At 39.7% G+C, this 144,179-nt stretch overlaps 6 protein-coding genes and 1 long non-coding RNA gene across 8 annotated transcripts in view; 3 read left to right on the forward strand and 4 right to left on the reverse strand.

Annotated features, from left to right (window-relative positions):
• Positions 1 to 1,116: 1,116 nt before the first annotated feature.
• On the reverse strand, positions 1,117 to 30,279 carry LOC137297922 (FYVE and coiled-coil domain-containing protein 1-like). Of its 2 annotated transcripts, XM_067829914.1 has the most exons (23): positions 30,074 to 30,279; positions 28,545 to 28,645; positions 28,085 to 28,204; positions 25,618 to 25,730; positions 24,690 to 24,793; positions 23,576 to 23,719; positions 23,288 to 23,366; positions 22,611 to 22,724; positions 21,754 to 21,899; positions 19,935 to 21,171; positions 18,181 to 19,809; positions 17,590 to 17,730; positions 17,138 to 17,209; positions 15,173 to 15,220; positions 13,872 to 13,990; positions 12,864 to 13,002; positions 12,280 to 12,353; positions 11,712 to 11,887; positions 11,380 to 11,497; positions 10,728 to 10,874; positions 5,135 to 5,294; positions 4,361 to 4,530; positions 1,117 to 2,393 (listed from the first exon to the last, which is right to left on the reverse strand). In XM_067829914.1, exons 2-23 carry the CDS (start codon positions 28,615 to 28,617, stop codon positions 2,342 to 2,344), a joined length of 5,175 nt encoding a protein of 1,724 aa, XP_067686015.1. In that variant the 5' UTR covers positions 28,618 to 28,645; positions 30,074 to 30,279; the 3' UTR covers positions 1,117 to 2,341. The 2 variants fall into 2 exon arrangements, with proteins under 2 accessions (XP_067686015.1, XP_067686016.1); XM_067829915.1 differs by lacking the exon at positions 10,728 to 10,874.
• Positions 30,280 to 42,505: 12,226 nt separating this feature from the next.
• LOC137298076 (F-box/LRR-repeat protein 20-like) lies at positions 42,506 to 79,373 on the forward strand. Its single transcript, XM_067830137.1, has 15 exons — positions 42,506 to 42,631; positions 66,762 to 66,832; positions 67,864 to 67,918; positions 69,020 to 69,094; positions 69,388 to 69,482; positions 70,087 to 70,155; positions 71,230 to 71,325; positions 72,068 to 72,194; positions 73,259 to 73,333; positions 73,766 to 73,896; positions 74,023 to 74,083; positions 76,406 to 76,450; positions 77,239 to 77,295; positions 77,557 to 77,769; positions 78,595 to 79,373. The coding sequence occupies exons 1-15, from the start codon at positions 42,584 to 42,586 to the stop codon at positions 78,700 to 78,702; spliced, it is 1,326 nt and encodes a 441-aa protein (XP_067686238.1). The 5' UTR covers positions 42,506 to 42,583; the 3' UTR covers positions 78,703 to 79,373.
• An 11,310-nt stretch (positions 79,374 to 90,683) lies between these two features.
• On the reverse strand, positions 90,684 to 107,197 carry LOC137298055 (ATP-dependent zinc metalloprotease YME1L-like). The gene is made up of 19 exons (XM_067830103.1): positions 106,998 to 107,197; positions 105,378 to 105,533; positions 104,496 to 104,658; positions 104,033 to 104,131; positions 103,626 to 103,726; positions 102,677 to 102,935; positions 102,150 to 102,238; positions 100,366 to 100,456; positions 99,518 to 99,577; positions 98,894 to 98,986; positions 97,208 to 97,340; positions 96,822 to 96,884; positions 96,493 to 96,605; positions 95,500 to 95,655; positions 94,673 to 94,824; positions 93,859 to 93,985; positions 93,572 to 93,645; positions 92,742 to 92,858; positions 90,684 to 92,419 (listed from the first exon to the last, which is right to left on the reverse strand). The coding sequence occupies exons 1-19, from the start codon at positions 107,034 to 107,036 to the stop codon at positions 92,273 to 92,275; spliced, it is 2,232 nt and encodes a 743-aa protein (XP_067686204.1). The 5' UTR covers positions 107,037 to 107,197; the 3' UTR covers positions 90,684 to 92,272.
• Positions 107,198 to 118,927: 11,730 nt separating this feature from the next.
• On the reverse strand, positions 118,928 to 121,765 carry LOC137298198 (uncharacterized). Its single transcript, XR_010957725.1, has 3 exons — positions 121,670 to 121,765; positions 119,876 to 119,943; positions 118,928 to 119,554 (listed from the first exon to the last, which is right to left on the reverse strand). It is a non-coding gene; the product is annotated as an uncharacterized lncRNA (long non-coding RNA).
• Positions 120,400 to 121,584, reverse strand: LOC137298197 (uncharacterized). The gene has a single exon (XM_067830355.1). It carries the CDS (start codon positions 121,487 to 121,489, stop codon positions 120,407 to 120,409), a length of 1,083 nt encoding a protein of 360 aa, XP_067686456.1. The 5' UTR covers positions 121,490 to 121,584; the 3' UTR covers positions 120,400 to 120,406.
• A 506-nt stretch (positions 121,766 to 122,271) lies between the features above and the next one.
• On the forward strand, positions 122,272 to 137,354 carry LOC137298401 (ubiquitin-conjugating enzyme E2 Z-like). Its single transcript, XM_067830659.1, has 7 exons — positions 122,272 to 122,434; positions 123,981 to 124,053; positions 124,731 to 124,918; positions 126,053 to 126,164; positions 126,635 to 126,747; positions 127,361 to 127,451; positions 130,723 to 137,354. The coding sequence occupies exons 1-7, from the start codon at positions 122,292 to 122,294 to the stop codon at positions 130,879 to 130,881; spliced, it is 879 nt and encodes a 292-aa protein (XP_067686760.1). The 5' UTR covers positions 122,272 to 122,291; the 3' UTR covers positions 130,882 to 137,354.
• LOC137298762 (uncharacterized) overlaps positions 131,667 to 144,179 on the forward strand; it is a 14,289-nt gene continuing 1,776 nt past the window's right edge. The window contains exons 1-5 of the mRNA XM_067831038.1: positions 131,667 to 131,720; positions 138,305 to 138,392; positions 140,920 to 141,342; positions 141,632 to 141,732; positions 142,546 to 142,640. Of these exons, the coding sequence (XP_067687139.1) occupies positions 131,667 to 131,720; positions 138,305 to 138,392; positions 140,920 to 141,342; positions 141,632 to 141,732; positions 142,546 to 142,640 (761 nt within the window). The remainder of the gene's footprint in view (positions 131,721 to 138,304; positions 138,393 to 140,919; positions 141,343 to 141,631; positions 141,733 to 142,545; positions 142,641 to 144,179) is intronic.

Below are 144,179 nucleotides of genomic sequence, written 5' to 3' on the forward strand. Positions count from 1 at the left end.
TCTCATATTTTGTTTACTGTCAATGTTTTGTCTACAAGTGGTTAAAGATCCATGTGATGTGAATTCTTATGAAGACACCTTGTAGAAAAACACTTGCATCAGACACTGTGTTGCAATAAGACACAGTGACACAGTAAATTAGGTAACTATCAGTTAATGATGACTAGTTTCAAAGAAAACATTTCCAGTCAAGACTTTGGGTGTCATGTCACATTTCCCTGAGTGCCACAAGGCAAATGTTTCTAATGTCTGGCATGAAGGCATCCTTGGTGCTGTGCATATGCATCTATGTTACAGCATACAGCCAGAGTGTTACAGTATTCTGTGTGCATGTTACAGTAACCATCCTATATATTAAAGTCATCAGCATATATATCACAGTATTCAACTGGTATGTTACATTAATCAACCTATATATTACAGTGTTCATTCTAGATGTCATAGTATCAACTATATGGTCTAGTATTCAGCTATAGTATCTTATAGCATTCAGTCCATATATTACAGCATTCAGTCTATATGTTATAGTATCAGCGTATATTTTCAGTCCGTATGCTACAATTATCAGCCTCTATGTTACAGCATTCAGCCTATATGACATAGTATCCAGCCTATATTTTCAGGCTGTATGTTACTGTAATCAGCCTATATACTACAGCATTCAGTCTACATGTTACTGAAATGTGTCTGTATGCTACTGTATTCAGCCTATGTATTGCAGTATTCAGTCAATTTATTGCAGTATTCAGCCTGTATGTGACAGTATTCAGTGTATATGTTGCAGTATTCCGTCTCTACATTGCAGTAGTCAGTGTATATGGTACAGTATTCAGTCAGTATGTTACAGTATTCAACCTATATTTTACAGTATTCAGTCTGTTGCAGTATTCAGTCTCCATGTTACAATATTCAGCCCATGTTACAGTATGCAATCTGTGAGTTGCAGAATTCAGTCCACATCCTACAGTATTCAGTGTATGTGTTACAGTATTCAGTCTCCATGTTACAGTATTCAGTCTCTGTGTTGCGGATTCAGTCTCTAGGTTATAGTATTCAGTCTTTATGTCACAGCACTCCCGTCACTATGTTACAGAATTCAGTCTCTATGTTACAGTATTCTATCTCTATGTTACAGTATTTAGTACACATATTACAGTATTCCATCTCTATGTAACAGTATTCAGTCTAAATGTTACGGTATTCAGTCTCTGTGTTGCAGATTCAGTCTCTAGGTTATAGTATTCAGTCTCTATGTCACAGCACCCCGTCACTATGTTACAGTATTCAGTCTCTATGTTACAGTATTCTATCTCTATGTTACAGTATTTAGTACACATATTACAGTATTCCATCTCTATGTAACAGTATTCAGTCAGTATGTTACGGTATTCAGTCTCTGTGTTGCAGATTCAGTCTCTAGGTTATAGTATTCAGTCTCTATGTCACAGCACTCCGTCACTATGTTACAGTATTCAGTCTCTACGTTACAGTATTCAGCCTAAATGTTACAGTATTCAGTCTCTGTGTTGCGGATTCAGTCTCTAGGTTACAGTATTCAGTCTCTATGTCACAGCACTCCGTCACTATGTTACAGTATTCAGTCTCTATGTTACAGTATTTTATCTCTATGTTCCGCCTATATGTTATAGTATTGAGTCTCTATGTTACAGTATCCACTCTCTGTGTTACAATATACAGTCTACATGTTTCATTATGCAGGCAAGTGGTAAGAAACATGAGTAGTGTTCCAGGTAGATGTGACGATCAGTTCAGTATTGCATGTGTGATAGGGAAATGGCAAGACATGATCTGATGGATATTTACAACACGTGGGGTAACCACATCCTGTCTGTCACACACACAGTATAACACAGAAAGTTATCCACTGATGGCAGACAGGAATCTGGGGTAACTTGTATAGGTATAAGTGGGTATATTACACTGGATGTCATGATCAGTTTGATTCAAACTATGTCACAATAGACTGCAGTGTAGCCTGAAGAAGGGAGACAAGAGGTCAGTGACATGAGGAGTGGTCAAGACAACTGAGACCTTCTGCCACAAGATCACCATCCCTTTATATTCAGACATATTGATCAACGAATCATTTCTGTTTAATCTCAGCTGCCAATAAATTCCATTTAAACTTATGTACTTCAGCTATTTACAGTCAAGAAATGTGATGAGTGAACTGTGTCTGTGCACGAGAGGAACATTGTTCATACTGAGAATGCCTATTGTGGCCATAATGCAGTCATACAACCAATGCTGATTATCATTTTGGCCATCAATGAGAGCAAGGAATATATCAGTGTGAAGCCATGTTTCAGAGGTCATGTGATCAGCTGCTAGCTTTTGACTGGAGAGAGTAGTGGATCCTCTTAGCTGTCATTCTGAAACAAACAAGCACATGTTATTAGACCTACAAAGCTTGTGCAGATTTTTCTATGGAGTCTATAATCAGAAGATGGTCTATGCAGTTCTTCAGATATTATTTCAATCATACCCATACGTAAGTGGGTGTCTGACTTAAGGGTAATGGTGGATGTAAAAGGTACTTCCATAATATCACACAGAGTCTGAAAAGGAAGGCAACTAATTACTGTATTGAAGAAACACACTATGACAAACTGGTTCTAACACATCAAGGACCATTTCTAGTTTCAACACTGTACACAACATATAACCAGCGCATTCTGCTGTGTCTAAGGGAAGTAAGTAAGGGAAGTATCACCTCCAGCAACTGTCCTGGGACCATGGTTAACAGTGATTTCTCCTCACTGGACTATGTCTGCCATACTCCCTAACCAGAGTGAGTGTGTGAGTGGGCCAACACAATACATTCTCTCCTCACCGGACTATGTCTGCCATACTCCCTAACCAGAGTGAGTGTGTGAGTGGGCCAACACAATACATTACAAATTAAGAAACGGCATCCATCATCTTTAGGATACCCATACACAGATAGTGAATCTAAACTGACAGTACTTCATTCATTCCCTTAATGTAGTGTTTACCGGTCAGGATAACATTTCCCATTTTGCAACATATTTGACATAACATGTTCAGGGTTGAGCCACCAACCTTCCCTGTTCAGGCAGACACTCGACCCACTAACCATGGAGGAATTGGTCTCATAGCAGGTTCATGTTCTTCATGAATATGTATATCTAGCTGCGTATCAATACACTACAACAGTACACAAGGATAAAGTGCTATCACTGTGTTGCAAATCATTGCCATGCACCCTGTGAACTATAACAAGCCAAGAATATACCTTGCAGGAGTATCGTGTTACAACCTTCATCTCTGTATGTCTATGCCAAAACCTAATTCCCATTAGTTATACAACATGGACAGAATGATGGATAAACAGCCCATTCAGCTTTTAACCCTTCCCCATGAAAGTCCTCCAAAAACAATATGGACCATTTAAGGAATGCCTGCAGATCAACAGGACTTGTATGATCAACAGCCTTTCATACATTGTCATTAATTAGCTGGTGGTGTTGGGGGACTGACCGCTCACACTAAGTGTCAACAAACACATTTGAGAAAGGTGGCCACAAAATCCAGGGGGACCACTTGCTTGTGCCTGTGGACTGAGTACTTTAACAGGTGTTAATAATTAATCGATTTTCAAAGTATCATGTAAATGTTCAGTTTGAGACAGCAGTATGATGACTAGAGGTCTCTAGCCGAAGCTGAAACTAGTATTTGACCGACTGGGTGAAGACAAGACTATGTAGCTTAAACAAACAAACAGGTGCTACACACATAGACAGTTGCAGATACAAATGAATAACTGTTGATGGTATTGAATGGGTTAACATCTCCTCAAAATAACTGCCTAAAAACTAAGTTCCAAAAACAACTCATAACCTCTTCAGCACAGTTAGGGAAAATCAGAAGTAATGTGAAAAGAAACACCAATACATGTGTCTGAGGAGCCTTCTAAATGATTTATAGATGACAGTTCTACATTTACATAAAATAACATCTGATAATAACATGCTATAATACACGCATGTTAGTTTACAGAAAAGATAAAGTTTCCATTTTATTTTTTAAACCTCTTTCATGATCTTACTTGAAAAATTGAAATGAATACTTATATGAGTGTGATGAAAAATGTTACAAACATTTTACAAGCACATATAAACATTATTCCATTTAGTATGCATTTAGTTCATTCATGATGGACAGATGGACTGACTGATAATGCACAATGGACAAAGAAATGAGAAACATGCTCTTACTGACTTCTTCAACTAGAATGAAACTTCCTCAACAGCTTGTTGCTTTAAGATATATCAAAAAATATCTCTTGATTAGATATGAGTTATATTCTTATACGCACCTAGAATATGTGTTATCAAACACAAGTGTGTACAGCCCTGTCTGTTTGGCTGTGAGAGTGCCCTGCACGGCTTGCTTGTGGGAGTCACACTTGCAGGGTGGCACCAAGTCCTCCGCCTCATCTACCGGGGTTGACTCATTCTCACGGTACTTCACACTGAACACTACGTCCTATAACACAAGCAGAGATGCATCTCATCACAACCTTACCACTCTCTGTCATCATTGACAACTTCATGCAATACACAGGTTGGCTCCCACTCTCTCAGCTATAAGATTTATTGGTTTGTTTGTTTACTCCTTAACTTCATAGTGAACGAAGTTCCAACAAAGTGTGTAAATAATAGAGTCTGGTTAAAACAAATCCAATGATTAATATGATGAGCTTCTATCTAGACACTGGCATGTGATGCTATGCATGCACTTAAGGAGCAAGCCTGACCTCCCACAACTGTTAGTTCCTCTTAAGACAAGCATGGTTTGCTGAACATCCATTCTGACCCAGGTCTTCACAGGTTTAAGATCAAACCTAACTATATAACAAAACCAACTAGGTCTTTTAAGATCTGTTCCTGGGGCTGTATTCATAGCCCATACCTACCTCTGCAGCAAATACATCACAATTTACGGGAATAATGTCAAGATTCTTCTGGTGTCATGAAGAACACCACTGGCAAAAAGAAGACAATATGAATCAAACCTTGTTTCTCAGCGAGACAAGAAACACTTCAACCACTGGGCTACCTTGACACCCACCTTTCTACAATACCCTTACCTTGGGCTGAGACGTGAACTCCCAGCACAGCTCAGTGTTGACAGTATCAATGACAATGGGTACAACAAAAGTCTTTCCTGGCTTGATCCAGATCTCATTCTGTCGATTTATCTCCCCCTTTTCCAACTCTTCAGCTGACAAGATCATGCTGCTCGTCATGCTGCAACCAATCAAATCATAAGTAACATTCTGCTTTCTGTAACAAAACAGTTTGTTCAGAGGTGTTAATATTTCTAAGCTGTCAACACCCACCTTGTGAACCATACAATACTGCTCAGGGGTTCAACCAACCCTTATACATGAAAAACAGCACTGACATAAACAATTAGCCAATCCCATGAATCTATCATGATGTATACAAATACATTAGGCCCTGGGGTAAATGTAACATGAACAGATCTACACAACATAAACATTGAATACAACTATACAAAATAAATAGTGAACAGGTCCAAAATATCAATACAACATGAAGACATGAACACAAAATGAATAGCTCAACATGAAATCTAGACAACAGGAATAGTGAATTAATCTACACATGAATAGTGAGTAGATCCATACAACAGGAACAGGTCATCCTACCACCATAAGAGTAATACTAAACAGGCCATGATGGAAACAAACATGTCTTAAACAACAAACAATTTCTAAACTGTTTGAGAGGCATTCTAGAAGTTGCTGAGATAAAGATGACAAGAATTTTTTATGGATGATCAACTTCTTTATTGCAGGGTAGCGACGTTTCGGTATAGATTCTTATACCGTTTTCAAGCGTGTGGGGAATGGCAGGGGGAGTACAATATATATACAGCAGAGATGAGCATGTGATGACAATACAACAATAACAGGATTAACAATAACTATTTGAGGTAACAATACATTAGAGAAGTGTTGAGGTAAGCTGATTACCTCCACTTTGACTCAAACCACTCACTCCGAACCAAAACGCGCATCATCTCTACCCTCACCCGCCGTGCCCTAAACCTATCCTCTGTCTCTCCTCAACCCGAACTAAACCATCTCAAGCATGTCTTCACCCAACTAAACAACTACCCTCCCCAACTTGTTAACCGTGTCATTAACTCCACTGTCAACCCACCTCCCAAACCCACTACTACCAAGCCTGATCCCGCTCCCATACGCATCTCACTACCATACACCGGCAAAACATCACACCACATCAGTCGCCTACTCAAGCAACAAGCAGGCATTGACACCTACTTTACAACAGGAACACCCCTCAAAACAATCATTAAGGCCAACGGTAGGAAACACAGTACACAACAACAACACCCTAAAGGCGTCATCTACAACATCAGCTGCAGCTGCGGCAGCAACTACATTGGGGAAACATCCAGACCACTCAACATACGCATTAAAGAACACAAAACCTCCACAAACAAAGGTGACACAAAATCAGCCATTTCGGAACACATCACCAAATTTCCTGACCACAACATCAACTGGGACACTGTCACAACACTTGCTAGCAACAAACATGACTTCAAACAACGCAAACTTGCTGAAGCAGTACAAATCCGCAGACACAACCCAACAATCAACAGGGATCAAGGCGTCTTTGTCTCTCCGGCATTCAACTGCATCATTAACACTAATTAACCCACTCAACCCACTCTGGCCCCCAGTCTTAATTTATCCACTCAACTCACCCTGGCTTCCACCAATTAATCCACTCATCTCACTCTGGCTTCTGTCAACTCACCCTCTTACCACCCCCCGCTGGCTTCAGTCCTTAATCAGCTTACCTCAACACTTCTCTAATGTATTGTTACCTCAAATAGTTATTGTTAATCCTGTTATTGTTGTATTGTCATCACATGCTCATCTCTGCTGTATATATATTGTACTCCCCCTGCCATTCCCCACACGCTTGAAAACGGTATAAGAATCTATACCGGAACGTCGCTACCCTGCAATAAAGAAGTTGATCATCCATAAAAAATTCTTGTCATCTTTAAACAATTTCTAGAACAAAAGAGAAAAAAAACACAAAAAAGGAAGAGTAGAAAAAACGAAGAAATCATTATATACAAGCACATATGTGATATGACATTTCACACACAGGTTACATGAAGGTGGCCAGTATGTTAAAACAGCACAGATGACACACAAACACAGCTTTCCTACATAACACGTTCACATCGTTAAATGTGTTTACACACTGACAATAAGACTGTTTCAGGCACTCCCAAGTTAGTTGATCAATAAAGTATACCGGTATAAGGATTAGTAAAGGCATTGTATTACCACAATACTGTCAGAAATTTACACCAGGGACTAGGCGTCAGCTCTCTTTCCACTGTCCCAAATTTTAATGACTTTTGAAAATACGTATGATAAATATTACATAATATAATTATCACAAGCATCTTTGATACCATATGTAATGCTTGACAAGCCAGTACCTCCAGATAGTTGCAAGTATTGCATCATATGACACAAAGTGCCAGAGAGGAAGCTACAAAGATCTATCACATGCTGAATCAAAATAGTATTTAGGATAGTGAAAACAATTTGAAGCATTGCAACATCATTTACAACAATAAGGATCAGTGAAAATTGTACTTGGGTGAAAAAGCTTCAAAGTTTTGGAGAACATTAGCCATTAGTCAGTTTGATCCATGCTGAATCATGTGACATTTCTCATACATATATTTGCTACAAAACAATTTCAAATTAATACATGCAGAAATGTGGGAGTATTCTGTAAAAACAAATTCAAAATGGCTACCATAGTAAACCTAAACAAACTGAATCCAAACTGTTTGAGTAATTTTAAACACACAGAAAATTGAATCAGTCATACAACTTTACTTTTCAGATGTATAGGCCTTGGAATTTCAGTGGAGGTGAAAGTTACTGACTGCTGACAGAATGGACAAAGTACAATACAGATCCAACTCCCAGTCTGCTGCTACAGGAATGTCTTGGCTATAGGACCCTAGAACACTGACATCTGTTACACCGGGGCTCATTTCTGTTTATTATTGGATTTCCAGGTACAGCAGAATGCATTCTAGATAAAACTGATACATTTGCAATGACCAAACATGCAACAGGTTTATGGTTGTCACAAAAAATCAGCTGTGGCTAATTATGTCATACCATGCAATGATAGGGTTAAAACAAAACTAGTAAATAAGATTAATCAAATCACACTGAGCACAGATGGGTTACAATGAAGCTAGTACATGTACCTGTAGTATTAACACTCAGTTTGTTCATGTGTAGCAGACCACATGTAGCATGCATTTAGAAGCAAGGGAAATTCAGACTGTAGAATCAGTGACTTGTTCAACCAACCAATCACAACTCACTGGTATTAGACATAAAGCCATGGGTGTTAGAGTGTTAGAGTTACAAACACCATCACCATACTGGGAAAGACAGTCTATATGTTCCAACATTCTTTGGTGTGTCAAGTGAATGGCTTATCAACAAGGCTTTCCTACTGACAAATACAAGGTCAGTGTAGCCCTGTGTTACAACATTATCAGAAATGTACTGATTCTTCATATCTAATATTATTAACTCACACAATACTGATGTTAAACAGCCCATGGCAAGAGCAGTCTTGGAAGAGTGACCTCCCTTAGTGGGATTAATTACTGACGTCTTAACATTATCACCTTATTTGGCATTTCTTCTGATTGTCTTTCTACTTTAGATCTTAGGATAAAACTTGTGAATATTATCCATCCTCAATAATCTCAAAGGTATATGCTCCGACAAATTTCCACTATACCCTGAATGCGTTTATGGCTCAGCCCGATAATTTTATTACCTCCCCCTGCTGACTCCACATTCTCACAGTAGCCGATCAGCTAAGCTGCTGTTACAACCAACCCAGCCATAGATGCATCCAGGGTATAATGGAGATTTATCCAACCTTGGAGATTATCAAGGATACTATGGAGATGGATGTTGTTGCAAGGAAAAATGTAAGATCACTCAGGAATAGATACAAAAATGACAGATCATAAGCAACAATCAGACGTAGTGGCAGCATTGTGTAAATGTCCTTCAACATAGTAACACTGATTAACATAAACTCTCATATTTTATGCTGACAACTGTGGGTATCATAACCACAGGGGCTTGTCACACACAAAAAAAACATCACTGGTATAAGTACCATCAATGATGGGGTCTCATATAGTGTTAAGACACCGTCAGTTGTGGTACATAGCCTGATGACAATGTTTGCATTACAAGTCCCTGTGGTCATGACATCAGTCATAACAAGTGATTGCCTATTGATACATATGGTCACACTAATGAATGTTGTACATGAAAATCTGCCCCTAGCACTTGCTCATCACACCCTGACCAGTAAAAATATTTCACCTTGATCTAATGTGAAATACACCACAAAACAGTCATATGGCCCATCTCATTAAAATCAGACATTTCGCTCCAGTCTAATACCTCTCTATTGGAAAATCGGACAATGTATACACAGGTTGCATTATGTGAACCCCAGTCACACTGAAGGAAGCATGGGTTGTCAGGACATTAAGATCATGAAAATAACCCTTTGCCAGTCCCAGTCCAGTGTTTTTTTGTGTCGGACAAGCAAATATCAGTTGGTACCGGTGTCTTGTCAACTTTCCAATGTTAATCATGTTGCCTATTTAAGAAATCAACAAGAAAATTGGACAGTATACCGGTAGTTGAAAAATCATCAGAGCAAGATATTTTACATGTGCCACTGTACAGCACTACAACACTCGCAATTTAAAGTTATTTACATCCCTAAAGATGCCAGCTTTAAAAAATGAACTAGTTTCAATCATTTAGCTGTTTAAATTCTAAAATTTCAATCGCAGAAAAATTTTAATGGAAAATATAAGACACCAAAATCCTCCAAATCGACCCCCTTTTTGTGTGTAGATGCCACAGTATTCAAGCAGACATCTACAAAAATATCCAGCAACTGTATAAAGCAGCTTTCTGATTTTGTATGATGAACTCTGCAATCTTGTTTGGATAACCAGGAATATGATACACCACATTCTGGATGCTTCAAGAACTCCCATAAAAATGTAGAAGCCTATTTAGAGGCTGACATTTTGAGATAAGGAGAAAGTTCACCTGACTTATGAACTGTTACTTGATGTATAGGATCCACTGAGAGGCATTTCACCAGAGTAAGAGGTATGATTTCAATAAGACTGTACAAGCCCTAAATGTATTGTCAATGCATCAAGATACCTCAGAATCAACAAATGAAGAATTAGTTGAACTGACACCACAGATTATAATCTCCAGGCCACAAGGAATTCATTGGGAGATATTACTAACAGCACATCTCATTTCAAGCCCCATGAAACTCTTTCAGTTGTTTCAATCAACTGACACCAACATATTTGTTAATAAGAGAGAAAACGTGTCTTGAATGCAAAAAGTTAAAAAAAAAGAGCACAACATTTCTGGATTTTCTGGAAATTAGATAAGAATCTGCTTGTTAGTTCATTGTGGCCTGAGATTTGCACCAGTTATACTGGGTTACACTAGGTACAGCTAGGGACTCTAGCTACTGTTGTGCGGCTACGCAACCAGCACTCACTTCGCACTCAGTGTGGAACTGAGTGTGCCTGGCTCATACTCAGTGAGAGATTTAGAGACTTCTTCTTCAGTGATGACATGGAAGGGATCCTCTCGCTCTGGACTCACAGTTGCTCCTCCAGGGGGCGCTACTGTCTGCTTGCTCACACTGACCATGGGAACAGCATCCATCATAACATGCTCAATAGTACAGGAAAACTGATAGTTGTTTTCATTTTCAGAACAAGCAATTACAAACAAAGCATGAATATTCCCTTATTTCTGAACACACAGTCTTGAATCAAACTTGGACTAAACAATGTTCTTTATGTTTGAGTCAGTCAAGTGCAACTTCAAACATGAGGAAAAGATGACAGCTCTATATGTTTGGTGCTGAAGAATCAAGGCTTCTAATTCCGGAAACCAAAGACTCAAGCCATCTTCTACTGATTCATAGCATGGCAAAGGGATGTAACTCTGTACAGAACCTTGCTGCCCCTGTTAAAATTTAGAACTATTCATAATGCTTACAAGGACACCTGTGTTGTGAGTTCATTATTGTTGATCCCTCGCTAAGTGTTATTACAGCTAAATTATCAAGCTGGTACAGACTGGACAATGATATCATAAGTTCATTTTCCGTTAATTTGCAAGAAACATGGTTACTGACAGACCTTTGACCGTGCATCTTCTGAACCTTGTGTTCATCAGTGGCATTCGGACTCCCTGGAGTGGACAGGGGTTGAGACAGGATTTGACTGCTGGTGTCCGATTCCGTAGTCTGATCTTCATCTGAGCATGAAACAATGGTGTCATTAATAGCCTGTAATTAATCATGTCTGGACCACAGAAACCTGTTCTTTATCTACTAAGTAACAATAGAAGCTGTTGTGATACTGTGATCAACCATGAGCAAGGTGACATGAAACACTTGATCCAGATGTTGTGTCCCAGAAACTGTAGTGTGCTCTCCCCATCACAATGAGAACTAATAAGACCTGCTTACCCTGTGTGGAGCTGAGATCATCAGTTGACTGGGATGATCCCCGCACAGTTAGAGACCTCAGTAATTCCTCATCAATATCCTCATCATCACTGGTGTTTGACAGGAGTGATGTATTGTTGTCAGATTCCACATTCTGCTTGTGGGTGAGGCACTCGTCACAAACTCTCTCCTTTTTGCTGTGAACAGATAACCACAATAGAGTGGGAATTGTAGCTACACATTGGCTACACTCATGTCCGCTGCACCTACTTAATGACATTCTCTGTGTAAGAGTGATAAGAGGTAAGACATTGGTGTCAAGTCCGATACCTCCTGCTGCATGCTGTCATCACCCACAGTATATTCAGTATCTCCAGTCAGTACGTAGACTAACGTCTGCTGCACCTACTTTATGACATTCTCTGTGTAAGAGTGGTGAGAGCTAAGAAAATGGAATCAAGTGATGTATGCTGTCATTACAAACTGTACATTCAGTATCTCCAGACACTACGTAGACTGATGTCTGCTGCACCTACTATATGGCATTCTCTGTGCAAGAGTCATGAGAAAATGGTGTCAAGTCCAATACCTGCTGTGTGCCGTCATCACCCAGTGGTCCACACACTTCCAGCAGTAAATCTTCCCACACTGACGACAGTGGTGCTGCAACACCATCAAACAACCTGGCATGACTAATGTGCACATAGTACTGGACTGACATAAAAGGTTCTCTTTTGGATTAGAATCAAACTGAAACCCACCATACACTCATCCTGCCACAGAATGTGACACTACAAGATTAGAATGGCAAACAGATTCAGTCATTACTCCTGTTCTGGGAGCTGAAAATGTATCTCATGGAGCTATGAACGTCACATTATGAAGTTAAACAAACTGGTTCAGCCATTACAAACTGTTGGCAATATCTCTCTAACCTGGGGACCTGACCTTGTGGTTACTGCAGCGTAATCTGAATGAGTTACAATGTATGAGGAATTGAATGAACATCATAATCCTATACCCAGCATATACTACTCAAGAGTATTACAGGTCCTTTTACTGAACTTAGTCTGTTACAACATTGTCCATAACAATCTGCGAGTAGTAGAAAACAGTGTGGTAATGGACACATCCTAGCATACAGTACATATTGTTGATTGTAAAGAGGCGTACCCTCCTCAGCCAGATGGAGAATTCAGCCTTGCACTTGAGACAGTGTGTTGCAGTGTTGTTGTCCATCCATGTCTCCTTGGCCTGCACCTTCTGTTGGTAAGCCAGCTGATCGGTCTTCTGCCACAGCTGGTCCTTGTCCCTGGGAGGACATATACCACAGGTCATATTTCAGTCATTACAGATACAGGCATTACAAAGTGCATTGAATTCAGGGGAGACTCTGATATACTTGATCAAAGCATTGACTAAGTTGTCCACCTCTTCCATATTCACACTCATATCCATTCCTTCCGTCCCCCCTCTTTCTACCCTTCCTTACACCTCATCCCCAATGTCCACACTTATGTCCACCCGTTATGGCCAAAAGTTTTAGATGGAATTATGTTTATGTCACAACTACATAATGGGACTAATGGGCGGTCAGACTGGTTCACTCACTGACATGTCATCAAATCTCAACTGCATAGATCGATACTATTGCTGTTGATAACTGGACTAACTTGTCCAGACTTGAATAATTTCAGACTGCTGCCATATAGCTGGAATATTGCTGAGAGTATAGTAAAAAAATACACTCAACCTACCAATAAACCAATACATCCCCCCTTCATTTAAACTACGATCTTCTATATCTACCTTCAACGCTCCCTAATATCTATCTTTCCACCCCAACAACTATATCCTCATCTATATCCAGCCCTACATTTCATGGTCCCTTGTGTCTAACCTTCTATCCATCCCCATAAACACAGTTATATCTACCCCTACATCTACCCTTAAATGCCCCCTTGTGCCTAATGTTGCACATGCCCCTTCCATCCACCCCACATCCACACTTATAGCCACCCTTATCTTCCATTCACACCTATACTCACTCCTCTATTTATCCACCTCTATTGTCCATACATACACATATGCATATACTCACTTTTCTATCCAACTCCAACCCTTCATTGTACTCCTACACCTACCCTTCTGTCTAACCTCCCTACATCCACCCCAACACACCTGACGAGCTTCAGTAGTTTCCGTTTGAGCTGCTTCATATCGGCCTTCAGACCTGTGATCTCTTCATCCTTAGCCTGCAGCTGCTGGTTGTATTTTTCCTCCACAGAATCCATGTCAGTCTGGAGCAATATCACAACACTCAGACTCAAATGTGCTGGCAATGTGAGAGTCTAGTTCATTGCGCCTAACTAGCAACATAGTTGTATGATCCTCAAGGAGTTGAAAATGTATCAGCAAGTATGGTAGTGTCCTATGACTGGCGATAGTAATGTACATAGCATTGTGAACAGGCAAAGTACCTGGATCTGAGTACCATATAAGCAGATTGTTACTTTTACTAGTTTAGGACCCGGTTGTATCAACACATGATTATGTAGTCAACAATTACACACTAATCATTGATTAAATTCTTAATGTTTGATTAGTTAATGACGTGTTTAAATACAGTTGTATAAACCCTTACTTAAACACCATTTAACTAAGTATGCCTCTAATGAAGGTCTCGTCATTAAACCATCATTAACTCAGCGGAATCCCCTAATTATTATCCATGATGAACTGCAGGTAAACACTAATGTATCGTCTGCCTGATGGCTGTCATCAGAAATCTTAGTAAAAGTTTCAAAAGTTGTGAAATACAACATCTAACAGACCTAGTTGAAGATCACATAAGTGTGTTAAACAGCACACTGACTAACTCCAATCCTAATGACAAAAAGAATCAGATATGGGACAAAATAACAGTCAAGATCAATAGCCTAAGAGTAAGCAACAGAACGTCCAATGAAATCAAGACAAAAGGGGACAATATGTTTCAAAATGCGAAAAAAAAATAGTTTTCGGATATATTGTTGATGAAACGTTACACTGCCTGCCATGCTGATACAGCTAATGATGAGTTAATGATAGTCCCCAACCTTCATTAGCTTAATGATGGATTGATGAAGGGATTCCTTTATTAAGGGTTTCATGCAACTGCAGATAATCAGTGGTTAACTAATCATAGTGTAATTGATGATTAAAGCTTTATTAAAGTTTGATACAACCGAGTCCAGATTTTATGGCCATATATTGATGTCTCCACATACTGCATACAATAGCAAATACCTTGGAGAAAAGTATTGTAGAATGAACTCTCAATTATAAATTTCACATACCTGGATCTGTAATGTTTCTATTTTACAAGCATTATCATGATAAATTATTTTCAATAAATTCAGTAATAAAAGTCTTAGGACAGCTGGACAATTGTTTCAGTGCCAGATGTCTCCATGGATGATAGTGCTTCAGTTGTCTCTCACCTCGAGTCTCTCTCTAGCATCTCTCTCTGACACCAACTCTGTCTCAATCTGCAGCATAGAACATGGATCCACATAAACAAGGAACAATGTGGATCCACATAAACAAGGAACAACGTGGATCCACATAAACAAGGAACAACACGGATCCACATAAACAAGGAACAGTGTGGACCCACATAAACAAGGAACAACATGGATCCACATAAACATGTGGACCCACATAAACAAGGAACAATGTGGAACCACATATACAAGGAACATGGATCCACATAAACAAGGAACAATGTGTACCCAACAAAACAAATAAGAGCATGGCCATCTAAACAAGGAACAAACAAGGAACAAGGTGGATCCACATTAAACATAGAACATGAATCCAAATAAACAAGAATCAACAGGGATTCATATAAAACCATGGTATCATAAGCATTTAAATTAAACACGTAACAAAACAAACATGGATTAGCTAGGACCCAGTGTGTTTTAACAACATTATGAAATAGCAGCACACAGATGCAAGTTAATTACAGAACAGCATAAAATTTATCCATACTTGTAGAGGTTATAAATTCCTTGAAGAAAGTGGTCATTTGGGTACATATAAGCATCAAAATGTCCATTTCAAAACCTACGACAGTTGTAACTATATTATTCAATTAAAAAATTACAAAACAAAACACTTGCTTTTGACTTGTGAGAGACCACCCCTACAGGGCCCCTGAGTGAGTGAGTGGGTGAGTTTAGTTTTACACAGCACTCAGCAATATTACAATTATATGGCAGCAGTCACTAAATAATTGAGTCTGGACCAGACAATCTGGTGATCAACAACATGAGCATCGATCTGCGCAATTGGGAACCGACCAAGTGACAACCAAGTCAGCAAGCCTGACCTTCCAATCCCATTAGTCGCCTCTTACAGCAAACATGGTTGCCTTTTATGGAAAGCATGGGTTGCTAAAGGCTTTTCTACGCCAGGACCTTCACGGGTCCAAGGCCCCTGAGGGCCCCTTACAGCCAAGAGCAGGTAACTCCAGCTGTCAGCCTTGCACCTCACTTTTCATGTAGAACAGATCATACAGAATGAGGGGAGGCAGGTGGTTGTACCCCCACGAGGAGATTTCTTCAAAGATTACATGAAATCTATCTGTATAATTCTTTTACAAAAGTCCTCTTTGGGGTACATATAAGCATAAGACACACTCCCGAAGACAGTTGTGCTGGGAGTGGCATTTCGTCTGACACACTGATCCATTCGAAGAAACAATCTACAACCATATGACAATAGAAATTCACACTCACCCAGTCACCTGTGAGCCTATCACAGCGTGGGGAGAGTACCAATATGCCAACGTATGGTGGGAATAGGAACCACCACCAGGTACGGCCTGGGTGAACATACTCCATCGGCTCCAAGTAGCCATGGAGCAGATCTCCTCAGTGGGCTTGGAGGGATACTGCTCAAAGCGAATGAGCTTTCACCCCCCCAGAGGGAGTTAAACTTTTGTGTACGTATCCCATACAAATAGGTGACACAATCCATCTCAATAAGGTTTGTGTATTGCCTTGCCATTGCAACAGCAGAACAGGGGTGTATCCTTGCAGAGAGATATACGCTTTAAGTGTCTTGTGAACATCTAACACATGGACATGTCAGTTTGTGTTTCCAGACAATGTGGGAAGTGTAAAGAAAAGAGCTAGCGGCCTTAGTGCAGTAAGTTCTGGAAAGCGAATGCTCACCCAATCCTTATGAAAAACAGTGAGTTTTTTGTCTTGTAAATATTCTATTGATAGATATATTTACAACTATCATAGGTTTTGAAATGGACGCTTTAATGCTTATATGTACCCCAAGGAGGGCTTCTTCTGATTTAGAATCAAAAACTGAATCAGCATTAAACATGGAATGATATGAATCCAAAAGAAATATGTAACCACGGAAACAACATTCTGATGAATACATACCATCTGTAGCTTTTCAGATAGCTTGTTATTTTCTTCATTCCTTACTTCCAACTGTGAGGTCAAGCTTTCAACCTGCAAATAAAGTAAACCATTAACAGTTACTAACTGAACACAGATTCATGGGTTCTGCATAAGACATTTCATGCTTAATGAAATATCCCTATTTTTCAACAATTCAAAGATGGAGTTAAGGATTCAGTAATATCATATAGGTTTATTGGGGGAGGAAAGAGGAATGGGATGTAAGATTTAGATGGGGTGCGATCAAATCAAGGATCAAAGTATCTGCAAATTCTGGATACGAATACATGTTAACTGAAAGCAAATAAAAAAATAACTGCAAGAGTGGGAAATCAGTCCCTAAAAATGTCTAAATCCAACTTGGCTAAGGAATCTGCTAAAGCATCAATTACATCAGAGCTGTAGCAGCCCAGTGTACAGTGTGAACATACCTGCTGGGTCACCCTGATAGTCTGCTCCTCTTGGCCTGTCTGTAGTGTTGTCACTTCTTGTTCAAGTTGCATGATGGTTGCTTCCTGTTCAGCCAGCTTATTGGTCAGTTCAGTCACCTCATGATCCTGATCAGTGTAGCTCTGGACCCACAAACAAACAGATATTGTGTTAAACATTCATCAGAAGCGTCTGAGCATTAGAAAATACCATGTTCACTTGACATCCCCTGGAGATTTGGATCAGTTAAACATTATACGGCATCATGAGGAAACACCTAAGTCTCATCAGTCAGTGAACTGAATTGTAGTTCACAGACCATATATTTCTCTTAACTGAGACAGTCTATCTAACTTGGTTTCCACAAAACACTCAAGATTTTCTATTCTGCCTGACTGATTCTACCATCTACCCTTACTGATTCTACCATCTACCCTGACTGATTCTACCACACATCCTGAGTGACTCTAACATCTATCCTGACAAACAGTATTTTCTTCACTGAGTAACAGTATCAAAAACCTTGTGACTGTACCATCTACCCAGAGTAAATAGCCCAACCACCCTATGCCCCATGCTACTCAACTACCTACCCTGAGTGACTCTTCATGCTGCATCTGCTCAGCACTGAGCTGGAACTGTAGGGCTGATATCTCCTGGTTAAGAGACTCTATCTGAGTCTGCAAGACTGACTGTGTTCCCGACATTGACTCTAGTTCCTCACATCGCCTTGATCTCTCCTCCAGTGACTTCTCCAACTCTGTCACATGATTGGTCAGTCTTAGCACGGTCTGCTGGAGTTCTTCATTATTGCTCTCTTTTTCATCCACATTTTTCTCTGCCTTATCCAAAGATTCCTTCAAAACCTCTCTGTCTTCTTCTGCTTCTCTTAATTGATCAAGTAATGTCTCTTTGTTCTTCTCCAGGCTCTGGAGACTTTCTTCCAACTGTTCCAACTGTGATTTTGAAACATTCAATTTTTCCTCCAGAAGAGATATTGTTTGGTCTTTCTCAGTCACAGTGGTATCTCTCTCAGTCTCAAGATCTTTCAAACTTTCCTTCAATTCCCCTAACTCTGACATCAAAGTTTCCTTTTCTTTTTCAATATTCTCTTTGGCAGAAGCAATCTCTTGTCCTTCCTCTTCAAACAGATTGAGTTTTGCCTTGAGTTCTCGGTAGCTTGCTTCCAGATTCTTTAGTATATTTGTTACCTCTTCCTTCTCTTGCTCTGCTCTTTCTTTCAAGGAACAAGCTTGCTCCAGTTCGTCTGATGTCTCCTTCAACTGAGTCTTTATTATCAGGGTGTCACTGAGTACTTCCTCCAGCCGAGTGTTGAGCTGGTTCCTCTCCATCTCATGAGTCTTGAGCATCTCATCATATTTCTCGTCCTGAGTTTTCAGATCCATTTGGACATCAGTGACTGTTGCTTTGAGAACTATGACCTCCTCAGAGCTGACCTTCAACTTCTGTTCTACCTCCTGTCTTAAAATCTGCTCTTTGTCAATCAATGCTTGAAGATTCTTACATTCACTCTGTGAGGAGGTGAGAAGAGCTTTCACATTACTGACCTCTCCTTCCAAATTTCCTTTTTCTTTCTCCATTTCAGACTGCAATTTTGTTTTCCTTTCTAATTCATCCTTCAAGTTCTGTTTCTCATTTTCAACTGACTTGATTACGTTGTCCTTCTCTCTGATTTCTTTATCCTTCATCCTGACTATCTCCTCATGATGTTGAGCATCTTTTCCTTTCAGATCTGCTGCTGTTTGCAGTCTTTCATTAGTAGTTGCCAACGTGACATTGAGGTCATTGAGATCATGGGTCAGAGATGATACCTTTTCCCTCAGAGAAACATTCTCAGATTTCATCTGTTCATTTGCTTCATTCAAACTGGAACATTTGTCAACCAGCTTCTCATGTTTTGTCTCGAGATCGGAGTAGCTTGAACACTGATCCTGCAGCAGTCGTTCCTTCTCTGTCAGATCATTTCTCAAACTTGATTCCAGTTCTCTTGCATTACTTAGTGATTGCTGTAAACTTGAAAATTTCTCTTCCAGGTTCTGGAGTTGTGTCCCTTTATCTGACTCTCCTGCTTGTAGATGACGCAGTTTACCGTTAAGGATGTCTTTCTCATTTTCCATGTCAGCGATCTTGGTTGACACTTTCTGCACATGCAGCGATATTGAAGACATCATTTGTCTACAGTCAGATGTATCAATAGAATCCTAGGATAAAAAAGAACAACATGAATAAGAACATGATTAACAATATTATTAATTGTCAAAAACTTTCCTATATATCTTCAAACAGAATGACTGAAGGACATCTTCTACTTCTGTGACTGACTTACCTGCTGTATGCCACAAGTCCCGAGGACGTCTACAGTTGCCTCCTTCTGTTCATCCAGCCGAACTGACAATTTCTTCAGCTCAGCCTCCTTCTCCAGCAGCTCTAGCTCTGCCTGACGCAGCTCCGACTGTGTCTGGGCATGGGCAAGATCAAGGTCACGCTGCTGTGTCTCGTTGCTCTGCTGGAACTCTCCAAACGCTTTGCGCAGTTCATCAAGGTTGTCCATGATGTATTCTTTCTCACTGGCTAGCTTCTCTCGCTCAACATTCAGTTGATCTCTATCCAAGGTCAGCTGCTTGATTTCATCCTTCATCTCAGTCATCTTCTTTGTGATTGTTTCTTGGCACAACTTGACATCACACAAGAAATTATCAACTTCAAACTGACTGCCATCAATGTCATCCATACTGTCTGAACCTGCCAGAAGGCGGAATTGGGTGTAACACTCAACAAGCATACTGTCCTTAACTCCAGATTTCAATTTCAGTTCTGAAATCTGCGATGAAAGTTTCTCAATTTCTGATGTCTTAAGATTCAATTCATCATTCTTTCCCATGAGATCAGCCTGCAAGGACTCGATTGTTCTTGTGTCAGATTCAGTCAAATCTTTCAATTCATTTCTCAAATTCAACATGCTTTTTTCTGATTCTTGTTTCACTTTCATAACTGTTTCTTCAAGACTACTTTTCACACTTTCAACTGACTCGACATTCTTTTCCAGGTGCTCATTTTTCTTTGACAGTTCTTCATTGGCTGCCTGCAGTCTCACATTGGCTAGTTCCACCTCTTTCAGACGGGCCACGACTTCATGCAACTTGTTTGCTGCCTCCAGCTGACTTGTGGCCTTCGATTCCTTGCCATCCAGTGAAGCCTGTAATTTGGTCAACAGTTCTGTGTTCTTCTCTTCACTCACCTTGACCTTCACTTCCAGTGACTTAATCTGTTCTCCTTTACTTCTCTCTGATTCTGAGGTCAAGGAAATCTCTTTCTCCAAAGCTTTTGTTTGAACAAGTAGTTCTGTTCTCTCAGCTTCCAGTCTTTCTTCTTCAGCTTTATGCCTCTCACTAATGGCCACCAACTCCCTCCTGACATCATCCAGCTGTGACCTGACCTGCTCCAACTGTCTGTCTGCCTCTGCCTTCTGCTCCTTGAGGGCCTGCAACTGATTGGTCAGTTCTCGCTCCTTGGTCTGCCAATCTTTCTCTGCACTGTCATTTTCAATACACATCTTGTCATGTCTGAAAGGTGAAATAGAAAATGACTTCAGAACAGTAAATGTTCATCAAAGTATCATGTACATATATTTTCTATGCATGAAATGTGACACATAAGAAATCAAACAAACATTTAGAAAAGCATCTCATTCTGTGACTGGGCCGTGTGTGCATGATCATTACTAGTTCACAGGGATGACATTCCCTCAATTTCTAATACTGCATCAAGGTCAAGTTCAAGGACAATCCAGCATACACTGTACGTACAGTGAGATGCTCTGTGGTGATGAAGCCTATTTATTCACTGTGAGATTGTAGAGTAGGGAGTGTGGAAGTAAGATATGATGCCGATGAGTGACACACTGAATCATCAGCTTTACCTTATCTGGGATACTGATGGTGAAGTGCTGTGTTCATCCAAACACACCAGGAGCACATTATATGCAAATATTGATATTCCATGCAGAATTGGTCTAATTTTTCACAGACAGTTGTCAAAACAGCTGGATTAATGCCGACTTGAGTAAAACTACATTCATTAACTCATTACAAGGCACAATGCTATACACAAACTGGATGTGACATTATCAGTTCCTCTAGACTTGCCTCTTCTCCAGCTGGAGGTGACGTTCCTGTAGCTCTGTGTGCTGGTCCTGCAGGTCTCGCAGCTGCTCCTGAATGGCGTTCAACTCCCCTTGCATGGACCATGCAGACTGACTCACTTCCATGTTCTCCTGCTGGAGGGACCCAACCTGGCAGAAATATTCCAAATGACAGAGGCTCACACATCACACACAGCAATCACCACATTTAAGAAAGTCTTCACACACAAATGTGTGTTTGAGTTCCTGTTTTCACCACTGTGTTACAGTAAAATGAAAGTGAAAAGCTAAAAGTGAAACAGGTTTCTGCAAAATACATATGAAAGGGAATATTACCGACAGGATTAGGATCATAACTGAGGTGAAAGTTGACCTTAATGACTTGATCTGCAAAGGGACATGACTCCGTACAGGTAAATGTAGCGTCCTACACCACTGGCTCTCATGCTGAACAGCATGACATGCACAGTGTCCTGTCTCACATCATTTGTATGATTCAAGCTCAGTACATGCGGCAGAACAAAGCATACTGGCCTTTTCACTGCTCTGTACTTAATCATACATACAAGAAAAGAACTAGGATCATTGGGATCCATGACTGGGTAGGCATTTACTATGACAACTATGCTCTATACTCAGTGTATGAAATAAGGCCAATCTGACCGTCCAAGATGGGATAGATTTCTGACTGTCTAAATTTACAGGTAGCCAGCCTGATGGTCTCGTAAAATCTGCAGATGTTACATTCATTTGGATAAAATCACCATATCTTGGTGTTTAGTCTGGTTAAATCCTTTTTTGGTTTGTCTGGTTGGGGTTTTGACTTATATGACTGCTGTACTCAAGAGGGCTGATGCTGACCTGGTCCATGAGCTGTGTCCGGACAGTCTCGGATGTCTCCAAGTCCTGGGTCAGCTTGTCTACCTCACTGGAGTTTTCCGTATAGAGAGGCATACTCAGCAGACTTGATGTGTCCTGCAGCACAGACACACTCTCAATAGTCATAGATCGATACGTCAATCCCTAACATCAACATCACAAATAATCAGACTCAATTATCTGGCATTTCAATTGGGGCCAAATGTGACACAAATTATAGCAATGTGTGACATCTACACTGAAAAACAGAAAAACAAATCATATGATAAACTTCGATCTTCTATAGGTTCAGACTGCTGATGAAATGAGTGAGTTTAAAGTTGATAAATTTTCTGTGTGATGTCAAGCCATGTCAAGAGAGTCCATATTGCCTGCATGATGTGACAGTCTTAAACTGTTTACCCAGTCACCCATATCATACTTGATAAAGTACACATAAATGTTTGGAATGACACCATCATTGTGACTGTATGGACAAATTGAGAAAGACACATTGCACATTCTCACACATGCAGGAAGAAAAAATAACATCCTAGAGAAATTGAAAAATCAGTGGATTAGTTGTACTGTCCATACTGCACAGTCCACTAGCACCTTGCGACATGTCCTAGCACAGCGCTAGTGGGTAAGTTGTACCATTGACCCCACAGTCCACTGACCTGCATGGTGATGGAAGCCATGCTGCCAATACTGGAGCGCCTGCTGGGTGGGTTCCATGTGTAGTTACCTCCCTGCTTCCTGGAGGAAATATACACATGAGGTATAATCTCCGCGTCATATAGTGAGATTACACTCACATCATCATTCTTAAAATTGTGCCGTAAGTTCATAATGTTTCTAGGCTTAACATAAATTCTTACTCATGCTGACACATACAAATACACAGTGGCTTTGTTTGTTCTTAAACAATTGAAACAGTTATTCTTCTTTGGCTTATGTTTTCTTACTTGGCAAATGAGGGCCATGCAGTGTCAAGGTCATAACCTCGAGGTGAGAGGTCAAAGTGCACATCTGTGAGGTCATACAGAGAGTTGATGAGCCCATTTGTCAGCCCCCTCTGGTACCACACACTCTGGGGGTGGAACCACTCCCTGGAACATACATTTAGATCTCCACATAAACATTCTTGGCTGGACAGACTGAGCATTGTTGTGCTGTTGTAGTTTCAACAAACATTTACAAATTATATCTTTGGTAGTAGCAACATTTGTGATGCAAATTCTAAAGGTGAGTTGTTGCATGATATTATGTTAATATGTGTCAACTGTTAATCTGTTTGTACCTGAATTCCTCTGGTAAACTCACATAGATGCACTACTGTATCTATAGATGTGAATGAAATTATTACAGAAATTCATGTAGTTCAATCTAACTAGATCTTAAAACTAACAAATAAAATACAGAACTATTCACTCATCACAAATGCTATAACACAAAGAATTAATAAGGATTTAGTACATTTTTATTCTAAACAACCTGAATGATACCACCACCTCTTCATGATCCAACCACCCCACCCTACTCACATCCCCTTCCTACCTGCCCTGACATTACAGTCCCTACTAGTGGCCCAGTAAGGACACTAGGGCTGTGTATTGGCATATTTATTGTATTGCAATATATCGAAATTCATGTTCCCATATTGAGATACATATTGCGATGCATTGGGGCCTTTAGTGTTTGACTGTGAGTGACACTAATATTGTGTACATCAATCCTATTTTAATAAGTCCTCTCTCTCGATACCCAATATCTCTATTGGCTCCATGTCTCTAGTTTCAGCAAATGACCCCTCCATCCCCCACTCCACAGCCCACACAACCTTCCTAGCTGCCCTGACATTAGTCCTTCATACTAGCCCAATATGGCCACTGGTCTGACACCACCACCTCTCTCTAAACACCCAATATTTCTATGGACCCCAAGTCTCTAGTTCCAGCAAGTGACCCAACCATCCACCACTCCACAGCCCACACCCTCTTCCTAGCTGCCCTCCATTACAGTCTCTACTACTGGCCTCGATATAGACACTGGTTGATAACGCTACCCTTGTCTACTGACCCTGTCTTGGGGTTCTGCACACACTGCTGGATGGTGTCTGGAAGACGCTGATGCACCAGAGAAAAACGCAGGAAAGCTCGGCCCTTTCCCAGTGAACTCTTATGCTGTGAGACAGAAATCCAAATGCGACCTTACTTTTGAAAACACTCAGTAAACACAACATCCAAAGCATCAACACCAGAGATGTATCATGATATCCTATGAAGTATTTAAAGTAGTTTCACTACTGGCCATATAAATAGTAATCAGCCAGTACTGATAAGAGACCATATCTTTCTCCAAACATACATACAGATTGCAAAGCATCTGTTCACTGCTGTCTTTATGTAAAAGCTACATTAACTTTTTCCTTCCCCAATACTGTCACTGCGCCACTGAGCATCTCTATGGTGGACATTAGACACTCTATAAATACATTATTATTAATATTAATAAAAAATATCAGCATGAGCAATTTCCATAAACATACGGTTCCAGCAATAGGGACCATAATATATACTTTCCAGTGACAATAAAAATTTGTCTAAGAATCACATTTCCCAGGTTCTGATGATCTGGAATGCAAAGATTCACCAAGACCTTAATTTGATTTGATTTTCGATATTGGGCTGTTGAGGCAATCATTCTCGATTTGATACTTCTTACAAGTAAAAGCATCAGATTTGATCTAACTCTAAGTGTCAACTTTTTTCAGCATGAAATCCATCAGCTAACAACAATTCACAACGGATAATTAGCCCCGAATCAACCAGTTGTTTTTTGCATCATTTCAGCACGCCAAACAATTCGAGTTTGAGCCAAAATTACGTTGACTGTGTGGAAATAATTTAAGTAGGTATTCCAACATCAAATCTAAACTATGGTGTCAGATTAGATTTTCAATGAATCAAACCGAATTATTGCAGCCCTACTGATGACACATACACACCTCTCCGAGTGACTTGACGTATTTGATGCCATCATTGATACCCTTGGTAGACCCGAGACAGTCGACGAAGTAGTCCCAGTAGTCCTTCCTCCGACCCAGCATGGAGTACCGCTCTGCAAGCAGTCACCAGGCATTCTTGCAAATCCTTACCTATATGGTCTACACACTGGAAGGCATGTGTGGCAGTGGGTGGGGTTCTTGGTGTTTTCAAATATCACATATACTCCCGGGGGGTACAAATACATAAATCATTTACTGATACCATTATAATTGAAACCCTTTCAACAAAACTACTCATTTCGACATTTAATTACCGTAAACTGACCCTTTCTACAACAGTGCACAGTTCTCTCCCGTGAACAAAATTTCAACCAATCAGAGGGACATGCCTCTGTGACGTAATGTGAGGTATACCTGTGTGGGTTGCTTAGTATTCATGTGCATTTCTTAGAGTAGATTATCTTGTTAATAGGTTAGTCTAAACATGCAATTATGACAATTATTTTGAAAAATGAAAGCTTTATGTTTTCACATTTACTGCCATTTAATCTTGTCACCTGCTTTGCTTATTTTCCGAGATACAACTTGTTTTCATAGACGATTGTCAAAATTGCTTGTTGTCATAATGGTCATAAATCATTCTATTACAAGCCTTGTCATGCAAAAATCTTTTTGGTCATGATTCAAAAACATATTTTACTACGAATACGAAGTAGTGTTGATCTTTTAACTTGATAAAAACAAGCCATAATCTAATTGACTCTCAAACTAACTTTAGACTGTGACGTGATGAGTTTAAAAAATGGTGGTGCCCTGTCGTGAACATCTGCCAGTCTGAGAATAAATGCTATTTAGGACCGTTTTCAATGAGTTACAAAAGCTAAACTACTTTCTATTCGCACTCACAAAGAACATATTAAGCAATAACTGAAGGAAATCTGTGCATAGTGACACCATCATCCGTCACCTAGCAGCATTTGATGTCAACAGAACAATTTGGCATGTCTTCGATGACGTTGAGAAATGAGCCAGTTGACGAGCTTGTTACACATTTTATATACAACTAACTGAAAGTCCTTCCTCACATGATGTCACAGTAGTTTGCTGCAGTGCTCTCCTGACAGAGTTACGTAACCTGTCTGTGGTTTCATTGGCGGGCAAGAGTGAAGCAGTCGATTTCATAGCAACTTTTAATCGCTTGGTATTAGTTAACCACACATTTTTTTTAAGAATGAAATTGGTGTTCTGCTTAAGACTAACCACAAGTCTTTCAAATGTAATGGTTAAAAAAGTACAAAAAATGTGGGTTTATTTGTTCTTTAAAACTTTACATACCATACACCACCTTTAGCATTATTCCAGCAACATCATAGCAGGTGACATTAGAAGTTGGCTTCACTCACCATACCAGTGTTTGGAATCAAACCCAACTCTTCCACATGATGAGTAAACACATGAACCACTTAGCTACCTTTGGCCCAGCAATAGTATCAGATCAATCACTATAACCACAGGAAGAAAGTATGGTAACAGATATATAAAGTGTCAAGTGACAAGTGACCTATAGCACCTAGATCCCTGTCATGTGACTATACAACCATAGCAAACAAACATATCACCTCCGACTGTATGTAACAACAGCCATGTGCAGATATATCACCTTCAATGTAAGCACATAATCATGATAAGAGATGTATCACCTCCAATGTAAGCACATAATCATGATAACAGGTGTATCACCTCCAATGTAAGCACATAATCATGATAACAGATATATCACCTTCACCATAAACACATAATCATGATAACAGATATATCACCTTCAATGTAAGCACATAATCATGATAACAGATATATCACTTTCAATGTAAGCACATAGTCATGATAACAGGTGTATCACCTCCAATGTAAGCACATAATCATGATAACAGATATATCACCTTCACCATAAACACATAATCATGATAACAGATATATCACCTTCAATGTAAGCACATAATCATGATAACAGATATATCACTTTCAATGTAAGCACATAGTCATGATAACAGATGTATCACCTCCAATGTAAGCACATAATCATGATAACAGATATATCACCTTCACCGTAAACCCATAATCATGATAACAGATGTATCACCTCCAATGTAAGCACATAATCATGATAACAGATACATCACCTTCACCGTAAACACATAATCATGATAGCAGACATATCCACTTCAATACAAGCACATAATTATGATAACAGATATATCACCTTCCATGCCATGCAACCATGATAACAGATATATCACCTTCAATGTAAGCATATTTTCAGATAACAGACATAAAACGTATCACCTTTCATGTAATCAGGTTACCTTGACAACAGATTATGAGATAAACCCCATCTCATGAACTATCAGTGCTAACCAATATATCTCCCTTCAATTTAAGAAGGTAACGCCAATAACAGATATATCACCTTTCATATGTGCCTGCAGAAGGTATTCCAGCTTGGCACAGAATCTGTGGAGGGTTTGGTTGTCATCATTGATGGGGGCTTTTGTCTCACTGAAGTCATCCTTCATCTGTGTGATGCACTCTGAGTGAGGAGAGGAGAAAACTATAACTGTGTTAGTCTCAGCTACAGGGTGACAAAACAACAACAGCATAAACATCAACATTGCCGTGTTTCATACCAGGAGGAAAAGTGTCATCAAGAGATCACATATCCACACTTGCCTGGTAAAGAGTGAAGTAAGGTTTGACTTTGTACACCTCGCATTTGGTTTCTAGCAAATAAATACATTCAGTTCAGAAACACACACAAAAAAATTCAACTGCACCAGAAACAAGCACTACCTATATTTTCAGTGAAGTCTAATTTGTTGTTATGAAAACAAACAAAAACATTCTTTATTTTACATACAAATTGATCTTACCCTGTATATCCTGAATAATTTTGTGGTGTTGCGGTGTCGCTACGACCCGCGGTGCTGATGCAGATGCTGACATCTTGCTGTTTTAGGCTTTTCTACATCATCTGAATAAGAATAACCAAAATAACATTTGAACCAGGAAAGAATGATATTACTCTGTTCACTTAACTCCACATAAAGATGGAAATATAATCAAACATCCTGTGTCATACATATTGACAGATGTGCTATTTCATTATAATATTTCTGTGTTGAAAAAAATATTTCATTTTGTTTATTGAAAAATAGCTAGCGTTAAAGTGATTATATAATAATGTAATATTTTGCAACATAGTTACTCAATTTTACTCTGACATGAACCTCCATTTGGGAGGTTCTGAATACCATACATAAACACATGACAAGGGAATGCATGAAATTGTGACACATACAAGAGGACTTTTTTCATTGTTTTGTAGTAATTATAACGTCAAAACACATTTAGTAAACTTGAATCCACAAACAAACCAACAAGAATAAACTGGAAAAAATTTGAACATACAATCTGAAAACCATACTTCACGAACAGTGTGCAATTTCAACATATGGAATTATATGTACATGTACCATATTGTGTTGGGATCAATATGACTAAGATGGCTGTACAATCCAATAATTTCAACTTGGGTCAGTGTATCACAATCAATGTATCCAGTGAATCATTACAGCCAAACTCAACACATGCTAACTGCATTTTTTCACACTGAACCATCTCTGTTATTAACGGATATTTCATTAGACATTCTGAATGAGAATTCAGATCACCCAGATAAACTTGTATTTCATAATATACCAAGCATCAATTTTCACATTAACATCATACATTTGGTTTGATTAGTGTTTTGCAGAGGGGTAAGGAGTAGATGACTATCCGTTTTGGATGAAAGTCTACTGTCTCGAAACCAGTTATCACCACATACTAGTTATCAGCAAAACATGGCAGCAGTGCTGAGACGCCAAGACATTTTGATTTTAACTCTTATAGCCTATTGCTTTAGTGATGTGTCAATGTGTGAAAGACTACAAAATTCTGGGGTATGTATCACTCTTTAGATATCTTTAAATTTGAGGTGGCACCGAAAACAAGGAGTCATTTTACACAAAGAAATAATCACATTTTTTTCAAGAAAATTAAGTTCTAATATTCCTTAAAGTAAAAGGTTTTTGCTTTGTCGCATGCTACTATCCATCTTGATGAGATCCTTCCCATCGTACAACCCACTGGCACTGGGCTCCCCTCTGGGGCTTGTAAGGCTAAAACACTGGCATCAAGAGTCATGTACAGTCAGTGACGGGGCATTAGCACTATATAAAATAACATGTATAAAATATATATAAAACATAAAACATATATAAAATAACTATATGTTTTACATAGTGCTAGTTATCCGCCATTGACTATATGAGCCTCGATGCTAGATTTTGCTTTGCAAGCCACTATTCGTTCAACCCCCCACTGAGAACATTGAACGCTTGCAGTAAAGCCAGCTGACCTGACGCGATGGACACGGACCGTCACGTCTTCAGTCTTGACACTTCCTAATATTTTCACTTCATTAGAATTCTGAAATCTTTGTATGACATTTTCAGTGGCTACGAATAGCTTAACTGTCGTCGTAAACCACCTAAGTCACACGACAATCTCTATTCACATAATGGTACACCCCTGGTTTGTTGTCATTGTACGCTATTTTTACCAAACTTGAAAAGAGAGTAAGTGCAAGGGAGGTAATTCTCCATGCACGAAGTCTATGGATGTGCTCGTAAAATCAACTAAACCCACGCTACACTCTACCGCCATCTCCTGGAAATTATCAAGACATTTGTCTTATTTGTGGGTGTATTGAAAGTTTCACAGTGGAATCTGACCGTATATACGTAACTATATACACAAATATCAAAGAGAAGACACGTTATGCTAATCAACAGTGAGAATTCACAATGGAGTCATTTTAAATTTTAGCCTTAGGCATTGGGCTATGCTTCGATGACAGTAGGCCCAATAATGGCTATATACAATGAAGAAATTAGCAATAGATTTATCCTTTGATACCGTAGGCGTGTTCTAGATCTCTCCTATGTGAAATGACTCGGTGAGTGATACGTGCTATCTGTATCAACTACCAGATCCTAGATAACGGCTGCAGGGGCGGCAGGATAGCCGAATTGTTTAAGTGCTCGTTTGCCACGGGACCCGTGTTCGATTCCCCATAAGCCCATTTCTGGAGTAGTGCTATTGCTGGACGTTTGCTAAAAGTGGCATTATACCGTACTCGTTCAATGTTCAATCAATAGCTAATCATAATGAACACCACATACAGTGCAATGTTTAGATGTATCTTAGCTAGTGTGTTCAAGCGGTTTTGCGCCCAAACGACGCATCTACCTACTTCTAATGTACCGGTTTCAAACTAATTTATTCACCGTCTTCTTTCAAATTCTTCCATATTCAGTATTTCTGACAAGGCTAACTCAGTCGCATTTTGATGTTTACTTGGGTCAGGATGACAGATTACCAAACAAGCTTTCACTCACGATTATCCATAGGATGGGGATATATAACACACTGTATACTCGAGGGCGGCCAATTTTTACCTAGTACAATTGTTTCAGCGTGAGTCATGACACCGTTAGTCAGGAAACTCCACTCTCAGAGGAAGTATTACCCATAATCCAAAAAACATTACTCTGTGCATACATGGTCGGAAATTCCTGTGAATCCGGACGATTTAAAGGTGAACGACACCGACTGGATTAACGAGGGTGATCCGACATGCATTGCTGAAAAGTAATACGCATATTTGCAGTGACAGTCTTACGTTAGAAGTATTTATACGGTGATTTTCTCCACAATACATTCTTTATTGGTACACGTGAGTGGTTTGCAAATGGACGTCCACACTGCCTGGTCTAGACTGTCAGTGTGGAGATCTAGTCTCAGCTCGAGTGCCGTATTTGCTCTACTCTGTCTAGATGTGTGTATCTATGATCGTTCCTCATCTCACTACAGAGAGAACACACATCACTAAGGTCTGAAGTCAGTGTGGACTACCCAGATAATCACAGTGTCCAACCGCGCGATACCCAGGCACCTGATACCCTGACGGTGTGCCAGACAGAATCACTCTATACACACGTGTAACGATGTGTCTATCAGCTTTCCTTTAACCATGTTTTATTAAGACCTCATTACACCTAACAGATCCCTGCATGTGACTTATAATAGCTGTATGCATCGATGTGAAAGTCGTATTTCTTGTAATAAACGCTGGGTTAAAAATAATCTCAGATATGGGTTTCACACATTTTGCCCAAGTGGGGAATCGAACTCGGGTGTTCGGCGTGACGAGCGAACGCTTTAACCTCTAAGCTACCCCTCCGCCCCACGTTGATTCATCATTAGACCACTAATGGTCGTTAATGTATCTACCGGGCATTAAATGGGCACATTGTTGATAAAAGCGTATCAAATTAAACCAATATAAACACGGCTACACCGTGTATACAGCGTGTATACATAGACACATACATGCATGCATACATACGGTTTCAGTATTCACTCACGATGTGTAGCATGTGTGTATTTTACCACGTATTCATATATTTATGAGTGAAGGATTTTTCCATGAACAACAGGTATCATAACTGTTTAATAATGATTCATTAACACATGCTATGATATATCCCACTTTCACAGGAGCATTAGTACTATTATGAACATATTTACATAGCCTACACTGCATCCGGCATGTGTACACCATATCTGTTTACTGGATAAACAATATATAGATTATTCACCAGACACACACCAGACACTAGGCACAATGTATTCAAATAATATTCACCGGCCTCAAAGCTGGAAACGCAATCTGCATGTTCACGAATGTCTCACTAGTGCCGGAGCATTATGTGATGAGATGTATCGTGTAAGTTAATTTGCCGGTTACAGTGTGTGGCTCCTCCCTACCAGAGAGCGCAAGGTCGTGGGTTCGATCCTCGGCCGCGTTATACCAGACAAAACGTTAAAATGTGGTACTTCCTGGTCCATGCCTGTCGCCCGACATTAATGGGTACAACAAGGACTGGGAGGCACGGAGTCAGTATAATGTGTGTAAGTGGTTATTCATGCTTAACCACTGCATGGTATCTCAGTGAGCTAGCAGTATGAAGCGTGCTTATGTCTGGACTGGTACAACCAGACACACATACAGTCCGACACAGACAAGAGAGCATGACTATAGACAGATGAGGTATCGTTACCGTATACCGATACAGATCTGAAATCATGACTGTAGACCGACACAGACCAAAAATCAAGACTATATATCGACACAGACCAGAGGTCAAGACTATAGACCAATACAGATCAGGGATCATGACTGTAGACCGACACAGTCCAGAAATCATATGACTACAGACCGGTGCAGATGAGAGATCATGACTTGAGACCGACGTAGATCAGAAATCATGACTACAGTCCGACACAGACGAGAACATGACTATAGACCCACACGGATCAGAGCGCCTGACTTTAGACCGACACAGATCTGAGAGCATGACTATAGACCGACACAGATCAGAGCACATGTCTACAGTCCGACACTCACAAGAGAGCATGGCTATAGACCGACGCAGATCAGAGCGCATGACTATAGACCGACACCGACTAGATATCTCGCCCAGAGCTTACAGACTAACCCCGGCTGACAATCATAAAGAGACGTAGAGTGACAAGAGATTCATCGACAGCGGGCAAAAAACATATTAGTAGTGAAATATTGGTTATAAAAATTGTATACTGGAAATACTGACATTAAATGCTTCCACCATGCGATATCTAAATGCCACTATGGCATTTTAAAGTGTTGATTCGCTGACTCATCAACTCTGGACTTCAGACGTTGTAGTTATATTCTCAGACACGCTAATGTGAAATGGTGCCTAATGTATACCGCCTCATATTCTGGATTCCTCGAATCAGGAAATGGCTTTATAGACAGGGCGTGTGCTACAAGCACTCAGTTGCCAATATTTTTTGTTATACATCAGTGAGCAGATGGATCGCTTACACCACAAAAAGTACTTATTTTGCAATTAACCAGCTCATCCACAAAAAATGTGGAGTACACAGGCCATTGAATTTTACGTCCACTTACTTTCGCTAAACCGAACTCGTTAAGGTACTGTTTTGCGACTGATATCTGCTGATATTGAGGTAGTGAGTGAGTTTAGTTCAAAGCTGTATTCAGCAATATCGAGCTATCAGTCTCTAAATAAGCGAGTTTGGACCAGTCAACCCAGTGATCGACAGCGTGAGAGTCGACCAACGCAACTGGGATACGATGACATGTGTCAAGCAAGTCAGTGATCCTGACCACCCGATCCCGTTAGTCCCGTAAAGAGTGAGAGAGAGAGTGAGTGAGTGAGTGAGTGTTGTTTTACACCATAGTGCACCTTGATCACGACAGGCATAGATATTCGTCGGGTTGCAGTTCGACAGTGTATTCAGAAACGACGACAAAACAGTGTCTTGTGTAAGCAGTGCGCGGGGTCTCTCGCCGCTTAGAGCGATATTAATTTGTGAATGACACTGAGCCATACAAGGAGAGGATTTAACCATTATCTGTCACAACGACCAGTTGACATTTGACAATACGTACAGTTATCATAAAATTCCTGATAAACGTGGCACCGACCAGACATTATTTCAGTGTACTCCATAGACTAAATAGGCGGTATAGATGGTGTTCAGACGAAAATCAGAATTATTCATCCAAAGTATGAAATAATAGCACGCTTCTCAGTGTCTCCAATCCCGGACGTCTCTAGGATAAACTCTCTTTCCCTCATGCCGTATATGCTACTGATTCAAACTCTCAGCCTCGTCCGGTGGATGACATTCCTCCACATTAATGACAACATGTAGGAGGCCGACATGTGCATTTGTTTTTCGGAAATTAGTTTTATTCAGGATTGACGTTAATCAACGTCAAAACGTCCGATTAATTAATACATATATTGGGAAATCCGAGCGTATTTGTCTTTCAGACCGACTGTCGGTGTAATTATGGTGATTCGACATCTGCTGGGGCGACTGCCTCCTGCATTGTGACAGTTCAATAATATTGCGTGTGTGTGTGTGAGAGAGAGAGAGAGTGTGTGTGTGTGTGTGAGAGAGAGAGAGAGAGAGAGAGAGAGTGAGTGTGTGTGTGTGTGTGTGTGTGTGTGTGTGTGTGTGTGTGTGTGTGTGTGTGTGTGTGTGTGTGTGTGTGTGTCCTGTCGGTGGGAGTCTTGGTGCCTCGGCCGTGTTTAGGTAGGTTTTCTTATCCTACACACAGTAGCAGGCACGCACACACGCTCCATCTTTCATGGTCTGTAGGTAGATCCGGTCCAGGTCCGATATGCCGGATGTGACAGATGGTTTCTACCTGGTTGAAACCTACGAGAATGTGAAACGCACGAGAATGTGAGGCGTACGAGAATGTGAGACGTACGAGAATGTGAAACGCACGAGAATGTGAGACGTTAGAGAATGTGAGACGTTAGAGAAAGAATACGGTTGTGGTCAGACCTAATGTCAAGGCAAATCTAGGGTCCGAACCCACGACAAGCTGATTCCGGAAACACGAGTGAGTGAGTTTAGTTTTACACCACATTCAGCAATATTCCAGCTATACGGCGACAGTCTGAAAATACTCGGTTTTGAACCAGACAATCCAGTGATCAACAGCATGATCTACGCAATGGTATACGATGACATGTGTCAACCATGTCAGCGAGTCTGACCACCCGATCCCGTTAGTCGCCTTTTACGACAAGCATGGGTTACTGGAGGAATGGGTGAATTGCTTGGAGCAACATTCAAGTTATATCATGGCGTCTCAGTGTAATGTTGCAGAAATATAAGAATGTCTATGGCATTTACTACTTGAAACCTGCCTGCTGAAAACCCTGGAGACTTAATCAGGATGACTAGAGATTTATCAGGAATCCAGGATTCTAAGGGATACAACCCTGCGTGGAGACATGGACGACAGGGTCATCTGTACTTAGAACCTTGCTGTATCCCACAGCTACAATATACACATGTAGCATGGTGCATAGTCGCTCAGTGGAATGAACCTGCAGTGTAACTCATTATGGCCATGTCAGTTTCAAGCAGTTGCAGAGCATGCGTCATTGCATTGACCAGTCACCAGTTACCATGCCAATCTGCTTCCACGGATCATTTACTCCATTCGTAAGTGTGTAGAACGTTAGCGGTTATAAACAATGGTACACATACCTATGCCACTAAGTAGGTGCTCGCTAGTTCCGCCTTCACCAACTCGCCAGTAATGAATATCACATTGATTTGGGATGACTCTATAAGACGTTTAATCAAAATCGATATATTTGTTACATGGATAATGATATTTATTATGTTCAATCACAGTAGAAGACGAAATCTTTGGTTCACGAAATATCTGAATCTAAAGACATTTCAAAGAACCTTTGTATAGTAAACCTGTTTAGACATACCGCATGGATATGTCATCAGTGAAAGGGACCGGTCATTTATGAAAGAGGTGGGGCAGATCGATACTTTGTATAACGTTCTATGTACCGGAAATGACACCCTAATGATTGTCATATTTCTGGATGACCCTTTCCAAGTCCTTGTCCTACAATTACCCGTCTTGAAGGTAAATAATTCAAAGGTTTTGTATGTTTCTTATCACAAAATGCTCAGTTTGCTTATATCTGTAATGTTGTTTGGTGACCATCTTCTTCAGACTATGCTTCTATAACAATTACTTGTCCGCGGCATTAAATTAATTAAACATGTGTTGCTGTCGTAAAGGAAAACATTTTTACAATAGGATAGTGTGCAGTAAACCCAGGTCATAATGATGCAGTTTTGGTTTTACACCTTAAGGATCATAATTGTCAAATGAACATTGATATGAACCCTTCTATCCCGCCAAGATGATGGAGAAGCTTCATAAATAACCCTATTCCAACCCACTGCAGGTTTTGGCTCACGATGACGTCAAGGATATCATTTCTTATTCACTGCCTAATTAACGTGGAATTGTACAACCTGCTCACCACTTTCCAGGATAAACTAAATGTTTCATTTCTCAGTGTATTGCCACGCTTCCATTACGGCTTCAAGGAAATATTATCGATTTTGCTGTAATAATTAAAAGCACGTGTCATTTTGAAGTATTCCTGGTCTCCTGAAGATGAGAAGCTGGAGAGTCCAGTAGCCAGGTAGACCAACAGGTTTCCCATGATCGATGCCACAATTTGGATCCGTATCATCTGATGACTGTTATCACTTCCTCCCAGGAATACTGTATTCTTACAGCGGATTCTGGGAGGATATGTCACCGAAAGAAAACAATGTGTAGGTTTTGCGGACAATGTGATATTTTATTACATGGATTAAAAATCGAAAGGTAGCAGCATTGGTGAATGTTTCTTCACCGCCAAAGACACGTTTTTCATTGCATTTGCTGTTTGTAAAGAACATAGTGATCGATATCTGAAGGCATTTGACCTTAAGTGATGGCCATAACAATGACTTGTCGGTCCTATGGGAAACTCTTCTCAGTGACTTATAAAGAACAAGAAATTGCTGTTTGCCTTTTTGTAATATGTTTCAGTACACGAGGAGTTTAAAAATAATCGAATGGAACTTGGAATTCAATACGTGTTGCACAGCCTCCATGTGTGCAGGTCCTATACTGGTGCTCACTAAATTGGGTGCAGGTCCTATACTGGTGCTCACCACCCTGTGTGCATATCCTGTACTGGTGCTCACCGCCTTGTGTGCAGGTCCTTTACTAGTGCTTACCACCCTGTGTGCAGGCCCTATACTGGTGCTCACCACCTTGTGTGCAGATCCTATACTGGTGCTCACCACCCTATTTATATCCACTATTCTGGTGCTCACCACCCTGTGTGTAGGTCATATTATAATGGTGCTCACCACCCTGTGTGCAGGTCCTATACTGGTGCTCACCACATTGTTTGTAGGTCCTATACTGGTGCTCACCACCCTGTGTATAGGTCCTATACTGGTGCTCACCACCTTATGTGTAGGTCCTATACTGATGCTCACCACCCTGTGTGCAGGTCCTATACTGGTGCTCACCACCCTGTGTGTAGGTCATACACTGGTGCTCACCATCCTATTTATATCCAGTAATGCTGGTGCTCACCACCCTGTGTGTTGGCCCTATACTGGTGCTCACCATACTGTGTGTTGGTCATAAACTGGTGCTCACCATCCTGTGTGTTGGTCATATACTGGTGCTCACCATCTTATGTGCAGGTCCTATACTGGTGCTCACCACCCTATTTATATCCCCTATACTGGTGCTCACCACCATGTGTGTTGGCCCTATACTGGTGCTCACCATACTGTGTGTTGGTCATAAACTGGTGCTCACCATCCTGTGTGTTGGTCATATACTGGTGCTCACCATCCTGTGTGCAGGCCCTATACTGGTGCTCACCACCTTATGTGCAGGTCCTATACTGGTGCTCACCACCCTATTTGAATCCCCTATACTGGTGCTCACCATACTGTGTGTTGGTCCTATACTGGTGCTCACCATACTGTGTGTTGGTCATATACTGGTGCTCACCATCCTGTGTGTTGGTCATATACTGTTGCTCACCATCCTGTGTGTTCGTCATATACTGGTGCTCACCACCCTATTTATATCCCATATGCTGGTGCTCACCACCTTGTGTACAGATCCTATACTGGTGCTTTGCACCTGTAATTCTCACAGAGAAGTGCTGTTTAGTCACCGTATGGGATTTATTGGCGACAGTGATCCATTATGTGTTATCTGAGCCGTCGGGTACACAAACAGTAGTGTTTTCACATTTAGACCGAGTACTGATGTGGACACTGCTGGGCACGTCCTTGGCATTAATGACAATATCAACAGGGACAACACATTGCGTCTGTGCATCATGCACATATAGCTAGAGAGAGCAGGTCTGCCGCCATGCCATCTATTTAACTCTCTAATACATGTGACACGTAACACTGAGTGTTTGTTCCTTCTGATCTGACGGACAAACATTAAAACACGATAGTCTTGCCTTACACTAGATATTGGATACAAGCAACTGCAGCAAGCGCTGGTTATAACCGAATAATGCAGTTACCGTCGAGAAAATCCTTGATCTTTTAAGTCAACAGTGAAATGCATAAACTTGGTGCAGTCTGTATACATATACATTTAGCATGACTGTGTGAAGAACGCGCGTGTCCGTTAATGTCACCGACTCTCATCCGCCAAGCTGTGAGAAGCGCTTTGACGTCAGAAAACCAATACACCCAGCGGCGGGTGGTCGATTGATGTTACTGAGGCACAGTGAGAGAGATAAAGTGCTAGTGTGGCACTTTACTGCAGAACAAGTAAAAAACAGATAAGTGGTCGTCTTATTAGCGCCAGGTTTCGTCATTACAGCAAGGTTCCCCAATGACAAGGATGCGTGTTGAGAAGCTGTAGAACACTGCCTTTTGCGTTGAAGCTAATCCATTTAAGGTGGTTTTATTACTTGGATGCGGATACTCCGACACACATTTCCCAAATGAAGAATAAATAAGAAAAAAATCATTCTTCCCGTCGAGTTTGTTAATAACGTTAAGTAATTATTAATAAATTATCCAAGTGGATCTAATTGCAAATGAAGGAAGTCTTTGTAATTTCAAATTACCCCACTAAGCAGCTGTTTTGCTTCTTGTTCCTTTCTTTGCTGAACATACCTACATAAGAAATGTATGGTCTGTTAGAGAGAAAAACAATCGATACAAAACATACAAATCTCATGTCCATCCAGTACGCAAAAGATACATAAACTGCCGGATAAAAGCACTAATACGGGAAGGATGATAGTGAGTAAATGTGAGGCAAACACGACATAAATTCTGGGTGCGTGGTGATATATTTGATATAGGTATCACAAGCATAAATCATTGACTGTCTTAAGACATGTGACGTGCCATTGACGTCTTCGGGAATATGGATGTCGTAATTTCACCGAACACACTAATTAGCAGAATAAAGCTGGTATTTTCAAGTGTATACTCTCTTTTGCGTGAGTGTAAAAGCGTTATGTATTTAGGCAGCGGTCCTCTGCCGTTACATAGTTTTTGGTTTGATCCAACTTCTCATTGGTTGAGAAATTACGAGATACTTGGTATATCTGTTCACGGTGACACAGAAAACATGGAGAGCAATCATGACGTCTTAGAAAGGTGATAAGAGTTAATGGCCTCAATCCGAGCTTTGCTGCCATCCACTGGTTACTATGCTACCACTGTCCATGTGCAGGGACACCGGTGCCTGTCGGGCATGCGGCGGGCGGCAGGCGACGCCACATCACACTGTATCGATTTATTGGAAGTTGTGAACGGCGCGTGACTCTTCTGATGGATTCGGAGACGGGCTGCTGATTCAAGTCAAGGACTGTTGTTTTCACCTTTCTTCAATAAATTGTTTACATCGTCATCGTTGCTTTTCAAGTGGGATATGTAAAAGAGTAGCGTGCATACTCTTACTTGTAAACAGCACTGACTAGGGGTGAGGCTACTCATTGCCTTTGTGAGACATACCACTGATGGGCGGGTACTGGAAAGCGGTTCAGAACACACTTGTTTGGTTTGTTTGTTGTGTCACGCCGCACTCAGCAATATTCCAGCTATATGGCGGCGGTCTTATATAATCGATTATGAACCAGGCAATCCAATGATCAAGAGCATAAGCATCGGACGGTAACGGACAAAAGTTGTCTTATCCGGGGTGCTCTATAATCCGAACAAATAAGTCGGCCCTAGTCCAGTCCGTAATGGGCAGATTCCACCGTATACGAGCCGGCAACATCAGATATTGCCAAAGAGGCTGCAGCGTCAGGCTCCAAAAGGCGACAGCAGCATGGACGGTGGCCTCAAGAGGCGACAGAAGTAACAGGACTATCCCAAAGAAGAGGCGTTGTGGTTCAAAAAGGTGGCAGCATTAGACATTGTAACTCCCAGCGGAGGCAACATCAGGTGTAACATATCAAGTAGGACGCGGCATCAGGTACTATGGCTCCACAGGGCGGAATCATCATGCACCTTTCGTGTTTGCCTGCAAAAGGGGACATCATCATGCCACGACTGAGTGCCGTCAACTGAAGCATCGCCATAGCCCGCCTTGAAGCCCAGGAGTCGCAGTCTGCAGTTGTCCAACATTTCACCCTTCAACAGACCACCATACCTCGCCTTTTGGGACTTTTCATGCAGACCAGTTCCGCCCAAGATCGCCCATGGAGCGGCGGTAAAAGAGTTGACACCCAATCTCGGGACCACTACATCCGTGCTGCTCATTTGCGTCATCGTCTTTGTACAACCATAGAGACTGCACAACACATCCCTGGTTTGAGAAGAATCTCCGACCAAACTACATGTATCAGGAACCCATTGCCTGAAATGAGAATTCAATCAAGAAGGCCAGTGGTCGCCCCTGTTTTGAGAGGCTTCCATCGGTGCAATCGCGTGGTGTCGTGGAGTCCGAACTGGAACCTTAGAAACTGGAGACACATCGCTGATGAATCACGATTTCTTGTTCGCTGGTGAGATGGAAGACAGCAGGTATACCATTTATCACTTTGCGCCTATTTGCATCCGACAGATCGACATATTCCGTGGAGTCAGGTGCCATGGTGTGGCATGCGATATCCGCACAAAGACATTTGATTTAGACGTGGTTCATGGGAATTGAGGGCAAATCGGCACATCAACAAGTCATTGCGAGTGGCATGCGTCCGAGTGTGGCGAGACAGAGAACGTTGTTCCAGTATGACAACGCTACTCCAAATACAGCACGCGTCACGGTCCTCCATCTTGCCATTTCTAACGTCACAGTTATACCATGGCCTTCCAGATTACCTGATCTAAACCTGATAGGGGATCTATGGGATTAACTCGATCGACGTGTACATCAACGGCAAAACATGTCACTTAGACAAGTGGCCATCGCATTGCAAGAAGAGTGGGGAAGAATTCCACACGACTGACTTCGTCGACTTTCCCAGTATGTGCCGAGAAGAAATTACTGCAAGTGGTGGCCATAAGTACTGACTTTGATGCCATCTTGTGGACTCAAGTAAACAGAAAGACTAAAACACATTTAGAATTTTTTTCACTAAAAGAAATTATGGCTACATTTAACTAACATATGCATAAAAAATGTAAATAATTAATAATTTAGTTATTCGTGTATACTGAGTCATAATCACATGTCTCCTAATTATTTGACGAAGCTCGTGTCTCGACTAATCCCATTTTCTAAGTTTCTTCCTCATAATTATGTTAGTTATCAGATTCGTGGGTAATATAAATGTTCTCCTCATATTATGTTACTCCACATACACGACATTTCTGCTTGGTGGGTCTATAGAAATAACTAATTTCATGTGTTCTTATAAGCTAAACTGATCACGTCGGAGATATTGGTGGTATCAGCCTATCGCCAAGCACCTGTTTATATCTCCCGCTAGTTGTGATTTCATTGGTTCACAGAGGGGAAGCACACTTTCCCGTATTATGACGTCATGTTCGAATCAAAACATTGGGAAGAGTAGTTTTCATCAGCTGGTGCCCAGCAATGTAAGCGGCGTTTTGATTGGACGAGATTACGGATCCTGTGTACAGAAACAGCTCCATTTTCCCCATCTGAAACGGAAATCGATAAAAATAAAGCATGGAAATAGAAAGAGTTTTAATATCTTACCTTTTGCACCTGAAGAATGTTAAAATTGGCATCTGATAAGCGACAACATGAAATTATAATCGCGCATTTGCCTCAATTTCGTCACAAGGAATTGACTAATCAAATGGCTTGTTGCATATTGACTTCGTCGGAGCAGTTCATGTTATTATTTTCTTTTGTTCATTTTCTGTCGCTACATGGATGTATGGACAAAAATCTTGAGTTTAATGGCACGGCGAGATGAACCATCATAATCATTTTAGCCACCACGTCAAAACAAGATCAGAGGTACTGTATTCCACCACATAGTTCCCCATTCTCAGCGCAAACTAGCTTGTTTTGACAATCGCTTTGGTTTGTTGTTCTGAGCGATATTCAGAACAGCTGAGCTGTTAGATCACAGATCGATTAATTATATCTCCAACTGTCATATCAACATTTAATTGCCATACCATTATATTCCAGTGACCTAACCATTGTCCATTCATGTCTGTGTTCGTGATGGTTTCGTGGGATGCTGGCAAAGCCGTTTAATGTTGATTAGTGTGTGTCCGGCTGTAGGATGTAGGTAACGGTACCGACACAGGTCATGTGTGTTCACATAGGCCACACCACATGGAATTTCCTTTGTTCCCTTCAGGTATATACACAATCGCAAAATGGGCCAAGTTGACGATATATCAGTTATTATCATGGCTGAATCGTGAAAAACATTTCAAGCTCTATATAAGACATCATCATTTATCCTTGACCTGCCGGAGTATGATTAGGAATGGATAAACTTTGTCAAAAACTACAAGTAGCCTACCATCTCCCGCCATTTAACTAACTGTTCACAAATTGTTATGTGTGTACCTGTGAACTGATTTATGTCAGTGTCCAGGAACATTTTCATTTCTTTATCTGGATTTGTTTACATCAGTGTCTCTTTTGCTACTGTTGGTTCATGGAAACTGTGGTATTACCACTATCATGCCTTTTATCATCAGTTATTTTTAAATGAAGTGGAAACAAATGCCTTTCTCTGCTTTTCATTCCACAGTCATGTTTTATTCCCTGATAGTGGTGCGTGTCAAGTAGGTATGCCTTCAGGCTCTGTGTCAGACTTTGTGGGATAGCCCACTGGTTACGGTGTTCACTTGTGATGCAGTAGAATATGGTTGATTCTTTCTGTTGTTATAAATTAACCATCAGTAATATGTTTAATTTGTCCTGCATCACGAAATGCATCAGAGGGCCAATACAAGATTTTAATGGACCAATACAGTATTTATGAGGACTAATGTGACTTTGTCTTTTGATTGCATTCATCACATGAATATGTCACAAAAAGATGATAGACTGCTGTCATTATGCATTGTTACAGCAGGAATCTGGATTTCCCATAACTGTGACGCTTTAGCTTTTATTTGAACAAGTTTGAAACATACTATTTTGGTAGCCAATCAATAAGTATGTCATTAAATGGATGTTCTCATATTGAACGTGTTATAGGTTCTTGGTCAGTCTTATTGGCCCTTGACAAGCTGAAGGATAGTAGTCGTACAGCCTGCCTCAGACCAGTATGACTGACCTTGGATTTAATAAGGCTAGTATGAAAGCATCCATGTAAAATAATGTTATGGCATATGTTATGTGTCTTTGCTGAATGTGCAGCTAGTGTAACCTGAATGTGATGCTTTGGCCACAGATGCAAACGTTTCCTTCAACTTACCTTTTCACTCTACTTAAGTAAAGTACAACATATGCAGTCTTTTGCCTTTCCAGGATGCCTTATTATACAGTTTTCAATCCAGGTAAAATAGTTTTATAGCTAAGCTATGATAATAATTTGCAGTGGTTTTTCAATGTTCTCTGTAGCTTTGAAGGCCATATTATCATTTCTTTTGATGTTTATGCATCTTACAAGTCTGTAACCAAGGTGGGAGGGGAGTTGGGCGGGATGAGAAATGTTATACACTGTGCACATGTCATATTATTTTTGAATGTATAAGCGATTGACCTTTGGTCTAGATACTCATTCTTTCACTGTTTAATGCTGCACTCGGGAATATTCCAGTTATATGATGGTGGTCTGAGTGTAATCGTGTGCAAACTAGACAATCCAGTGGTAAACAGAATGAGCATTGATCAATACAATGGGATAGAATGACATAGCTCAACCAAGTCACCGAGTCTGACCTCCCTATCCCATTAGTCGCCTATTACATCAAACATGGATTGCTGAAGACCAGTTTAATCCGGATCTTCACTGATGCTGTGCAGAAGATAGAGTTTTTTAATTTTTATGTATCACTGATGTGATGACCACATTGACTGATACTTCAGTCTGTTTGAAGATCTGAATTGATTTCCGGCAATCCATTCTTGTCATTTGAGGTGATTGGATTGGTGGGTGGAGGCTTGATTTGTTACAGACCATCGTCATCTTGCTTGAATATTGCGGAATGTACCTTTAGGCAACAAATAAACACTCTCTGTAATCCGTGCTGCAATAGACCTAATGGTTGAAGCGTAATCTACAGGGGTGGGCAATAATACAGATTTACCAGTATGTTGTAATTTGAACTTCACTATACCATATTATTGTGGTGCACCTTTTGCAAGTTGGTTCACCCGATATGATCGGTTATTTTCGTGATGTAGTCAGAACATTTGTATTTCCTTCATCTTATTGTAAATTAATAATTTTGAGAATGTTTATTGGACATATTTTTGCAGTACATATTGCAAAATGCCAACACATATCACAGTATATTGCAGTATGAAGATGTGAAAGTTTTGGCAATACCCAACCCTAGCAGCCTAGTGGTTGAAGTGTTTGCTGGTATCACCAAAGGCCTAGGTTCAATATCTCACACTGGCACAAAGTGTGTAGCCCATTTATACAGTCCCCGACATATCACTGGTACATTGCTAAAGGTGCTGTAAACCAGTACTGAGTTGATACATTATAGGCTATTTGGGCATGGAAGGAAACTTGCAGGGCTTTGTGTTAATAAGTTGATAGGTTAGGTAGAGTTTGGTAGGTCAGTTGAGACATTGAGGTACATGAAGGAGAAGAAATGGGCAGATGATGAATGAACTCAAGCTATGATGGTTTGTTCGTTTGCTGTTTAACACTGAATTCAGTAACATTCCCGCTAGCAGCAGTCAGTGAATAATCGAGTCTAGACCAGACAGTCCTGTGATCAACATCATGAGCATAGATGTACACAGTTGCAATATGATGACACGTGTCAACCAAGTCAGCAAGCCTGACTACCCAACCCTGTTAGTCACTTACTCAGTTAATGACACGTGTCAACCAAGTCAGCAAGCCTGACTACCCAACCCTGTTATTCACTTACTCAGTTAATGACACGTGTCAACCAAGTCAGCAAGCCTGACTACCCAACCCTGTTATTCACTTACTCAGTTAATGACACGTGTCAACCAAGTCAGCAAGCCTGACTACCCAACCCTGTTATTCACTTACTCAGTTAATGACATGTGTCAACCACGTCAGCAAGCCTGACTACCCAACCCTGTTATTCACTTACTCAGTTAATGACACATGTCAACCAAGTCAGCAAACCTGACTACCCAACCCTGTTATTCACTTACTCAGTTAATGACACGTGTCAACCAAGTCAGCAAGCCTGACTACCCAATCCTGTTATTCACTTACTCAGTTAATGACACATGTCAACCAAGTCAGCAAGCCTGACTACCCAACCCTGTTATTCACTTACTCAGTTAATGACACGTGTCAACCAAGTCAGCAAGCCTGACTACCCAACCCTGTTATTCACTTACTCAGTTAATGACACGTGTCAACCAAGTCAGCAAGCCTGACTACCCAACCCTGTTATTCACTTACTCAGTTAATGACACGTGTCAACCAAGTCAGCAAACCTGACTACCCAACCCTGTTATTCACTTACTCAGTTAATGACACGTGTCAACCAAGTCAGCAAGCCTGACTACCCAACCCTGTTATTCACTTACTCAGTTAATGACATGTGTCAACCAAGTCAGCAAGCCTGACTACCCAACCCTGTTATTCACTTACTCAGTTAATGACATTCATGGTTCCTGGAGACCAATTCTAACGTGGATGTTCAAGGTTTCCAGTCATAATCATGCAATGTAAAACCATCTCACATACATTACATCCTGTACTGATAATGGATGACTGAACTATCTCAGCTGGAAGAGGTGACTGCATAATTTCTTCTGTGCAGGTGATTGCATTATCTCAGCTATGATGGATTACTGCATTATCTCACCTGGGAGTGAAGACTATAGTCATCTCAGCTGTGATCATGGTGATGGATTACTGCATTATCTCACCTGGGAGTGATAAATGCATTATCTCAGCTGTGACAGTGATTGTATTATCTCACCAGTGAGTGATAAATGCATTATCTCAGCTGTGACAGTGATTGTATTATCTCACCAGTGTGTGATAAATGCATTATCTCAGCTGTGACAGTGATTGTATTATCTCACCAGTGAGTGATAAATGCATTATCTCAGCTGTGACAGTGATTGTATTATCTCACCAGTGAGTGATAAATGCATTATCTCAGCTGTGACAGTGATTGTATTATCTCACCAGTGAGTGATAAATGCATTATCTGAGCTGTGACAGTGATTGTATTATCTCACCAGTGTGTGATAAATGCATTATCTCAGCTGTGACAGTGATTGTATTATCTCACCAGTGTGTGATAAATGCATTATCTCAGCTGTGACAATGATTGTATTATCTCACCAGTGAGTGATAAATGCATTATCTGAGCTGTGACAATGATTGTATTATCACAGCTGAGGTGTTAGTTGTATTTTCTCAACTATGAGTGATAGGTGCATTATCTTACCAGAGAGTGAAGACTATCGTCATCTCAGCTTTGATGGCTAACTGAAGTATCTCAACTGTGATTGTATTATCTCACCAGTGAGTGATAAATGCATTATCTCAGCTGGGATTGTATTATCTCACCAGTGAGTGATAAATGCATTATCTCAACTGGGAGTAAACACTGCATTATCCAAGGTGTGAGTGACTTCTGTTTTACGTCGCTGTTTGCTATATTCCAACAATATCAAAGATGGGGGTAAGAAATGGGCTTGACACATTGTATCCATGTGGGGAATCAAACCCAGGTCTTCAGTGTGACAAGCTAATGCTTTAACCACTAGGTTCCCCCACCATCCTATCCCAGCTGTGAGGGAAGAGTCCTAAGACTGCAATATCTCAACCGAGAGTGGTACCTGCATTGTTTCAGCTGTAACGGATGACAGCATAACTCATCTTTGAGGAATTATCTCATTTGTGACTCCTTTTTTTCTACCATTGCAGGATAGTGCCATATTTGTGGTTGGTGATCATGCATGGAGCTGTGAGGATGATAATTTGTTTCACTTTCTCTGAAACTCATGATAAGTCCTTTACTCACTCATGCATATACTGTGTCTCGCCTGTGTTAAGTACATGTAATAACTATCTGCCTTTGAGGAATCAGGAGTCTGTCAGTGTAAGTCTTCAAATTCAGGATAATTGCAGTTGGCTGTGGACACAGCATGACTGTTCGCAGACACACCCCATAGGGTGGATGCTCGCTTGGTGCCACTTATAGACCAGATTTGCTTCACTGGCTACATTAAGTGCTGCTTCCTTTTGTCTGCATTAGAAAGGGATGCTACTGAAATGTCAGGTGAAAGAAAGTATATACTCTTGTTTGATGATGACTTAATATGAAACAAACAACAGTGATTGGTGGATTTACAACTGTTGTCACGGTATTGCAGTTTTATCACATTGCGCCAGCTTATAGTGGGTGGACAGTTGAAAGTGACTCAGACGTCTGAGACGTTTAAAGATCACATATACATAAATCACTCATTGACATCATTATAAATGAAACCATGCCATTAAAACTGCTCATTTCAATTTTTAATTACCTTTAGCTGACCTTTTTGACAACAGTGCACAATTCTCAACCGCAAACAAAATTTCAACCAATCGGAGCGGCGTGTCTCCGTGACGTAATAGTGGGTATAGAAATGAGTGTCTGTGCAGTATTCATCTACATTCCAGAGGGTAAACTATCTTGTTTACAGGTTTGTACAAACCTGAAATCGCGACAGCTGTTGTGAAAAATTAAAGGTATATGTTCTCACAATCTACTATCATTTAGTTTTGTCTCCTGCTTTGCCTACTTTTCAAGTTACAATATTTGTTTTCATTGATGATTCTGTCAAAATCACTTGGTGTCGCTAGGTTGTAATCCGTGTTAGGTGATATTAACCTATACGTTATTTGTCATCATTCACTTGATGCTCAGTTAATGAATTTTTAACAGGTATAATTAACACGCTGATTGATTAATTACTTTTATGCAGATTTAAAAGGGGATTTGTCAAGAGGTAGTGTTTATGTATGTACATTTACTAATCTATACTGAATACACTGTCAGGTCTGTGTCTATGTAAAAACAACACCCTTCTTTCAAAGGATTAACTGCCAGTGCATTGATTGATTGCTCATTATTGGCTAACTTACTTTTTTAAAAGAATGATGCTCGTTATGCAATTAGTTGCCAGGTGAATGAACATTAAGGCGTATATTGACAAGTATCTACATACTGGTGAGTGAACGTTGCAAACCAAGTAAATTTGGCAAGTGAAGAAATTTATCACACAGTATATATATTTTCACTTCGACTTCGACCCCGACCTCGCTTATGTTATGTTACAGGTTGTGTCATGCAAACACCTTTTGGTCATGATTCAAATGCATATTTAACTACTTGTAAAAAGTAGTTCTGATTTTTTAACTTGATGAAAACAAACCATAATCTCAATAATTCTAACAGACTTTTAGCCTGTGACTTCACGATTTTCAAAAATGGTGGCGCCCTGTCTGAGGATAAATGCTATTTAAGTTTGTTTTCACCGACTTCAAAATTACTTTTCACTGGTAGCAAAATACGTATTATATTGATGGACATTAGAATTTTACATGACATTGCTTTTAACATAACAATTTCACTCATGGAAGTGAGGCAGGGGTCTATATAATATTACTTACGATAATATTGTCACTTCAACCACAACCTCGCTTCGGAGGAAGAAAACGTTATATTCATGCAAAATCCTTTTGGTCAGCAATGTGTAGTAAGCAGTCTTGATTTTATAAATTGGATGACACTTGAACTCTATTTTCTATCCTGGAAGCGTGGGAGGGGGCGAACCGATTTAGTATATACCACAGGCTTACACAATGCTCGCTTCGCACATACAAACAACCAGTTAAAGCACAAACAATGTGACACCATCACCCGACCCCAAGGAGAAATTGACGGCAACACAACAATTCGGCATGTCTTTGGTGATGTCGAGAAATCAGCAAAATGAGGAGCTTCCTACACATTTTCTATACAACTAACTGAAAATCGTTCCTTCTATGACGTCACTGCAGTGCTCTGGCGACAGAGTTACGTAACCTCTCTGTGGTTTCATTTGCGGGCGAGGGCTTTTTAGCAACTTTTGTGTGCTTGGTATTAATTAACCACAAGTTGTTTTTTTTAAAAAAAATGGTATTCCGTTTATGACTAACCAGAAGTCTTTCATATGTAGTGGTAAAAAGAGTACCAAAACATTGAGTTTATTCGTTCTTTAGCACCTCTGTGAAACATACAAGCATGGGTATGGAGCTGGGGAAATGTGTTGGGCTAGCCTCGTGGTTAACTTAAAGCGTTTGCTCTTCATGTCAAAGAAAGGGGTTCAAGTCCCATTGGGTGCATTGTGTGAACTCATTTCTGGTGACTGCCTGGTGCTGGAATACTGCTGTAAGCAGGGTAAACCCCTACTCACTCACTGTAGAAACATTATTGGAGCAGACAAGGATTCAAACCCACATTTACAGTTTTCTGGGATGTTCATGGGATGCAACTCTGGCTATTGTCATTCTGGATGATTAAAACTCCCAAGTCTCTGAAATAAACATGAAATGCTGCTGTATCAGAAGGCAGCATTTGTTAAGCCTAGTAATGTTTTGATAAATTTTGACATTGTTTCATCAAATTGTTAAGCCTAGTAATGTTTTGATAATGTTAGACATTGCTTCATCAAATTGTTAAGCCTAGTAATTTTTTGATAATGTTAGACATCGTTTCATCAAACTGTTAAGCCTAGTAATGTTTTGATAATGTTAGACATTGTTTCATCAAATCCAGTTATCTGGTTCATACTTTCCTTTTCCCAGTTGGTTTGGATGAAAATCATCATTTGTAGTTCTTCATAAAATCATGCCAAAGTTTTATTAAATGTAAAATTTACTGCCTCTACATCAACCATTTTGTAGTTATATAGAAACTCTGAGAAACCTGTCTTTTATTTGTTGTGTGTAAACATGTTGAGTATGAAGAAGAAAGTGTTCATGTATGTGTGTTGAATCTGTTAGTGAAGGTGATTAGAGGTGGTATTACACACCTTGGAGGCATCAGTACTTCTGCCCGGGACTATTGACTCACAGCAGTGGCTGCAGCTGACCAATTTGTAGTAATTAGAATCCTACCGTTCCTCTTCCAATTGATTCCTTCGAGGGCAGGGGCAAAGGCAATAGGAATGAAGGGGCAAACAGAGGGGCAGCTGGTGGGGCAGACGACGCAGTGAGAGGGCAGCTGGGATTAGGTGGTTGAAAGGGTCAACTTGCAGGGAAGTGGTATATCATTAAGTGGCACATTAGTGGTGGTTTAGACTTACAGGGAATTATTGGGCATACAAGGATGCTTAGTGTTTAATGCTGTTTTCCCTTTGTTACATTTGATTGTTCTGCGTAAAGCAAAGTAGTGATTTTTGCTTATAGGAAATCAGATTTAATTTTAGATGTATTGGTGGGTTACTGGAAACATTTAACTTCCTGTTAGGCACAGTTGTTGGCTGTAATACAGCAAATACTGATGTTGGCTTGTACAGACAAATTTATTTATCATTGGGTACTGATTTTGGCTTACACAAGGATTTGGGGTATACTTGACTGTAGCTAGTAATTTTGGCTTGCAAGTAATTTAACATGTAAGCAGCAAAATGCGGTATTGGGCTTGTAGGGGTTTATGGTAGAAGCAGCAGTTTTGTGTTAACTACAGATGCTGGATTACAGGGAAACATTGTACTTAACATTCATGTTTCAGGGAAGCGTATGCTTAATGTACTCTTTTAAAAAAGTAGGGGAACTTCAGCTTTTTATCCCCCCAGCATGTAATGCGGGGGCATATAGTCAACGCCTCGTCTGTCTGTCCATCTGTAAGCATTTTGTTTCCGGAGCATAACTCAGAAACTGTTCAATATTTTTAGACCAAACGTGATAGATATGATAATCTCAGCCTATAATTATGCCTTTTGCTATTTACAGAGTTTTGGCATTTTTATTTTTTTTGTTTTTCCATGGAACATTTTGGTGTCAGTCTAATGGTGGGATGGGTTTCGTTTCCGGAGCAGGAATATAAAACCATTCAATATTTTTCTGCAAAACTTGGTAGATATGTGTGGCAGACCCCAAAGTGGTGCCTTTTGCTGTTTGACATTAAGGTTTGTAGGGAGCACTGTGTTGGCATTCTGGTTTATTGGGAAGCATTGTAATGACATTAAGGTTTATAGGGAAGCACTGTATTGACATTTGTGTTTATTGGGGAACAGTGTATTGACATTAAGATTTATAGGGAAGCACTGTATTGACATTCATGTTTATTGGGGAGCACTGTATTGACATTCTGGTTCATAGGGAAGCACTGTATTGACATTCTTGTTTATGGGGGAAGTATTATATTGATATTAAAGCTTGTTTGTATGGGAACAATATACTTCACCTTAAGGGTTACACGGAAACACTTATTTGTAGTGTTGAGAATGGGAAACCATATCCACAATGATTATTGGAGGACTTGAGAACAATTACCGATTATAATATATAATGTATACATTTTTAATGTAATCACCAATTTGAAGGGTTTTCCCCCCAGTTTTGTTTTCTGATTAATGGGGTTTTCTGTGTATTTTTCCTTTTTTTTTAATAATTGATACCTAATGCTACCATCCTGTGAAATGCCCATGTGCTGGAAAGACGATGGAGTGTAATTATACAGTCAAAGTGGTTAAAATGTTTATGCTCATAGCTTTATGCTGTTGAGCACACGTTTGTTCATGAATGTTTGTCAATTTTAGTGGCTAGTTTACTTCATTCATGAAGTGTTATACTAAAACAATAAAGTTGTCATTAATCGAAAATATGCTTTTTGCTATCAATAATTATTTTTAATCCTTTTTTTGATTGATTTTCGGTTATTTTCGATAATTGGAACACCACTGTGTATCTGACATACACGTTTTGCAGGGTAGCATTGCACTTCACATTTTGGCTTGCAGACCGGCACACTATGGACAATGGACATTAGCATGTACTTGATATTAAGGCTTACATGGAAGCATTGTATATGGCACAGAGGTCTGCCAGAAAGCATTGTATGTGACATTATGGTTTTTAGGGAGGAACTGTATTTGACATTGAAGTTTGGTACAAAGCGTTGTACACCGCCTTTAGGTTTGCAGGGTGCACTGTACAAGACATTGTTCTTGCAGAGGAGTGCTGTACTTAAGATGAAAGTTTTTATCCCCCCAGATGTAATGCAGGGTATATAGTCGATGCCTCATCTGTCCGTCCGTCTGTCTGTCCGTCTGTAATCATTTTGTTTCCGGAGCATAACTCAGAAACCGTTCAATACTTTTAGACCAATACAAGACACTATTATTGATGACAACTCCTTTGATTCTTTTAACACGTTTCAAGGCCAATTCTTGCCCCTTCGTCAGGTGGATAATGAGCATAGGTAACATTGCAGAATATATATAGGTGTACATGAAGCCAGGGAGGTAAGATGTATATACAAGCACATGAATGTAGTTAGGTATGTACAATCACAGAGGAGAGATGAAAAGGAGGAATGTTTTAACAGTACATGGTTGTTTACACAGCTGATAGATTGAGAGTCTATGAGTCCTTGTTGACGCACCAGGCAGAGGGTAGGTACATGCCTTGATCTCTATTGATCTGAAGTTCTAATCTTCTGATGTTGATTGCTTCCCAAAGCTTCCTTTTAGACCAAACTTTATAGATATAATAATCTCAACCTATAGTTGTGCCTTTTGCTATTTACAGAGTTTGGGAATTTTTATTTTTTATCCCCTCAGCATGTAATTCAGGGGGGATATGGTTAACGCCTCGTCCATCTGTCCATGGTAGATATATCAATCAGAACCCATAGTGGTGCATTTTGCTATTTGCAACTTTTTGTGATCTGTTATTTCCTCGGTTTCCATGGAAATGTTTCAGACATAGTCTGAAAAGTGAGAGGGGTTTTTCATTTCCAGACCAGAACTCCAAAACTGTTTAATATTTTTCTGCAAAACTTGGTAGATATATCAGTCAGAACCTGAAGTGGTGCCTTTTGGTACTTACCTTTTTTTGTGATTTTTCATTTTCTTGATTTCCATGGAAACGTTTCGGACTTAGTCTCAAAATGCAGGGATGGGCTTTGTTTTCGGAGCAGAAATAAAAAACCATTGTAAACCAAAAGTTACTGTGTTCTGTAATCTGATTGGTTGAAAAACATGATTAAATGGTATTAGATTCCCGGAAACTGAAAGACTATTCACCGCGTATTGACACGTAAACAATTGTTTTGTTGTGTCATCAACAGTGGTGACGTCATTCAAATCATATTGTGACGTCATTCTAACTTTACGTCACAATATGATTTGAATAAGCAACTCCAGATGCTACCATGAGAACCAGCTGAAACGGCCAGCTGATGACACTTCACTGCTGTGTCCGTATTCGATGTAAACGAGTGCAGACACTAAAACCCCTTTGGTTTACTTTTGTGTTTACAATGTCGATAAACATCATGTGTTGGCCAATTTCCGGGTGTTATTCAGTATTTGAAGCACGGGAATATTTCATTTGAAACCTCCGGCTGGAGCCGTCGGTTCCAAATGCATTCCCGTGCTTCAAATACTCAATAACACCCGGAAATTGGCCAACACATGATGTTTATCTCCTTATTCAATATTTTTTCCTGCAGTACTTGGTAGATATATCAATCTGAACCTATAGTGGTGCCTTTTGCTATTTACAGGTTTTTGTGATTTGTTATTTTCTCGATTTTCATGGAAACGTTTCGCACTTCTCAAAATGGAGGGATGGACTTCGTTTCCGGAGCAGAACTAAAAACCCATTGAATATTTTTCTGCTGAAATGGGTACATATATCAGTCAGAACATTAAGTGGTTCTTTTTGCTATTTACAGGCTTTTAGGATTTCTTATTTTCTCGGTTTCCATGGAAACATTTTGGACCTAGTGTCAAAAGTGAGAGGTGTCTTTCAAAAACTTCTGTCAGTAAAACTTTGTTGATATTTGTGGCAGACCCCAAAGTGGTGCCTTTTGCTATGAACAGGTTTTTGTGATTTATTGTTTTCTCGGTTTCCATGGAAATGTTTCGGACTGAGTCTCAAAATGGACGGATGGGTTTCGTTTCCCTGAGCATAACCGAAAACCCATTCAATATTTTTCTGCAAAACTTGTTACATACAACAGTCAGAACCTGAAGTGGTGCCTTTTGGTACTTACAGGTTTTTGTGATATATTATTTTCTTGGTTTCCAAGGAAATGTTTCGGACTCAGATCAGAACTCAAGAACCGTTCAATATTTTTCTGCAAAACTTATATCAATCGGAACCTAAAGTGGTGCCTTTTGCCTGTTTCAGTTTTTTTGTGATATCCTAGTTTCTTGGTTTCCATGGAAACGATTCAGACTTTGTCTCTAAAGTGAGAGGTGTGTTTCGTTTCCGGAGCAGAACTCAACAACTTCTTAATATCTGTCAGTGTAACTTCGTAGATATGTGTGGCAGACCCCAAAGTGTTGCCTTTTGATATTTACAGGATGTTGGGATTTAATATTTTCTCAGTGTCCATGGAAATGTTTCGGACTTAGTCTCAAATTTGAGAGATGGGCTTCATTTCTGGATCAGAACTCAAGAACTGTGCAATATTTTTCTGCAAAACTTATATCAATCGGAACCTAAAGTGGTGCCTTTTGCCTGTGTCAGGTTTTTGTGATATCCTAGTTTCTTGGTTTCCATGGAAACGATTCAGACTTTGTCTCCAAAGTGAGAGGTGTGTTTCGTTTCCGGAGCAGAACTCAAAAACTTCTTATGTTCTGACAGTAAAACTTGGTAGATATGTGTGGCAGACCCCAAAGTGGTGCCTTTTGGTATTTACAGGCTTTTTTGTGATTTAATATTTTCTCGGTTCCATGAACACATCGCAGACTTCGTTTCTGGAGCACAACTCGAAAACCATTTCATGTCTTTCAAAAGATCTTGGCAGATATATGAGACAGATCTTGAAATGGCGACTTTTTCTGATTACAGGTATATGGCATTTATATTTGTCATGAATTCCATGGAAACAATTCAGACATGGTCTAAAAACACTTTAAGTAACTTAAGTCAGATTATTTGTCCTTTCAAATATGTTGGGGTGGGGGGAATATGTCATCTTCTGATGACTCTTGTCTTGGAAGCATTGTGCTTACCATGAAGATGTTATGGTGGCCTACAGGGAAGCATTGTGCTTACCATGAAGATGTTATGCTGGCCTACAGGGAAGCATTGTGCTTACCATGAAGATGTTATGCTGGCCTACAGGGAAGCATTGTGCTTACCATGAAGATGTTATGCTGGCCTACAGGGAAGCGTTGTACTTACCATGAAGATGTCATGGAATCGTTGTATGTAACATTAAGGTTTTCAGGGAATCCTAATGTCTGATGTAGCAAGGTACTAAATGTTGAGTTGTAATGATGAATACAGTTTACAATAAAACAATTGTCATTGAGCAGTCTGTGATAGTGCAAGTAGCGAACATACCATTTCATTTTCAGAATGATTTGAAATACAAAGTGTACTGATTTGCATGTGTAAAATAGTCATTATAACATAAGTAATATAAAAAGATATATTATTTATTAATTCAAATTAAAAATTACTCTTGTTTTCGTGGAGTCCAGTAAGAAGTGTAGAAGCATGGCTAGCTAATCCAGTCAGGATCTTTGATATCATAGGAAACACACTGCCAAAGACAAGACAGGAAATAATTCTTCAGTTGTTGACATGAAATACAAAACAAGGTCATTGCTGGTAACCCACTGATTGTCTGGTTACCTGTCTTGTCGCCTTAAGTTTTTCCGTGATGATATAGCTTGTATTGTTCCTAAATACACCTGGTATATGGTAGTTATCACCTCACTGACACAGACTGTGATATTGTGTGATATTACACATGGCCTGCGTTAGTAAGTGACATTCATGTAATAAGCTGCAGCGTTCAGGAAGATCAATATTTCAAGTTGACAGCTACACACAGTGACACACTTGCACAGAGACACCAGCAGAAATGACAGCAATTATGAATATGTACAATTTCCATGCAATAACTCTTATTTCATAGACAGGACGGACTTGCCTTCTGAGTGCTTACAGGAATGCAGATTATGTACTTGTTTGAGTAGTAAATTGTTGTCCATTTTGAAATAGGATTCCAAGTGATAAGCTATGTGATTTTCCATGACTTACGAAAATTCACCTTGCTGACACACCCAGTTACTACACTAAGAAGGCAAAGTGTGATAACCTTACTTCTATGGCTCCAGACAAACTAACTTGGTTTATTTCTGTGGTAGGGTAGCCTAGAGTTTAAAGCATTTACTCAGCATGCCAAAAACCTGGGTTTGAATCCCCAGATGGGTACAGTGTGTGAAGCCCATTTGTGGTGTCTCCCGCTGTTATATTGCAGGAGTGCTTCTACAATAGAAGTAAAACCATACTCCCTCATTTCTGGTAGCTCACCTGAACCAAACCTTGGCTCTGTTTTCTTATCCAACAACTTGTACATGTCTTCATATGTGACTGAATCCATATCACCTGGTTTCTATTTGGTGGACTCTCAGTTTTGTTTGCAACTTGTATTTCAAGTTCAAGGGTAATATGTTCCTCATGGACAGTACTTTTGCTCACAGGTGTTCATACAGTGTAATGAATTTTACATATTTTGAGTTAAAGGGTTGTTTCGCATCCTATAGTGAAAAGGAAACAAGTGCTTTCTGCTGCCCGAGTCTTGAGAGTTTTTCAGGTTTCGGTCCTACCCTACACTGAAGTTCATCTGCAGTGCCTTCTTAAGCAAGTGTATTTGTTCAAAATATCAGTTGTTCAAACAGTGACTGATTATAAAGTAGAAATACTGGAATGAAGCAGTATTAGATGTGATTGATATTAGTGATAACCTAACTACAACAGCTGGGGTAGTGTGAATAAATACATTATTGTTTATCATTACTACTATTTTGCTCTGTCAAGCTTAATCATCCTTTTCTGGTTAATTATTTCCCTGTTTGGTGTTCTGATGATAAAAAGAGCTCATTACAAGAAGTCATCATGATCTGTGTCATAAGTACTCACTACAGTGGAATAACTGTGATATTTATGTACATATTTATGTTTGTTTCTGATTGAAAATTTAACCGTATAATGAAGTGCACCTGTTGTGCATGATTGAGTTTCGATAGTGATGTTAGGTCATTTCCAGCGGTCATCACTACAATTAATGGGAGCGAACATCAGTCCAAGTTACCACAGTTACTTGTGACTTGATATGGCTGCCAGCATGTTAAAGGCAATTCCAGCAGCAGATAAATACATTGTTTCAAAATCTTTTTTATGGCAGTGTTTTACCAAATACATTTTATTTCAATATATTGTGATGCTAGTGAGTGAGTGTTCTATTCCACTTGCAGCAATATTCCAGGAACACTGAAGACACCAGTAATTGTCTTCACACCTGGTTTTCGTCTTGACATTGACAAGTGTACACTTTTAACAGCTAGGCTACCCTGTCTGTGTGTTACAACTGCTGGTATTATGATATGTCTTCCCAGGTGTTGGGAGCTGAAGTGTTTGTAAATGCACATACTCTTTCTACATACTAAGCATGGTTATTTGTGGCCATTTTGTAGTCATGGATACACTGTCTGTCTGTCTGTCTGTCTGTCTGTCTGTCTGTCTGTCTGCAGGACAGATTAAGAAAGTTACTTTTGTGTTTCTGCTGTAGTATCTAAATGTTCATTTTTGAATAAATTTCTGTGTAGATTTTAGGGCAAATAAAAAAAATAACAACAAAGCTGATTAATTTTAACCGTAGTTTGCCAGAACAGAGACAACATATTGCAATATAGTGAGTTTAAAAAGTGTATAGCATGCAGCATATTGATTTTATATTGATTGCAATATCACCACCTACCATAGAATGTATGGTTCAGACTTCATTATTTACAGACTGCTGTCATATGTGGAGGGTGGTTGGGTAGTCTAGTGGTTCAAACGTTTGCTCGTCGTGTGGAAGACCCAGGTCCGATTCCCCACATGGGTACAATATGTGAAGCCCATTTCTGGTGTCTCCTCCCTCCTTAACCATACGTGTGGAATATTGCTTAGTAAAAATTTATGAAGAAAGTCCAACACAATCATACCTGGCATCAAGAAAACTAGGACTGCAGTCTGTAACAATTCATGAAGAAAGTCCAACACAATCATACCTGGCATCACGAGAACCAGGACTGCAGTCTGTAACAATTCATGAAGAAAGTCCAACACAATCATACCTGGCATCACGAGAACCAGGACTGCAGTCTGTAACAATTCATGAAGAAAGTCCAACACAATCATACCTGGCATCACGAGAACCAGGACTGCAGTCTGATTACTGACGAGATAGACAGTAGCTGTCATTACCTGTCTCATCTGTCACTATCCAGGCAGTTGGATTAATGCAAACTTTTACTGGGGCTGAAATTGTGTGCTTATTGTGTGCTTTGGTCATAAGAAATTGATTTTAATGATCATATGTCATTCAAGCAGAAATGTATTCTTGCTTTGTATCCAAAAAACATCAAGTTTTCTTGAGGCTTACTTACAGTGTTTGTTTTTGTTTTGTTTTTGTTTGTTTTTTTTTGTTTTGTTTTTTCTGTTCATTTCAGTGCTCAGATACATTGCACATGGCAAGGCAATATATATCACATCTCTGAAGTATTAGATATACAAGTACATGTATATTGATACATAGAATATTGTTTCTGTAGAGGATATAAATGATTAAAGAAATATGGTTGGTTAAAGCGTGAATATATTGGGAAGAGTGTTTTATTGCTCACATAGATCAGCAGGTAAATGTTTCCACTTCCTTATTAAGTTATCTAATTTTTTGTGTTTCCTGGCTATGTACTTTTCAGTTGTTCATGTGTCTTTTAGTAGTCTAAGAAATCTCTCAAAAGGGGCGCATGTTGTTTAATATTTGAAATATGAATGAATCTTTTGGCCAGAAGTATACCATGATTTAGTATTTTATTGTTTGACTATGTTCCAAACATCATAGTGAATTTTACTCTCAGTGTTAACAGACCCGTGAAGGTCCCGGGGTAGAATAGGCCTTCAGCAACCCATGCTTGCCATAAAAGGTGACTATGCTTGTCGTAAGAGGCGACTAATGGGATCAGGTGGTCAGACTAGCTGACTTGGTTGACACATGTCATTGGTTCCCAATTGCGCAGATCGATGCTCATGTTGTTGATCACTGGATTGTCTGGTCCAGGCTCGATTATTTACAGACCGTCGCCATATAGCTGGAATATTGCTAAGTGCGACGTAAAACTAAACTCACTCACTCACTCACTCAGTGTTAACATGCATTGACCAGAGCCTGCAAATCCTGCACCTTGGGTTGGTTGAATGAGCTGACCAAATGGATCATGTGCCTAGGTTCAGTGACCTTGTTGATGTCAGCATACCTTAATGGCGTACATCACTGCTCACAACATCAGTCACTGGATTGTCTGGTCCAAATTTGACTATTTACAGGCAGACCACTATTTGGCTAGGTTAGTGCTGAGTGCAGCTTTTCAAAGTTGACCCAATAGTTAAGATTCTACAGATATCTTTCAATGATTCAATGATATTTTCTAAAGAGTCTTCTGAAGTATGATTAAATAACACATGGGGTTCAGCAGTTTCACCTCTGAAGGCTTGATAATGAGAGTCATAATATACCATTTTGTTTCCTCCTTGGCTTCATCACTTGTATTTTATCAATCATGTAAATCCAATATCCCTTACTTTTTTTTGAATGGTATATAAAGATAAAGAGATGAGGGGGTCTTGTTGTCATAGCCCCTATTTCGACTATTAAATGTTTGTGAATCAGTGATTTGGATGTGTCAGAAATACTAAGTATTTATCAACAGCTGGAGGAAGGCAAGGGCGTGGTACCATCCCTGGGTTCAACATGACCAGTACTGACAATTGTGTCTGTGATTCAGTACAAGGCTGAGCAGAATTGTGAGATCATTCTGATTGGATTGATGAAGTGAAAATGATCTTGGTGTGAACATTAAAGATGACATGCACGTTGCTAGTGGTGAGCGTTGTTGTTACGTAACGTTGCAAACAGACAAGAATTGTGAGTTATTGATTATCGGATGATAAGGCATGCTGTGAAGATGATAGTAAAGGAACAATCAACAGGAAGCTGACATCATGACCATTTCGAAAGTATCCATTATCAATATGAGGATAATTACAGGTTTGCATTGCTGTGGCAAGGAGTATGTGTGTTTAATGGACAGCTGCTATAAACTGGCCATTAGCACAGCTCTGGGTAGTGTCATGCATCTGTGAGCAGACGGCAGTTGATTCATATTTCATGGTGCATACTAAGTGGACCATTATCAAATACTAAACTCACCAACTGCGGAGTCCTCTGGGAGGATTCTTATTTGTCAGGGAAGTATTTTCTGATTTACATGAACTGTGGAAATAAAGGCCCTAATGAGGATCTAAATATATGGCATGGCAGCGATTTCCAAATTCACACCTTATTAGGCAGTGGTCAAAACCTGCAAGCAGTGGGAGGGAAAGTAGTTTCTTGTGTGTATAGAAAATGAGAAAGTACTGGTTCTTGCTTCACACGTAACCTGAAATGTAATCTGTGTGAAATTAGGACAAACACATTACACAACAGTTCAGGTGTGTTCCATGGAACTGACTAGAAATTGAAAATGTCCTATCTGAAATTTTGGCCACACAAACATGTATACAAGTAAAACAGCATTGTTGGTAGATTTAGGTGATGCAATTTGCTTAGCTGATAGGGATGTAGTTTATGTGGGTTTTTTTCCTGATTACTTAGGACATCGGGGTAGCATTGTGGTTAAAGCGTTTGCTTACTTGCTAGGACTCCGGTTCGATTCCCCACATGGGTACAATATGTGAAGTCCATTTCTGGTGTCCTCCACTGTGATATTGCTGGAATATTGCTAAAGCAAACCAAACTCGTTCATTCCTGATGCTTGAACACCACACTGATGCTTGTGGTGCCCACTTATGTAATAGGTTCTGGTGATCATAAAGGTTTGTGGATAGCATATTATTTATCGACAGTAGTATTGTGTTGGTATACATTGTTAAACTGGTGTCAAGCAAGACTGGGTAGGGAACATGGTACAGAAGACGGTGATTTATGGGACACGAATTCCTCTGTCCTATACGCATAAACATTGACAACAGATGGAAAGAAATTGATTAGTGCATCCACAGGGATGCAGAAGTCCAATTACTTTTGTAAAAATCTCTGTCAAGTAACTATAAGCTATCGCTGAGGTTTCTAATAGCTGGGTTATGATATTTAAAATATAATTACGGCAGCAATGTGGTGATCATGAAATACGCAATACAGTAAAGTAAATGAATCACAACAATACTGCAACATAGTATTAATAATAATATTTAAGTGTCTGGGACCACCTTTTTATAATCCAGAACCACTGAAAACTAAGGGTATGAGTCCCAGGGAGCTTCAAATACAGGACTTGAGGTAAGTCCCTGGGACATAGGTGATACGTGAAGGATTAGCTGCAACAAATATTACATGATGGCTATTAGCATCAGTAGGGCAACTATAAGAAGGAGGCGACATGAGGAAGAAGCAAACTCATCTGGAAGCCAGTTCAACTTGATTAGATTGCTAGAAGGGATGATTTGAAAAACTATTGTTTATGGTTGTTATATGGAACGAAATAGCCTTGATCTCTGTTGATTGATGGCTTGGTGCAGAAAATCTGGACTGCTTCCGATTGCTTCCACTGAGGCCATGGAGAGAAGGTTTGGATATTTTCCCAGTTGATGTGATTTGGGTAGTTGCTGATATTGATGGCTGATTTAATGCCTGATGTCATTGTTGAAGTTTGTGCTCTTCGATTCTAGTGTTAATGGGATGGGTTGTTTAACCCACATGTGATTGTCCACAGTTGGTTGTAGTCCTATGTTTATTTTGAGCATAGTCTGTTGGGAGTTGTATTGCCTCTGTTGTCTTGTGAATGTATTATTTGTCCACAGACTGTCTAGTGGTGTAGTGGATATGTCGTCTGCCCAGAGATTCACTAGTGGTCTACTGGATATGGTGTCTGCCCCGACAGTGTTTAGTGGTCTAGTGGATATAGAGTCTGCTCAGACACTGTCAAGTTGTCTAATGGATATGGCTTCTGCCCAGACATCGTCTAGTGGTCTACTGGACATGGCATCTGCCCACAGATTGTCTTGTGGTCGAGTAGACACACTGTATGTCCAAAGGTTGTCTAGTGGTCTAGTAGACACAGTGCCTGCCCAGAGATTGTCTAGAGGTCTAGTTCATATTGCTTCTGCTGTCTAATGGTCTAGTGTATACAGCATCTGCTCAGAGACTGTCGAGTGGATATGCCTTTGTCCGGCATCTCTCCTCCCAAATAAAGATGACAGGACATTTTTTTTACTTTAAACTTGACTTTTAACCACCATGTACTTATGTATTTGTTGTGAGCAGAAACAACTCAGCCATGCAGTTGGTTGAATCTGTTGTGGAAGGGACTTTAAGTAATGTTATTAAGTTAAATAGGTTATTGATTGAGACAGGTAGTTAAAGTAGGTGTACTGGCAGACTGGACTGACTGCACAAGAGCTGAACACTCACTTCTCTACTGCCATCTTGTCTTCAGTATCAGGACAACAAATATCATGTTTGATTCTGGTGTCAGTCCAGTGCTGGAGTGGAAGCAGGGAAAGGTTATGGGAAGAAAATGTAGTTGAACATCACCATCTTAAACTCTCTTACCTGCATTGTACTGACAATTTGTATCTGTTGGACTTTGTAGCTGTTTTGTCATTTCAAAAACTGGTTTGTGTGTTTATAATGTTAGACAAAAGAAAGTCAAACTGATACAAATTTGATCAGAAAACACTAAACCTAGTTTTGAAAAACAGTGTGAAACAGATTTCCTCATGATAAAGATTATGAGTGTTTGAGAATAGCCTCTGAACCAACTTGGCCGTCCTCTCTCAGTGAATGAATGTTGATATACTGTTCTAAACTATTGCTGTGAAATCTTTGATTTTGTCATACTAAAAGAATAATGGCGATATTTTGTGACAAAGCTGGTCTTTGTCATCTCAGAACCCAAGAAGCCTATCTGAAAATGAAGGATGTGTACCTGTTCAGTGGATATGAGATAGAATTATGGAAATTTAGTAATGACAGTTAATTTTTCTGAAGTAAGAACATCACCAAATTATTACGATTTGTTCAAGAATATTCCTCACACTCACAGAAGTCACAAATGATGCTGATGAAATGCTCTTGACAAAATTAATAATTGTACCTTGGTGTTTCTTCCATATCTTTATGGAGTAATACTTCATATAACTCCTGGGACCCGTGAAGTTCCAGTGGTAGAATAGGCCTTCAGCAATCCATGCTAGCCCTAAGAGCTGACTGTGTTTGTCATAAGAGGCGATCAATGGGCTCGGGTGGTCAGGCTCGCTGACTTGGTTGAGACATGTCATCGGTTCCCAATTGCGCAGATCGATGCTCATGTTGTTGATCACTGGATTGTTTGGTCCAGACTCGATTATTTACAGACCGAGCCATATTGCTGAGTGCAGCGCAAAACTAAACTCACTCACTCACTATAACTCCAGGGTTACGTTCCAGTAACAAAGTCATCGCTTGGCAAGCCTTTCAGTACACCTGCACTAAACCTGAATCCATTCCCATGGGTTGGGTAATCACAAGTTACCTGTCCAGGCCCCCCTAAGTAATTGAAGGAATTACAGCAAATTTGAAGGAATTGCATCTCAAATGTAAACAAACGCAGCCCACTCGCGAAACAATTGCAGCGATATCGGTAATTTAGCGGTAATAACAGAAATACATCGGCCCTATCGGAAGCAATGTCGGTAATACTGGAAACATGATCGGCCATCTTTGGAGATTTTTCGGTCGCGAGCGGAAACTCACGCAGCAAAACATGGCGTCGTTGGAAGAAGCACCCGTCTCGGTGAGATTTGTTTTTAGTTCCTACTATTACATTTTCATACTTATCCATCTTTGACCACCCGTGTTGAATGCGTTTAGGTATGAAGTGTTGTCAGGGCAATAGCTTATGTTTTTAGGAAAAGATTGTCACTGCAGAAGAGTGTCACAAGTCATGCCCCTGGAGATTGTTTACATCTGAACATCGAAGTCGTGCCGATGATTACGAACATCATGAACGTGCGCCATGAAGACGTTTATGAGCCATAATTTTTCTTGCTACGAAGTGCAATTGACAAATTTAAACACATTTTACAAAAAAAAAAATGATGTTATATCTGGCGCACATTCGTAATCATCGGCACGACTTTGATGGTCAGATGTAAACAAACTACAGGGGCATGACTTGTGACGCTCTCCTAGAGTGACTATCGTTTCCTAAAAACATAAGCTATTGCCCCGACATCACCTCATACCTAAACGCATTCAACACGGGTGGTCAAAGATGGATAAGTATAAAAATGTAATAGTAGAAACTAAAAACAAATCTCACCGAGACGGGTGCTCCTTCCAACGACGCCATGTTTTGCTGCGTGAGTTTCTGCTCGCGACCGAAAAATCTCCGAAGATGGCCAATCGTGTTTCCAGTATTACCGACATTGCTTCCGATAGGGCCGATGTATTTCTGTTATTACCGCTAAATTACCGATATCGCTGCAATTGTTTCGCGAGTGGGCTGCGTTTGTTTACATTTGAGATGCAATTCCTTCAAATTTGCTGTAATTCCTTCAATTACTTAGGGGGGCCTGCTGTCCTTGATTTTTCATTGGTAACTGGCAAATGGAAATAAAGGGTGGGTAATTTGATATTGTGAGAACCACAGTAATGATCAAGGGGTTAGTGCAGGTGTACTGAAAGACTAGCCAAGGGATGATTTTGCCTTTGGAATAAAAATATTGAATTCCTAATTGAAATTGTGATCATGTTCTGACCACCCATTAAGAAAGTTGAAACTGGTATAATGTGTCCCTCTTCAGTGAAACATGGATAGGATCACTACAATATGCGTAAAAGAATTATTTGTTTTTCTGTGTAAATACTTTCCCAAATCATGATGTAATGTTTACAAAGATTGTCTGTTCAAGCCACTAGTCACTGTTTAAAGTGAAATAATGTGAGGAAACTGAGGCTGCCTTACAAAGTTCCTTTAGGTAGGCTAGGGTATCATCATGATCTACAGTCAACTTCACTCATCGTTGCAAATGTTGCAAAGATTTTACTTCTGAGAAACTGCTTCACAAACATTTAATTGTTTTACATTAAATGTATAATTTTGGCAAAACATGATCCTGAGCTTTCAGCCAAACAGCAAAGCAAAGAGCCTGACGTTTACTATACTGGCTAAAATTATTTTCATGTTGTTATGATGTTACCCATTCAGAATGTACCAAGTGATGTACAGAATCTTGGTGCTATTAATCTCTAATATAAGCAAAATGTTTGTGCAAAAGCGAAAAGTGTGCAGTGTTAAGCTTTGAATATGATAGGAAGTCACTCAGGATGGACTTAAGACGTAAGACGTTCAACAGGTTTTTGATAACATTACAAGCTGTTTGTTTTTCCCCTTGCAGTAGAGAATGTAGATGTGTTGTCTTGGTCATGCCTTAGAACAAGTATTTCTTTGTAGAAACTGATACTGTTTGGTTGCTTTTGAAAAACACAAGGGAAGTTAAAATTTTAATCAAATTTCAAACAAGTATCTTTCTTAGTGTCCTTGGATGAAGAAGAACAAAGAACTGCATTCTCAAACCAATCTCCTTGTATTCTCTTGAATTAAAATAATTAACTCTATCAGCATGTTCAACACTGTACTAGAAAGAGTTGTGCCATAATTAAGTACCAGTGGTTTTTTTTTCTTTTTCTAGATCTCCCAATACTCAACAGACGATGATGCTGCTGCAATAAATCGGAAGTTGCCAAAGGAGCTGTTGTTGAGGTAGGCTTTTAGTAACAACCAGTTTCAGGAAACTAGCTTCGGTTGGAAGGAAATTCCTCCATGCCATTTTTGCAAGACTTGGTATTTGTGAACAAATTATAAGGAAAATCAGAAAGGATTTCATTTTTCTTAATGAGTTGCATATGTTTGTTTCAGATGATTAGTTATAATCCATGATCCATTTTTCATTTTACCGGCCAAAGATCCTCTTTGCAATGTGAAAACATTTCATTTTCTCATGAAATGTTCATTAATGATATTTTGTTTTATGTTTTATGGATTTCATGGATGGTGGAAAATCAATGAAAATTGATGAAAATTAATGATGATGCATGTACAAAACATTGCATTGTTTCTGTGCAACCGCTATTGATCATGATCAGTCACTGGGGCATCAGTATTCCCTGTCTGTCAGGTGCTGTTGGGGGCATCATGGGTGAAGTGTTTGTTCACTTATCTTCTCGGGGTCTACAACAGTAAACATTGCTTGAATAGTCTTTATGCATTAATATGTTATACACTGTAGCATGTGAATACAATAGTAGACCTACCAAAATGTGTGTATGTAATGTAGATGTGTCATTTTCAGAGTTCTGTAGTGTTTATCTAATGAGTACAACAATTCTTGATTACTTATATTTATATTTTGAGTTGCTGACTTACTAGTCAACCTTTAGTCATGTCAAATACACTCTAACCCTAAGTCTGAATGTGTACAATTTCAACAAATAAACGCATTCAAATTGAAAATGAGCTCTAGTGAGCTGCTAAGGATTCAGCGAAATCTAGACTTGCTTCATTTAGGACTTAAGTATTGCAGGGAGGGCAAGGCATTAGGGAAAATAATGTGGTTCAGGGACTGTGAGAAAGACTATCTCACACCAAACAGCCACTTTTGAAGCCTAATGCCAGGAAGTGACAGAGACTTTGTGTTATGGTATCCTTAGCAACCGTTTTCATTTGTTCCGTGATGTGGAAATAGTCTGCAGGCCCAATTCTTGCCATGGTGATGTGATTGTTTTTTTCCTCAGGATCTTCTCTTTCCTTGATGTGGTGTCTCTGTGCCGATGTGCTCAAGTGTCAAAGGTCAGTTCCTTCGTAGCCCTTCTTCTTGGACAAGATCTTCTGTGGGCCAGAATTACATCCAAGGAGAAAAAAGTCATTAATTATCTGTACTAACACTTCCAATATTGCAGTTGCTGTATGTAATTCTATGAAACTCTTGATGTTTACTTGTTTGTGGACAGATATGTTGAGTATTGCCTCTGGTTCTGTTCGCTAAGTTAGATGCTGTTGATCACTGGATTATTTACAGACACCTCCCATATGTACTTAAAATCCATTAAGTTTTTTTTTATGTTGGTCTTCAGCTGTAGCTGGAATATTGCTGAATGTGGCATTAAACAGAAGTATAACCAAACCACTTCATAGGCATAAAATATTCCACATTCACTGATGCCTTCAGTATAAATAAACTGAGTCTCAGTACTTTTCGTTACACTCCACTTCTGAGTCTAACAAAATCTAGTAGGAGGTCTCGTCAAGTAACCTTTGAGATTGACCAAATCGCTTACTCAGCTTACCAAATCGCGAAAGTGGACATTCGCACATACCTTAAGAACTTTTACCTCACAAAGGTATGTACTCAAACGATTCCAAATGCCATTTTCTATATGATCACTACCGAGTAATGCATAGGGAGCATGCTACAATACTGTCAACAGTGGGTAAAGAGTCGCTAAAAATAGTCTTTTTGTCAACATAAAGGATGTCAGCTTTGCGGAAGTATTAGCTCAAATATTGTCATCAAAAAGTCCTAAGCATATATACTGCAGGCCAAATACCTGTGTTTTATTGAGTGACTACCACTTTTTTTAAGTCCCGCCAAATCCTATACAGTAGCTGTTGTCTGATTGGTTAAATCCGTTTGACCTTCTTGCATTTGATTGGACGGTCATAGGTTGCTCAAAGGTCACCTAATGCGACCTCCTTCTATGTTTTGTTAGACTCAGTAGTGGAGTGTAGCGAAAAGCACTGAGACTAAGTTTACTTAGACTGCTGATGCATTCATCAGTGATATTATTGTGTATAAAAATACAACTTCCAAGTCTGCTTCACACTGTCCCTAGTACTCCCTCCTTCCCTCCCTCTCGCTGTGTCTACAGATGCATCACTGGTATATTTCAGTTCTGGAATGTCCTGGCACTAGATGGGAGCAACTGGCAGAGAGTTGATCTCTTTGACTTCCAGACAGATGTTGAGGTATGTAGTCACCAACCATTCTTAAATCTCCTCAATTCCCCAAGTCTGACAGTGAAGGTAGTTGTAATGTGAATGTACTAGATTAGCTTCAGACCTTAGTTGGTGTGAAATCGGTCTTCCCTTACTAAATGACATGCAGTTAAAGGCATGTAGGGTGCATGTTATAATAGCTATCACTCAAAACAGTTATTTTCCATCAAAAACCGTAAGTGTTTAACCCCTTTGACCTACGCCTGTGAGCATTCGGGCGGTTCTCAGGATTTTGTTACAGTTGTCTGTATGTGTTACCACAGGGTCCAGTTGTGGAGAACATTTCCAAGAGATGCGGGGGATTTCTGAAGTCCCTAAGCCTGAGGGGTTGTCAAAGCATCACCGACTCAGCCTTGATGTGAGTACACCAGTCATCCACAACATCTGCCATGTCACCACCAGCAATATCCACAATACACACATGTGCCATGCCACCACCAGCAATATCCACAATACACACATGTGCCATGTCACCACCAGCAATATCCACAATACACACATGTGCCATGCCACCACCAGCAATATCCACAATACACACATGTGCCATGCCACCACCAGCAATATCAACAATAGACACATGTGCCATGCCACCACCAGCAATATCCACAACACACACGAGCCATGCCACCACCAGCAATATCCACAACACACACGTGCCATGTCACCACCAGCAATATCCACAATACACACCATCTGCCATACCACCACCAGCAATATCCACAACACACACGTGCCATGCCACCACCAACAATATCCTCAATACACACATGTGCCATGTCACCACCAGCAATATCCACAATACACACCATCTGCCATGTCACCACCAGCAATATCCACAATACACACCATCTGCCATACCACCACCAGCAATATCCACAAGACACACATGTGCCATGCCACCACCAGCAATATCAACAACACTCACAAAAATATTGTAGTTGTACTTATTTTCCTCTTTTCAGAAAATTTGCCGAGCAATGCAGAAACATAGACACACTATGTTTGAATAACTGCAAGAAAATAACAGATGTGTAAGTACCACTAGTCTTTCTCTGCCCCAGTAAACCACAATGGCTAACAGCCAATCCGTCCCAGTAAACCACAATGGCTGACAGTTTCTCTGTCCCAGTAAACCACAATGGCTGACAGTTCCTCTGTCCCAGTAAACCACAATAGGTGACAGTCAATCCGTCCCAGTAAACCACAATGGCTGACAGTTCCTCTGCCCCAGTAAACCACAATGTCTGACAGTTCCTCTGCCCCAGTAAACCACAATGGGTTACAGTCAATCCGTCCCAGTAAACCACAATGGCTGACAGTTCCTCTGCCCCAGTAAACCACAATAGCTGACAGTTCCTCTGCCCCAGTAAACCACAATGGCTGACAGTTCCTCTGGCCCAGTAAACCACAATAGCTGACAGTTCCTCTGCCCCAGTAAACCACAATGACTGACAGTCAATCCGTCCCAGTAAACCACAATGGCTGACAGTCAATCCGTCTGAGGAAAACAAAATGGCTACAGTCTCTGCGCCCCAGTAAACCACAATGGCTGACAGTTCCTCTGCCCCAGTAAACCACAATGGTTGACAGTCAATCCGTCAGAGGAAAACAAAATGGCTATAGTCTCTGTGCCCCAGTAAACCACAATGGCTGACAGTTTCTCTGCCCCAGTAAACCACAATGGCTGACAGTTCCTCTGCCCCAGTAAACCACAATGGGTGACAGTCAATCCGTCCCAGTAAACCACAATGGCTGACAGTTCCTCTGCCCCAGTAAGCCACAATGGCTGACAGTTCCTCTGCCCCAGTAAACCACAATGGCTGACAGTTCCTCTGCCCCAGTAAACCACAATGGCTGACAGTTCCTCTGCCCCAGTAAACCACAATGGGTGACAGTCAATCCGTCCCAGTAAACCACAATGGGTGACAGTCAATCCGTCCCAGTAAACTACAATGGGTGTCAGTCTCTCTTGTGCTTGAGGTCCCTTGTGTAATGTCTATATACTGTTTTGTTAGCTTCTATTTTGAATGCTACTTGTTCATTACAATGACAGCAATAAACAAGTGTCACCTGCATTCATTACATTCAACTGATATTTCTTTCAGAACATGTGCAAGTCTAGGAAAGAACAGCTTAAAGCTGATGAAACTAGATTTGAGTTCCTGCCCTGATATCACAAACAACTCATTAAAAGCTCTCAGGTAGGTGGTCAGACTGCTGTTACAAACAATTCATTAAAAACTCTGAGGTAGGTGATCTGATGCCCATCACTAACAACTCATTCCAGTCTTATCTGATGTCTGTCAGTCTACTGTCCAGGACATGAGCTAGGGTGTGAGAAAACAGTACTGTGTGCCCCTGTGACAGGGCTATGGCTTGAATATTGATGATAGCTGTTCACAGTTAACAGTTTCAGGTTGTAAAAACATAATTTCCCCCATATGTAGTAAAAACGAATTTAACCCTTGTGGGTAGTAAGAAGAAATGTAATAACCCTCCATGGCATATCGTGGTAATTCTCAGTTTTAACTGAGACAACATGATATTACTCTACTCCTGTTGTGAGAAGAAGATATCATCCATCTTTATTGAACATACAAACTGATGGCATTTTGTATATTTAATTGTATTTTACCAGTGAAAGATGAGGAATATATGGAATTATCAACATGTGACTCAGTTACTAAATTAACAAGGTCACTGTGGTCCTTCTGAGTCTGTGCAGAGTTGTGTCCCTTGGGCATGTCAGGCTACCCTCTGAAAGAAGGCTGTTAACCCATTTACATAACTTACGTCTTTCTTTCACTCTGTTTGGTATTCGTTTCCTAACCATTTTGAGCAGGAACTGGATAAATATGGAAGCAATGTCAACCAGCGACTGCAGGTAAACTGTTGGTATTGTCTGACTGACTAATGCAACACCCTGTTCTTGTTTGTGGGCAGTGATGGGTGCAAGTTTTTGGAGGTGGTAGACATATCATGGTGTATGCAGATCACCAATGATGGTGTTGAAGCCCTCGCCAAGGGCTGCCCCAAGGTGAAGATCTTCATAGCCAGAGGCTGTAATCAGGTGAGTCCAGATTCATGTGGCTGGAACCAGAATGAAGCAGTTTATCATTGCTTTTCATTGCCATACCAGAACATATATTTACCTACCTCAAACTCATAACTGTTTTCCTGTCTCCAAATGGATGAATACACACTTGTATGAGATTGCAACGATTGCAAAAGAATGTGTCAATGACGTGTTGTCAGTCCAAAGTTTATGATTGTTTTCCTTTTTGAGTGGGAATTCCTTTCCTTACTTTCAAAGAATATATATATGTTAATTATAGAAGGCAGAGGCACCCTTATTCTTTTTTCTGTTTGAAATATTGCTCAATATATATTCACTTAAGAGGCGGGAGTGTGTTCTAGTGAAGGTGAGGCTCTGTGTCTGATATTTTTCTGTGTGTCACATCTCCAGGTTCATCATGACAAAAGCAAATTTACTGAAACTGTTGGTAATGATTAAATAATATCTAGTGCTTTTGAAGAAGACCTTGACAGATATATGTTTATGTATTTGCTTAGTTTATGTTGTACCCTCCTTGACATTGAGTGTACTGTTCTTTAAGTTGACTTGGTTTAATGTTGACAGTAAAAGGTAAACTACCTATGTTGCACATGTAAAAACATATGTTACCATATATTTGGCTTTTGACCAACCATGAGGTGCAGACTTAGGTGTGTGATTTGGTCAAGGTTTATGTCATTGACTACAGGTAATTCATCTTGTATTAAATTGATGGTCAGTTAGTTTGACAGAGATCATTATTACAAAGAGTAGGACATTAATATTGAAATGGAGATTTGCCATCTTGCTCCTTTCAGATATGGCCATTTGACGCAACTGATGGGAAATGGGGTCAAGTTAGAAACCTGACATTTAACAAGCAGATCTTGTTAAACTTGATCTAAATGAATCCAGAAATTGGTGTCTCATATTGATTTTAACAGAGTTTTGTCCGTTTGTCTGTGTTTTTCATCTTAGTGCATATTTTGAGGAGACCTGTTAGCTTGGCATGGGGGCATGGTGATGTTACCTGTTTAGAAGTGATGTCAGTTTCATTGTCAATCACTGTTTGTCCCCAGATCGGAGATGATGGAATCCGCCACCTGGCACAAAATGCTACAGATCTTAGGAAACTCAATTTACAAGGTTGTCAGGTATGATACCAACATAAAAGTCAGTCTGTACCAGCATTAGGTCTAACTGCTGTGTAGAAACATAAACACTAGCTATACTCTATCAACATTCTGTACCAACATAAGCACTAGCCATTGTGGACCAACATAAGCACTAGAGATACTTTATCACCATTAACAGCAGACATCCTGTACCAAACTAAGCACCGATCATATATCTACCAGCCATCGCGCACCAACATAACTAGCCATGCTGTACCAACATAAGCACCTGCCATTTTGAACCTACATACGAACTATCCGTGCTGTACCAACATGAACACAGGCCATATCTACCAACATAAGAACTAGTTATACTATGCCAACATAAACACCAGCCCAGCTCTTCATATAAAGCATGAGACCTGCTAAACTAATGCCCCACTTAGTATATTATGACATGTGATGTTTCAGCATATCACAGATGACGCGGTGAACACGATAAGTCTATGCTGCCATGCGCTGAGCTTCCTGTGTGTGTCCAACTGCCCCCGCCTTACAGACGCATCACTCAATGCCCTCGGCACTGGCTGCACAAACCTCAAGTAAGCATGAAGCTAGGACTGATGTACCAAGATAAACTTCGTGTTCAGATTCAACTGATTTGTTTGTGTAGATGTGGATGTGTCTGTTTTGCACTTCATTTGGTCATTGATAATCCTGTGTTTCAGAACTCTGGAGGTGGCAGGGTGCAGTCACCTGACAGACAGCGGCTTCCAGGCGCTGGCCAGGGTAGGTTTGCTATACCATACACATGAACAAGATGCTAGCATATTAAACATAGTTCCAGTATTTTGCCTTATTCTTCTTTATATCCTTCTATAATTTGATTGACATATGACATTCTTTCTGCTGTATTAATTACACTTGCTAACAACACTCAAATGATTACTTTATGTTGTCACCACAAGTGTTTTCTTTCTCTCTGTGTTGTACAAGAGAGGTGTTTGAATTACACTTGTTCACAATCCTCATTTCATGTATTTTAGAAATTTAAATGTTTAAACCACATCAGAGCTCCACATCAAGCAATAGGGTATTTACTCCCATATTTGTTTGTGTGTGAGTAATTGCATTTTTTGGAGGAGTAACTTGCATTTTGTATGCTCCCGCTAGTAAAAAGAACTGAGTACTTTTACACAGAGTTTCTTGTCCTTATTGGGTTCTTAACTCTTCTAAATATGTAAATTGGGTACTTAACTCTTCTAAGTATGTAAATATAAATGCATCTCAAGAGACTAAACATTTTTAGTAATTGTCATATGGCCAAACATTCACCAGCCATTTCTAAATACTCAGCATTGAAGTCATATGACTATTAGAGTAACCCCGAACAGTGGCTTCCGTTGTAATAGTATATGTATGTATAAAGATCACTAATGCCATTGTAGAGTATGTGCGCCATGACGAATCATATGCAAGCCATGTTAGTTATTTGAGTAAAGTATGCAAGGTATAATAGATCTATTGGGTTTTAAGTGATTCTTACGTGTTTTTTGTGCTCCCAGATTTGTAAATAAATGAGTAAACATGATGTTGTTGTGTAAAATATGCAAATATGCTCTTTATCTCGTGTTCTGCCACATACATACTTACAAACGCATACACACATAGAGGCACACACACACACACACACAGTAAACAAAGAAAAACACAAAACAACATGCACACTCTCTCTCTCTCTCACAAACACATGCACGCACAGAGAGAGAGAGAGAGAGTATTTATATAGTATGACCAGAAATTATTTAGAATTTAAAGATTGTAATTTCTATATTTTTTCACTCATCACTCACATTTAATATGTGAGTATTTGCAGAACATAACTCCAGATTCAAAGACCGCTGAACAATTACTATATTGTCAAGTCACCATGGGCAGCAATGCAGGTTTTTATACACCGGGGCATTTTACTGATCAAAGAAGTTAAAAAGTTGTGGTTCATGCTGTCCCAATATCGGACCACCTCTTACTTTATTTCAGCAATATTTTTCAGATTTTTCTTATTGAAACTTTCCTTCACAAGTCCCCAAACAGGGCTATAGCTTGGCAAAATCCTATTTTGGATTTGCAACCAAGCCTGTGAATGCTTTGAACAATCTTTTGGGTTATTGTTGTGCTGAAAATAAAAAAAATGTCCATAGACCATGTGAACAGATGAAAGTAAATGTCCCTCGAGAATATGTGTCTACCACTCACTGGTCATATTCCCTTCAAATACTCAGAGGGGCATTGACGCTAACACAGATATACCACCCCGCACGTTAAATTTCAGACTGTACTTTGAACGCTGATACAAAGGTTTTTCAGTTTGTTTGGTCCAGAATTTCTGTGTATTAGGAAACAGCCACACAGAACTTACATCTGAGAAAATCACATTGTACCAGTTAAAATTTCTATGCTGTAAGCACCAGTTCAACCCTCGCGCCTTTTGTTCAGGTCTCATGATCGGTGATGGAATTCCTCGACTTTTCTGCCAACCCACTGCATGCATCTCAGTTCTAATTGTCTCCTTACAAACAACCACAGGTCTTCTTTCAATCATATCCAGCCTTGAGTTTTCTAAACTCCCCTATTTGTTTTAGATACCAAGTCACCTCTTGTCACCAACAGTCAATTTCCACGGCCTACCTGGGCCTCCCTGATGCTCAAAGCCTTGCAATTTTTTTCAAACCATGACAAACAGTGGACAAAGGGATGCCTGTTCTACTTGAAATCACTTTATCTGATCTGATGTCCTTGTTATAATACTCTAAAATAAACTTCCTCTTCCCTAAATCGTCCACACTGGGGATCAACTGTAAATGTCTGCTAGCAAGTGAACAAAGGGGGATAACTTTTCACAAACTAATGAGAAAGGATTAACAGAGTTCTCTCATGAATGAAATCAAGCACTTGATAGCTGGTCAAGATTTTTACGCTAGAAATCCAATAAACATGTTCCTAAAATTCTCAAGAATTTCAGGTCATACTATATGCTCTGTTCCTCTTCTGTATTCTAGTTTTGCCTACCTGTGTATCCAATTGTTCCTCACCTGTATCCTATTGTTGCAGAATTGTCATGAACTTGAGAAGATGGACCTAGAAGAATGTGTCCAGGTGAATGAATCATGATTTCAATCTTTGGCAGTACAGCTCACCTCTAGTTACAGGGCAGTTCAAAATGCAGTAGTTTTGTTCAAATTGCAATTCCATAAGCTGGTAGGTGAGAGGGGATAACAGACTTACAAATTTTCCATCACACAGATTTAGCTTTACTTGGATACAGGAAACCAGTAAATGGATGAATATGATTTAATCATAGTACTTAACTTTGAAAATTGTTGCATCTTAAAAATAGCTGAGAAATATGTAGTCACCTGACATGGTCAAGATTTGTCACACCTGTAGTTAATAGAGTTATAAATCAGAGAATAAATCATTGCTGAGTAGGATCCAATTAACAACAAATCACCATTAACATGGGGTTTTGGTGGGCATGGTATAGAAACTAAACTATGTTTGCCAGTAGTATTGTGAAGGTTTTCAACACTACTGCTGTACATCTATAGCAGTGCTTTGATAGTGTGATAGCGTGGAAAGTATCACAATCTGTGTTGCATCTGTGTTATTACCCAGGCAAAGCAATAGAAACAAGGGCTGCTGCTAACTGCAAAGGGAGACCAAACAATTCAAGGGTACAGCACAAATACAGACTGTAAAAGTATATGGATCACTGATATGGTTTCCATGTCTGTCAGTACTGATAATGACTGCAGTGGGAGGGATGTTTTCCTTCATCAGTGTTGCGTCATCAGACGACTCTTGAAATATGAAATACTACGCTCTAAATTCTCAGCACCTGTGTCTCTGTGTATGTCAGCCATCTTCTCTTGTTTCTGTTTCAGATAACAGACACAACACTTGCTCATCTAGCTTTGTACTGTAATAAACTAGCTGCCCTGGTAAGTCTCATACATTTCATGCTTGCTCATTCACAATGGAGATTTCAGGAATTAAGGCTGTATATGACAGACAAAACCTCTGTATTTCCTACTATAAATGTGTGTATCAAACCTATTAAGAAACCTGAACAAAAGTCACCCAAGAGATACAGCCTACATTGTTATATTTTGGTACAATTAAATACAAGTTCTTGAGGAGCCGAAATCGAAATGATGATGATGATGATGATGATGATGATGATGATGATGATGATGTTTCAGAGTCTTTCCCATTGTGAGCTGATCACAGATGAAGGTATCCGCCAGTTGGGCAACAGCCCTTGTGCCATCGAACACCTAGAGGTGCTGGAGCTGGACAACTGCCCTCTCATTACTGATGCTTCATTAGAGCATTTAATGGCTTGTCAAAGTCTGGAGAGGATAGAACTTTATGATTGTCAACTGATCACACGTGCTGGGATACGCAGATTACGAGTAAGTGTGAAACAAGATATCATGGTAGTATGTCATACCAAATACCAGGGTTTAAGTGGTTTCATTTCCCGACCCCGTAATTACAGTCTGTTGCAATGGTAGCTGGTGTATTACAACTTCAAACTTCAGTTTATTCTTTCATATTACCATGGTAAATCTGTCATGCATGTAAACTACATTACTATGAAGAATGTGGTGTTCATTAATTTCTTGTAAATAGTTTATTTTACTCAGCATGGCTATTCAGATAAAGAGAGTTAAGACTTCAACTTCCTCAGGTACAGTTCATCTTCACCTGGAACAAACTATTTTGTACAATAACCATTATTTATTATGTATTGTGTGTGCTATGTGGAACAATTCCATGCTTTCAGGCTTGTGTTTTAGGTAGTTTTATGCACTGCATTCCGATTTCAATTTTTTGTTGCATTTAACAATCCTGCCACATTTTACAGGCCTAAACAACAATTTAATCACTTTTGATGACACTGTCAGAAGATTCAGACTGATCACTCTTGAGGGATAAAAATAATCACATTAAAGCACAAGTGTTCACTTGTTGTTTTCTAGGTTTCTTCACAATATGTGATATGAAACTTGTAAAGAAACTTTGTGAAAAAATAGAGGAACACTTTTGCTTTTTTGTGATCCCTTATTTTTTCCCCGAGTATATGTGGTGTACAGGTGTAGGTGACCCCTGAGTAATGATGTTTAGTAAGCACTACTCTTATCCTCATTTGTGCAGAGGTGTAGTTGTGGAAACCCCATCATGTGTAACAGAGGTGATAGGATTCCAGTAAACATGATGTAATTTTGCTGTTTCAGACGCGACTTCCTGATATCAAAGTTCATGCCTACTTTGCACCTGTGACCCCACCCCCTTCTGTGGGTGGGGGCCGGCAGCGGTACTGTAAATGTTGTGTCATACTCTGACGAAAGGTTCTTCAGGGAGGGTACCCTGCATGGACTTGACTGTCAGTGACATTGTGTACTTGTGTTATAACATGCCTGATATAGTGCTTCATCGTACCTTGGATATTATACTATCAGTGGATATACTATGTATCGTCTAAGGTGTGAAGACATGTATCACAGGTGTATCAGTTGTATTACGAACCACTCTCAGGTGGATTTCAGCAGACTTATCCTGCAAGTTTGATTATTACCTGCCACAGCAGGAATTCCAGGTGATATCAGCTGATATCTGCTGGTGATGTCATTACCATTGAACATGTGATGGACCAATGGGATCAGCTTATTCAACAAATGATATCATCTCACAGTGAATCTTCTCAACATTTCAATCATCATGAACAACACTGTGTAAAGGGAAGTAACTCAAAGCGTAAGAATGGAAACTCCCACAAATGTGTGGTCCTTTCGAAAGGGAGGTAACTCTCCATAGACTGTTGTTATAGATTTTGTCAACATAGTTTGACACGGTCATCATGTACTTTTTGTAGATCAGTTCAGCTGAAAAAATTTTACAGTACGAAGGTTATATCTATTTTTGGAATCTTGGCACAAGGTTAGTAACTTTTCTTTGTAAGTGAGTTGGAAATCATACATTCAGGTTAACAGTCATTAATACATCTTCATGCAAATCTCCATGAAATAAGCAAAACTAGTGTTGCAAACATCCTGATAAGAAAAGCAAGATTTATGGATATCAGTCTTTTTTATTGTGAATAACGCACTGTTTGGGAGCACATGCTTGCTCCTTCATGGTAGAGCAGACACTGTGAAATGTTGTGTTATTCACAGTAAGGAAGCTGACATCCATTGCCTTTTTTATGCTTTCCACTTATAAATGCCCTTCAAAAATTTAAACTTCCTTATGTTCAACAATCACAAGAGTTACCTCCCTTCGAGCAATGTCAGCTCTGTCTTGTTGACCTGCCCTTTTTCCAATTACAACAGCGTAGTTGTTATGACAGATAACAACACAACTCGTACAGGAATTTACTCTCTGTTGACATCGTGATATGAACTGTTACTTTAGCCATTGAGCAAATTCAGTTCTTTAACAAGGATCAGTTGCTTGCATGAGTACCTGTGGACAATGTTTGTAAGATATTGTTGATGCTGTGAATGTCAGTGTACAGTGTTCTTATATTTCAGTTGTTGCCAGCCTTTTTGATTCCACAGAAGAACAACACCAGCGAAGTATAGATTGTAAGGACGGCTCTTCAACACCATGTGATGTGATAGTAAAGGGGAAAACAGTACACCCCCACATTTAGTCCTAACTCAGTGTGTGATGAAACATAGCTAGTTGTAGGATAACAGCTTTCTCAGTTCCATGTGATATAGGAACTCAACACCCTTACACACAAGTACTCTCTCAGTGTGATGAAACATAGCTAGTTGTAGGATTACAGCTTTCTCAGTTATATGTGATATAAGAACACAACACCCTTACACACAAGTACTCTCTCAGTGTGATGAAACATAGCTAGTTGTAGGATAACAGCTTTCTCAGTTCCATGTGATATAAGAACACAACACCCTTACACACAGGTACTCTCTCAGTGTTATGAAACATAGCTAGTTGTAGGATAACAGCTTTCTTAGGTCCTTATAACCTTAGGACCACTAGCATACCATCCTTTCACATAAGATCTATCTCAGTGGGTGATAAAACGTTGCTTGTTGTATCATAATAGTTTTCTCAATTCCTGTGTGATATGACAATAACATAACTTCCCTACATTCATGTACTATCTCACTGTGCGATAAAATATAGTTAGTTGTAGGATAACAACTTTCTCATTTCTAATAAACATAAGTCCTATTTCAGTGTGTGATGAATACATGGCTAGGTTTTGGACATGAGGTATTTATTCATGTATATTCTAGATGGGTTTTTAATAACTCTCATAGTGACCGAAGAGACAGTACCTTTGTACTGGATAAGTGCTATTTCCCACAAGAAAAGTCTGAACAGATGAAATAGTATGATACTTGAAATGATTTCTAACCAAGGCCCTAGTATTGGTGTCTCATGTTGCGGGAACGTTGGAGGTAACATGTTACAGTTATCGTCAGTCAACGTCTGCAGTTAACCCATGCAGCGGAAGCTTGTACAATGTCAAGCCATCGCATTCATAGTGGACCATGTTGTGTGCTTCAAATATAGCCTGGTTAATTACATTCGCTGATCACACGTGACAGATATGAGATTATATTATTTCTGTGTGTCTGGCGTCTGTGAGTCAACGTGCTGTGAGTGTACCTACTGGTATGATTGTGACCTCCTCTCTATGGCATATATCACATACACGTATATCATATAGTTCTGTATGGTATAAATCATATATATTACATAGTTCTGTATGCTGTGTGTGTGTGTGTGTGTGTGTGTGTGTGTGTGTGTGTGTGTGTGTTTGTATAGTTCTGTATGGTATATATCATGTATATCATATAGTTCTGTATTGTATGTTTCATATATATCATATAGTTCTATATGGTATGCTTCATGTATATCATAGTTCTGAATGGTATGTTTCATCTATACCATATAGTTCTATATGGTATATATGGCATCTATGTATAGCATGTATATACTATAGTTCTGTGTGGTATATATCACATATATCCCTAGTACTGTAAGGCATGTTTTATAGTTGATAAACATGTAGCAGGTGTGTGGAACGTGCCACAGTTTCCTAACATTTGTATGGCTTCTCTCAAGATATGATTTATAATGAGAGCTCCTTTTGCCAGTTTCTTACTACCAAGCTTGTTCCCTTGATGATCTGTTTCATGAGTGGTACAGGCAGTGAACGCAGAATTGCATCCATCTACAGATTTGTATACATACGCTTGCTGAGCTCATGTGATAATAGTTATTTGGCTGGATGCATCTCACCCAAATGACCAATAGCAGATAAGAGAATCACTCGCTATTGCTAGGGTAGGATTAGCTTTGTTACAACTGACCATTTAGTGCATATACTTGAAAGTATCCTATATTCGGTGTATGTATTAAAGTGTTGCAGTGTACACATCAGGATGAGATTTGCCAAGTACATTGCTTACGTAAGTGTGATACTTGGGATAGAAGCTTTGGTCATTAAATCAGTATTAAGTATGTCGCAACAGTGATCCATGAGACTTCAGGGTGGCATAGAAGGCTTACTGACCATATGGGTACAAGGTGGCGTGGAAGGCTTACTGACCATATGGGTACAAGGTGGCGTGGAAGGCTTACTGACCATATGGGTACAAGGTGGCGTGGAAGGCTTACTGACCATATGGGTACAAGGTGGCGTGGAAGGCTTACTGATCATATGGGTACAAGGTGGCGTGGAAGGCTTACTGATCATATGGGTACAGGGTGGCATAGAAGGCTTACTGACCATATGGGTACAAGGTGGCGTGGAAGGCTTACTGATCATATGGGTACAAGGTGGCGTGGAAGGCTTACTGATCATATGGGTTCAAGGTGGCGTGGAAGGCTTACTGATCATATGGGTACAAGGTGGCGTGGAAGGCTTACTGATCATATGGGTTCAGGGTGGCATAGAAGGCTTACTGACCATATGGGTACAAGGTGGCGTGGAAGGCTTACTGATCATATGGGTTCAGGGTGGCATAGAAGGCTTACTGACCATATGGGTACAAGGTGGCGTGGAAGGCTTACTGATCATATGGGTTCAGGGTGGCGTGGAAGGCTTACTGATCATATGGGTTCAGGGTGGCATAGAAGGCTTACTGACCATATGGGTACAAGGTGGCGTGGAAGGCTTACTGATCATATGGGTTCAGGGTGGCATAGAAGGCTTACTGACCATATGGGTACAAGGTGGCGTGGAAGGCTTACTGATCATATGGGTTCAGGGTGGCATAGAAGGCTTACTGACCATATGGGTACAAGGTAGCGTGGAAGGCTTACTGATCATATGGGTTCAGGGTGGCGTGGAAGGCTTACTGATCATATGGGTTCAGGGTGGCGTGGAAGGCTTACTGATCATATGGGTTCAGGGTGGCGTGGAAGACTTACTGATCATATGGGTTCAGGGTGGCGTGGAAGGCTTACTGACCATATGGGTACAGGATGGCATGGAAGGCCACGTGGGTCCTGGACATCTGTGTATCTGTACAGATAAGTCATGAGTCCCTGTAGCCAAACACTCATGATACAGTACATGTGTTGTGATAGTTTCAGGGTTTACAGGCCAAGCAATGGTTCCTTACTCGGCACTTCATCTGTATCCGACATCTGTGTTGGGTATCTGTGACCTATTTCACACTAAACTGACAGAATACTTGCCTGAAGTAGTGATAAAAGCATTGATCACGTTCCCACCTCTTCTTGATGCAACAAATACATATCATTGTACAATATCGAGTAAAATTGTGCTAGTTTATTTATATTTTGGACATAGAAGTACCAGTTATATAGATATAAGATCCAAGGCACCAGAAATGATACATGATGTATTAACTCGGAATAAAGCCTGCAGTTGAGCTTGTATCGTGGTGCATCAACAAATTATTTCAGCCTTTGTCATTGCAAAGGACTGAACACAATGGCCCACACTAAGGTTTAGATGTCAGTATGTCTGTTGCTAATTTCAGATATACTGCACAAATTAGAGTGCTCATTGTTTCTAACAGTTCGTGAATGAGGCTAGTTTTACACTGTTTTCGGCAATATTCCAGCAATATAATGCCAGAGGACACCAGAAACGGGCTTCACACATTGTTCCCATGTGGGACATCGAACCTGGGTGTTTGGCGTAACTTTAACAACTCAAGTTTGTCATGACATAACAGATTAACTAGTCGTATGAAGCGTATATGAGTGTATTTTAGATACATGCTACACTTAAGAACACCCATGTAACTATAATTATTCATGACATGACATGATGTGATCCTTAACTTCTTTTCAGTAGTCGGGGGCATATTTTTCACTGGGTCCCATAGCTTCAGTGGTGTATCCCATTATTGATTGTTCAAATCCTAGCCTCACACTCACAGTGATTTGTATGTATGCAAGGCATGCCAGAAACCTGTTAACACGAGTTTGGATCCTAGTTCTCCGTATTTTGTTTTAGGTTTGCCAGCACCCCACACATACTCGTGAGTTTCACCAAAGTAGTAAACATCTTAGACCCACGTGACCATGATCCCACTGTAGTGCAGTTCAGAGTAGCCTCGGACACTGTCACTCCTCCATATCAGTGCATGAAGTTTGGACAGGGTGTGTGTGAAGCATAGGGTAGATGCACTTGATAGCAGGTACTCAGAGAAGTTAGAGGAGTAGTTATGGTGGTAGTCTGCCCCTGGTTCAAGGTTTATCAATTGTAAGGCCAAGGACATTCTAAGTTTCCCCTCCAATAATGCTGCTGAAAAACAGGTCAGTTTGAACCATGCGGTTAACAGCATACACTCTTGTGGCACAGTGGTTAGTGCTGTTTTTCCGGGGTTCATTCCCCATGGTTAGATGGTCCCAGTTCTATGTCACCAGTGATGACAGCTTTATTGCAGAAATCCCATGTCCACAGATCAGTCCTTCAGCTAGTGCATGAGATTAAATTTATTTTCCAGTTTAGGATTCATCATTGCTGCCATTGAGAAAAAGTCAGATTTTCTTTAATTACCATAGCTGAAAATAGAGATAATTGGAGAGTTATCAGTTTGTGTTAGTTTTTGTATCATCTTATTTGTTAACGTGGTCAAGTTTGATTAGTCTGGCCAGAACAAAAATGTTTTACCACATCTGTTTGGTAGTGATATTTGTTTATCTGATTCCAGCGTTTCATTGAGATCAAGTAATTGAGGCAACATTTCTGAGAAAAAAGATGCATTCAAGTTTCAATTTAATCATTAGTTTGTGATTTGGTTTCAGGAGATGCCTTCACTACACTTTCATTGTACAACAGCTAGACAAGAGAACTATATTTGTGTTTCCATCACCCAACCAGTTCACATATGTAACTAGTTGTCAAGGAATATCATCAAACCATTTAAAAATGAAAGATTGTTCTATTTTTTAATATTGACCAATGTATGTTAGACTTAATCACCTAAAGTCATATTACATGAAACGCAAGTATATTTGTTTTGGCCTGAGGTACAACTGCCTACCAACTGTTTCCAATTGATTAAGTATATGTTATATAAGTGTGTATAGGTGTTAGCAAGTACTATTTTCTGTTCAACTGTTTTCAGATTTGTAACACATTGTTAGAGACTTGTTAACGTACCACGTTTGTGCTTCTTTCAATCTCACCTTGCTTATTGAATGTTTGTATACAATATTTAATTTATACTCTTTTATATAGGCCTTGGTAGGCCTGTCTGTGTCTGTATGAGGCGTGCTAACTTGATGAGTTGAATGGTCATGTGTGTTATGTACAGTTGCTCCACTTTCAATTCATTTATATCTAAATTATTGAGCATCTTGAGTTCCAGCAGACAACAAAATAAAACAGATATGGGTGCATATTTTTCTTGACATTAAATAAAGGCTTGCCACACTAATGGGTTTGGTAACTCTACAGAGGCCTGTCTAGCAAACCAGTAACTACAAAATATATTAGTAGCATCAGAATGCATTCTCCTTTGCTGTGACTATAGGGTTCTCCTCCCGATGAACATGGTCTCCCCACAGATGGTCTCCACACCATGTATTGGGCTTAGATTTTCGAAGCTCTCTTACCGCTAAGATGATCGTAAGTTAATGTTAATGCATGGCACTTATGACTATCTTAGCGCTAAGAGAGCTTTGGAAATCTAGGCCCTGGGCATTAATGGACAGACTTCATGACTGTTGCTCAAACTCTTGTGTGAGTTCTGCAGAAACTCCAAGATGCGACATCGAAGACAATACAGAAAGCCAGCCAAATATTTAGAAGCAATAGCACAGGGAAATTGTTAAAATATTATATATGAGGGATAGAACCTGCTTTCCTCAGTCAGTTAACTTAGTGTCATATCAGTAAAATGGAAGGTGAATCAAGGGATTCATGTATCTGATTCAGGTTACATCATCATGGTGAAGAGCAACTCTCATCAAGTGAGACACAATGCTTAACCTGAAGTATATTTTTCCTCAAAGGACTTTATTACTAACGTTTTCCTTGTGAAGAAGGATTGACTAGGCATCTGAAACTGGCTTCTTGGCTTCACTTGTGAATGATACTACTCAACATTTGAGAGGGATCATGTATTGTCTGATACATTTGTAAACAACAGCTTAAGTTGAATGCATTACTTATTTTATTAATTGTTACTGAAAATGCAAATGCTTCAGTTGTTTAGGAACTTGAAACACTATTTGTATGAAACCAAGCAACAGCCAATTTCATTCAAGCTTCACAATCTGAAAATCCCTTTCAATTGTTGGGTACTATACATCAAGAAGCTTCATGGATAGCAGGATGAAAATATCATGATGTATTATGTTCTCGTAAGAGATTAAGTACATACTGATGGGGACTCGTGATTTGATAATTTAGATAGTACCTTACAATATGGAAATTGTCCTCACAAGTATAATAATTAACAGAAGAGGGAACACACCCATCCTGGCACTTAGGTGTGTGTGTGCATGGTGAATAAACCCTTGTGGTGTCAAGCACCTTTATGTCTCACAGACAAGTCCGTGTCTATGCAAACAACAGCATAATGAACAGTAGGAGAGGTTCCATCTTTGATGATTTTTGGTGGCTGATGAAGACTACAAAATTATTGTTCACGTTATTTTGAGATGAATGGCTGGCCTTGTATTCATGCTCAGTACTTCTTTACAAAAGACTACGGTAGGTGATGTCATTCATCTGCTTAGGGCCGGCATTGACATGTTCAGTACAATACAGTGAGTCTCTTGGTTCACATGTACCAAGAGAGCTCTTCTGTTTGACCTTGGACAAGGACTACATACCAAGAAAACTCTCACCTGACATTAAGACTTGTCATCAAAGTGTCTTCTTGGTTTGACACCTTTACACAAGGGCTGAGTACCAAGAGAACTCTTCAGTTTGACAACCTGGCGGTACGATATTTTACTAAAATAACTATACTGTTTGACGACCTGACGCTAAGACATTTCACCAAAACAACTATAATTTTTGACAACCTGATGCTAGGATTTTGCTAGATGCAGGATTATTTTTGTTGTTATGGTAATATCTGTATTTTTCAGATGTATATGCTATATTGTAACAGAAGAAGACCTAGGAATTTTATTTATTGCAACACAAGTGATGTATATAGTTAGTTGACAGTATGCCCCATATGCCGACACATTGTCCAATAATTCAGTTCATTTGAATTCTTTGTAATGATGATGTAAAGCTGCGGATCACATCAGGCATAGTAGTGCTTTCATTGACCTGGATAACCTACAGCTGTGATAGATACTGTTTACTGTATAGATATAAGCACAGAGGAGATTATCACTGTTGTGGCTGTGAAAGGAACATACTTCCTTCTGTATTATGAAGATAAATTTCAGTTGGAATCAATCGTTTTCATCTATGTTAAGTTGACTGAGAGTAGTTTTCATTGAAAGGTAGATCTTCAATGAATCTTGATTTTACTGAAAAAAATTTTCTGATTTCCTTTCCTCGTCATAACAGTGATCCCAGCCTCAAGCTAACCAGGGAACCTGTCATTTATCATCTGGATGGGCATATAGGAACGGCCCAGAGTATATGGTGGAAGGAAGTCTCAATATTATATTCAGATATTTGGAAGGGAAAGGGGAATGGTCATGACTAATATTAGAAATTATTAATGACAAAAAGAAAAGAAGAATCATCTTCGCTTAGTCATGGCTGAATATCTCCCCATCTGATAAATGACGGGTTTCCCGTATGTATGGCCCAGTCACACAGACATTGTCCATTCAACCTTCTTTCCACCTACTCCATTACACCATGGATGATCCACCCTCAAGAGAGGAGCATGTTTTTGCTGAATCAGCTTAATTGCAAATCAGTTTGCTAATTCAGTGTTTGTCGTCATTAGGAGGGTTGATGGTAAAACATGAATGTTACAGTTACTTCTGTGTGAACTGGCCAATGAACAAATGCCACTATCTTTTTTCTTGGAGCTGATAAGCCGTCAGTATTGCAAGATGTTCAAAATATAACAATCTCCAAGACGAGACCTTTGTGTGAATGATTTTGATGAAATTTTAGATCTGCATTTATATGTGTTTTTAATGAAAATAAGATGTAAATGTATGGTAAATACAGAGTATGAGGTTTATGACTAGCATTTCGCTGGAATAAATTTGATTGCTTCCACATTACTTGTGTTACTGTTTTAGCCTACCATATGGGTGTCCCTTTCCCTGAATTGACAGCCATCAGGAAGGAGCAGTTGAAGTGAAAGTCCATCACTCCCATCACTGATATTGATCATTGGGGGAATATGAGTCGAAGATTGTACATTTAGCATACTTTATCTGTGACAGGAACTGAAGACTAGATTGAGATGATGGTTTGTCTCCAGGTTTGCCAGCACCATGTAAGTGCTTGTGAGTGAGTTTAGTTTCACGCTGCCTTTAGCAATATTCCAGTGATATCACAGCTGTGGACGCCAGAAATGGGCTTCACACATTGTAGCCATGCATGAACTGCAAGGATACCATACTGCCCCATCAGTGCATGTGGGTTTTACAATAGTTAACCATCTGAGACATGCACCAGTTCTGGCTGTCGTCCCACTTGAAGCTGATGTGATTTGAAACACATGGAATAATGTTAAACAGGGCAGTAAACAAGTTCACTCCACTTACTGCTCAAGAGGTGAAGCTTGACCTCCAGAATGGTGCTTTCCTCCCATCCACACAGAACAGTAACCAGTTTGTCCAGATGAGTGTGTAAGTTTAGTTTTACGCGGCTTTCAGCAATGTTCCAGCTGTATGAAGGCGGTCTGTAAATTATCGAGTCTGGATGAGACCATCCAGTGACCAACAGCATGAGCATCGATCTGTGTAATTGGGAACTGATGATGTGTGTCAACCAAGTCAGCGAGTCTGACCAACAGATCTCACTAGTCGCCTATCATGACAAGCATGGACTATTCTACCCGTACCTTCATGGGTCTTTGTCCAGATGACTAAAATGGGGGTACATGTGCCCTAGTTCAGCATTAGGACCACCAACCAGTGATGATCTGTCAGCCAATGGTTTGTGTGCTCTAGGCTTGAAGACTTGGATTCAAGATGAAGGATCACATTGAAACACACACTCAACTTTCGCTTGCTTGAATACACGAAGATGAAAGATTCCTTCCTATCTTACAAGTCACCTTTCCTAAGCCTTCGGTTAATGATGTTACGAGCACATCTGGATGAACTGGAGTGAGAGTTGGATTTTACATCGCTTTTAGCAATATTCCAGCAATATCATGGTGGGGTTGAACTGGAAAAAATATTTATCTTTCTTTGTTGATGCCAAGCTCGAGCCTAGTGTTAAGCAAGAATGTGCTGTAGATGTCACAGCTGTTATAGTTAGGTATTTATCATGACAGAAGGAAGATAACTCACTAGCATTTGTAACCTGACTGTTTGTCCATACTTCCTAGTGGAATGAACATACCACTTAAACACTGCATCCAAGTAGAGATATGCATCAGCTGGCACATCGGTCCTGGCCCAGGGTGATCCTACCTCCATTTAGGTCAGACCTGCTTAGTGAGTGAGCGAGATGGGTTTTTATGCTGTTCTAAGTAGTATTCCAGCAATATAACAGCAGGGAACACCAGAAACCAGCTTCACACATCATGCCCACGTGGGGAATTGGAACCTGGTCCTTGGTGAATGCCTAAACAACAGTGCTGACATACAGAACTCAACTCACACAGGTACGTTGCACTGTTTATTGTACATTCACTCTTCACCTTAACATTAGGAGTATCCACAGATTCCATACACTATTAGACTGACAGATTTCAATGACTTCCAAGATTATAAGTCAATCCGTCAATAATAAAGGATGTGTTAAAGGGCCACATCAACAGTTCTTGATTTATTAAAACATACACAAAGTAATTTCCAAGAGAGACACATGACACCTTCAGTTCATGCAAGCTAGAATCAGCAGAGTACGGTTCCTTACACTGATGTCAACAACCCATGCTCTGTGCAGATTTACTGGACTTGGTCACGGTATTTTAAGCCAATCATGCTGTAGAACACTCTCCTACCAGCAGGCCCTTCGGTTTCAGGTCAGTGGAACTGAAACTTCTTTCAGGGACTATGTGGGAGAGACAAGGAAGCTAAGGGTTCATCAGCTCTGGCATACAGAGCTTTAGAACAAGTGATGTTGTGGCCCTTTGACATAGAATAACATGAGAAACAATTAATGGCTGACATTGGTTTATTTTCCTTTCACAGACATTTCACCAGAAAACATTACTGGAATACAAATATACCATTCCACAAACCTAAACATTTAAGTTCCATGGATATCTTTGAGAAACCTGAAACAAGTTTCAATACAATTCTGTGCCTGGCAACTCAAACCAGACTGACAGATTTCAATGACTTCCAAGATTATAAGTCAATCCGTCAATAATAAAGGATGTGTTAAAGGGCCACATCAACAGTTCTTGATTTATTAAAACATACACAAAGTAATTTCCAAGAGAGACACATGACACCTTCAGTTCATGCAAGCTAGAATCAGCAGAGTACGGTTCCTTACACTGATGTCAACAACCCATGCTCTGTGCAGATTTACTGGACTTGGTCACGGTATTTTAAGCCAATCATGCTGTAGAACACTCTCCTACCAGCAGGCCCTTCGGTTTCAGGTCAGTGGAACTGAAACTTCTTTCAGGGACTATGTGGGAGAGACAAGGAAGCTAAGGGTTCATCAGCTCTGGCATACAGAGCTTTAGAACAAGTGATGTTGTGGCCCTTTGACATAGAATAACATGAGAAACAATTAATGGCTGACATTGGTTTATTTTCCTTTCACAGACATTTCACCAGAAAACATTACTGGAATACAAATATACCATTCCACAAACCTAAACATATAAGTTCCATGGATATCTTTGAGAAACCTGAAACAAGTTTCAATACAATTCTGTGCCTGGCAACTCAAACCAAAATGCCATGACTATTCTGACGTCTGTTTCTATGAACCCTGGAAATCAGCACAAAATCCTAAATCCTTTAGGATGTTGTTGCCATGCAACACCCAGTACATCGTTGTCTGAAATGCATATACAGCTTGCTTTGTTCAGTGTTTAACGCTGCATTCAGTAATATTCCCGATCTATGATGGCAACTTGCATGTAATCAAGTCTGGATAAAGTGATTGATACAGAGAATAAGGATTCGTGTATTTGGTTACAATGTCACACATACAACTGTCACCAAGATGTACTGTCAAAGAAGTTGCCGCCTGTTTCCAATCATCACATTCCAAGCATAGTGAGAAGGTAAACAGTCTAAGAAATCAAGTCATTTAACCTTGACTTGTTGAGTTTGTTCCTATGGTGAATTATGGCCAAGTCCTTAATGTGTCAGTCCCTTACTCACTCTGTGTATCTGTCTGCATAACAACACACAGATGGAGGAATCAATGACAGCTGCTGGATAGGTCCTCTTCCTTTACAAGTCATATCCATCACTGTACATGATCCCTTAAAACCTCCATGCCATGTTGGTTCCACAACATCCCATCTCACCAATGGCCTGATGATGTTTTAAATAAGTCACAACTACTTGTCCAGTATGCCAGTATGTGTTAACATTGGTCTGTTGCTGGCCAATGCCATCAAGCTAGCCATGTGAAGGATGAAGAACAAATCCTCACTTCTGGGCGACACTTGTTTACAGCGTGTATATGATGTTACACAAAAACTGAAGACAATACAAGGGCAACCCATTCATAAAATCTCATTCCAAAGAGAAAGTGTAAATCTTCACAAAAGAAACCCGAATGTTTCCCCATCACCAGTAACATGACTTTCAATCATAATTTCTTAGTAATTTATGCAGTGGTTTACATGTTTAAGATGTGATTGTTCTGGACTGTCTAGACAATGTTAAACTAAAGTTGTTGCCTTGATATATCCAGTGAAACGTATGGGTACTCCACGTACGGTACATCTGGGAAAGATATTGTGATATGGAAGAAGACATTGCAGTCAGGCCATAGCATTCAGATGATTTCATTTACCTCTCCATAAAAACAACTCAATAACAAATTATACACAAAATTAGCAACAAAAAAATGCTCGGATGGAGAAAAGGTTTTGAAACTCCAGGTACAATCACATAATCGTTTGGTAGAAAGAGAGAGAGAGATACTCTTTGATGCTGTTCAGTAATTACAAATAGTGTACTGTACAGATGGATTGGCTTACACCATCTCCGAAACAATATCAATGTGTCATGCTGTCTCTTGTTCCTGCAGAGTCACGATTTGGGTCATTAGCCTTCTGCCATGACAACTGACAAGGGAGACAACTCTCACTGACAATCATATAACAGAATCCATGTCCATCACTACAGAACACATCATCATGACTGGTTGCCAACTTGTTTCCCTTCAATGACTGCTTTTATTTGGTCTTTGTCCAGAGTTTCTAATTTTATCAAAGCTTGTGCCAGGGCCTTATGCTCTGCTTGATGTTTGTGGAGGAGCAGTTTAGCTCGGTCGTACGACTCCTGCAAGTAAAGCAGTAACAGTCATCTTATAAAATGTATCTACAGGTTCAAAATAATAATGATGACATTCACATGACATGATCAATATTTACTGAAGTGTAAAATTAATGGTAATGACACAATACTAATGAATCTAAACATCAACCATATAAAGTGGTATGACTGACCTAGCTAGCAGTAGCAGTGGGGTGTATAGCGGACTGATGCAGCTGTAGCAAGGGTGTGTGGTTTTGTTAGTTGTAGACTAACATATTAGAAACACTTCAGCACACAGTATCTTCACTAACTGGATATCAGTGGTGTGTATAATTGATGGACATACCTGTAGTAGTCTCTTTATTTCCCCATCAATTTGCTCTTGTATAGCAGGACTCAGATTGTTCATCTTCGACACACCATCAATCATCACATTGTTGTCTTTAAACACTCGGGTGCCAACCTGTCACAGGCGAAACAGAAGTTCATGGCCTATTTTTCAAACTAAACATGGGATTCACACAATGTACAAAGGAGGAAAGGAGGGAAATTGAAACAAGCAGTTAAGCACATGGCTTCCCCAAAGTCCTTCATCTGAAATAACTAAAAGACCTTACCAAACAATATACCCAAATCCACACAATAAATACACTTGCAAACTGAACCTATAATCTCAGTTCACATGCTATTTGTCTGGAGAATAGCTGCTAGACAAACCATCCAGCCAGGATTGGTGACACAATGTAAATAGTCACACTACCTTGGCCTGTCTACATGTGGTCTGTCTACAATCTGTTACTGTTAATGCCAAAGGGAGACAACTCCAGTACAAAGAACTGCAGCACCTTAGACGACAGGCCCATGTTTCCCCACTTCCTAACACTTAAAATTATCAAGCCAACTACCTGAACAGGTAATTCAGTGTGTATAATTTCTTGTGACAATACAATGTTCCCTATCAATATTTTGGAACAGATCCCATGCTTTTTATAAACAGAACTATTCATCACAACATCTCAATGCCACTCACAGAAAGAAACAAAGAAACAACTTGCTGCATATGACTATCATCACTTGAAAAAGGACTATCATGTTGCCCCTGAAGTATGGAGCCTGGTTACTGAAGTATTTCATGAGATTCTACACATGCCGAAAACATGCAGGTCATCTGGTTACCTTTTCTGACATTCCATATTCCTTGACCATTGCACTTGCTATTGTTGTGGCTTGTGAGAAGTCATCCTTGGCACCTATGTAATGAATCATCAGATTAATCTCGAAGACATGTCAAAACAAAAATATTTAATACTCAGCACATCTACATCATCTAACCTTGATGAATCTCCATGAAGAACAAGATATATGGTGATGCCATAACAATATCTGCCATCTGTGCCCAACATGTGCCATGAGCTGCATATACATACATTCCATACTCGATGGAGTTTACAAACATGGTGTACCTGTTTCTACTTTGTCCATGCCATAGATAATCTCCTCTGCAGCCCGACCTCCCATCGAGACATCCATCCGAGCTAACAGCTGCGACCGGGACATGTTGAACAGCTCCTTCTCGTATGATATCGCCGTCTGCCAACATCATCACTAAACTGATGACAATACAGCTCAGCATGCACTGTGTAGTACGTGAGTTAGGGAATAATACAACAGTATTTCAACACTGTTTTCCTAACTGGATTCCACATGACGTATCACTTGAGTGAGACATCTGCAATTATGCTTTGCTGACCATTTTGAAACTTGTAGCAATTTCATCACAATGATATGACATCAGAAATCTCACATTTAGTGGATCTGCTCTTTTACACTTAGGCAATTCAGTTATTACACTTTTTCAAATCAAAAAGTTGTTAGAGTGGCCTTGGTTGACAATCAGAACCACTGCCATGTGTTGTTATTTGTAGACTAACACATTAAAAACACTTCAGCACACAGTAACTTCACTAACTGGATATCAAGAGATACAGTGGTGAGATTCTACGTAAATCACCACTGAAGGCGAACCAGCTGTTTCCACCATAGGAGGACAGACAAAGAGACAAACTTTCTCAACATTTATGGCTTTGATTATAATCACTTAGTGTTAGAAGACCTTGGAAATAACTGACTTCAAAAACAGGGCAGCATGGACACAACTGGACACTACAAGCACATGACAGGAGACTGCATGAAGAATGAGTCATCATCTCTTCTAGGCAGTACTTCACATATTTCACACAACCAAAAGTAGCCAACAGTAAAGGAGTGAAGACTCACATGTCCAAGAGAACTTCCTCGGGGGAGGATTGTGACTTTGTTCGGTATAGGTGCATCCTTGGTGAAGTGGGCAACCAGTGTGTGCCCAGCCTCATGGAACGCTGTCTTCCATTTAGAAGAGTCATCCTGAATGAGAGACTTCTTAGCAGGACCTGTGAGAACAAAACATCTACATCTACAGGTGTGTACTGTAAGTATAATGGGCATTAAAGTGGGACAATCATATCCAGCACGTCTTCTACAACTGGATGCACACTATCTTTACAGGTTATCCTTTGGTACAGCCTTAACTTATCTCTTTCTCACAAATGTTTTTACAAAAAATGATTCAACATTTATCAAATTCAGAATAAGCCTTGTAATGAACTCTGGACATGTTTACTTGTTCACTGGCAATATAGTGAACATGTGTACCAAGGTGGAATTTAACTAGACCTTTCAAACCAAAGTTGGAAGTGAGTTAGGTTTAACACTGCTAGGAAAATAGTACTCAAGTTGTGTTGTGTGTCATCTGGATGTGGAAAGAAAATGAAGCTGAAGGTGATGTCAAGAAATATTGCTGACAAGCCATAAAACAATCACGTAAAACAAGGACTGGAACTTGTGGTTATGGATTTTGGCATGTCAACGGGCCATCCAACCGCCTCACACAACAGGTACACACAAGAACCCTTACATTTGACGGTCTTCTCATCACATGCTTTGAAGCATTCATTCTTGTAATTAACATCAAGAATTAATCAGTGAGACTCTGAAAGGTGTCAACAAGAATTTGTTATGGGTATTTGACCAGATTCCACGGAAGTGTAGAGTGCCAGTAGACATACCCATGACAACCTTGTCTCTGGCGTAGTCCATGTGATCCATGCTGATGGCGATGGCACCTTCCCGTGCTGCCTGCAGGGCAGCCTGGTTCACCATGTTCTGGAGATCTGCTCCTGTGAAGCCCACAGTCCTTTGGGCCAGCAGGTCAAAGTCCATCTCTGCAACACATCATATGACAGCTGATATAAACATGAAGAAATGAGTGTTGATAACTCAGGAATTTTCTAGTTACAGGTCAGCTCCCAGAATCTGGACTAAAGTGAGAGAGAGAGAGAGATGTGGTCGAAAGTTAGTGTCTATGCTTACTTCCTAACAAGCTAAAGCCTAAGTGACACAAGTCTCAAAGTGAGTGAGTGAGTTAGTTTAGTTTTATGCTGCACTCAGCAATATTCCAGATACATGGCGTCGGTCCATAAATACAACAATCATAGATTTCTCGCATGCCCAAGGGATGAGCATTGCAGCACTTTAGATAACTGGTATACCAATAATATCGGGACTGTAACCCTTAAATCTGAATCAGGCAAACTAGTGGCTGACATGAACTGACCAATCCATTACAGTAACTACTGACAATCAAACAACTGCCATCAATCAAACTGCTGATTTTCAAAACTCTGATGCAAGTATCACTTACAAAAGGAAACTTGAAGATTTGTCTCTGACTTCTCACTTGTTTTTTTTTTAAGAACTGCTGCTATTACTTTAATCAAACTTCTCAAATCTGTATCACAAACTGACATGAAACAAGTACTCATACCAACAGTGAGAGAGATCATGATTCATAGTTCATCAGTGTGTGATGTCGGGAACAAATTGTACTGAAGTGAAGAAGCTGCAACCTGAACCACAAGTCTTCATCCTGTGATTCACTATTTAGATACAATGGTTTTTAATGCTACCAACACATTGTGGACTGAGACCCTGGACATGGGAGCGAAGATATGGCTCCTCCATCACCCCTGAACAATTACACAAGGAACAACATGACCTACTGGAATCAGCCTTGACTTTGCTAATGTAGTATGCTAGGATCTCCTTTCTGCCCTTCAGACTTGGAGGGTATACGGTCACCTCCACATCAAAGCGACCAGGACGCAACAGAGCACTGCAAAATGGCAACAAATTATTAATTACAAGTCTGAGCCTAGAGTCTCCATTTACATTTAAGTGTTGGAAATCATGCTGTCATGGCAACAAGTAAACAAGTAACAACAAGGAGAACTCCAGCATACATTATTTAGAGTCCTACAAAGCATGTACAAAGAGAATCAGTGGAACACAATCAGTAGCAAGCGATAACCACAAACTACGTCCTCCATACCTGTCCAGGTTATTTCTCCTGTTAGTTGCTCCAAGTACAATAACACCTTCATTTTGGTTAAACCTGGAAGGAGAGAATACCAGTACATAAGAATCTATCTGAAGCATATTTATCAAGGTACTGAGCCAGACCTTTATAACACGTATTGCTTAGTCTGAAACAAGGCAACTTTTTCCCTTCCATTACCCAAACAAGTAGGTCACCCAAGGAACATGGCATCGTTCAACACATCATACATTTTTGCTGACAAGATGATAACATTTTAAAATTCAAGTAATGTAGGTATCAAGTGATGTTGAACTGTTCATGTTTGGATGCTTGTAGACAGCAGACTACACCCAGAAGACAGGTCATGGCCACGCAACAGATGTAAATGCATTCTTTACCCATCCATCTCCGCCAGCAGCTGATTGATGGTCTGGTTGGCATAAGGATGTATCTGGGAGTTCGTACGACTGGCTCCTACAGAATCTATTTCATCCAGGAATATCACACAGGGAGCTCTCATTTTGGCTGCAGCTGCAGAAACATGTACCATGGAAGAGGTAAGGGATCAGACAGACTGGAAGGCATTACTTTCGAACATAGAACTCAGAAAGGCCATGAATCAGATGACATATCACACAAAACATTTCACTCGACAAAGAAGAGTAGATTCTTCTGTCACACTACTAGAGGCTCCCTTCTCCTCATATTCATAATTTTTCTTAACTACAGTTCAGAATTAACATAACCTGATGCAAGGTGCAAGATACCAGTAGTAGCTTGTGCTGACATAAAAAAGAATGTTGTTAAACGTTTCATATGAAATAGCAAGTGCTTAATTATTCAATAGTTAGGCTTTTAATGTAGGGTTATGCATCAACAGAAGGGTAAAATAATAACAGTAAAGTCAGGTTCTGAAAGTAGGGTTGTGTACTGTCAGTAGGATCAATTATTGACAGAAGGGTGAGGTATCTACACAAGGCTCAAATCTCCTCAGAGCTGTCTAGTACCAAAATAGTGTCACATATAGTGAAGTACTGACAGTAGAATAAAGAATGAACAGTTGGGTCAAGCATACTGAAAAGGACTAAACATTGATAAAGGGGTCAAGTGTCTGCAGTAGTGTCAAGTATTGACAGTAGGATCAACTATAGATAGTAAAGTGAAGGATCAATAGTAGGACCAACTATTGATAGTAGTATCAAGCATCGATAAAAGGGTCAAGTATCCATAGTAGGATCAGGTATGGATAGTAGGATCAAGAAATGATAGTGGGGTGAGGATTGATAGTAGGATTAAGTATTAACAGAAGGATCAAATATTGTCAGTAGAGTCAAGGATCGATAGTAGGGTCAAGTATTGATGGTGGGATCAAGTATTGTCAGTAGAGTCAAGTATTGATGGAAGGATCAAGTATTGTCAGCAGACTCAAGTATTGATGGCAGGATCAAGTATTGTCAGAAGAGTCAAGTATTGATGGCAGGATCAAGTATTGTCAGCAGAGTCAAGTATTGATGGCAGGATCAAGTATTGTCAATAGAGTCAAGTATTGAAGGCAGGATCAAGTATCAACAGTAGGACCAAGTACAAAGAGTAGTATCAGTAAGGACAGTAGAGTCAAGTAGTGATAGTAGAGTCAAGTATTGATAGCAGGATCAAGTATTGAAGGTAGGGTCAAGTATTGAAGGTAGGGTCAAGTATTGATGGTGGGGTCAAGTATTGATGATAGGGCCAAGTATTGATAGCAGGATCAAGTATTGATGGTAGGGCTAAGTATTGATAGCAGGGTCAAGTATTGATAGCAGGATCAAGTACTGATGGTAGGCTCAAGTATTGAAGGATCAAGGACTAAAAGTATTTAGTACAAGTACTAATAGTAGGGCGGAGTGGCTGCAGCAGCGTCAAGTATCCGCAGTATGGTCTAATATCAACAGTATGGTAGGCAGTACTGGCTGCAGTACTGTGGTCCTCGTCACATCAAGTATATGCTCACTGTTTTACATACATTTAGCTTCCTATTCTACAAAGCAATACAAATATTTAGAGTCAAGTTGTTCATCAAACAAACAAAAACATCCTCTACTTACAGAACAACTGTCGGATTCTCTTCGCTCCAGTCCCAACAAATATCTCATCAAACTCAGAGCCAGAAGCATGGTAGAATGGCACACCGGCTTCTCCTTTAAACACAAAAATACATTCATTAATTACATCTTTGAATGGCACACTAAATTTAATTCAGAGTTCAGTTATTATGACAGATCCAAGGTTTCTTGAAGCTTGAACCTGTTGTGATGAATATACTCATAGAAACAAATAGGGGAACACAAGAAAACAATAGGCTTTGTATTGTGCCCACAGTGCAATACAAAGCCTATGAAGAAACCTAGAAAAGAAAAAAAGAACATAATGTACTTTCAGGCGTTCCCTCTTTTGTTTCCATGAGTACATATTCACATTCTATCATGTTGTAAGGATTAACCTGATAAAAGGACTCCATCATTAAAAACAAAAACATTGTCTCAGATACAAATGAGTTTGTTGTCCAGCATGACACACAGTAATATTCCTGCCATCATAAAAGCCTGTAAACACTCTGGTCAATCTGGCCACAGTCATACACTGCCATGTATGGCCAGCATAGGGTGCTAGTAACCAATTCTACTCTGAATCAGCATAAGATGAAATGTAAGACACTAAACCAAACTGACCTGCTACAGCTCTGGCCAGCAATGTCTTGCCAATGCCTGGCTGTCCCACCAACAGAACACCTGTAACATGATACACCTCGAGTAACACCTTGACTGTTACTAGGATAACACGCCCCTAATCAAAGAAGAAACCGATGATAACGTGTCACATAAATACAAGTGTTCCCCCAAGTGAGTAGTCCCAGCTTACATGAAACAAGTTGAAAAGTTTAAAATAACAGAAGCCCCAGAGATGCCAAGCGCAAGGAAGTATTTTCAAGGATCAAAATTAGTAGTTTGACCATAAAATTAGTGACCAACTATTTATTAAACATCATGATGGATTCCGAAAGAGATAATCAGGGATTTGGAAAGAGAACTTTGACAATGATCAATTTTCAGAATTATTAACCATTTTCTGAATTTAGAATGGGCGACTGCCCTTGTATCAATAGTAAACTTCCAAATTTTAATGGACCATTTTTCATTCTAATGTGCAAAAATGGCCCAAGGCCCCTGCCATTCCCAATCCCTGGATAATATGACACTTATCAAAACTGAAGCTTTAATTTCACATTCCTCTAACAGCAGATTTCCAAACTATCAGCATTATATTTCGTTTCCTTTTGGTGAAAGTGTATGAAAATATGTTTTTGTCTTTATATGAGAATTTTAATGAATTTTCATTACATCTTGTAGAATTTCTAGTGCTGTAGTTTGAGGCTAAAATGTGTCAAGACTCCAATAAAATCATAGAGGCTGGCATCTCTGAAGACCTATCCCAAAACTTGCTCTTTAACAATATGGATACAGTATGCATTTGTGGGTTATCTGACATTAAACTGTAAAAACAGAATGAATGAACCAACCTTTGGGTAACTTAGCTCCAAGTGACTGGTACTTCTCTGGGTCTTTGAGGTAATCCACCACGTCCATCAGCTCTGTTTTAGCCTCATCTGCCTGCAGCAGAGACAATACCCACTCACTAACTCACTCACGCATAACAACACAATGGTACACTTCAGTAAGTCCCTGAAACACATCATGTCTTCGATGGCTCTTATTACACTATGACTTATGAATTCTCACACCGTCAGCTTCTCATTGGATCCCCCAGATCTCATGGACATAATAACAACAGGAAATGGATATTTCCTGTGCATCATAGTCCATCCATCGAAGTGCTACGTGTAAAAAGAGTCTCCAGAGTTCACAAAGAAGGTGTGACAGATTCGTCAAAATGACCATAATATTTTCCAGTTACAGGTAGTAGACCCTTTTGAAGAGAAAGGTTTTAAGTCCTGATTTGAATGCTTCGAAGGATGAAGCATTTTTGATTGAGGTAGGAAGACTGTTTCACAGGGTTGGTGCAGCAAATCTGAATAACCTATGGCCAAAATGTTTGAGATGAAATTGTGAAACTGAGAGAAGATAGTGATTTGGGGAGCTGAGAGAACGGGCAGGCCTAAATGTTGATAACATTTCAGAGAGGTATGGAGCAGCTAGCTCATGACTGCAGCAGAAGACATGAGTGAGGATCTTGAGGTGAATTCTGGCTTCAATCAGCAGCCAATGCACACTCTGGAAGATTGGGGTTATGAGAGACCATTTAGATGTTATAGTGACAATTGGCAGCCAATTCACACTCTGGAAGATTGGGGTTATGTGAGACCATTTGGATGTTATCGTGATAACTGGCAGCCAATTCACACTCTGGAAGATTGGGGTTATGTGAGATGTTGGATGTTATAGTGACAACTCTGGCTGCAGTATTTTGAAGTTTTTGATGTCTGAATAGATACTGACTGATAGGAATGGAACCAGGCAAGTGCATCGCAATGTATGTAATACTTGTCCTGAAGTTGGCTGAGGAACTTCTGATGGTTAGCCACTGAGAAATCGAGCAAGAGGAGAAGGGACACAATATCCAAGTCCACTTGGCATCTCAAATGATTCAGAATTTGAAGAAAGGCGGTCTCGCTACTGTGCCTAGGACGACAGGCACATTGGAATTTATTAGGACAATCATTGGTGGAGAGGTAGGATCCAAGTCTGACATACAGGCAGAAGGTATATGATATCACTCTAATCTGTATTTCATGTGGCACACTGGCATACAGAGACACCAGTTACACATGAAGATTTATTACTCGCCTGTTGAAGATACTGCAGTGTAATATTTTTACGGCAGTATGATGTCAAAATGGTTCAAAGTTGTGACGTCACAATGCTAATGTCGCTGTTGCAATTTTACTAGACCTTGCTAGACTTTAAAGCTGAGAGTCCTCACACTGTAGGCAATTTCATCGCAGTTTCTGTCAATTTATGTTGGCGAGTAATAAATAGAATACTAAACTCGTTTTCGTTTCGCTTTCGTGAAATACCATTTATATTAAACTTGTCAAAGATTCAGTATCAAAATCGCTTTTGCTCATTTGATACCAAATCATTAACTCGTTTAATACAAATGGTATTACATGGAAAGTCGTTTAGTATCCTCTCTGCAATGTAACATAGTCAGTCAATCATTATCATGATAATTACCATCTCTGACTATGATTATTTATAGTTCTCTCAGGGTGCACATATTAGAACTTGCACAGGTCACCTCTCATGAACCTTGGACAAGTTAAATGTTTACAATTTGACTCACCCCTTTGACATCATCAAATGTGACATTGACCTCTTCTGGGTTGACCTCAAACTGATCCTTTGTCAGAACCCCGAGCCCACGCACTCCGGCTGATCGACCAAAACACGACACAAAAACAGACATTGACATGAAGCATATCAGCTAACACATCATCTATAAGCATTTTGAGCAAGTGAGTTAAAATGGGGCTTAACATTGTTTCCAAGATTATTGTACTTTGTATTGTAGTTTGTGAGCATGGTGGTAACATTTAAATTTACCAAGCAGAGAGAGAAATAGACAAAGAATGTCTACAAGCTTGAAAAGTGACAGGACATGATAACGGATCCCAGAAGAATACCTCTAAAAATTACTAATATGTAACACAACTGATCCAGGCTGACTTTCATACCCAACCTGCCGTTAATGTCAGGTTAGATTAGAACTCACATGGCGGGTAAAGGACTAGGGGATATACTGTTATCCTGACACTTATTCTAAAATAGTCTCCTGTTGTACAACTCCCAGGAAACTATGAAGACACTCACTTCCTCCCACAGCAGTGAAGACTTGAACGACCTGCACTAGCAGCCACAGCATACACATGTAGAAGAGGAAACGCAGCGTTCGATTTAGCATTGAGTTCTTGGTGTCATGTGATTCTTGCTTAGAGTTGGCATGGTAGCCTTCAGCAAAAGCCACTTTGAGTCTGTCCTGAAACTCGGGATTACTCTCATGGGCTTTGACTATGTTCTGGAACTTCCCCATCTCCTTCTTGTATGCATCAGGGAACAGCTTGGATTGTACCTCAACATATAGTCAGAACAGGTGGAAAATCTTTGATTGGAACTGGTTTGTTGTTTAGTGCAGCAAAATTCCAGTTATATGGCTGCATGTAAATAATTGAGTCTGGACAAAACGAACCAGTGATCAACAGCATGACCTTCAATCAATGCAGTTGTGGTACAATGACGTGTCAATCAAGTCAATGGACCTGACCATGCAATCCAGTTAGTCGCCTCTTACGACAAGCAAGGGTTGCTGATGATTAACTGTAACTTGTATCTTCACAGGCTTCTCTTATTGGAAAGTTTATATTCAACATATAGAATATAACACCCTTTATCAAACTACAAGTGATGACATCACAATACACTAAAGTATCACAAAATAGCAACATTCAAATTTTACTGTGGAGGGTGCAACACTAGTATTCAGACACAATACACTTTGGCATCGGATAAGTAGTCAGGGTTGTGCATTATTGTAATATTTACGAATCCATGATAAAGAGAACACAAACATACTTTGTTAAGGTAGCATCCCCAGAAGATGGTAGCATACCCAGAGCAGGTTACCAGAGACACAGGTATATTTTAGCCTGACCATATGATGATTTTCAACATTGAGTTTTGTAAACCTAATGTTAGTAAGGCATTCTACAAAGTTGTATCTGTGACAAAGACTATATCTGACAGGTTAAGATGAATATCTTACTGAATGTCGAAGCTCATCTAGGAAAGACATTTTCTTGTCTCTGCCTAGCCCCGAAGCAGACTGTGATCGCTTCGTCTTGAAACCTCGACTCTGCTGCACACCTTAAACAATGTTGAAAACAAGTAGGTAGTTGTGAGATCTTACCCTGGACACATACCAGAGTAACTCATCAATAATGCACAGTCTACAGCAGCAGCAATCCAACAATAGCATTGTTTAATATAGAAACAGATTTCCAAAGAAAATAAGACTATAATTATATGACTAACACTTCTGTGTTAGATGAAGAATATCATTAGAGATGTTTTTACGAGTGGACTCTTTCAAATAGAGGACTCCGAAGTCTGGAACAGTTAGCAACAGAAAATGACACAAACAGCTCACAAAGGTAGATGCTATTAACTTACATGGTGTAAAAGTTCCTCTTAAGAAACTCTGGAAACCCTGGTCTCCCATGATTTGAAGAAATGTTGGTACAGTTGACTGCAAATGACCTTCTGGGAACCCTGGGAAACAAAGAAACAAGCACATTAACAACGATATGGAGATTGGAGACTAACAACCACAAAGAGGTTAGCAACCATATGGAGATAACACACAGTGATTGTCAGTCACCATGAGATTAACAGACCCAAGGTGAACAGGAAGTAAAGAACTTTCTTTCTGTCAAGAATGTTTGACCATAGTAACTTAGTGAAACCTTTTCATACAAACAACTGTGCAAGTCTTTTATCTGTTTTTGAGACACTGACATAGATGTTATCTGACAATCTAGCAAGTTTCATACAATGTTAAACACCATTATTCATGACATAACTGACTACTTAAAGATTTTACATATAACTATTACACATAAATACATTATGTAACCTGTTTTGTTTTCAAAGAAGGTCCGTGCTGACACATAAGATTCATGCCAGTGGCTGTGTGAAGCATCCTGCTGCTTGACGAGTGCCAGGAGTGGACTGAGGACAACACTGTCCACACCACAAGGCAAATCAGTCAGGTCCACCGTACTGGGCACACCCTTCACCTGCAACCATTAGTCAGGAAATTACTGGGTGCAAAATTCTGCATCCTATACAAAGAAGAAGTGAAAAGATATCCAAAACCAACACAATGTGCTTCCAGGATATACATGCGTAGGACTGAATGATGCTATTTCTTGACTTGGAACTGCTCCAAATTTATTTCAGTAATTACTCATTTAAAAAAATACAGTACAACACTGCATGCTTTTCACTAAGAAAACTCTCTATCTGCTGATCACCAGATTGTGTGGTCCAGATTCAATTCTTTACTGACAGCCATCATATAGCTGGAATATTGCTGAGTGGAACTCAACATAAATTTTTCAAAAACTGACCCTTGGCATGCATAAGTTAATGTCAATTGTGGTAGAATACTGTGGTCAATTGGGGACATTTTCTTGGGTCTCTTCTGATTTGAGGGTTCGTGTCTCCTTGGTCCCCCTACATATATAACCCAGGTTTAGCCACTAACTGACATACCGGTACCTAATAAGCATTGTACATATCCATAAAACATCAAGCAATTGTCGAAGTCTCTTTCATGACCTGTATGTTATAGAAGTATAAAAAACTTAGGGTACACAATATCAAAATGTTATAGCAGAAATATGCTAAGATTGCAGACTCCATACTTCCCTAATCAATTTCAGACCATACAAAGAGGCCATAATGCTACAAAACTCTATTCAACATGCTCGACAACTATACAAAGAAACCGAACCTCTGAACTTGGGAATGCTGGTGGTTTGTTGACTGGCGAAACAGCACATGCTGAAGATATATCTCGCTCCTTCTTCTGGTGGCGTGCTCTCACAGAAGTGTGAAGTGTTCGTGCTCCACTGAATAGTGAGGATAGCTGAGACAGTGCTGCAACAACCTGAATAGGAAATAATATGCATTTTTAATTTTTCTTTACTGTAAAGGTGTGCAGTAATCTCTCCTGATTAAGCAATGTTGGAATACATAATGGCAGATGACAGTTGCCTGACATTATTTGACATAAATACAGGGTATACTTGTCACAATTCACAAAAATGAAAACGCAATAAAATGATATATTTTCATTTCAACTTTATTTACAGAGAATATACACTAAAAACATGGAAATGCGATACAAATGGTCTTTATTTCGGATATTAACAGTTATTTCGGACTAAATGCGAAGTTTTCTTGTGAAATGCTTGGATGGCTATTAAACGCTGTTTGACATGTGGAAACTGAAAGTGAAACAGCTGGGAAAAACGTAAGACCGTGTATAGTGCGACCCCCCTTCCTGAGCCCCCCGTTCTAGGTACGCAAAACTCGCATTATACGTGGGTATATACGGTATTGCAAATCAGGTTAAAGTACAGTAATACACTGTAACCTATATCATGTCACAAAGGTTCAAACTTCCTCGGAAACTAGGAATGAGAATTTATTATAACACTTGATTTTAATAGTTCTAAATGTTCATCATCGGCAATAATATTGTGCCCTTTTGACTGAATATTTAAAAAAGATACGGGTTTACAAACTCAGTATAGTCGTTCAACAAATAATTTGCTCACAGGTTTATAGGGACACATAGATGAAAGAGGACATAATGAACACATATTTTTATACTACAGTACAGAGTCATCATGATTACCACAGTTTTCAACCTATCCCAAATTCTGACACTGAAAGCAAAAAGTCAACAATGTCTATCAAGGAAAAATCCCAAACCCTATAAGCATCATAGTAATTTAAACCAAATCTACACGTTTCTTACGGTGTCTGGATGCAACAGTATAATATGTTTCATCCATTTAATCGAGCTGACAATAAGTATTTTGTTCCATCCATAAGAAAATACATGCAAGTTTACTTTTCATTTGCCGTTTAAATAGAAAACTTGACTCAAGCCACTTTACTCTTGCCAAACTACCACTTTAAATCATTATTTTTAACAATACCTACTTTTACTAAAAAAAATATAAAAAACAGTTTAATATTCCACTTGTATATCCTGAGAATTGTAGTATGTTTCATTTTATACCTTTACATTCTTAAGTAATGTTAAAGTGTAGGGCAGATGTATTCACGTATCGTGTAAATACATTTCGATATGACTTGTAGGCAAGATTAGTGTCTCAATGTCTTCTGCCGCACATCATATACAGTCGTGTGAAAGAGGCCTTTGGGCATACTTTTCGACTTGTGATTTATGATAATGAAGATTGTGTGGCCCTAACAAGAGAAGGGAGTCTTCAAAGTAAGAGGAAACTGAATATGATGTAACTCGTTAGAGTATTCGATACCTTGGCTTACGAAACCAGACTTTACACAAATGTTAGCGAGATCTGACTATTTAATTTACCTGTGGTTGCACTGTACTATGTGTTAACATGGACGCCATCCAAGCTAGCTGCGAAAATTGGCTGCGGCGGCAAAATTCTAATATCCAGAAAAACGTGACTTATTATTCTCACAACGCACAACCTTCTCAATCACATTGCCTGACCACCATTACTGACTGGATCAGAAAGCCTTCGGTAATAGGTCATTCACTAAGTATCTAGCCAATGATAGGCATTGTAACAAATCCGAAGGAAGATGGGTGAAGGTTACAAAGAAAGGTAATTCTATACTAATGTATAAAGCGTACCTTCAAATAAAATCTTGACTTAGCTATTATTATCTGTGTAGGTTGTTTATTAAATACAGTAGCTATCTTCTCATCTCTTCACATAAATAAACGTCTTTTTTGCTTTGGTAATTAAATATTCTGGGATGATGTGTTGTAATGGTGATGATTTTAAGAAGCGTGAGGAGAGGGTACATTTTATTCCGGGGAGGTAGTGGGGATGATCGATATTGGTCACATATACAGAGAGGTGAGGGGTGTCATTGATTTTGTACATGACATGCAAGATATGTGTGTAGGGGGTCTCTTACTTGGTATATAAATTTTAGGGTGGGTCATTCACATTGTACATGTTTTTCCGTAAAATCATCTACAGTAAACCCGAGAGTGGACATGAATGAGTAAACAACGGTTACCATTAACTGTGTAGAGGTGGGTTGTATTGGTAGGGGTGTAGGCAAGCGCTGTTTATATACAGTATCATTCAGAAACAATGTCAGGCAACGCAACGGCGCGACAATGAAATGTGACACGTCTGTTTTCCAAACACAAGACTACATTTTGCCTTGCCTGCAGATGAGTTATCACCAAGTCAGTAAATCGTGTGAATTTCTTTTTGATATAAATCCCAATAACCATTATTCTTTCTTTTCTAGGCATTACGGATAACATTTTCTTTTGTCACATTCCGTCTACAAACATGTCTACATGAACTCAAACAGGGCAAATAACTGAATCGCCCTAATGAAATAGTCACCAAGGGACTAGTTTTTCAAGCTGATGCATTGTGAAAAAGTATGTGTTGTAATAATCTAGGTAGGATAAATTTAGATTTTTCAATAAAAGATTTTGTGTTCCTCTTTATTTTGACACTTAAAAACAAAAATAACCATTAAAACAGAATCAATTGTGAACTGTGTGAACCCACGAGCTAGAACCCATACTGTCTATTTGCCACTTTACAATGAACTGGACTTGAACCGATAAATATATACATTGATGCCGTGAATTCTGTTGCCTTATACGAAGGCAACATCAGTGAAAATGGGTGAGTATATTTTTACACCGCTTTTTTAAAATTCCAGCGAGATCACGGCGGGGCACACCATAAATAGACTTTATACATTGTGCCGATGTGGGGAATCGAACCCGAGTCTTCGGCGTGATGAGCTAACATTTTAACCACTCGACTATCCCACAGCCCCCAGTGAAAATGAACACAGAATGACTGTTTTACTGTCACTGTGTAGCAGGTTTGTTAGCAGGCCCAGTGATGGTACAGAAAAGATCATAGATCCAGTACTGTTAATTGTCCACTTTGAACATCAATCTCAGTCTTTGAGGCACCACAATTCGCTGTTCAGTTTTGTAAACTGGACCTGTGGTTCGAATCCCAATCATGCCCCCAAGTTTGACTGTACTATATCTATACTGGTGGTCTCGCCTGAGAGTTATCATTTGGGGACTCATCTGCCATTGAGCGGAGACGGGACAATCTCACAGGTATATACTGTCCAATGCAGGGTTAAACAATAAATGGCAGGTAGGCGTTACTGAAGGGACACTGGGTTTAAACAAATATTAAACCAAAAACTCCATTACACAACACATCACTCCAATAAGGATGGAACAGGAATCCCATATCTTTCATTTATTGGCATCCTAGCATCGTATATTGGAGACATTATCTCGTGTACGGGAGCTCTACATTCAACTATTGGCGTCCTATTACTGACTCAGTCCTACCGCTGTATCCAAAACATAATACCCGAGCATTACTGAAATACAGAAACTAAAAACTCACAATGTGTCATCCTTTTATTACATGTCAAATGTCACTCTAACACCGTCGCGTTCAACAACGAAGTGTACAGTTTCAGCACTTGAATAGTTGGTGTCTTGACATTTCTTGGGGTCAGTGGTGTCGGAGACGTGACGTGTTGGTGACCTACTTGCCGATGTTGTAGTTTCTGGTGTTTTCCTCTGGACAACATCATCGACAATCTTTAACATGCCCTAGCTTGTTATCTTGTACCTGTATTGTATATTGTACTTATATTCTCTCAGTATTCACTGATAGTTTGATGGACATTTTACAAGTGATTATTAGCGAGCGGGTTAAGCTTTAAGCTTTACGCCTCTTGAAACAATATTCCGGCAGTATAACGGTTGAAGATACAACTTACAGGTTTTATATATACACATTGTGCCTGTGTGGGAATCAAACCCAATATAACCGCTGGGCTACCTCACAACCCATCGACTTGATTAATAATCCTAAAATAAAGTGCACATATATATTCTCCATTATACCAGTGTCCATTTGTGATCAGATCAACTTGTTCTTCAGTATATGGTTATTTCAAATGCAATATACCCATACTTACGCACGAGTAGCTGTTGACATGTGACCTGTCCTTTCCGCAGTCAGATGTTCATCTAAACCGCTCTCATACAGGCGTGTGGCCGTTGTAGCCCTTAGGGATTTGTTAGTATAGAATCCCTCACACCCGGCCCTGACGCAGAGCCTCTTGACCACAGGCCTTCTTGTCATTGCGAGGATTAAAGATTCTTTTTTAAATGTAAAAAATTATGATGACCCCCAACTTGAAACGCTTCACAGTACAATATCTAGATATATCTTCACAAAATGGATATCCCCATTGCGAGGATTAAAGATTTTTGTTTTAAAATATAAAAAATTTAGATCATCCCCCAACTTGAAACGCTTCACAGTACAATATCTAGATATATTGTACTGAGAAGCGTTTCAAGTCAAGGGTCATCTCAATTTATATATATATATATATATATTTAGAAAAAACTTTAATCCTCGCAACGACACGAGGGCCTGTGCCCCAGACAGGGCATGTCTCCCTATTGAAGCTGCAGAGTACCACTGGTTAGGTAGTCTACTGGTTAGACTTCAGAAACTTGAGTGGACCAAGGTAAAAGTCATCACACCCAACTGGCCTGCAATCAAGTTCTGTGTACATTGCTTACAAGTTGCACTCTAGCCGTCGTCATATATGTTTTGTTTTGTTTTTAAAAGATCCTATTTTTCTAAAACGATAAGAATTTCCTTTTTTTTTAGTTTTTAAGATTTTAAGTAATCACCACATCTCTCACTCACCTTAATGATCTGTACTTTTGGTGAAGTCTAACTGGACAACGGCATGGTTCTCATCAGTAACATCTACACATCTACTGTAATGACCTTAGCAGACAGCCCTTCATGTTTCAGCCCTCATGAATTCGTTTTTGAAACGCCTTCAGAGTACACCAGTTGTTTTTCTTTTCATTTTCATCTATTTTTTTGTTTGTTTGTTTGTTTCTTGTAACAATACAGAAGTTAGATAATTCACCCACTTTTAGAGCACGAGGTTCCTCCCATCTGGTGAAATGAATGTGGTAAAATAATTCCGTACATCTTGAATCCCTCCAACACGCTGCCACGTGCACAGTAGAGCGAGTTCATTGCGTGTGTATCGTGTGTACCATGCTACCCAGATGTAGGACGCCAATATTAACATTGCTCTGTTCGGGTGCAAGGGTTACTAAACCAGGACGCCAATATGTATGATTTTAGGTATAAGCGCAATAAACTCCAAACACTCACCTATATTCGCGCGCCTGGTTTGGTCCTCGGCTTTGGACTCAACCAACCGCGCGAATATTGGCGAGTCTTCGGAGTTTATTCCTTACTTATTATGTTCACATCCCGTTTATTTCTATAGTAATGTATTGAGTGCGATAAGTACAGAGTGAGGAGGATATAGTCTCAATTGGGAATCTGTTCCATTACCTGTATGCTATACAGGTCACCGCAGATTATGGTAAGTTGTGTTCCAATCCCAAAACGTCCAGTATATTGCGGCATTGAACGCTTTGATGCGACACGGATGTCAGACTACTGACCGCCAGTATCCCACCCATTGTTAACCAGAGGCATATATAGGCAGTTGATATAGCATGAACATACTATGCATAAGATACTCCGGATACTATCATTGTGTTTGTAATGAGTTAAAGTCAATATAATTGGTAATGCCCACTCCCCGTTAGTAACTTATCAGTATATGAACTCTTTTACTTGGGTCATCGAATCGCGGTGTTGGCGTTAAACTCTCACTCACTCCTTGAAACCCATAGTGACTTGGTTCCGGTGTCATGACATCACTTGCCTTATGGCATGGTTAATGACCGGTGTATTTCAGGCGTTTAAGAACCCGTTAAGAATTATTCTTACTTAAAGGGGCACTGATAATGTTTCTCGCCAGCAGTCTAATTACGAAACCAGGCAGCAAATTGGTCAGCTTCCGCTCCCTCAACCGTGATGGACAGAGGGACTCGGCTCCTGTCCACATTAGCAGAATTTCTTCACCCTAAAAAGTGAGGAAGTCGGATGCCCATCACATGCCGTTATTTAAAAAATATCCATGGTATTCCTTATCTGATTGTAACAAAATATCCCAGCAGTGTAGTTATTTTTCTGATGCCTGGATGGTATAGTCACTGATCCAATTTGATCCTATTTCTGTGTCTTTTACCTCGATATTTAATCATGTCATGTGAAAATATGATGTCTACATACACGTAGCAAGTCATTTGTTTCATATAAGTCCCAAAGATTGCAAAGCTTTATATTTAGGTAGTTTTGAGGGTTGGCCCAGCTGTCATAGCAAACATCATACGTACATTTTGGTAGCTACGACCCTGGTTTATTATCTATGATAATAAAAAACACACAGGTGATTTATCTGAATTCGTAAACTAATAACAACGGCTTTGCCATTGGTAGAGAAATCTGAAAATTTTCTTCCGTACAAAAACCCTGATTATACCCATTTACACGGCAAATACCTATGTGCATTTCTTATGTAACAACGAAGTTCCGTTGGTATCCTCAAAACAGTTTCGGCCCAAAAGTGTTTCAGGCTGCATGCGACACAGAGATTAGATTCTCCTTGCTGTAACTCACGTTTGATGGTATAAACCTACACGTGTTATTTGTCATCAGTCACTTGATGGTCAGTTAACACCAATACAATTACTCGACATAGATTCCCATTTGGCATTCTCCTGTCTTGAGTAAATACTCAACATTATAAATTAAGGTCTCTACTGGCAAATGTATTGCATGTTATGTAATATGTGCATGTAAGTGATGCATGAGGGTTTAACAACTGAGTTACAAAAACAAACATCGATCAAGGGATTAACCGATAACACACTGTTTAATTTATTACTTCCATAGCGGATTTGTCAAAAGGGCGGTGTTTATGAATGTAGATTTACGTAATCTATACCGAATTCACCCTGTCGTAAAAGTACGAGTGTAAAAACAACATCCTTCCTGCAAAGAATTAACCGCCACTACCATGATTGATTGTTGCTCTGTATTGGCTAGCTAATGGCTTACATCATACAGTTAGTAGCCAGGTGTGCTGTCCTGGGTGACCGGTGAGATTATGTGTACACTAGTGTGAAAATTTCTCAAACGATGTGTCACTTTTTCGCGTATTAGACTGTTGAAAGAGACAAGACACAGAGCAGGATTCTTTACCAGATGCAGATGAATGGAATATCGTTCTTTAATGTGGATATTGACGGATACATTCCTGAACGAGGTGATAGCCTGACATTGTTGCTATAACTTTCGTCCGTCTTGAATTTATTACTTGCATTTTTAAAACATTTATTTCTTGTAGCATTCAGCAGAATCTGTATCTGTATTCACTTTGGCAGTCTATACAATGTTTAGATATTAAAATCGTGTTAGAAATTCACCGTACGTACAAGCAGACCGTGCGGGTTTTTTTAATTAACTTTCAAAATGCATACAAACGTGCTAATTAGTTTTATAAGACAAAATATAAAGACCTACACTGACATCGTTATTTTTCAGTCCTAACGTGTTTTCTTTTATCACTGGCAGATGAGTAAACTTCAATGTGTGTGATGTTTTTATAATAAGGAAGTAAAATGACTTCATCTTTGTCGATCAGTCTACACATAAACTATCAATGGCGCATATGATAGGCGCAACAGAGATCACGAACCAGTCACGAATTTTGGGATATCATCCGGGTACTCCCGGGAGAAAAACATTAACAAAAGAAACCACCAGTCCAGTGCTCCGCATCAGTGCCCCTCTAACAGATCCATGCACATTTGTATTGGACCAACAATAAACATGGCGGTGGGTATTACGTTCGCGAACGTTTTATTTAAATGACCTTTTCAGAAAATATTGAAAAACTTTTCATTCATTCGACATATACCATTGAAATCTTATGAAGGAAAGAGTCAGATAGATAATGAATATTAATCTAACTACACCATTATTCTCATCACTACACTGTCACAACCTGAGTAGACTACGAAGGGCACGAAGTGTCCAACCACGTGATGTCTACTACTGTGAAAGCATTTCAATCGTTATCCTCGAAAAGTCAGGAGGGCCAGTGATTATGTTTTACTACTTTGGTGCTCAGAGCATGCCTCAGAGCGATTCAGCACCCCTTATAGCTAAAATGGATAGGATTATCATTAAAAAGCCTGCACGTTATCAGAAATAACTGTATAATGCCCGCAAAATACTTGACGACGGGCCTTTATCAAGCCCTTGTTGGGTGACGTCGTAAGTAGCTCAGCTGTTGAAGTTCAATCACCTACGGCTCGTTTGTTCTTGGGTTCATTATTGACGATATATCTGACTCGCACATGTACCTGTGCCAACCATAACATATTGTACCATAAATCACAACACACAACAATGAATCTTTGAGCACTTACAACAATGGCAGCTGATAGCATGGACAAAGGTCAAAGTGGAATGTCATCACTCCACAGTGACGTCATCTATATTGTTCTATGACGCGTCTATATTTGTGAAAAGTGTCAGTGACCTCCGTCGTTTGTTAGCAGTAAATGCTTTTAATCCGATGCCGTGGTTTTTCTTATTTCAGTAAAAATTCTGCTCTGTTTAGCTGCAACAACGGTAACACTATTTTTCAGGACATTATTATTTGCAGGGGCCCCTGTCTTCTCAGCTGCTCTTCGTCGCACATTTAATGAAAGACCCCAGGCTACTGCAAATGATAAGGCTAACACCATTTTTCAGGCGTTATGTTTATCCACCAAGGCTTCCCATGTGTAGTCTTGGCCAAGTAACTTTAGAACGCAGGTAAAGTTCCATGGTTGAATGGCAACATGTTCAGCAGCATATATTATGTGCAAGTCTTTGAATGGATGGATCTTCATTAGTGTGTCAATTACTTTGTGAAATTCAGATACTTTGTGCTCAAGTCATTCAACATGCAGATTTTGTATTTGATGCCTTATTTTATTACTGCGATTTGTAGGGTTTATTCTTTAGTATCTTCCATGTTTTATACTTGAAGAAAAACAAAGTTCAATGGGTGGGATGTTCAGGTGGAGGTACCTGCACATTATCAAGCAAGAATCTACATCAAAACGTCCCAATCACTGCAATAAAGAAGTTAAATGTCCACAGAACTGGCTTTCCTTCGTTTGTACGTTTTGTTGTGTACTTATGCTTTTAAGCAAACAGAAAATGTTAAAAATGAGTATCGATGTAGGTTAAAATCTGGAATCGTCGATGGGAACATGGACCTGCTCATGACAGGTTGGACTGGTTTCAGATTGGTCAGGGTCCTAATGCCTGCACAGACAATCCAGTGATAAACACCACAAGCATCAATCTGTATTTGGGATGTTATATCAAGTGTCAACCAACTCAATGACACCAACCCTCAACAGGGTTAAATAAACCACACAAATGTTTCTCAACCATAAGTCATTGTGACAGAAAAGCTTTGGAAAAACAACCACAAAACTGAACAGGTCATTTTTTTCAGTGTTTGGTCAGTTGTTTAACACCACACAGTCCATTTGGGTTCAAATGAGGATGAATGGTTAAATAACAGAATAGGGACAAGTGTTCACAACATAAATAAGACATGGCCCTGAAACCTCTGTACCCAAAAGGACCTGAAGGCTGGCAATTTATGATAGATCATGAACATACCGGTAGTTGTTTAAGAAACTATCATAAAGACTGTTCTATTTTCACTCTTCACACTAAGGGAGGACAAATGGTTGGTTGAAAAGCATCAGCATCTCTGATGCTATCACCACAGCCAACGAATAGACTGGAACAGCATGCACTGCTCCACCTGCTATGTCACACCAGTGTGAAGCATGAAAGAACAATATTACATGGTAGTTTCTTAAACAACCTTTCGCCCATTATCGATCAAGAGATCATGTTGGGTAAAGGTTTCAGGACCATGTGCCTTATCTATGTTTTAGAGTCATCTAATAATTCATCATTTTCATTTGAAAACAAATGGATTGTAACAATAATCTGTTTATGCTCAAGCCTGTACCAGACAATCCACAGATAACAGCATGACAATCTATCTACACAATTGGTTGATTTGTTGGTTTATTTAACACTGAACTAAGCAATATTCCAGCTATATGGCAGCAGTCTGTCAACACCAGACAATCCGCTGATGAACAGCATCAACATAGATGTGTGCACTTGGGATATGATGACCTGTGTCTACCAAGCCTGCAAGTTTAACCATCCAATCACACTACAAGGATGGGTTGCTGAAGATGTGCATCTACACAGGTTGGAAAAGGTCAGATGATGGCAACAGCTATGACTGTGGTCCTGATGAAACAACACACTCTTTGCCTGATCACGGACCTGTATGGCCACATCCACGTGGCCATGCCTCATACCAAATGACAGGTGCTTGGGATGTGATCTACCCATCCTGTTACTCAACTGTTCTGGAATCCCAGTGATTACTTGACTTATCACCACTGAATAGATAGCATCTAATCTGTAGCTCACCAACTTCATCTTTACCATATATGGCCAAACTTATACTTCTTAATCAACTGTCCAACCAATGTCTTAAGCTCATAAAACATCTTAAATGGAAATTAAACTGAATTGTTTCAGCTCAAAGTCCAAGAGAACAGATAAGCCATAAATGTTAAAGGGCGGCATACTTCAAAGGCACCATGCAGGCACCATAATAAATATCACTAACAACTGACTTTATTTGTCAGTGTTTATTTAGTAGTAGTGTTAAGTGGAATATATACCATCCTAGGAAGTTTGAGTTCGGAACAAGACCCTGACAAAACAAATCCTCTTTCAGCACAAATCACCCTTTTCTATGCCATGGCCCTCACAACCAAGTGTTCATAAACTATCACCAACAATATAATAGATATCAAAAACAGGATAACTTTAGGATATTCATATTGGGAAGGCTGGTATCAAGTGTCTCAGTTGCAGTTATCTCAGTGCCATTGATTCACCAGTTGATGTGTTGCCTTTGCAAAATATTTGGTGTTTATGAGATTTGGGGAAGATGAGTATTATTTCTCCTATCTAATGTAACAGGGAAACCAGTAGTTCACATAACACTAACCCAAAACTTTCACAACAGCAGTTTTATCTACAATAAACCTGCCCTTAATTCTTCCCTAAGCACACTTACTACAATCCTTGATATCTCCAGGGTATACGTTCCGATAAACCTCCACTATACCCTGGACTCATCTACAGGTCCGCCCGATAATCTTATTACTTCCCTTTGCTGGCTCTGCATTCCCACAGTAGCCTATCAGCTAGACCGCCGTGCGACTCACATTTTCAGGAAATCTCACAAATTTATAGGTCCGAATTATCTAAAAATAAAAATACATGCAAGAACCCCATCTACATCTTTCAGAAAACCTCTGCATGCTTTCTTTGCCAGGTTTAATCAGGTCGTTTAACTTCCCAGCGTAGACACGATTGGATAAAAAGCCAGCCAAGGGAGGTAAAAAATTTATCGGGCCGAGTCGTAGATGCATCCATGGTGTAGTGAAGACTTTTCAGAACATACACCCTGGAAATATCAAAGATGACTTAATACTAAAGAAGAACAGATCTATTAATGTACATACAAACTAAATCTGTCCACAGTAGCATTTTCAAAAATCACAGATTTCAAAAACATATATTCACCATTTCATTACTTAATGACATTACCTAGATTCATAAATGTTTTTTGGCAAAGGTCAGCCAAATGTGAAAATTAAACCAAATAATGTAACCCTGTTGTGAATCATCCAAAGACCAGACTAAGACAAACCTAACTAGGTTACAGAAGATAAGTTGTGTGGGATAACAAACTAAACACAGTCTGCTTTAACTTTGATTTGACAATATAAGAAAGAACCTGGATAACCAACCCCCAAAACATTCCAACACACAGGACCCTGTTCCTATACACCAAAACAATCTTACTCCCACACTACAACAGATTTACTACAGTCGTAACACTACAATGGCTTAGTGGAACCCGGTCCAGGTCATCAACGAAGTCATAAAAACATGACACTCCTGGTAATTCTCTTTAGTCTAACTTCACATCACTGCCAGCCAGGTGTAGACATACAACACATATTGCTGATACCAGACTAGATAGTTAAAACAACTCCAGCAATATGAGCTGATGTGTGAACTAGAGGTTGCACTTGAAAGACTGCCAACCACCCCATTGACCTAACCATGCAGACAATGCACATAACTGTACCTACTCTGTATCGTCTACAAACTAAGATCTTTCTGCTTAAGTAAGGCCAGCTAGCACTAAACATGGGATTCTTGTGAAGATGGAAAACAAGCAACCTCTACAAGAGAACAGTCTTACGTTACATGAACTTAATATAATCCAAGACCTCAAAATAAAAAAATACAAAGCTGGAATTCCTAAATTAAGCATGAAGCTGTATGAGATTAAGTCACTTGGTGCTTGAATACAATAAAGTTGTCCTCTTACACCCATTTTGGAAGCTATGAAGAAAACTGCTATTACATGTCAGCACTGGAATGACCATGAATGAAACTTTACGAGGGTAGGCACTGGAATTATTCAAAGACAATACAGTTTGTATTACTGGGGATATGGGATAAAGTGATCGAGCAAGTGTAGTTTCACACTTTTAGCAACATTCCAGGAATATCATGTTGGGGTACACCAGAAACGGGCTTTACACTTTGTGTGTCCATGTGTGTAATTGAACCCAGGTCATCAGCATGACAAGCTAATGCTTTAACTCCTACCCTTCCCCACCACCCAAGATGAGATACAGAAGGGGCCTGCTTGATGTTGGGATGATTTCGAGACAATCCGATGACTATCCATCTAAAGAAGTTGGTTTCATATCATCCAAGCTCAAACACTCCCCAGATAATCAGTAGAGTGAGACCGCAACCACTGAAATAAGAGTATGATCCGAGATGAGAAAGGGGATGAAAATTGTCAATTGTTCCGGGAAACACGGCAGCTACGTCACACAGGTGATCAAATATCAGCAAACTTCCATATGCATTTTCAGTGAGCCCCGAGGCAACATCACCATGCATTATAATACTATGGCAAATTGCTTCACAATTGCCATGACAAGTATTGTCAAAGTTTGGCCAGTATATGATAAAGTTTTCTCACCATCACCACTTCAACTGTCTCCACCTCCACTCACAAGCCACTTCCCTCCATCTGCAACACTGGTTAGTTCAAGACACTATCTCTAACATACATTGTAAATAAGGAGTAACTTGGTTTTCATGTTTAACAATTACAGTTTTATTCATACAAACAAGCAAAATATCAAGAACTGATCAACATCGGGCGTCTATTCAATTCACTATATTACACACTATGTCAAGATCTGAATGATGTCACCATATCCAATGAAATCATTTGAACTACCAGGCTCATCTGATCAAACAAGGTAAGGGTTTAATTAGAACAGAAAAGCGTTCTTGGTGGGCAAATATATGCCCTTGACTGATGAAAATCATTTTTTTGTTTTAGGTCCAAAGTTGAAAGAGATCAGAAACTTGCTGCAAATAGTCTTACTTGAGTTTTTCTTGAAATATTTTAATGGGTTATAACCAACCTTTATTACTTTTAGTGGAATTATAACATCTGTTGTAATGGCTTATCTGAACAGAGTGAAGAAAAGTGTAAAATTAAAATCAAACTAAAAAAAGAGACCAAAAATGCCACTTGTTTCATGAATTCCCCCCCCCAAAGACTTAACTTTACATTTTTCTTCACGAGCCTTACCAAACCCATGTTACCTGTTGGCAAGAATCTTACCAATGTAACATTACCCATTCCGTTAACTCTTGGTTTCTCAAAGATTCTCTACTACAGATCTTGGTTCTGCACGCACACAGGAAGCTGGATAACAAAGGCAACGTGTAAGTTCTCTGTGGAACTTCAATATATACAAATGTACAAGAGGGGTTTCCACCCTCAAATCTTGGAAACTGCATCATGCATTACACTTGACATTAATGATGTCTTAAATTCAAAAATTGTTACTTCATTTAACATGAATAATGATACCATATTTTTTTTTCTTAATGCAAGCAAACTCAGATTGGAAACTGCTTGTCCTTAATTTTGAATGCTGAGAGTCAATTAGTAGCCTTAAATAGGACGATTTAACCGAGAAAGTTGCCAATCTAAGAAAACACTAAAATCGTGGCAGGACCTTACCGAATAAACAAACATTCTGCCAAGCAATCATCTTGGTGAGATTAGATTTCCCACACTGGCTTGCTCCCCTAAAATGGAAAGTCACAATTGAATATGGCATCAATCTAATCTCTGAAAAGACAATCTCTTGCAGTGTATTAACATCAGCCAGAACTGCATCAAAGCTGCTTCTGAAACAAAAAGTATGTTGCAAGATTGCCAGATCAGAGAAAAATATGTCACACATTAAACAATTTACCATGATTGCTAACAATCGCAAACTCAATATTTCTTACGTAAACACAGGCAAATTCTCACATGACAACTATTTACATCACAGTTGTGACAGTTTTGTCACCCATAGAGGTCCCATGGCTGGAAGTCATTGGACATTTCTCATACAACAATGTACAACACTGTTGCAACATTCTGTCAGCTTGAGGTCCCATGGATGGAAGTCTTTTTCTGGGCATGGCCAGCACTGGCTGGTTCCGCTTGGTTGGTTCAAGCAGTCTAGTACTCTGGAGAAAGTTTTCACATTCAGCTTAAACGTCAATCTTCATCACTTGATTTTGCCATCTTAGAACACTTAGAACAGAATTCCAAAGATACTGTGTCATTGTCCACATGCAGACACACACCAGCAGTTGAGCAAGGTTGCTTGCTTTTCTTGCTGGGAGTGTAATCATGGTCAATAGCTGCACTGCGCTTGCGGGAGGCAAATGAAGATCTCAGTTCAACATTTTGAACATTCTGAATGTTACCAAGCAGACTGGACAAGCTGCTTTCATTTGCCAGCACAGCTCGCAGGTACTGAACCTCCTCCTCCAGGGCAGTGTTTTTATGCTTGATCGAGTCATTCTCCACTTTCAACTGACCATTCGTAGTTGTGAGATCAGAGACTTGGTCCTCAAGGCATTTGATATACATCTTCTTTTTCTCCCTGTTGATTTTAGCCTGAACTGCATTTTTCTTGTTGCGGTCGTCCAAAGCCTTCAACACCTCTGTTGCTGTGTTGGCAGTACCAGAGGTTTTAATAACTTTCAAAACCTTCACAGACTGAATACCAGTTGGTTGGGAGGATGTCACACTGTCATGTGGCGGTGACTTACAAACAGTTTTGGAGGAAACAGAAGCAGCCTTGCCGTTTGCCTGAACCACCCTATTTCGTAGTGACTTCACTGGAATGTCTGGTGAACCTGACCTAGAACTGGACACGGATGTTTGAGTCATGAGAGTTTTTACTGGATGGTTGTTGCTGATATCTGTATATTGACAATCTTCCTCAGATTCTGACTTTGAGGTAGAACAAAAATAGTCAGAGAGGTCCTTATCTGCACCATGACAAAACGGTTCAAACTCTAGAGCGTCCACAAATTCATCCAGCATTTTCCCTGATGAATCTGTAACGCTCTGGGGGCTGTTCAAATCTACACTGTTAAAGTCCTCTGACATGCCACTGTCCGATTCATGGAATGGCGACTTCTTCTGGCACTTGTTACCGGTCGTGTCTGCCTGAATAATTTCACATGAGGAATTATCTATATCAAACAAGCTATCTGGGATGTCCACATCTAGAGGAACATCCATACAACCCTCAACTTTCAGTAAATCTTCGAACGATAAACCCGCCATTTCAGTAAGATTGGCCACAAGATTTTGAGAACAGGAAAATTCCCACTGGTGGAGTTCACAAGATAGCAATAACTCACAAAACAGCGATATTTGCGCCGAAGTGTCGCCAAAACAATCAACGAATATTACCCAGACTTTGACAGGTACACAAATTACGTGTTACAACAACAAATTCGTTACCAAAATCCTTAAACAGAGCTGCACACTTCCCCAGACCCCTGTCTTGGCTGCTACTGAGCGCACGTAACCTTCCGCGTTGACTATATGACGAAGAAACGTTTCGCCAACGTATGCGAACCTCAGCATAAATTCGGACAAGTTGATTGGTCCACTGCCATCACGTGGCATATCAAATCTGAATTTAGAAATGACGAAAGTCAGGTGCGCGAAACGTCCCGCTGACGTTTATGACCTTATCACTCAAGAAAAAGTCCGCTACAATATATAGTTTAGCACAACAATTTTGATAAGAATACTCTGATGTATAATTCAAGATTATGGTATCAGATGGCAGCACGCCAGCAATATAACGTAGACTCCTCATCGCTCAAATAATTATTTACTTGTTTTGAGAAGCTTGTTTACTTGTGTTTATTTTGATGTTCGGGAATACGGAGTTATGATCAGAGACAACAGCAATTGGTATATATTCTCCAAGTTAAATTCTTTGATGTCTTGCAGCCCCTCTACATATTTTTTGTAGGATTTTAAATCAACTTTGTTTGTCATATTTGACACTGCAGTATTTATTCGCACAAAAAATAGGTCAGTGCGGCAAAGAGGAAGTCGAAGTAGGATAAACATGGCGACTGCTTTGGAAGATACGCTGGACCTTGTAGCAACAGATGAAGGGCCTTCTCTCAAATGGCCCCACTGGGACCCATGTCACTGTAAAGACTGGGACAAAGAAAAGCCTACGCAGCAATGTATTCTCAGAATTAAACGGTATTTAATATCATTAGTCATATATCGGTCAAATAACAACGCAATATTTCCGTGTTCTGAGAAAATATGACAGTTTCACATTCCACATGTCATCATCTGAACATTGACAGTGTAATTTTTGTCCAATCACTGATTGACGTTACCGCTTAGAAAATGACCACATTTATTTAGCGAAAAACAATATTATTTAGCTTCGTATAATCCAGTCCTGCTTTTTCCACACGGCGAGAACAACCGAGTAGTAAGATAATATCTAAGTGTCTGCATGGGTTTGTTTTATAAATACATATCTTATTGGATACATTTATCTGATCTTTATGGCATACATTCTTTCCCTTTACCCGTCATTGTCGTAAATGTATCACAAGCCTAACAGATTTAGAGAAAAAAATGACACACTGGGATTTCCATTGTAAAATAAGCATAAACTTTCTTACAGTTTTTCATGTACATTGGATGTGTTAGTGAATCTTTGTTAACTCACCTTTTTACTTTTCATAGTCCAGTCACACATCGATCATCACATCACCAGTCACACTGCGATTTCTAGGCCAAACATTTACAGACAGTAGCATTGACTGTTGGATAGCCTGTTTATTAATATTAATATATGACTCTTAGATTCATATGCATTGCATATTAATCATATTGCAATTCTTGGTTCAGTGAAACTAATCTGTGTGTGGATCAAATGGAAAAAATGCCTGAATTGAACTTGGCAATAATGTGTGTAATGTCTGTTAACACAATGGCATCATTTTGGAAAATGGAAATACCAACTTCAATGTAAGCAAACAGCTTGAGATGTATAGATTACAGTACATTAAGCAGCAGTAATAACATATGTATGATAGCACATGTCATAATTCAAACACTAAGAATTGCCAAATTTACACCAGTGAGTTATCATTGCTGTGGTCAAGAGCTTTACTCAACTCAAACTAACCTAGGCAATACTGACTTCCCAAGTATGTCCAGCATGGCATCAAGGCCAAGACAACCCAAGGCATTCAAATTTTAGTCATGGTGTTTATCCACCAATGCTGGAGGCAAAATAACTTAACTTAAGTTTAACCACTCAATTCCTTTGAACTTCAATTTTACCTGTCAACAGAATAAATATATTACTGTAACTATGTGTTGTTGTTTTAGAAAAACATTTATTGTGTTTGCCGAAGTATTCTGTTATAGGCTAATAGTAGGTTTATTTGCTGTTTGAATGGATTGATGCAACGCTGGATTAAAGAGACACTTAAACCCATCTCTCTTACCCTCACAGAAATCATTTTATGTTACCGTTGTTTCTCAAGAAATCATATTCAGACTTTGATTTTAAGGTAACTTGTGATTTTATTCCATGTTATCAATATTCCAGCAATATCACAGCAGGTAACACCTGAAATTGACCTCATTCATTGTACACATGTGGGGAATCAAACCCAGGTCTGTAGAAACCTTTTTGATTAGGGGCAGTGTTGCAGGGCTTTGAATCAACTTATGTCTTTCAACATCTGCTATGTATTACAAATGTCATGGCATTTTTCAGAGATATCATGACCATCTACAATGAGCCGCCCCCAGGGATGTGCATTGTGCCTGACAAGGAAGACATCACAAAGGTACTGACCTGTACAAACAAATGAATCACAAAAAGTGTTTCTTCATTTAGCTACATGGGTTTGTTGCCTGAACTGCTGACTTTCCATTATAAGCAGGAACTACTGGCAAACAAGCATAAGTAGAGCACAGACCTGACAGTTGACCCATATTAACGTGTATGAGTGGTGCACACTATCACTTACCATTGTGAGCAAAGTGGCTTCAGATTCTAACAACTTTCTACACCGACCATGTGAGAGTCTTATGAGCAAGGAGTGTGCAGATACACGCAGAATCAATTTCATCATCATGTACTGCACATACACTAGCCTAAATCTGCCCTACCCTACCCGTGCACCACCTTCTTCTCGTAATTGCATTCTCTGCGCTGGTCCAACTTACTCTTGTTTGCCAGTAGATCTTGTTTTGTGCATTCAATCACTGAGTTTTGCTCAGCCCAGACTCATGTATTTGAACATATCCAAGGTATTGGGAAGAATATTGCTGTGTGCCATATTTACATACTTCTCTGATGTGACTGTATATTTTCAACATATACATGAACTATTTCCCAAGCTCATTCTCCCATCATTGTCATGATGAGCATGTGAGGCAGATTCCGAAAGGTTGCTTTTTGTATTTGTTGACTGTCGTTTTAAGTAATATCAGTTGACAGGTGCTTCCATGTGTGTTATAGATCCATGCCTTGATAACTGGCCCGTTTGACACCCCATATGAAGGCGGATTCTTCTATTTCCTCATCCGTTGCCCGCCAGACTACCCCATCCACCCCCCTCGTGTCAAGCTGATGACAACAGGGGATGGGCGTGTCCGTTTCAACCCTAACCTCTACAAGAACGGGAAAGTGTGCCTTAGTATCATTGGGTATGTTGTTTCACTGTCACTGTAACAATAGTTCCTTATGACTGTTATGTATGTTTAATTATTCTGTACAAAAATACTCCTTGGGTCATCAATGGAAATCAGTTCCACATACTTGTTGAAAGAGCTGTCTAAATTGAAGTTAAAATGATTCATTAACTGTTAGTATCGTCAGGTGTGATATTCAGTCTAAGTAAACGTAGCCTCATTACTTTTCGTTACACTCCACTAATGAGTCTAACAAAACCTTATGGGAGGTCGTGTTAGGTAACCTTTGAGATTGACCAATCAGAACACAGCTTACCAAATTGCGACAGTGGACATTCGCACATACCTTTTTATCTCGAAAAGTTTCGTACCCGAATGATTCTAAATGCTATTTAGCATACCCTCGCTTCAGGGTGACACGGCACAAGTTACACCATGACAATGGTGAGTAAACAGTCTCTGAAAATAGTGTTTTTGACAATATTCAAGGGTGCGGAAATATTAGCTAATGGTAACCATGTCAACAGAGGCCCAAAAGCGTATATACTGTAGGTCAATTAACTGTGTTATATGCGGATTTTTGTTTGTGGAGAGATCTGTGTCAGTGACCTGAATATTCTGTAAGTCCCTCCGATCCCTAAGAAGTAGCTGTTGTCTGATTGGTTAAGTCTATTTAACCGTCTCGCATTTGATTGAACGGTCATAGGTTGCTCAAAGGTTACTGCTATTGTTTGGTAGACTCCATGTTGGAAAGTAACGAATAACACTGAGACCAAGTTTATTTAGACTGGTGTGATATTCCACCGTAAATATGAGAGACCTGAACTTGTCACAATGCTGTTTTTGTTGTAAATAGATATATCAGATCACTTGGTTCAGTGCTGATGTTAGGTGTCCCTTAGCCTGTGTGTTGGCGTGTTCTTCAGAGTGCAATTATTACATGTTTATTTAAACATTTGTTCTTAAAACTTTTACCAAATTGAACCATATGTTGCCAAATTAAAGGAAGTGAACGCAATAAGCTTCTGTTTGGTTGATTCATACATACTTGTTACCAAGGTTACTGTGGGTAGCTGTAGTCTGACCACCAGACTCTAATTAAGGCAGATTATGCTTAGTGTATGTGATAACACTTGTTTCCCCTCTCAGAACCTGGTCTGGTCCTGCTTGGAGCCCCGCCCAGAGTCTGTCCACAGTTCTCATATCAATCCAGTCTTTGCTCAACGAGAAGCCCTACCACAACGAACCTGGCTTTGAAAGGGTAACAATGTGTATTTTGTACTGATTCACTCCCCAAAATACCTTCATTTGGTCATGTTTTATTAGTTGAGCGTTAAACTGCATCTTTTTTGGCTGTATATTGAAAGTGCATTTGGAAAACTTAGGATTTCAAGTTCAAGATGATACAGCAGACCTGTACTGTAAAATCATTTTCTTCAGTATGCTATCATAGACCGTCATTGTACCTGTTGAGAGCTCCAGTCTACAGGTTCTACCCTGTCTTTTGTTGGTCATTAACATAACTTAACACAAAGATAGCTAAAACGTTTTTGCTACTACACCCATGCTCCAATATTTGCACCAAGACAACTTTGTAAGTAAGCGACAGTTCATGCTTCAGAAAATGGCATGGAGTAGTATTTCATCAGCATTAGTGGACACAGTCAAAGATGACTCCAACATATTTTAGATTTCATTATGTGTAGGTACAGATATATGTTCTGTGTTCAGGAAAGGAATGCAGGTGACGCCAAGCGCTACAATGAGATCATCTGTCACGAGACGTTGCGAGTGGCTGTGTGCGATATGCTGGATGATCATTCAGTCTGTCCCTCAGCTCTCAAGTAAGTCCCAACATTAGTACAAATACTATCCAGGTGTAACTGTATTTCTCAGATATAATTCCCTTAACATTACTGGTTCTACAGATTTTCATCCCCAAAGTACCTGCAGGCAGTTGGGGGAACAAGTGACTGAAATGGATAACAAGGCAACTCTTCTGTACATGTACAGCACATTCAAGGACTCACTTCCCTTTATTATACTTACTGTTTAGCTTTCCAGGTTTGAGTTGGGGAGCATGAACACTTTCAAACTGTCAGTGTATCTGTAAATTATGAGGTATGTGGTCATTGATAGTAAGTTATCATTACAGAATTCTCCAACTGGCTAAAATGTGATTATGTTATTGTAAGTAAAATAAAACTTATCATTGCCTTACTCTTTGCTGCCAACAAGCAGTTATGTAACTTATTACTAATTTGAGGGTGAACACATGATAAAGGAGAATCCCTAAATGTTATCTCCCCTTGTTCACCGGGTTCACTGGGCCATGTTACAGTGAATGGCTTTGATGTTCTTTCATGTACTGTCGATAGACTCTGTATTTCATAGACACAAGTACATTTACCGTTTTTTGTCTCCAAAGCCTACATGTACCTAAATTGGTGTCTGCAGGGAGGTGATGGAGAAGTCGTTCCCAACATACTACGACTACTATGAGTCCATCTGCACCAAGTACAGCCACCAGCAGGGACAGACCATGCAGGTCAGTTACATATGGAATCTGGCAATGTAGCCCAAGTCAGGCAGTTCACTATGGGTTCAAATCCTTGATTCACACTGGTCGTGTGAATTTGATCACATCCATATTCCTGTCATTGGTTTCATGGAAGGGTAAATGTTTTAAGATCTTTGTCCTTTTGGGATTCCCTTCCCCATTAAGACAATACATGGTTTATACATTTGGCTTCCAACACCGGCATAGTTCTGTGCTCACCCTACAGTGCTCACCACGTCTGCTTCAGTGTATTCTCAACTTCTCTATACTTACATATTGAACTGGATCCGGTTGTATCAAACTTTAAAGAAGCATGAACGTGCCATTAAGTGTTCATTAACTAATGTATCATTAAATTCTGTTGTGCTAACGTTTTTATGACGTTGTCATTACTTCTTGTAAAAGTGGACATTGCGCCAGAATTTCGTTTGACCAGCACTGGATCTACCTATATACAGCCATAAACTTACACATAAATGCAGAATATTAAATTGCCTATCCCATAGTGTAAACTCAAGGGCTAATACTTCGGCTGTTTGAATACTTGGCACCGCTATATGGTATCCCAGATTTTGTTATGCATTAAAAACAGCTAATTTTTCCGCTTTTTATCGTAAACTTTTAAAAGTACTTTGCTGCTACATTTTTAATTTGGCATCTTTACGGAAAGTGTGAACAAACAAAATACGGTCTGATGTCTAAATGACATAGGTATCTATTAAATTAGTTTGTGTGCTTATGTATAACATTATACACTGAATCTTAAAAATGACTCATATGTGCTTAAATGGATTTTCTTCTATCCTGTCAAATGGTGAGGGCGAGGTCATACACTTATATAGATGAAGGGGCATCACTCAGCGGTTTTCATACACTAAGTCATTGTAACCCATATGACTTAGGGAGAATTTGTTGTGGGTAAGGACAACAACTTTTTGTTGTGTTTGAAAACAATGATAGTCAAAACATCTGTGACAAACATGCACCTGACCAATGATTAAATATGCCATTGTTTTGTCAATAAAAGAACATAAACAAATTCATTGAACAAGAAAATTCCTTTGAAAATGTGTGTATCTACATTTCACGAAATGATTATTAAATCAGTTTAAATAGTTTTGTCAGTTTTACTTGGGGATGAAATAGATCTACTAAATATAGATAATGAAATTAGTTTCATGAAACCTTATCTCAGCGATGCACAAATTTGCATAAATAGTGAAAGTGTAAACTGCAGGACAGGGTGATTGTGATATATCCAACCAACTTTCAACTCAAAGAAATTGCCAAATACATTCAACAGTGTTGAAATATGACATAACTACCGTTGACCGACTTCTCATAAAATGGTGGCTTCATGGATATAGGTACAAATGATTTTGCGAATGAATGTTTGTCCATAAATGTATTGGTTAAGTAATCAGAAATATTCTGACTATCTGCGTATTGTTATTTGGTTTTACTGTTTTCATAGAGTAAGCCCGAAATGTCCATACTTGTCTATGTCATTCTCCATGATTTTGTGTCTGGCATGGCGTCACGCTGCACAGATCTTCTGTGTGATTATATCTGTATTTTATCTCTTTTTGATATTCTAGTTCTTGCAGTGACACTCTTTCCGTATTGAACATGGAAAAATATTGAGCCCACGCATGCTTCAAATTGGTGAATTGTTGCCTAAAACACTGAGAAAGTGCTGCTCAGTATAAAATCAGATGTTCTTTGTTTACATATAGAGCAAAGCGCTGTGTTATGACCACAACATTTGTTTTCACCCCCAATATGTTTCGTTTTCTTCTGCCTAATCACTTGGTATTAGTGACGGTCTGGAATTTGATTCTAAATTGTATGAGGAATTCAGTGAATCATTTGTTACAACTGAATATGAAATATACCTGATGTAATAGGTGTACTATACGACTGGCCTTGGTGATTTTTTTTTTTTGTAAACAAAACACTGTCCAATATGGTGGAAAGCTCACTTTAACGTTTGTGTTCATGCATTTTCGAAAACATCCCAACTGATTCTAGTTTTATCGGGGATGTTTCAGAATTATTGAGATTTGTTTCTTCACAGCTGCACAAATATTTGTTTGTACCGAGACATTTGACAGACATCGGATAGTTACGCTTACATATTTAGTTCAGGGAAATATGAGAAATATTTAGGGGAATCCCCTATTGATTGTATTAACTAATGATGCATTAAGGAGTTAGTGTATCAATAGGGTTTAAAGCTGGTATTAATTAATGAAGCAGTTATACAAGCAGATCCTGGTATTAAAATGGGTTTTATTACCCTTTCGAATGTCATTCTCTTTTATATCCAGTCTAAGCAAAACTTATCCGCAGTACTTTTCGTTACACTCCACTACTGAGTCTAACAAAACCTAATGGGAGGTTGCATCAGGTAACCTTTGAGATTGACCAATCAGAACACAGCTTACCAAATCGCAAAAGTGGACATTCGCTCATACCTTTTGAACTTTTTATCTCGAAAAGATTCGTACCCAAACGATTCTGAATGCTATTTAGAGTACGCTCGCTTCCGGGTGATGCACATGGTGTACTTAAACCATGACAACGGTGAGTAAACAGTCTCTGAAAATAGTGTTTTTGACAATATTCAAGGATGTTATCTTGCAGAAATATTAGCTAATGGTAACCATGTCAACAGAAACCCCAAAGCGTATATACTGTAGGTCAAATAACTGTAAATAACTATGCAGATTTTTGTTTGTGGAGAGATCTGTGTCAGTGACCTGAATATTTTGAAAGTCCCTCCGATCCCTAAACAGTGCTCATTTTCTGATTGGTTAAATCTATTTAACCATCTCGCTTTTGATTGGACGGTCATTGGTCTCTCAAACCTTCAACTAGGTTTTGTTAGACTCAGTGGTGGAGTGTAACGAAATACACTGAGACTAAGTTTACTTAGACTGCTTTTTATCATAAGTGCACATGTGCATACATCAGTTTTGCCTAGCAATCATTGTTTCTGTATTTCATCATCTCTTACACAATTGAAGATGATGTCAATGAAGAGGGCCATCACACTTTCTTACCACTGTATTACTTCACAGATGTAGATGAATAAAATGGATTATTAATAAATTATTGTGTCTCATATGACTAATACAAAACTTGTGTGCAAAATTATGCTCTTCACACATGTTTTGTATAAGTCATAAGTTCAAACTTGCTGGTGTAAAAATCTGTATGTATGTTATAGGGTAATGCTCACCTACATTCTTTACAGGATCCCTTCGGAGAAAGACGTGGGATATTCGACTACCAAGGTATAAAGGAGAGACTGGATATAATAAAAGCCAAGCTTGATGAAAAGTTGGACAATTCCTCTGATAATGACGACCTGTCTGATTCAGAAACAGAGACTGCTGCTGCCTCCCAGAGCTGACATCCTTCACAGCTGTGCTGATGACACTTCCTGTGTGTGTGTGTGTGTGTGTGTGCCATTGTAGTTCCAGGAGATCACATGGCCTAACAGGACCAATGAGTGTGTCATGGCTTGACCAGACACCTTCCACCTACAGTCTGGCCCTGCATCTGGCGCAGTTATAATGGCCATAAACAGACACTAAGAGACACACTGGCTTGTGATGTTTGTCAGATTGGTCAAGACACACACAACCAATGAGCTTTCAGTCGCACTTGTACTGATGTGTGTTTACGGCTGTGAAGAAACAGCTCATATGATTTTGAACAATGTCAAAAACCAGTTGACAAGTGTTTCTTTTTAAGCAGCCATAGGGCTTTCATTTCTGTTTGGAGAGGGGGAAATATGATGATAATGGATGTATCACTGACGTTACAAAGAACGAAGCACTCACCTAGGTGTTCCTTTGGGACCATGGTTATTGTAGTTTGTCCTCAGGAAGGAATAATCTACAAATAAGTGGGAACATGAAAAACATATCCTTGATCACTTTGAAAACACAATCACATTGAAAACTTGAAATCAGAAAAATGCTTTGGTGCTCATGTCCTTCTCCAGACACAGGGAATGAGAGTTGAACTTTCACAATGCCATTGTTGTGTTTGATAATTTCTTATTTAAGTATCCAGAGCAGTTGAATCTGATTTTCATGGACATTCTGTGGAACATTATAACAAGAGTGTGATGTGTGTTTTCAAAGTTTTTTCAGTTTAGGTCACCTTGTGATTTTGTTGAATAATGAATGAATGAATGATGATGATGATGATGATGATGATGATGATGATGATGATGATGACAAGGTACTCCTGTGCCATGGTTGTGGTGTAAAACAATCATCTTTCATACATATGTATCTAGTCCACATCGCTGAAATAACAGAGAAGGTTTAATGTTGTTATGTTTGGAATTGATAATGTTATAAATGATAAATCCATGTTTATATGAGCAACTTCATGGCATGAAGTACTGACTTTACATTTAGGGTGTAGTTCATGTGATGGTGCCACAGTTGAGTGTTTTCTGCTTTATGCATGTTATATGGTCCTAGGATCATGATGATTCTTGTAATTACATAAGTTCATTATGCTCGTTAGAAGTGATCAGTTTTCACGTAGCTGATGTTGCATGATTCTGCCACATGTTCAGATATGCTTCACTGATATGTAATGGGGATTAAGTGTTAGGAAACAAAAACTGTCATGTAGGACCTTAAAGGAATTCAAAATGCTTGGGACCTTTTAGTGGGTGCCAAGCCCTAAGGACTGTAAGGGGGTGTCTAACACTAAGGACTGTATAGGGGTGTCTTATGATAAGGACTGTGTAGGGGTGCCTATGAGGTTAGGATCATAAAGAGGTGCCTGACATTAAGGATTGTAAAGGGGTATTAAAGACTTTAAAGGAGTGTTTAACACTAAGGACCATATAGGGGTGCCTATGGGCTTAGGATCGTAAAGAGGTGCCTGACATTAAGGATTGTAAAGGGGTATTAAAGACTGTAAAGGAGTGTTTAACACTAAGGACTGTATAGGGGTGCCTATGGGCTTAGGATCGTAAAGAGGTGCCTAATGTTAAGGGTTGTAAAGGGGTATCTTATACTAAAGACTAAATGGTTGTTTACACTAAGGACCGTTTAGGGGTGCCCAAGGCTTAGGATGGTAAAGAGGTGCCTAACTTTAAGGATTGTAAAGGGGTGTCTTATACTAAGGACTCTAAAGGGGTGCCAAAGACTAGGGACCATAGAATGATGCCTGACCATAAAGGGATGCTAAACACTTATTATTGTAAAGAGGTGTGTGATTGGCAAATAGTGGTCAACTCTAAGATTGTGAATTGATTAGAAAGGAGAAGCAAACCCGAATGATTGGAAAGAGATTCCAAGAGAAGAAGATAGAGTTGCTGGTGACCTTACCTAGTTCAAACACAATGAACCCAAGGGCAACTCAAGATTCATGGAGCGAGGGCCAGTCGTCAGGTCTCTCTCTGACAATAGGCATGTCACTAAGTTTAGCCCAATAAACTGCATTTTTGCAACAAAATGCATCTGAGGTATAGTCAGGTATGCTGTACAACGGAGACGATAGACTTTTTGGACCATATTATGTCATAAACAAAATAAAATAAACAAATTATCGTTAACAGAGTTTGGGGTAAGCCCGTACTTTGTTTTAGTGGTAAAGGTGTGAACCGTTGTGGCATCAGTGACCACGTCTGGAATTGTAAAATTGTGTTCCTACCCAAATGCGTTCATCACTACCTCTCTCTTGTGCAAATAGTGCTGTAGAACTACTTTTCCCCTTGCATATCCAAAGAGTTCTGCAGCAGGTGAAAGTTAATGTGCGACTGCAACATTTACATTGTTGGTTGCCCCCACATCGCTTAAAAACTACACTTTGGGCACAGCTCCTAGAGTACTTCTTTAGTGTCACTACAGTTCATTTGTTATACAATGATGGAATGGTTCATGGCTCTATTTAGTAGTGACATGTATGGTGATAGAATCAATAACACATATTTGGCATCCAATTTGTGTATAGTGACAAAACCGTGCCTGCAAAATACTCTTTTACTGATACAAACAAGCTTGCTGGTTGACCTCTTTGTCATGTCTTCCTAATCAGCTAAGGAAATGTACTTCTTTGTCGTTGCATATTAGAGCTGGATTATTGTTTAAATGATGAGCCAAGACTGCTTTGAGTTTGTATGGGATGTAATGACCACTGGAATTTATCCCACAAACATAGAGGCTGATACTTGACCAAATCATTGACTAGTGACTCCCAATGTTTATTCTCCCAATTATGATGACTGATAATATTCAGTGTCTTGTAGTTAACTGCTATTGGGACCAGATAAGGTTCAAAACTATTTTGATATTTACTGTTGAGATTGTTTTATTAATAGCCTTTGCTCGAGTTTGTTGAATATGAGTATAAGTACTGTTAAAAAAATTCCCAAGTTTGTGCAAGAATAATGATTTTCCCTCCCATTTTCCTGCCATGGTCTTCATGGTGTTCTGTGTGAGTCAAGAATGAGGTCAGTTCCTGATGTTGGGACAGAGCTGAAGTTGTCAAGTCTGCCGTTGGGGATACTGAGATGACGTTATCTCCAGCAGCCAATGTTTGTTTGGCTGGTCAGACTCAGTGACTTGATGGATGTTGTAGCAGTTGTCGAGTCTACAGTAAGGAATTCTGGGAAATCTTGGTACCCGCAGCCCCTGTTTGAATGGCTGGTCAGACTCAGTGACTTGATAGATGCTGTTGTGGTCCCAAGCAACCTATGTTTGACTGGCTGGTCTGACTGAGTGACTGGATGGATGCTGTTGTGGTCCCAAGCAACCTATGTTTGACTGGCTGGTCTGACTCAGTGACTGGATGGATGCTGTTGTGTCCCTAGCAACCTATGTTTGATTTGCTGGTCTGACTGAGTGACTGGATGGATGCTGTTGTGGTCCCAAGCAACCTATGTTTGACTGGCTGGTCTGACTCAGTGACTGGATGGATGCTGTTGTGGTCCCAAGCAACCTATGTTTGACTGGCTGGTCAGACTCAGTGACTGGATGGATGTTGTTGTGGTCCCAAGGAACCTATGTTTGACTGGCTGGTCTGACTCAGTGACTGGATAGATGCTGTTGTTCCCCCAAGCAACCTATGTTTGACTTGCTGGTCTGACTCAGTGACTGGATAGATGCTGTTGTGGCCCCAAGCAACCTATGTTTGACTTGCTGGTCTGACTCAGTGACTGGATAGATGCTGTTGTGGTCCCAAGCAACCTATGTTTGACTTGCTGGTCTGACTCAGTGACTGGATGGATTCTGTTGTGGTCCCAAGCAACCTATGTTTGACTTGCTGGTCTGACTCAATGACTGGATCGATGCTGTTGTGGTCCCAAGCAACCTATGTTTGACTGGCTGGTCTGACTCAATGACTGGATAGATGCTGTTGTGGTCCCAAGCAACCTATGTTTGATTTGCTGGTCTGACTCAATGACTGGATAGATGCTGTTGTGGTCCCAAGCAACCTATGTTTGACTTGCTGGTCTGACTCAGTGACTGGATGGATGCTGTTGTGGTCCCAAGCAACCTATGTTTGACTGGCTGGTCTGACTCAATGACTGGATAGATGCTGTTGTGGTCCCAAGCAACCTATGTTTGACTTGCTGGTCTGACTCAATGACTGGATAGATGCTGTTGTGGTCCCAAGCAACCTATGTTTGACTTGCTGGTCTGACCCAGTGACTGGATGGATGCATTCGTCATGGCCTGACTGTGTGGATTCCTGCTAGTAATATCAGCCACTGGTTTTCTGTACCACAGTTATGAATAAAGCGTAACAACCTAACAATCTAACATTGCATTTGCTGTACAACCAAACATGTATTGAAGGCACACCTTCCTAATGGAAGAATGCTGTATTTATTCATTACAATAAAATGCTGATTAGACATATAATCATATAGATAGTGTATTCTATTATGAGTTAGTGTTGTATTTCAGCCAAGCATAATTTATTTTTAGCTCACCAGGTTTTGACAGCTGAGCTGTTATTATAGTGTATGTACATACTGTTAGTGTATGGTGTTTTTATATTGTCAGTTTTACAATGAGATAACCTAAGCCATTACCGATCATGTTTGTTTTCATTTGCTATATTGTCTTTTGTAGAAACGAAGGGAAATCTGAACTCCAAAATGGATTTTCTTATTTGATATTTCATGAATAGATACTAGCTCACCTGACTGACAGTCACTTTACCTCTTGTTGTGTCGCATTGTCTGTCTTGCTTACAAATGTCCGTCCATCATAACATTTTGCATTTTTGACATCTCCGAAGCTACCAGGCCTCTAGACCTGCCATTATAGTCTCGGAACCATGCTCACAGAAACCTTGTCCAATTTTGAGTATCTGTAGCTGTTGCCAATTATTCGGTACATGTATTTTTTTGTTGTTGATATATTGAAATATATCTTATGTGTTGTTGGTCATGTTTTCCGATACAGCTATCTATAATTATGACTATTTTTCATCTCTTCTCCCTCCTACACCATTTGATATGGAAGAAAATAGTGAAACAAGTCCAAATTGATGACAGACGGCAGATGTTGAACAGACAGGATCTCTTTCATCAGACAGACTACTTACATGACATAACTATGTAGCCTGCTGAGCCTGATTGCCTTGGCTGCTGCTTGTTCACCTTTATCTTGAATGCCTGTTGCTTTGATGGTGCTTCACTGATGAAGCTGAAGTTTGGCATGCATTTCTTGTTGAAATCTGAAGTTTCTTTTCAAAATGTTATTCTTAAGGCTTAAATTGTGTATGACTGTAACAACTGTAAGACACCACAGATTGCAATAACAAATACATTAAGAAGCTTATATATTGCCACAATCATTGTTTTCATTAACAGTGTTATGGAAATTATTTCTTATTCATGTATAGATGTTTGTACTAAAATTATGTTCATGGTTATAAATTGTGTTGTTTTAAGTCGGGTGAGCTACTAAATCTTTGCCATGTGTTTGTTGGATGCAAGGTTGAGGATTGCTATTTTTTGTTATGATGCTCTTATCATGAACCCTTCATAAGATGGCACTGTCAGCATCTGGTATTGTTCCTAATTCATTATGATGACTACTAGAATCGTTATTATAACTACTGGTCGTGCTGTCATGCCCCAGGCTGGTATCACCTGCTAGACATCACTGTTAATATCAGAAACGACCATGATGAAATAGATTTCATGAGGCCAAAAAATGTGCACTACATAATAGCACACAGTCTGCTTGTATATCTGGCATGGGGTCAAAATGTATGGAATATTCACTGTAACATACATCCTATTTACTTTATTGTGTCTCACTGCTCTTTTGTAAATTGAATTGCTATCTACCAGTGACTGTCAGCATACACAAATAACATGGATCAAAGATGCCAACCTTTAGTGGGACTGGTAACAAAGTGGTCTGTTCATAGTTGTTCCCCTTTGTTGCCAGGAAAACTGTCTAATCTTTGGTTGAGTTTAAACATACATAGTATTTTGTGAGCTGTATTTCACTTCATGCTTGACATGCACCTACCTTTTATCATAGCATCCTGTCAAAACAGCCAGTGATTAGATAGTTTTCAGTGAAAACCTTGATTTATGTTATGTGTTTTGAAATGGACGTCAGTATGAAAAAACCAAAATGATGTAACCAAGGCAACATCTATCCAAACAACCCAATTGACAAGTCTTTTGATTGTTTCCTTTGTCCCAGTGTCTTACTCATTCTTTTGGTATTTCAAGTGTGACGGCAACTGTTTAACAGATGTACATTGTATGATGAGTGTCTCACTCAGTAGTGAATGTTGATTGTACATATCTGTTAGATAGCATTTAGTAATCCTTGTAACATCATTTATACTCATACTGAAACAATAAACCACTAATCACTATAATGTGTTGTGGTGAGTGTAAACATCTGTATACAACACATGAACACATGCCAGGACATGATAGAGCTATCCTGGAGATTCTGAATTTGAAGTGGACCCAAGGAAGCAGTTCTGTTTGGAAGAATCTCAGTGACTTGCTTTATTGTGTCTTCACATCATATATGGATAGTTTGCCATAGAATCAGTCAGTGAACTAACGTTTGGTGTTAAACAACAGATACACACACCTGAGGGGTGTATGAACTATTGGTGTTCACAACAGATGGGCACAGTGACTCAGAGGTGTATGATCTATGAAGGTTCACAACAGATGTCGCAGTGACTGGAGTGTGCATGAACAATTGGTGTTCACAACACTTGGGCACAGTGAATGGGGGTATATTAACTATTTGGGTCCACAACGGATGGGAACAGTGACTGGGAGGTGTTTTAACTGTTGGGGTCCACAACAGATGGGAACAGTGACTGGGGATATTTTAACTGTTTGGATCCACAACGGATGGGCTTAGTGACTAGGAGATATATTAACTGTTGGGGTCCGCAACAGATGGTCACTGTGACTGGGGGTATATTAACTGTTTGGGTCCACAACGGATGGGCACAGTGACTGGGGGTATATTAACTGTTTGGGTCCACAACGGATGGGCACAGTGACTGGGGGATATATTAACTGTTTGGGTCCACAACAGATGGGCACAGTGACGGGGATGTGGGGGTATATTAACTGTTGTTGCCCACAACAGATGATCATGGTGACTTGGGGTATATTAACCTGTTTGGGTCCACAACAGATGGGCACAATGACTGGGGGATATATTAACTGTTGTTGCCCACAACATTTGGGCACAGTGACTGGGGGGTATATTAACTGTAGAGGTCGACAACAGACGGTCACTGTGACTTGGGCGTGTATGGTGTATAATGTTATGAACTGCTGCTCGTCTGTATAGATAACTGATGCTGGCAAAATCGGATCAGACGATATCCCGAAAGACTATAGTGGTACTGAATGGACTAACCTGGACTACTTGGGAACAGGTGACACAAGAGTACAAGATGTGCAGAAATGTATCAAAATTCTTGCCCAACAGGTTCGATTAACAGTGAATGTGACTGTGGGCATCTGTTCAAATGGCTCACACATGTCCGAAACACGTCCACGCAAGGTCTCTGTACCCTTTTTCATCACACACAGGCTCGGGTTCATTTACGCCACATCTACGTTACACTCACCATTTGTTCATACATGCCCTAAGGCATGACTTCTACTCTACATATGGGTACCATGTGTGAAGCCCATTATTGGGTATTGACGGATTATTTCTAAAAGCATAGTAATAACCAAGCCCGTTCCAGAAGAGATCAAATATACTTGATGACTTCAACGGACAAAGTGTGTTTAACATCATGTGAACAACTGTGGCACTCTCATCTCGCCGGCTATCAACCTCCAGGTGCGCTTTGATCACGACATCGCTATTTGATGTTAGGTTGAGAATATGAAGATCAATGAAGAGGAGAGTAATGGATTGTGTAATTGGCTCTTCGTTCTAGATGGCTGACTGGTGTAGCATTGACGATAACTGCGCTGCTGTTGTTCCCACACACAGGAGGCGGCAGCACAGTGGACAAATCACGGATATTCCTGAGTTATAACTGATCTAAAGTAGTACTTATAGCTATACGTATAGTACGAGGATGTTTAACGAGGACGTCAAACACGTGGTCGATTGTGTAATGTCGTACTCCATCTTTGTTCATGACATCAATCACTGGCTTGCCTAGTCCAGTTTGTTTAAGCCACCTGCTGGGTGAGGCGTTAAAATAACACACCGATCAATTACCTAACGAACTGAAAATCAGCTCCTCTACATGTGCAGTTGTTTCTGATGTTGTCAGGATATTTATGTCACAGATGAGCTTCCTTACCATGTTGCTCATTCATTCATTCATTGTGTGATTGTGTGTGTAGTTTACCGGACTAGACCGAAACAATGGCCGATGTACTGCCGACATGAACTAGGTACACTTGGCATATTTCAAAAGTCAGTTTGTCATTGTTTTGAAAAAAATCTTCTTTGCGTGTTTATTAGTTGACAGAGCTTGACAAAGTAATCAGTCTTACTCGAGCATTAGCCACCTCTCCCATGTCCCAGTACAGGCGGTGGGGTAGCCTAGTGGTGAAAGCGTTCACTCGTCACGCTGTAGACCCGAGTTCAATTCTCCACATTAGCACAGTGAGTGAAACCCATTTCTGGTGTCCCCCGTTGCGATGCAGCTGGACTATTGCTAAAACAGGCTCCAAATCATACTCACTCACTTATAGTAATTACCCATCCCACATCTCTGCATAACAATAGTGCCATCACTAGTGTAGTGATAGTGATCGGCTTTCCTTGTTATTTGTTGTTATTTCCTGTGTTATGTCTTCCCACCTCAAAGTGTTATTTCCCTGTACCTTTACTTATTATTCACATGCCTGCGTGCGGCGTCAAACAACATACAGGTACAGCTGGAGATGGGGCAGTTATTAATGTGACGACGTAGCATGATGCGGGGAAATGGGGTTTATATGGATGTTAACAATAAATTAGTAATTATCTCTACAGGGGATGCAGAAATTAACCATCACCGTACTTGTGTTTACTAAATCATTAGTTCAAAACGATTTCAAACAAAAAGGCCGGTAAACTGTCTCAGTCTCAAGTAGTTTGAAATGAAACAACTGGTTTTTCTCCCGTATAATGGTCGAAGTAGTTTCAAGTAAATTAAAATTCGATGTGTAAGAAAATGGATATTGTTTTTTCCCTGTGGTCTAATTGAAAATTGATTCATCAAGAACAATATACCGTACCTCGTGACGGCAGTCCTGACACACTCCATTATCAATCTGCATCAAGTCTGGAGCGGGAGATGAAGTGATTTAAGTTGCGGTATTCTACGTTAAACAAACATGCGAATGAGATGCATGCCACCTTAAAAAGACAGACATCATCTAATAAATTCATCATGTTTGGAACGAGCTACTTATGACAACTATCCACAAGCCCTGTGGCAGTTACGGGATCGCTATATCGCATTAGAGAGTCGTGATGTATTAGACTCTTATGAGACAATAGGAGCCCTCAGAATGCTCAACACAGGTGAAACCAGTCGGGTCGGCTCACACCCAGTCCACGCATACACAGATTCACTATCACGCCTTCAACGAAAATACTCACCAAAGTTTAGCTAAAAGGACTTTAATGGCATTTATGGATTGCTTGAGTGTTGTGGATGATGTGAGAGTCCTCACCGTAATTAACATTGATTACGGGAATGGTTAACAAAGTTATAACAGTGGGAAGTTCTTCGTATGGTACCTTTTATCCGGCTACTTGTGCGTGTTAGAGGGCCAATTATTGCACGCGCAATCTGTAACAATAGAGATCGATGGCGGTATATTAATTGATGATGTCTACTTGTAGCCAATACTCATATAAAAATCTCAGCAATGTCATAAATCTCAGATAGAGTTTCAGTTTGGCGAGTTTGAAACGCTTAAAGTCATAGGGGCAATTGTTAGACATTTTGATAATGCAGAAAAAGGAGGTGAGCTCTCGAACGTCCGGCCGCAACTCTGTGGACGAGAGGGGAGATAATTTGGGAGAAGAAACTACGAAGCCTCACTTCTTATCTATTGACGACATTCTGAGAGATAAACACACAGACAAGGGTAACAGTGAAATCTCTCGAAATGACCTGACAAAGTATGACGTTGCAAGATCGTCGCTGCGAGTCCCTGGAGTGACCGATCACTGTGTGTCCGATGTGGATAGCCCAAGGCCGGACGTGTTTGGCTCCAGTCTTCCCTCACTGGACTACATGGCATACGCCCGTTCTCCACAGATCCTGTCCTACCCCTACTCGCTAGCCAGGCCCTTAGGTGTCTTCCAGTCCACATCGTGGCTGTGTCAGTCACTGTATCAGAGGCAGGCATACATAGAAGGTAATCATGAATTCAGACGAAGAATATGCATCCTGTTTATTGTAAAATACACACTGGTTTCCCAAGCAGGCGGTGCATGTACGATATTCTGTTCATCTTACTATGTTTCTATACATTCAGCTACCTGTGTTTCTGGTTCGATGTGACAAGTTCTGAATTTGGCGTTTTTCTAAAAGTTTTAATCCGCCTATGACTAGCCATCTAAATTAGGAAGGTCGTGTCAAAGTTTTCCTTCAACATTTTCCTTCAACAAAACTTGACTCATGTCGGTCATGCCATTTCTTCTCAGCCCAGAGAAGCTCTCGACGTCAGCGCAGGGTGAACATCGACCGGAAGCCGCGACAGGCGTATTCAACAAAACAACTGGAGAGGCTTGAGGAAGAATTTAAGGTAATCTCAGTGTTCTCCAAGACCCGCCAACGGTTCAGTGCAAACAAACACTTTCAGTAATGATGGAGGTGAGACACAAAAGATACTCCATCCCATAACGTCCCCATAACGTCGTTTCGCTTCGTCAGTTGCCGTCATGCTCTATCAGCCTTATTACAATGTGTGGAGTCCCAAATGGAACTGTACACATTTTAAGTGATATTCTCTTTCGGTACTAATGATAGTGTTCTCTTTTTACACTTTATGTTCAGTTTAAGTTAAAGTCGTAAATGTAATCTCAAACATCAGATCTAGATGTGTTGTCTTTATATATTAGACACGTTAGTCATTAAACAGTAATCATATACATAAGTATGAAAAATCATTAAAGGGAATATTTGTATGTGCATGTATGTTTAAAGTTATGGGTCCTGTATATCTCTGCATCTGTTTTAGGACTATTTAACCTTATCCATGTCTCTGTGTGTGTGCGTATGTGAATGCACGTGTGTGTATATGTTTGAATATTTATGTTTGTATATTCTAGCTGCGAAAACAATATTTCATTCACTTTTCGCGAGCCATCTTTATATCTCTGCATCTGTCATATGACTATTTAACCGTATCCATGCGTGCGCATGTGAGTGCACGTGTGTGTATATGTTTGAATGTGTATGTTTGTGTATTTCTTCTAGCTGTGAAAACAATATTTCATTCACTATCGATTCGCGCCCCATCAGTGTCTGTTACATAAGTTGAACAAGTGTCTGATTATGTCATGTATGAAAGGTATTCTTGGATAGAAACACCACTTCACGTTTATTCATGTTGCAGACCGACCGTTACCTGAGCGTCAGCAAGAGAATTGAATTATCCAAACACCTGGAGCTGACGGAGACTCAGATAAAGACATGGTTCCAGAACAGGCGGTGAGTAACGGTTATATTTTGAATAAGTCTCCAACTTCGGGACTGTATGTGCGGAGCGTTAATATATCATTTGTATATACCCTACACCCTCACCCCAATAACCCAGCCTCATTCTCACGAACACATTAGGTCGCCCGAAGAAAGTGGAATCACTCAGAGTCGTTAATATATCATTTGTATATACCCTACACCCTCACCCCAATAACCCAACCTCATTCTCACGAACACATTAGGTCGCCCGAAGAAAGTGGAATCTCTCAGAGTCGTTAATATATCATTTGTATATATCCTACACCCTCACCCCAACAACCCAGCCTCACTCTCATGAGCAACATCAGGTAGCCGGAAGAAAATGGGAGCTCTCAGATTCGTAGGAATTACGAGAGTTGGCTGGAATATTCGGAACATAACGACGAGGAACCACCTTGACGGATCTGGTGGTATTTTTAAACTTAATTCCCTGCAAGGTTCGCGCACTTCTGGCAGCGATGCTGGAAGGTATTTTAGTTGATACAGCCAGGATTTTACAGAGTTTACTATTAGTTTTATACATGTAACCCACATTGCTTGTTCAAGCTCTGGTATCCTCATTCCATATTCACCAATGATGGGACCATATTACAGGTCTTCGTCATTTCATAACCTGATAAAAGTGTGAACTAGTGACTCAACCAAACCATTTCTTCTACTCTCTATGAGAGAACAGTGTATAAATACATGTTTCACAATATCACAAGCAACTATGCCACACTCACACTCAATTGACTTAATGCTAAGTATGCTAGGGGGCGGTGGGGTAGCCTAGTGGTTAAAGCGTTCGCTCGTCACGCCGAAGACCCGGGTTCGATTCCCCACATGGGTACAATGTGTGAGGTCCATTTTCTGGTGTCCCCCGCTGTGATATTGCTGGAATATTGCTAAAAGCGGCGTAAAACCAAACTCACTCACTCACTAAGTATGCTAATACGCAGGGTTGCAACAATATTACACATTCTGGCATTTTCTAACATGCAAACCACAGTCTGTGAACATTTGCTGAATATCTTATGGTCAGATATCAAAGTCCACGCACAAGCATATTCTTAGAGACAAATTCAATATCGCTGTTTGCATAGTTTAGCGAGAAATAGCAAGGATCTCTGGTGCATATATCTTCGCAGTGTGACCAGAGTGAGATCGTCCCTGGTTATTGTGGATGATCCACGTTTTGAAAGGCCTTCAATACTCTGACAAATCTAGGGCAGCTTCCAGATTAGCATATCCCTCTTCAGGTAAACCAATCCATAGAATTCATTTGACATTTGAGACCATTTGTGAAATTTATTCCATTTTTTATAATTTTGCAACAAGTTAATTGTGAAACCAGCAAAAAGGTGTTTAAACTTGGGAAGTTTCTTAAGTCCCCTGACCCTGAGACATTTAATTACGCAAATCAGATTTATTGCAAACTTCCTCACATTTCACGATACCAAACCTGCTATGAGGAAATTTCAGATTTTGAAAATTGTTTTGAATCACTACACTGATGAGGTTGGACAT

The sequence above is a fragment of the Haliotis asinina genome, chromosome 10 (genome assembly GCF_037392515.1).
Source record: "Haliotis asinina isolate JCU_RB_2024 chromosome 10, JCU_Hal_asi_v2, whole genome shotgun sequence".
Taxonomy (NCBI): domain Eukaryota; kingdom Metazoa; phylum Mollusca; class Gastropoda; order Lepetellida; family Haliotidae; genus Haliotis; species Haliotis asinina.

Bases quoted from the DNA above. Each gene is read 5' to 3' on its own strand.
- LOC137297922 (XM_067829914.1), bottom strand. From the start codon at position 28,617: ATGTCAGCATCTGCATCAGCACCGCGGGTCGTAGCGACACCGCAACAC. The intron at 23,720-24,689 runs GTCAGTAGACAA...TGTATGTTCCAG, and splicing joins GTGCAGAACCCCAAGACAGG to GGAGTGGTTCCACCCCCAGA. The intron at 23,367-23,575 runs GTAAGAAAACAT...TATTTCCTCCAG, and splicing joins GCATGGCCCTCATTTGCCAA to GAAGCAGGGAGGTAACTACA.
- LOC137298197 (XM_067830355.1), bottom strand. From the start codon at position 121,489: ATGGCGGGTTTATCGTTCGAAGATTTACTGAAAGTTGAGGGTTGTATG.
- LOC137298401 (XM_067830659.1), top strand. From the start codon at position 122,292: ATGGCGACTGCTTTGGAAGATACGCTGGACCTTGTAGCAACAGATGAA. The intron at 122,435-123,980 runs GTATTTAATATC...GGCATTTTTCAG, and splicing joins TGTATTCTCAGAATTAAACG to AGATATCATGACCATCTACA. The intron at 124,919-126,052 runs GTATGTTGTTTC...TTCCCCTCTCAG, and splicing joins GTGTGCCTTAGTATCATTGG to AACCTGGTCTGGTCCTGCTT.
- LOC137298055 (XM_067830103.1), bottom strand. From the start codon at position 107,036: ATGGCGTCCATGTTAACACATAGTACAGTGCAACCACAG. The intron at 103,727-104,032 runs GTAAGTTAATAG...ACATTGTTTAAG, and splicing joins AAGAGGAACTTTTACACCAT to GTGTGCAGCAGAGTCGAGGT. The intron at 93,646-93,858 runs GTACACCATGTT...TTCATTACATAG, and splicing joins CATGGACAAAGTAGAAACAG to GTGCCAAGGATGACTTCTCA.
- LOC137298076 (XM_067830137.1), top strand. From the start codon at position 42,584: ATGAACCATCATAATCATTTTAGCCACCACGTCAAAACAAGATCAGAG. The intron at 42,632-66,761 runs GTACTGTATTCC...TTCTTTTTCTAG, and splicing joins ACGTCAAAACAAGATCAGAG to ATCTCCCAATACTCAACAGA. The intron at 76,451-77,238 runs GTGAATGAATCA...TTTCTGTTTCAG, and splicing joins ACCTAGAAGAATGTGTCCAG to ATAACAGACACAACACTTGC.